Source organism: Larimichthys crocea, chromosome XIV (assembly GCF_000972845.2).
Source record: "Larimichthys crocea isolate SSNF chromosome XIV, L_crocea_2.0, whole genome shotgun sequence".
In the NCBI taxonomy this organism is placed as follows: domain Eukaryota; kingdom Metazoa; phylum Chordata; class Actinopteri; family Sciaenidae; genus Larimichthys; species Larimichthys crocea.
The window spans coordinates 4,468,151-4,612,329 of NC_040024.1; the positions used below are offsets into that span (position 1 = coordinate 4,468,151).

Consider the following 144,179-nt stretch of genomic DNA (forward strand, 5'->3'; position numbering starts at 1 on the left):
AATACTCAAGATGATTTCATCCAAATATCCAAGGCACGTCCTCCCTTTTTATATAAACAGGGTTCCCACAGGTGCTTGAATTCCTTGAAAATGCTTGAATTTCAATTCAGTGTTTTCAAGGTTGTGAAAATGCTTGAATTTTTTTGTGAAGTGCTTGAAAATGCTTAAAATTTACTTTATCATACTCGCTTGGTGTTCTGCCGAGAAATACACCGCTCACAAGCTGAGAATACAAGCAGTCAATCTACCACCATATGAAATAATGCTAATTAGACCCATATTATTATGCCATACAGTGGCACCGCTGCGCGTCCCATGACCATCATGGCAAACACAACTAGTAGGCTACCTATTTAAAGGTGCTGGAAAAATGGAAAAACTGGTGCTTGAAGGTGCTTGAAAAGTGCTTGAATTTGTTCATGAAAAAGGTGTGGGAACCCTGTATAAACTCTTATTTCTCTGTATTAAACCCTCACTTTAAGAGCTCACTGCTGGGTTCATTGTTACAGGTTATATGGTGTCATAATGTTGGAGTTTCACAACAAGATCTCTGTTATCTGGATGAATGAATGAATGTGTGTTTGACTAGGCTGTTTGTCAGGATGTTGAAGTAAGAGTATTTTGAAATACTGCGTCAGAAGTGTACTGTACATGTCTCTGCAATAGATATAAAAATATATATATATACTACAAGTCAGCCTTCGGTTTTCTTCATAATCTTTTTTAAATGCTGAGGCCTGTTTCCATTTTCACAGGAGTCTGTGCAAGAAGGCCATGGCTGAGTCCTTATTCAATTAGATCAAGTCATGTAACACACTCATGTGATGTTTCTGTGTGCGTGTGTGCACGCACATTACAGTTATAATGTACATCTGGGTTCGTTTCAGCTTCATGCACGCGCTTTCAGTTCAGCTCGGCACTCATTTGCAAGCCGAGGAACGTATTGTGGTCTTGGTCAGTGGTTGCCAACTTGGAGGTCGGGGACCCTCCTCTCCTCCTCCTCCATCGTCCTTCCTCTCTTCATGACGTCTCGAGAGAACTCTGAGCGGTGACAAGATGATTTAAAGGGATGAGAAAGGAACATTTGTTGTTTATTTAGCTGACTTTTGTCTAACTATTAACATCTTTCACCTCCTTAGGCCTGTAAAAATCCTCCAAATAAAACAATATCTGATACATTTTGACCCACACACAAGACTTAAGATCTGTCCTGAAGGGTCATGAACACACATTGCTTCATTTTCAGTGGTCATGAACAGAAAAAGATTGGGAATCTGTTCACCTGACACTCACTGTAACACAAATGCCAACCATTATTCCACAGCTTCATAATGATCTCAAATTAACCTCAGATATAAGTTTTTTTTTTTTCCTTCCACAAACTAAATGGATGTTACTCATGAGGCCAAAGCTCTGGAGCCGTGCCATCGCTCGTATCGAGCTACATTTTCGTACATGCCACAGTAAGAGGATCTTTTGATGCGGTGACTTCTTGGTAATTAGTGTGATATCCTCGTTTCACATGTGGCGAGAGCTGAACCGGTTTCATTGTTTAGTCATTTGGCAGAGAATAAATCAGCAACAACATCGCCTCATTTCAACATCTTGTCTTGCTGCTTTAACGTGTTTTTCGAGTTTCGAGATAAGGTAAGATGGACAATATTGATCTCACAGCGGGGAAATACACTTGTTACAGCAGCTCAAAATACACAAGATGGAAACATACATTAAAAATACAACAGAACAATCAAAGAGATACTAGGAATATGATTTATATAAGCTATAAACAGATTATTGAATACACACACGATGTGTAGCATTATATTAAATGTGTTTATACATACATAAAAGGATATATTGCACTAAAAAGATGGGTGAAATTGCAAGATATTTATATTTTCTCGACCGAGGATTTCAGAAAATAACAAGTACATTAAACAATATATTACTTGTGGCCTTTACGTGACCGTTGAATTGTTCTGTTTTCGTTTGAAGCCGTTTCCCATTCTTTATTTTCAGCTCGTAGCACGAGAATGCAGTTTTGCAACTTTTTCCCAATAAGCAGGACTGAATAATACGCAGTCATACCAGCACACACACACACACAAGGGGGGGAATATTTGGCATAATGCGCAGCCTTTGGCCTTTGCATCTTTCACTTGTGTCAGAGCGAAAGTATGTGAGCATGTGAAGCAGCACGAGAGGTTTCATCTCCGCTCAGAAACTAACTGGATAAGGGAGCAAAGGTTGACACGTCTGTAATCTGAAGATGTGGTTAGTTGCCGGGTCTTCAAATTTGCTTTCTTAGCTGTGCATGATTTCCTGAATATGAGGAAATGGTGCTGCCGCAGACAGTCGGGTTGACTTTTAACCCGTTATTATTCTGTATTTTCCAGCTGTTTACTGATTGATACTCTTTGTCTTGAAGCTACCATGACAAGAAAAGAGAGATTTGAGCTGTGGAATAAAACTGTCAAGCTTTCTATTCTCGTCTTGGGGTTGAATGGACAGCCCACACTGTGGTGTGTCCAAAGTTTAATGTGGACATAAAACATTGGTTGTAAGAGAGGAGGAGAGGAGAGGTTATTAACCAGCTAAACAGTGGTCAATGAGGAGACGTCAAAGAGTTTCCATTTCCTTTCTCCTTCCAAATATAAGTCAATGGAGGAGAATAATGCAGTTACAGCTGGTTACGGATCAGATTACTGACTGAATGTAGCTGAGAGGTCAGTCCCAGATGAGGAAAAAACGCTTCTGAGTTGCTGTTTTTAAAGATTTTGGTCCGGAAGTTGGAAATAATCAAAATGCAATTCAGGTCAATGAACACACGTGTTTCCTGGTGCCACGAGGTTTTCTGCTGATATCAGCAGGGAGAAACATTAACATCCTCTTTTCTGACCAAGGTCATCAGCACTAACCACCGATCAGTAACGCTTTCCATATTGTGTGTGTCTGGGTGTAAAGAGAAGAGGCCGAACTGACTCTCAGCTCCGTTTAAGAGTCGGTTGTAGCCGAGGCATCGATAACCTTCAGGCAGACAGAACTTCTCGCAGCATAAATCCCCCAGTAAACCTGCAGGAAATTAAACCAGCAGAACAGTAATGCCTGTGCCAAGCTGCGAAAGATGAATCAATCGAGGGATTTGGCTCTGTAGACAGAAGTACTTTTTTGCTGATACTTTTGGGAATACCTCTTATCAGTGATGGTGTAGTGAGTTTGGCAGGGAACCGCTGACTTTCATATCTACCTGCTGCGATGCTCATTGTGAGATTTTCCATGTATCTAGGAGCAGTTGTGTGACTCAGAAGGAAGAAATCATCGGATCGGTCAACCACGTGTGTAACACAATATGTCATGTAGGCACATTTTCATCCCAAAGTCAAAATAAACAGTTACTTCTCTTCTGCAGTTCATGTTTTGAGGATCTTTTTACACCCAGGCCTGAGTATTATTTGACATTTTTCACTACTGGAGTCAATATGATACCCAAGTAGTTTGTTCAGGTATCAAAACAAGCTTGTTAAAGACAGCAGAGTTTAGTGTTGTGGCAGGATTACAAGAACTTTGCTGATATATAACTCTATAAAACTTAAATTGGATAATAAATGATCCAAAAAATGATGGGCCCAAGTTCAGATTATCAAGTAAAAATGTCAAATATTCTCATTTCTCATTTTAAATCTAAAGATTTTCTGCTTTTCTTCTGGCTTTACATCATTCTATGTTGGATAGTTGTAGGTTTTGGGCTAAGTAGTCTCCGGTTCTGCATGAATACCCATATTACAGGCACATGTTACCTCTCGATCGTTGCTGGAGCCAACCTCAAGTGGACGTTTGAGCAACTGCAGTTTTTTTTTACTTTATTTCACAACCATGGAGGTTAATGCTTGGTACAAAGTTAAATTAACACACTGGAAAAGTATAAAATAAGAGTTTTTAAATTCAAAGTTAGTTTCAGTGGAAACGTTTCGATGAAGAAGTCGTCGTAGAAGTTGTACATTTGACTCTGAGAGAAAGTACCAATATCTTGCTCTACGATTACACTTTTAACAAAATTTAAAGAGAAATTAAAAGTTGTTGTAAGGTGTCAAAAGCTTTCTTTGCAAGCTGAGCAGAGAAGTCTTTGATTTCGGCCTGCAAGCACTGAGCGATGGTCGTGTCCACAACTGGATCCTCTGTCACAATTACAGCCTCCAGTAGCTGCTTGCTGCCATAGTTCTTCTCAAGGTCTTTGAGGACGGCCTTGCACACCTTCTTAAAGTCCTTGATATCAAGGCAAAAACCTTCTGTGACAGCGAGTCCCTCCATGGTCTGGCTAACCAGTATCTTCATATGGGCGGCCCACTTCTCCTGGCTTGCACTTGTACAACAGTCTTAGAGCCAGCATGGTAACAAACATCCGGAGCTGCTTCTCACTTTCTGTCTCGGTTGTTGACTCACGACCAGGGGCAGAAGGATCTTCAGGCTCCGTGCTCACCTTTGGCATCTCCATAGTATCGACAGGGTCGTTGTCCTGCGATACTTGGGCTTGCTGACTTCTCAATCATTGCAGAGTTGTTTTCCATCACTGGTAGGTATTTCAGTGATTCCTCCAAGTGCCACCAGTAGGATGTCGCATACCACAGTTTGAAAACCAGTATGTGTAATGATATTTCATACTTTTGCACTCTGTGTTTGCACTTTCCTACTTTGTACAGCTGCCCAACCATTTTAAAAGTTCTGTTTCATCCATTTTTTTAAAACTTAAACTTCTCGTTTCAGTCTGTACTCAAAGTTTTAAGGGGCCAGTATTCAGCCCTATTTGTACCCTTACAAAAATGTGGCACAAAGTATCTAAATAAAGCATACCAAACCCCAAAATGTTAATCTGCACCTGTATTTTTTTGGCTATCCCTGCGATGACTTTCATCATGGCACCAGCTGTTCACACTAAGAGATTTATGACTCAACTTCTAATCCTCCTCCTCCTTTTCAACCCATTTGTGCTTTTCTTTCCTAATGGTTTTAATAAAATCCTCCAATTGGCCATATGATTACTCTTTTGGATAGTCGTGGGACTACTGGTGTGTTAGATACAAGCGCACGGACACACAACAGTCGGTCACAGGATGGTCAGTGAGCAGACAATGGTCTTTATCAGTGTGTTCAGTGTGATGCACCAGCTAACAGGGACAATGGGAGAGCACAGATTGATGCCTGTATGCATCAGGAGGCACATGGTTAGGTATGAGGATACACGACTAAACACAGTGCTGCGGTGTGAACATGTGATTTCATTGTAATATGATTGGAGATGCTATTCAAACTGTGATCTACCCTGTGTCTCTCTCTATCTCTCTCACACACACACACACAAACACACACTGATGCGAACAGGACAAGACAAAAGCCCTCTTGTGTGTCGTGCTGGAATGCCTCACGTGGTGCGCCAACATCAGGAGCCAGGGGAGCCTTTCGCCTATAGCTGACCACAGGTCACGGTCTACCCTTTGACATTTTGACCTGCTCACTTTCAAGGCATCAGGTTCAAAAATGTAAAATGTCGTCATATGAGAGCATTCGGTCATGAAAAATGCAAAAGTTGGCAACAGAATTAGAGTTTTGAATTCAAAAGATTGGACATATTTTGTAAGTGTTTCATTTTTTGGCATAAATAGCAAACTGAATATTCTTGTGTGGAAATACGGGTGTGGTTCTAAAATAACTCCTTTCTCACTACCACTCCACATTTACTATATATGTCACTGAATCACTGTCTTTAACAAAAACAAAGAAAGTTTCTTGGTATATAAGCCAGACACAGATGTCAAAGCTTGGTACATGAATAATAACTCAAGCGAGAACCCAACTGGGAGAGTAACATAGTTTGTTCCTTGAAGTCTGCCTCGATAAAGCCCGATTTCAGTGATATTTAAGGCTGACTGGTCACCAGTTTGACCAGATTGGCCACTGCAGCGTGAGGTTGGGTTGCGTTTCTCTGAAAGTTGAGTGTGTTTACGACTTCTCTGCTGCAGGTCACTACATTTTGTTTTTGTTTTGTTGCCACTGCGACCTAAACTGACTACGTCCGTTGAAATGAATGGGTAGGCAGTCAGCCCTAACACCGTTGGTCGGACAAAATGAACATTATGAGAACATTTCTTTGGTTTCTGGGTGTTTTCACGATCTTTTCACAAATGCTTAACTAAACAATGACATTGTGAGGACAAATAATCATTAGTGTCGGCCATAAAGTTATGTCATAAGTTGTTTGTATTGAAAATGCAGTACGTTGAGTTCAGAAGTTGCTTCCAGCGCCTTGTGGCACGCTGATGGTTCTAAAGTCCGGTGGGCTGGTGGGAGTGGTAACATTTATGGTCTATGACCTTTTCTTGCTGCAATAAGTTACAATAAAAACAAGTGAGTGAGCTGCTTTCTGCACCTTTTTTCCCATGACCTTCAGTGGTATTTGCACGTCAGGTGTGTGAGCGTGGTCCTGAGAGAAGACAGACTGTCCCCAACAGCATTCCCAACAGTTTTGAGATAGTTTCCTCTGTCTCTTCTGTGCTTACATTTATAGTTCTTGGTTTGTCTTGCCCTTTCACTATCTCTCTCTGTCTCAGCTCTCTGAGTCCTCAAAGATGTGAAATGAGGGACAGCTTGTGCCAGATTAAGCCGTTAGAGAGCAGAGACAGCAGCAGACCTGATTGATCCAGGAAGACGGCATGAAAGCTCCCGTCATGTTGCAGTTCATAGCATTTAAATCCCCTCAGCTGCTCAGCCGGGGCCTCATGCACCCTCACACACACACTGTGGATATCAGGTTAACATCAAGGGCGTTGTAATGACAATGCATCGTTTAGTTTTTCTGTCCTGTTGCAACAGTATTTAAAAATAATGTCCGTTTCTTTGTCCCCCCTTCGTCTCTGCAGAGGATCCTGATCCTGGAAAAGCTGATACATCCGGTGGAGCCAACATGGCGTTCATCCTGGTGCCTGTTTTCTTTCTTCTGGGCCTGTTGGGGGTTGTGATCTGCCACGTGTTGAAGAGAAAGGGCTACCGGTGCACCACCGAGGCCCAGGAGGACGGCGAGGAGGGATGCGGGGAAGAAGCAAAAGATCTTGAGATGGGCGGAGGTAGGAAAAACAGCAGAGTCGACTTCAAACATTAAACACTCTCATGCACGGTTTGACTGAAATGTGACTCTGTGGATTGTCTGACAGCGTTATGATCATCTTTATGTGTTTATTGCAACTGTTTAGTCATTGTAGCAAAAGATCTTGAGATGGGCGGAGGTAGGCATTCAAAGATTGTTGCTCAGCCAGGTTTATATTAAACTAAGATGAAGAAGAGAGGGATTGGAGAAGATGCTCTGAGTTGCTTTTATGCAGAGGATCAGGTGAGATAAAGGTCAGTTTATTGATTTATGATTTCTGTGTTCTAAAAATGAAAGTAGGCCTCTGATACGTTGAAGCATTTTATCTTATCACGTCCTTTCACATCAGATGATATAACAGCCGAACACGACTATATGGATGTTTTGCTGCCTGATGCAGTGAGGTTTAGGTGACCACTTTCTAAGCAAAGATTTCCATCCTGGTCGATTTTTGGTGACACCAGCGGCCGTCGTGCCAAACTACAAGTGCATCAGTTCCCAGAGGAAACGCTCGTTGAGCAGCTGCATTGTCAGAAAATACAAACGGAACAACAGCTTGTGTGTGTTTGTGTTTACAGTGCATCCAAACAAACTTGCATTGTTTCGATAAAGAGATCAGTCAATAATTGTCGCACACGTGATCTGGCTCCAAGGCTGCGCACGGCATGCGTAACTGTCAACACAACAGCAGCGCTGACGTTTGACAGTTGTTTACCTTGCAGAGGAGCTGGAGGTGTGCTGTGGACCGGCATGATGCGGTAATAAAACTCATCCTCTTTCTTTTGATTGTGGTCAAAGCTAAAAAAACAAAATGTGATGCAGCGGCAGTAGTTCAGTTTGTATTAGCACAAGCATCTCTGATTGGGCGATACCGCAGGATAGACGGTAGAATTACATCACATGCTGCCTCATCTCCTGTGATTACGGTCGTGTTTATGAAAGCAATTCGAATCCAGCATGTGAATTACTATCAGTAAAGATTACTGTATCAAGAATGTAGGTACATTGAAGGACTATTGCATGAAAAGTGGAGTTGACATAACCAAACATGTGACTTTTCCACCTCGTCTTCTTCTTCTTCTTTCCCGCCGCAGCACGCGAATTAAAAGAATTCCACTTCATGTTAAACATTAACTGATGGACTCAGTATCGGGGCCAAACTCTCTTTGCAAACAGTCTGCACCGTGACGACATCACGTTTCTGTCGACGGAAAAAAAATGATTTTCTGTTTTTGAGACCGGTTCCTAATTAGTCACGGGGTCTGCATGAGGTTTTTTCCATTTTCCTGTCATGTGACTGTGACATTCAAGGACAGCAATCGCGGCAGTGAAGTCACAAGATGCTCCCACCTGCCCTCTTGTACTCAACAGGCTTGTACTACATTCTTGAATCTAATGAGTTTGGTGTGTGCCAGGTAGTAGTAGTAGTAGTAGGTGTGGACAGGTGTTGATAAGAAAAGACTTTGGATGTGAATGGAGCCAGTGTTTCTCAGTATGAATATTAAAACTTACTGAAACGCACATGAGTCACAGATTTATTGAAGGAGAAGTTATTTATTTGATGCAGCAACATTTAAAGTTTTCAGTGTTTGTGCTGATGAATGAAAGCTAATTAACAATCTAAGTCATTTAAAAGATGTTTTTTGACCTTTACCTCTGTCTAGTTAAATCACAGCCTATCTCTGTAATACTCCTCCATTGTCTCTGTCTTTTTAAGGAGTGGAGGCCTATAGAAACCAGGAAGATGTTTGGCATTCACGTTGCCCGTGTTCTGACTCAACTCAGGGGTGTGTTAAGCGAGGTGAAACAAAAAGAAACTCAATTTAAATCCCTTTAATAACCTTAGATAATGCCCAAATGCTCTGAACCCTGTGTGTACGTGACGACGAGTCTTCGTGCCTCAGAACAGTGACATAGTTTCTGAACTGTACCTGCTTCTGTATCTGTTGCGTCACTTTTTGCCACTGTAATATGTGGCGCGGCAGCACAAGAGTTGGCAAAGAGGCGAGGTTATCCCGTTAGTAGTAACTCTTGTGCAGATGTGAAACCTCTGGCATCACCGAGGTATGTGACAAGTATGAGAAATGTTATGAACCGTTTACAACACGCTGCCAAGATAAGCGAGAGGCCGTGCTGCCTGCCGTTCTCACACAAGGAACCTCTCGACAGTTTCTCTTGGCACATATCGCATCTCTACGGTTTACCATGTTGGCAAAAGACCTGAATCACCCCATGTGTTATGTGGAGTAGAAATCGGAAAAGAATAGACGTGAAGCTCCCTGCCAGCACGTAACAGTCATAAGGGGTTTTTTCCCCTGCTGACTCTTTCCTTGACATGCCCAACCCTTTCTCTCTTATACGTCGTAACAAAAGAACAGAAACAAAACGTTGCTTGTGTACTCTGGTCTCACTCACTCAGTCGATCCAGTCTTCTCTTGTTACGCAATGATCAGGTTTCCTTTTTTCTTCCTCTCTCTCTCTGTCTCCCCCCGCCTGTTTTAGCCTGTTTCACTGACTTTCTATGAGTTGTGAGCAGCTGCTTCTTTAACATCGCGCAGGTGACTGGTCAGAAGCAGCCGTGAGACACCAGGAGAATACCATGAACTGCTGAAAGACTTATTATGTTTATCAGAAGGGAGGAAAAATTCAGGAAGCAATCAACAGGAAGCTCTAGGAAATGCCTCACAGGGGTGTGTTCTGTAGTACCCGAGGTTGGTCTCGGTCTCAGGACCACTTTTTAGGTCATCACAAGGTCTCTCAATTTCAGACAACAAGGATTTTATTTCAAGACCTTAACCGCAGGGATGTCACTAAATTTGATGATCATCGTAACTGGGACTGGATGCAAATTGTCCTGCTTCGAGTTCAACCAATAACTTTACTCCCTTCTGAATTTAAATTGTTACGTTAACAGTTGTCACCACTCCACGTCCGCTTCCGACGCATTACATGAAAGTGAATGAAAGTAGGTGTGGCTGTCTGAGAGGAGATGACAGACATAATCCTATACCTAACTCCCCAACCACAAAGCGGCGTCCAAGAAAACACACAGCAGTGTGTAAATCCTGCAGTGCAAACGCTCACTGAGATGGCTGGGACCACGGTAAACTTTTACCGGCACTTAAAAAGAAGCATTTAACCTATCCAGTGGCTACTCTGTTAACTCCTCTGAATTTCTGCAAAGGAGATGTACCTGTATGATTATAGGTAACAATCAAACACGAATCGACTGCCTGGTTCCGCTCTTGACTTTGTTTCAACCTCTCAAAGTTGTGTCTCAGTTCCCTCTGGTCTTGGTCACGACTTCCTTTTTCAGTATTAAGGCACATTTATATGGATCTGTGCACATATTGATCACATGTCTTCCATTGATACAACACATGACAATTCCTGAACAGTTATATTACAGTTTTCTCTCCTCTGCGAAATTTACAAACAGTGGGTATGGCGATGAATCAGGTAGAGACATTTGTTGACCAACAGAGCCTTAAAGACTGCTCTAATCATTTTATTTTAACAATAAACCACCAGCTCATTACAGCTCTATGGAGCGTTTTAGCGTCTTTCAGCGCATTGTTTTTGTTTTACCACTTTGAATCACTCTTTCCAGCAGCAGCGCTGTTTTAACTAAAAAAAACAAAACAAAACACACTGCATACTGTTTTCTCAGACGAGCGACTAACCAATGAACACGGCAGAACATTTGGCAGGCATTAGCATGAGATGTAAATGTGTTAGTGTGTTTAGAGCTTGTTGCATCGCCCCCAGGTTTCCAACATGTGAAGTTTAAAAAGACAAAAACAAACACACTCTTGTTAACATTTTGACAGCCAACACGACTCGGATAGAGTTAACATTATAGAAAAATATATTGCCAGGCTTGAATCGCAGGTAATAGGCAAACATACGTGGTTTCCATTAGAACTCACTGTTTGCATTCCTGCTATAGTTAAACAGAAGAACCTCGGGGAGTGGTGTCATCAAGTTGTAATATTAACAAACGCTCTTTACTGGATGATTTATGGGTGTCATGTTTGGCGTTTATGATGTAAAAGGGTCCGGGCCTCATTTATAAACAAACTTCAAGGCTGCTGTACATGTTTCACTGTGCGCTCTGTTTTATGGTCAGCTGCCGACTTTCTTTAAGATGTATAATCTTCTTATTCTTATTCTTATGTACACTTATTACGACGTTAGTAATCCAAGCATTTCTATTTGTCTCCTTATTTTCCAGACATGAACGACACCCTCAGTGAAAACAATGACACAGTGGGACAGATTGTCCACTACATCATGAAAAATGAAGGTATGTATGTACAAAAAGAATCACTTTATTTAGCCAGAGAGGTATTTCTGTGACTAATAATACTGTGTGTTTCTGAACTTGTACAAGCGGTAACCCCCACCCCCTCGTCCATGACGTCATTTCAGCCGGCACTCCGTTATTGTTTTGACAGGAACATTGTCACACACTGTCCCGGGAGGAAGTGTGTCAGTGTCTGTGTAGTGGTAGCGGTGTGTATGTGGGACTCGGATGTTCGAGGAAGTTCAACACCAGGACAAAGTGATAACTCCAGAGGAATTAAATTGCATCAGAGTTTCTGGTTTAAAAGCCACATGAGTTTTTTTATTTTATTTTTCTTGGCAGGAAGTGAAGTTCATAGGAAATCACAACACCCTCCTAGGTAATTGCTTCTCTAGATAAGGATCAATGCTTTTATTGTATCAAACACAATCAGCTTGATTCGTATGAATCCTCATGCCTTTGCTGACAGTGTAGATTACAGTAATTCCCTCAGTGCCGATAAAACTCCCACAGTGGTGGAGTTCTGTGTAAATCAGACGACGTTAATACTATTTATAGACGTCATGTACAGATGAATGACTGTTTGTTTGTTGGAAGAGGTTCTGAATTAACTGGCACTTAGATATCAGATTCAGTGTTCATGTTACTTTATTTCAGGCCTTTAATAATTCTTCTTGGGACACGTCTATTATGTATTTTTTTCTCTTAAGCTGGCCATATAATCAATTTATAGACTGACTCTCCATGTTCAAGATGAAGGGAGGAAAGAATCACCTGGTAGAGTGTTCGATTTCGACCTGTGGCGTTTTGAAAGAGAAGAAAGAGAAGATTAGACTGTGATTTCCACTACATGTCATGATGTGTAGTCCAACACTCTGAAATGTAGCTCTACACCTCATGAAATCATGACTCACCTAAAGTTTGTATCCACAGTTAAAACTCACAACGTGACATTTACAGCACTTACACACTATCTGGGACTTATAAACAGCGTATAAACATTTAATATAGTTAATACTAATGTAGCAGGTAAGTGTTTGTTGACGTAGTTGTCAACAAGTTTGTATATAAAAAAAATAATGAATGACTCTAACAGTGCTTATGATTACATTATGGTGCTATAAAGAATGTATTATGTTAATGTGCTGCTTATAGATGATCAATATGGGAGTCAAAGTAACGTGTTTATTAATTAAATGTATTTATTTTATTTATGAACTTGGATTACGCCTCTTCGAAAAAAAAGCAAAAACTCTCTGAGTTCACACGTTACCCTGTAAATGTTTTAAATGGATGAACTGCACAGATACAACATATCTGTGAGTATTGATCCGTCGTATTTTATCTGTGTCGAACATGTGAAGGCAGCACTGTGTTGGTTTTTCTGTCCACCCTCAGGAGGCGAACTTTGAGCTCACTCATCACCTCTTTGGGAGTAACAGTGTTTATAGAGTTGTAGTAGTTTAGCTGTGACTCACCCTCGCACTGACCGTCTCCTGGCACGGTGCGTGATTCAAAAATGTATCATAAGACCGCGAACGCCTGTTTCACCGCCGCCCCCGAGACAGTCCTGCTGTAACCTTTCAGCGTCCAACCGAGAAGACTTCTTAATAACCGGCTAGAATCTAGTTCCGTGGAAATAATTACGAGGAAGACAGGAAGAGATCTGTTATTCACGTTTCCACTGGCAGCAGCAGTTTGGTTATGAATAAACATGAGAACTGAGAAGTCACCGTGAGCAGCGGTCATCGTCTGTATGGCTGAGCAAAGACTGCCACCTACAGAATAAAGACGTACTTGTTCTTGTTATGTTTCCAACAATATTACACCCTCCACTTGTCTGCTCTCTGATCTTCATTCAGCTGCAGGGCTCTTATTTTTCAGTCAAAACTTTCCAAACATATGAGTTTAAGAAACTTTTGACTTAAACTTTTTGTACTTAAAATGCAGTGTGCTGGGTCTTTTGACCACATTTTACTGACCCCAAAACCCAAGAAGCTACATTATCTACAAGTATCTGTAGGAATAAAAGAAATAACAAAATATCAAATAAAATATCAAATGTGTCAAGAAAAAAAACGGTACATTGTTTGTTTATTAATTTTATTTAATATATAGCAAACATACATATTATAGCAAATATTTAGGACTAAATGAGCAAAAATAAAACTTACAAACACTCAGAAAATCAGCTAGTCTTCTTGTCAGGAATGTGCGGGTGTGGCTTGATACAGTTTGATTTATGAGGTTTTGATTCCAATGTTGCCAAATCCTGATCGGTGCACAGCAGCATTTTTTCCAAAAGACCCGTACTGATTTGAAATAAATGAAAACAACGAAAAATACAAGAAACTGTTGTACATCTGGAAGAAAATTAAACAAGTTTGGTCCTAAAAAAATATATTTTCAGGGTCTTTTAAAGACTCGAAATGGAAACCTTCATACTTTTCTTTGGATGAGCCACAGCTCTCTTAGTGCAGCCTTGTACACGGTACAGTTCATAATACCGTGGCACTAAAAATAACCCAACAGTTCTCAAAGATATTCTTGAGGACAGAGGTTGAAGTCAGGCGTCTGTGCATATTCAGATGAACGCGTAGCATGAAACATCCCACATGAGTCATCTCCGCGTCTCCATACATCTCTCGTTCAGATCTCTGCATACTGTTTACTCATGTGGAAGTTTGTTGTCATTGTACGGAATACAATGAAATTATGAGCGCACTGCAGCAAATAGATACAAGGAACATAAATAAAACATCTTAAACACATAATAATGCACTAGAATAGGTGGATTATTGCCTGAATGCATCAGAGCAAATTATGTAAATCTCTACCTGAGCTGTTGATGCTACTTTGTCTGTTGGTTTCAGATGCAGTACAACAAAATAAAACTGACTTCTTTGCCAATTTTCAGTCGAAGTCTGGAGTTTGTTTGCTCCACCAAAAGTTTTTTCCTTTTTTTTTTTTTTCTGGTTAGACGTCTTCCCCCGAGGCTGTTGTGTACAGCGATTATGTGTTCAGTGATTGCGTGTGATGTGCTGTTTAATTGTGTTAAAGAATTAATCTGCTGTAGCCATCTTTCAATAAGCGCCCCGCTTTTGAAGTCACTGGAGCGTTTCTCCTCGCTAATTCCCAACACTGCTTTTATCTCCGTGCTTCTTTCTTCTCTCTGTAACTTTCTTTCTTTTCCTCTCCAGCAAACTCGGACGCCCTCAAAGCCATGGTTCATGAAAACAGCATCGATTCTGATGGGTAAGTGTCCTCTCGTGTCCCAGGCTGTGAACTATGAACCGTCTCGACCACCAGATGGCACCATAAGCCTCCTCTAGAGAGCCGGAGACGAACACACGAGTTAAATCAGGCCACATTTCTCTTCTGATACTTTTCCAGATTGGCGAGGTTTGATTGAGGGCGAACAGCTGGGGACTATTCTCAAAATGCCACCGTGCCCCATATCACTGTGTTGTGGTATTATTAAAGCATATTGAGCGCATGTGCTCGGCAAAGAAACTGTACTTTTCTTTAAACTAGAGGCTTTACGAGTACAGCAGCCTGAAATCTCAAATATGTGCCGGTTCCAGCTTCACAGATAGTCAGCATGTGAGGTTTTTCTCTGTTTTAGATCGCGGGAAATTAATTATCTTATTCTTATTATTATTCTTATTATTCTTATTATTATTATTCTTATTATTATGTGTTTTGGGACTGCAATTTGGATATATCTGTAGGAGATTTTCTGACATATATACTAAAAGATGAATTTATTTATTGATAAATAATCAAGCATACAACAGGCCTGTCAAGCATTTGATTCTCCACGTGATGACGTGGTGCAGTAAGAGCGATTTAGAGGGTGTTAACAGGAGAGTATCATAGTTGCCAAACACACCTGTTCATCCTCATTGCCATTTATCTTCTATCTAACATTAAAGTGTACTCATATATATTTGAAAATATACACAATAAATAAATCTTTATGTAACCTAAGCAGCCAAACATAAAACAGCACATAGCTCTACCATGCCATACAAAAACAATGCAGTGTCTTCATTTCCGTGTTGAATACATGGATAACCAACGGGTGAGCATTGTACTATAAAACATGCTGCGACCATAGATAGTACCAAGAATAGACGTGTGTGTGACGTCGCTCGCAGGTTTCTGAAGAACCGATTTGAAATTCAAAATTTGCGGCTCTGGCTGCCGCTGGCTAATCTAAAAATGGGGCAAAGATGTGTATCACTGGCGGACCAAATGACGCCTGGTTGCTCAAATAAGCCATCTGTGACGGCGCCTATCTGTCAGTCAAAGCGGCCACATGGTTAATTATACATAACTTTAAGCCTTAATATCGTTTCAACAGGTGAGTTGTATATAAATTCAGCCTCAGTACAGTTGTCATGAACGGGGAAATTAGCTATAGAGACCAAAACAGTTTTTTGTACCAGGCTGTAAACATGTTTATTTCTGCTGTGAAGTTGGACATTTGAACATGGGGACTTATGGAGACTGACTCGTTTTATAGCCAGCCTCAAGTGGACGTTTGAGGAACTGCAGTTTTTGGCTTCACTTCACACAAACACGGAAGTTGCCGCTTGGTTTCAACCAACTCATGCAGTTCAGTTAGCCAGGATCCTTTACTGGCATGAAATGTACAGGCCTCCAGGTGGATCTCATTCACCTCTCAAACCTACTTGTCACTTTTGAACCGGCCCTGTGTGGATAAATGGAGCGTTGCCTCTGCCAAAGATTGGGCTTTTTTCTGAGGTATTCTGCTCAGTCGCCGGGTGTCCTGGAAAAATCATCAGAAAATCTGCTATCGCACACATTTCCCCAGCGTCACTTTCCTGTGTCTCGCTTCTTCAGATCTCTCTCCAAATCTCCTTTTCCACATATTTCCACCCCTTGTTCACTTCACTTTTTTTTGTTCATTTTGTTGAAATTGCTCTCTGTGGTACTTCCTTCCTTCTCTCTCTCTCGCTCTCTCTCAGCCAGGTTGGGCAGACTGCCAGTGGATCACTTAGAGATGGTGGAATAAAAGGGGGAAGAGGGGGTATCGGTGGGGGTAATTTATGTGCCACTTAAGGGGTGCAGGCGGACAGACAGACAGGCAGAAAGAGTAGGAGGAAAAAGGGAAAGAGGGATGGAGAGTGACTGTAGTGTGGCCAGGGCTCGCTATCTGCCTCTCCAGATTCAGTACTTAACTTCCCCCTCGCCTCGCCTCGGCTCTCCCCATCCACCTCTCACCATCCCTCAGTCCCCTTTCCACTCGACGCTCGGCTCACATCAGCTGATCTCCTCTTTGCCATTTTTTTTTTCTTTCCTTTTTACCTCCTGTGGATCAAACTCGTGTTTCATACCTCTGCTCATCAGGAAGCCTCGCGCCGTACACGAGCATAGTACATATTTTATTATGCATCCTCACATGGATGTACTCGCATTGTTTACACCAGCGGTTCCCAAGTGATGTCTGCTCTCCCCCCCTCCCCGCTCACTGGCATAGATCTCCCAGTTTTTATTTTTTCCTAGAAAAATTGAATAATGCCTAAAAAATGAGTCATTAATTCACAAGAAAACAAAACAAAAGATGAGATGAGCTATTTACATTTTTAAATGACATCCCCAATTCCAAAAGAGGCTGGCTACAGAACGAGTCAGTCTCCATAAGTCCCCATGTTCAAATGTCCAACTTCACAGCAGAAATAAACATGTTTACAGCCTGGTACAACACTAGTTTTTTCTTTTTAAAGATTTTTTTTTGGCCTTTTATGCCTTAATTGATAGTACAGCTGAAGATAGACAGGAAGCAGAGAGAGGGGGAGTGACACGCAGTAAATTAGCCGTCCGATGCGGGATTCGAACCGGGGCCAGCTGCAGCGAGGACTATAGCCTGCACACACGGGGCGGCCGCTTAAGCCACTACGCTACCGAACTCCCCAAAAACCAGTTTTGGTCTCTATAGCTAATTTCCCTGTAACTCACCTGTTTGCAGGTAGGTGCCATTACAGTTTTTACAGTCTTACGTCTTTGGCCATTTTTAGATTAGCCGACAGCAGCCAGTGATGCAAATTTCAGAAACCTGTGAGCGACGTCACACATACGCAGTCTAGCAGCATGTTTGGAATCAGGGTTGTATATTTTATGCCGCTTTCCCGTCCTGTGTATGATCCCGTCACTCCTCTAACTTAACGAGCAAAGCTTAAAACCCTAAAACATGCCTCACCTTTGTGAACAACAAGGACCGAGATGAAGCTCAGGAACTTGACAGATCAAAGAGACGTCAAAGTCCCTTGACATATATATGTTATGTATTATGTGTTTATGTCACTGAGTAGAAACACTGTTTATTCCACCTTTGTGCTTGACGTGAAGCGTCGCTCTCCAGAGTCATAAACATGCACACGGCGAAACAAAAGCAAACACTCCTCTTAAAACACTTCCTGTTTGTTGTGTAGGTGTCCAATCAGGCGTCTGATTGCCTCTGTTATTATTTCTAAACACAATCATCGTTCAGAGCTCGTTGAAGTGTGAGACATCAGCGTGTTTCTGCACAGCAGGATTCAGTGAGCTTGAATGTGAAATGATTTGAGTTTGTTTCAACGTCTGCTTTCTCCGTCTTCAGTCCCCCGCTCACCCCGACCTCTCCCGGCACCCCGACCCCCCCGATGACTCCCGTGTCGCCGGGTGCACCGCCAGGAGCCGCCAAGCACACCTGCAGCCACCTGCACACCATCGGCGGCATGGCCGGCAACAAGAACATCTGCACCCGCTGCAGCCAGAAGAAATGGCCGCTGATGAGGAGGCCGTCGGCCCGCAAGGCGGAGCAGCGGCGCAGCCAGTACGGAGAGGTCACGGTCCTGGCTGTGGGCAGGTGGGCAGGTGTGTGTGTGAATGTGTGTCTGAGGCAAGGGAGCAGGGGCAATTATATTCAACCTTTCCTCTATTAGTGCACACACAACATAACCAGTGACTCCAGGAAAATCCAGACTTAATTACAGCGGCTAAGGCTGCTCTTTGACACCGAACCAGTGACCTGGAAAACACACAGGTTAGACGGTCGGGGTGAAGCCTGGGAAAATAGACGCTGCAGGGTTTAGATTGTGCCGAGGTGTCATGTGACGCTTCAGTGGTTAACTTGTGTTGTTTGGCAGCGACACCAACACGAGGAGGTTCTCACAAAAACTGAGACCGTTGCGACGCCAACAAAGAAACCTGTTATATCTCACAGCTTTCCACCGGAGTTACCGTGCGCGAAGCACGAGTTCACACGAAGCAGGAGAAGGCAGACGAAAAACAACAAAATGTTAAAAAACTAAGTGTGGAGTTCTCAGTAAACACAGCAGAGAATACATATAATACATATAGATGTGTGTTGTTGACAAAAGACATTCATACCTTCATCTTTCTTATTTTAAAAAAGATTTAGGAGCTAAATCTGTCCATGGAAGAAATACATATTTTAGTTACTACACGACTGAGCTACAAAGACAGTTTGGGGTTTATATGTGTGGTTGTATTCAGTTTGGGAGACTTTAGAAATCGTCTCTGTTGCTCAGTCGTTACTACTTACGACTTGCTGGAGTAGTAAACTGTGTTCGATTACATATAAGAGTCTACTGCCGTGACTGATTGTTTTCCAGGTATCAGTCAGACCCCGTGTATCTCCACGGAAACGGAACAGCGCATTTATTGTTGTATAAACGCACGATTACATTTCGAGGGTGTGTTTTACTGTCGTTATTGGCACAGTGGTGCTGCAAACTGACTTAGATGGATATCAAACAGACGCTGACACGCTTCCTTCATGCAGAGCGTTCTTCTTCAAACCAAAATACAAAAGGAAAGAGTTAAAGGTCCGCAGCACAACACAATATTTGCTTTTGTACTTTTTGTGCTCAGGACTTCAGAAGGTCTTGTGGACGAGTGACTCAGAAATAAAAAAAAAAGGAGCCTGAGCATTGCTGAACTGAATTAATGTTGTAAATTAATAATTAATTAGTGCAAATGATCGACAGTGTGTGGGATTTTTTTGTCTTTCACACAGTGTTTTGTACTTTTTTGTGTTGTCAAGTCTCCCATGTGGCTGCTTCACAATAAAAGCCACCCTGTGTTCAGTCAGTCGGACACTTTTATTGTGAAGCAGCCGCAGCAGGATGTCCTGTCGGTAACTTAACACATCTCTGACACCGTGTAAAGAGAGAGAGCGGTAAACAGCGCGTCTCTTATCGGTGAGATAACACTGAACACCTCGTGCGTGTGAAGGCAAATCCAGCTCATGAGCAGCAGACCTCGCCTCCGACAGATTTCCATTTTCCAGTGCTTGAAATAAACCCTGGCAGTGTGCCACTGTTCAAGATGTTTAAAGTTAAAACAACATTTTACAGATGGTCAGTGAACCCGGGGAAGTGTGCAGCCTCCTCCCCTCATCCTTAAACGTCGTGATGCGAGCTGATTGGGATGCAGAGAGGTTGCTTTTCATTTGCACACACAGATAGATGAATGGCCACGTACGCAGAGGGGTCAGCATGACCTGGATACGAATATTCATTTGCTGATTTAATTAAAGTTTTTGGTGTGTGTGTGTGTGTGTGTGTGTGTGTGTGTGTGTGTGTGTGTGTGTGTGTGTGCACGCTGTGGATGAGAGTGCCAGCTGTGACACAAATGAGAACAGCTGAAACCAAAGGCCATTTTCCGGGTTTATTTATGAGTACCTACAGCAAAGATGGGTCAGCTGAGTTTGTGTTGATGTCATTTTTTAAATCTTTCTTGAAAGACTCGAACAGCGGCCGCTGTCTGCTCTGTTTATTTGTCAGGTTCCGGGTGACAAAGTGTGAAAAACCAGCCAGAGAGAGGCGAACTCTGCTTCTAACAGACACCAATGGGAGCGTCCCTACATCTCCCACAGAGGTAGAGCCAAAGAGCCGGACGACGTCCGAGTCCCAGCAGGTCGGTATCCTGGAAACTTCTTCGTCTGCGTCCCCCTCTCTTTGTCTTTGTCCCCGCTGACACCGGGTGTATAAATAAGTGTTGCTTATGTATGCAAATGTGAGTTAGTTGCTTGTCTGTGCATGTTCACAGCTCCTGGTGACGTTCAGCCTTTTTGCATTAGTCGACAAACTGGAGAACGTTACGGCTTCGATGATTAATAGCACACTACATTTAGCTCTGTTTTGATATATAACCGGGTTAAAGCTGCAAGTCATGACTTGTTTTATTATCTGTTAATCTCACAGTTTTTTGGATTGATTGATTTAATTCAACTTCCAATTGTTTGGTCTATAAAATGTCAGAAAATATTAATATTCTGAAGCTCAAGGCGTCGTCTTTAAATGTTGTTTTGTCCGACTGACAGTCCAAAAACTCCAGAATATTCAGTTTAGTGTCATCTAAGAGAAAGAAAAGCAGCAAATCGTCACATTTTTAGAAGCTGTAACTGGAAAATATGTTTTATTTTCTTTTAAAAACATCTTAAACCTTTCTTAAAACACTAGTGGATTAATCTATTCAGCTCTGAATTGTGTAATATGAACAATATTTGAGAGATATGTCATATACGGTGGATACACCTGTTTATAAAGCAGTACAGTTTCTTCAGATACAAACCAAGAAAACACTAAAAACCCTAAAGAATGTAAATATAGAGAAAACAGAGTCATGAATCTGGAATAATGATTAGAAAGTGAAAAAGAAATAAGCTGTTTATACAGACATAGTGACCTTTGACTGAAAAATTAGATGAATAAGTTTTTAATCATTCAAAATAAAATTAAAAAAGCAGCAATAATCAGCTCTGCTGTTTTTCCTCCTTGTTGATTTTGGTCCGTCGTCCACTCGACTTCAAACCCCCACCGTGAGCGTTCCAGAAGTGTTGTGCCCACCAGACTTTGTAATTTAGCCTTTAGATGATGTGGAGTTGAAATAATCAGCCATGTGTCATCACAGTTTGTTTTCTACGTGTCCTAAAAAAAACCCTGAGTAGATTTTGGAGTTCAGGTTCGGTAATTCAGACTCCTCGACTTGAATCAGCGCCGTAAACAAATTTGTTTTTAGGGTGGAGAAATGTTCCACTCGTGTTTCATGGAGGATACAAATGCAAAAGGATCCGTTCACAGCTCCAGAACTCATTTAACATCAGTGTTTGTTTCATTTCAGACTGTAATTTCACATATTGACTTTTAGCTTTCTCGTATTGACCGTGCGAGAAAAGAAAAAGGTCTTCCGCCCAGGAGAATAAACAAACCCTGTAACGCAGAAGAGTGATGACAGAACACTTCTAATCTGAGATCATCAAGTTGTGTCGATTAGTGATTATTCTCTGTATTAAATCACGATTATCTCCTTCCGTCGTTCCAGGAGCAGACGGACGACTTGGACAAAGAGAAACGATAGAAAATCCAGGTGAACTGTCACATTTCATCAGCGTTCAGCGTGTTTTTATACCTGGTGTTCTGACATTCAATCCCTCGCTCTGCAGATGTCCAAAGAGAGGAGAACAACAACATCATCTGGACACTTTTAAAAACTCGGAAAACAAACCAAACAAGAACATGAAACCAACAGCAGTGGAGGAGCGACGCAACAAGCAAGAGTCGACCCCCGAGGAGTCGTCCCTCCACCTTCCTGCTCCGCGGGGAGCAAGACTGATGCTGCTGATGATGAGGATGGCGAGACTGACGTATAGAGTCACACTAGCCAGTTATTTTATAAGCAAAAGGAGGTTACGGTGCGTCTCTTTGATGCACTCCTCCTTAAAATAGATTCATAATAGTGCCTTGCTCGATGGCGCTTAAGCAGGCCAGCTGCTTAACGTCGCGGAAGCTCGACCCGTGGATGCGGTCCATGATGTGTGTACATATGTTTTTGTATGCTGACGTATTTTGCATGCCGTCAGTCGGTTTAATTAATCAAGCTACACCCCAGGAACCGGTGCAGCCAGTCTGAGATCAAACTGTGCGGGTTGTCTTTTTCCCAAACAGGAAGCAGGAACAACCTGACGCAGAGGTCACGGCAGCAGGAAGCAGACGGGAGTGTTAGCAGATGTGATAAGAGCATAATCATAATCATATCCTGTAGCGGCGTGAACATGATCTGAGAGCACGCCTCGACATCAGGACAATTAAGCATCATTGTCAGGTCAACGTGTCTCCGTCTTCATACTATAATCTTCAAGTCTTGACCTCTAATATCGAAGAGAACCGAGTGTTCTGGGTCAAACGACAAATGAGCTCTCAGCGGGCGGTGTTGTTTTAACATCGACAGGTCGGCGTGCTCCAACCGCTGCACCGCCAGATTTCATTTACTAAATCTTTAAACCTGCATTAATCGTGTTTCTGTCCATAAATTGGCTCTTATTTCTTATTAGAAAATGTTTACAAAGAAAAGACGCATCTGTTGCATGATGGGAAATGTAGGATATAGCGTTTTTTAAAAGCTTGACCCATATCAGAGACTAAAAAAAATCATTTATATCTTAAAAAAAAATCATGCAACTTCATGGACGTATGATACTAAAGGACCCCCGTGAGGTCTGACATCATTCAAATCTATAATTTGCACAGATATTTCTGATCAAAACGCGTCATTTTTAGACATGTTTGTATTTGTGACGTCATCATTTTTTTTTTAAATACGTGTTTTGGGACAGTTTGCTGTCTTTTATTATGTTGTCTTGAAAGAAATATAGCAAATAAAGATGACTAATACATATCAAACCATCACTATTGTTGTTTAATCACACTGTTCACCATCCAGGTGACAACAGCCAGCGTCCTCTGACTATTCTTTCTCATTTCCTTCCCTCCTCTCCTCGTCCTCCTCCTCGCTCTTCTCTCTTTTTTTTCCACGCCGTAATGAAAAGATGATTCGTCTTATTCATCTCGAGTAGGTAGTCCGACGACCTCGGGCTCTCTCTATCGTATTATTTCCAGATAACGGAGATGGAGATGGAGCGGTGTTTTTGAGCCGAGGATTAACAATCCTTGACTCTTTTCGTCTCCTCTTGACCTTCCGAGTCTTATCAGGCTCTGTCGCGCAAACATACACGATTTCGATAAAGGACGGACGAGTTTGTGGCCTTTCAAAGAAAAGAAAAGATAGAAATCTGTTAATTAAGGTTATTATGTTGCCAAATTATTAACACGGCGCCTAACTGCTCTGAACAACAGCGAGGACGTGATTACACAAAGGCCTCTGAGTGACACATGTCTGCCGCCGGTGTCACTTGACAGCGCTGGAGGGAGGATTGACTTTAAAAGTGTTGACAGGGGCGAGAGGGGGGGACGACGAACATTTACATGCGGTGGAAAAGAAAGCCTGATGGCACACAAAGCAAACCTCAACCCCACCCACAAAGCTGTAGTCTCAAAGCAAACCTGCCTATTCTGAACACACAGGGCAGCTTCAGGGTGTTAAACCTGTCGGAGAGATGCGGTTGACAGTGCAGGACATGAAGGACCTGGTGCAAATATTGACTCCGGTTGTGTGTGTGTGTTTACTTTACAGAGGGTGTCACCAGGAAAGTTTCTCACACTACATTAAAGCGGGTAAAATTCCACGAAGAAATGAGGTATGCACATAAAAATGGTATAGATAATAATAAAAGCTCTGTTCTGTCTCTTTTGCATGACTTCATAAGCAGTAAATTTATCTCAGTCACTGAATTATTCAGGCCTCCAGGCGACAGAGTTCCCATGCCGATGCCAAGCTAAGTGCCCTACATCTTATCTTTGTCTCTGGCTATCAGCCAAGAGGATGGAGATGGTGATGGAGCTCGAAACCTTTTTTTAAGGAAACATTTGGGACCAGAGGGGGGAAATCTAGTCAATGTTTAACACCTTTGAACTACATCAGGGCTGTATAAACTGAGTGACCTTGTGAAATGGCTCACTGCTCAACCTTTCTTTAACTCAAATAATGTGATTCCAGTAGACAGTGATAAGAAAGCAATGACTAGAAAATGGCAGCACTGTGTAAGGTCTGAAAGCAGAAATAGGACAGTCGAGACTTTGAATGATGTATTACTGAAATGTGGAGTTAGAGGTTCAAACTGTTTTTTCACCATGTTTTCAGTCCAGGATTTTGTGGGCGGTCCTTAAAGGGTGGCTCGATGACACGCTGAGGCCACCCTGAGCAGAGAGATTGTTTTAAAGTTAGTCATGTCATTTTCTGAACTCACCTGATTTTGACACCTAATTTCATAAACGTGTTTATTTTTAATCATTCAAACTTGACTGTGTGGTTAAAAACACTTTTAACACAAGTCGGGCTCCCTTGTGGAACTCGCTAATAGTGTGTCATAAAACAGTTGTCCTCTGGCATATAAATGGTTTACCACGAATTCTTCAAGAGTACATAACGTGGATTCTAAGGTAGTTTTAATTTGGGAATATATAAAGCTTCTAATTTGCAAGTACAGTGTTCCCTCGTTTATCGCGGGGGATACGTTCTAAAAATAACCCGCAATAAACGAAATCCGCGAAGTAAGTTTTACAATTATTATACATGTTTTAAGGCCGTAAAACCCCTAACCACACACTTTTATACACCTTTTTACACACATTTTGTACAGTATTTTAGGACGCAGAACACAATGCGCGTTCATACTGTACAGTACGCTGTAAAAAAAAGCATACAAAATTACAATAAAAAAAATCAGAGAAACAGCGAGTCCGCAAAAAGTGAACCGCGTTATAGCGAGGGACGACTGTACTTAAATATCCAGTGTGTGAGATTTAGTGCCACCTAGTGGTGAAGTTGCAACAAAAGGACATATATCATATCGTATCATGTAAGTGTTTGGTTTGTCTGTTCTGGGCTACTGTAGAAAAATATAAGATCACGAAAACATGATTCTTATATTCAGGTGATTATACTCATGAAAACATACTAATTAATACCAATAAATAGTCCTAAATCACACTGGACCTTAAAAAATGTTTCCTGGGAAGGTTGTTTATCTAATAACTGTTGGAATGACAGAGTGTCTTCATGATCTTTTATTTCAAGTAAACACTCTTCATGTTTTTGCTGCTGCCTCACTCAGTCTGCTGTGACCAGCAGATCACAGTCTGTGAAACTAGCTTTCACCACTAGACAGAAAAGGTTACTCTTTAAGAGAAGAACCAGTTTCCTGTTAAAGGATTTAATATTTAACCAGAGTGAAACATTTCCAGGGATGTTGAGTGGATTCCAGAAACATGGTCGACTATTTTTTGTGCCCTTTAAAAGGTGAAAGGCACCATTTGATGTCATATCGGAAATAGTTCTTTGACATAAAGTCTTTGTGGCTTCCGATTCGTCACGACTGTGCAAGTAAACAACCCAGAATCTGTCGAGTACTCACAGTTTATAGCCGATATTTCCTCCTGCTCGTTCCTCCGAGACGAGGAAGTGTGTATGTGTGTGTGCTACAATTAAGGGTGACATCATTAACGCCAACAAAGCCTTGAGAAAAACAAACATGTTAACGGAGCGCACACACCTCGGGGGACCGTACAGCCAGCTGCCTAATGGACCTAATAAAAACAACATGAAGGAATCTGACACACAAGCGGCTCTTTATTCGCCTGCGTTCACGCCGTCTACATCCAATGCACGGCAGGCCGCGGCACAAATCAGCTTGCTGCAAAACTAGTGTTGTCTCGAGGCGGGGTGAGGTGGATTGATGACTGTGAGTCACTGTGGGGTGACAGCATCAGTTAAAGGGTTAACGACAGGTGACTTATATAGGCCTCTATGGAAAAGACAAGAAGGTTACAAAGTAACATATCAATACTCCCTGAACACTTACTTGTTAGGTACACTGGAAAAACATGTCTGGAGATTTTAATTTGCACTTGTTAAGAGAAATTAATAATTGAGTTTGTGCGTGTACGGGATCGAAATAAATGTTTGAAATATTATTATGAAATAAAAAGCTGCCAAACCATGACTGTAAAAGACTGTAAAATATGAATATAATATATAATAACAAATAACAATTTTTCTTATTGTTTTATTGTATACAGTAAATCAGTCATGGATTTATTTATACAGCGTTTTAAAAGGAATTCATACAGAATAAAGTATTTTGTATTAGAGACTGTTAATTGTACAGTAAAAGATCATAATATTTAATGACAAAACCTTTATTTGTATGGTATTTTCATGTCAGCTATATGGCAAAAATAGTTAATTAATAACACCTTTTTACAATGCTATTAGAAAAAGTTAAAGGTTATTTATTATGGTAAAATTCTGGCAATCACAGCTACAGTTTGTTACCGTAAAACCAACATTTTTTTTTACACTGTACTTTGTCTATGCACAGTTGCGTTGTATCATGTGTGATACTGATGAATTGATTAATGTTATCAAAAGGTACCAAACAGGAAACCAGTTGATGCTGAATTGACAAGTTGACATATGACGTCCTTTATTTTCTAGAGTGATGTGTTTTTACGGACACGTGATGAATTGTTAGGAGGGAGGCAGGGAGCTTTAGTTTGATTTAAACTGCCAATATGTTTTTGTCAACACTACAGAAACACTAGCTAACTGTCTGACATTGACAGACCTGTTAGTTATTGGTTTGATTAATGGTCGTGTATTGATTGCTGACATTGACTGATCAGGTTTGTCATCAGCTGATCGTGTTTAGTTTGCAGTAAATGATCCTTTGTGTATTAAACGACTTGTAGAAATATGTTCATCTCTGTGGTGCAAAGTTTGTTACAGTCTAAGGCAAGATGACGACTGTTAATGTAACGTTAACGTAACTCCACATCGACACATTACTCAGTCTGAACTAACTGTTGTTGTAAGTAATAATTATCTGTATTTTTATTATCAAAAATCCCATGAAAAGACTCGAGAAGAAGAATTTATCCTGATAACAAGTAGGACAAACTTTTCACGAGAGCAAATGATTCACGATTTCATGCACGCACACATGAAGTAGTAAATTACAGTTGTAAACGTGAGGTGAGGTTTATTTGTCCGTTATTTGTCGTTTCACACACAAACACAGTGAGGTAACTATGAACAGTGTGTTTTTAATAGCTCTCAATCAAGGTATTCAATCATCATGCAAGCATACATGGGAAATGTAGTTCCTAAGATTCAAATACACAAGAAGCTCCACAGATATCACAAATAACTACGCCTGCTACGTATTTTCATGTCTCGACCTCTTTCTGTATTGATGTTTTTTCAGTTTTACGCCTTTAGGAACTTCATTTCCCATGAGTACTTGCATGCTGAAGCGCTGGTCTGCTCAGCTTGACGTCTTTATAAGCGCTGAGATTCCTCTTGGTCAAACATTTGCCCCGATGCGGGTCTAAAGACTTTAATACCTGCAGTGGATCTAACTGACTGTTGAGCTCTTCTCCGGTACACTGAGCTTTAATCGTGCAGTTAATGAGCAACTGCAAACTACAGTCCATGACTGTTTTTAAGAACTCACTCGGCCTTTTTAGAGAGTGTAACTATATATTTGTGACCTGTTTTCTAGGAGATGTGCTCGGGGGCTGAGTGTCATAAAAAGGATAAGGAAGGTGGAAAGTGAGAGGTCTTTTTGTGGCATGTGCTGCATCCAACACCAGCTTTATTCGTTGGGTTGTTAGACTGATAAAACTCTCTCGATGCCCTTCAGGTGAAGCCAGAAATATATTCTCATTTATCCAAAACAAGGCTGACTTTCTGGGCTTTCTTTAGCTGGGTTGAAGAATCATGTTCCCGCGGTTTGAAATCATTTTTCAGGTGTATAAAACTTCTGTGATCATGCGTAAGGACTTCATTAGAAACTTAATACCTTATTTTTATTCGTGGCTCCAGCTGTGCTCCTATCTATACATGCATAATCTACCTTTCTGTGTATCCCTGACCTGATTTGAAAGGATCAAAGTAATCCGGTGACGCACGAACCAAGCTCGGTCCTGTCGATGCCACGAGACATTGCATTGACGAAAAGATGAGTCACTGGTTTGATTAAGCAGGAACTCCACAGCAGATCCGTGTTGTTGTTGTCATCCCGCTCCATGGATACATCGGATACATATGGAAATACTCGCACGATCACGCACACACACTCTGTGAACTTCATTTGAGTTTTCTTTAAACTTCCACTGACAGGTTTGACCTTAAGCCTTTCCGTAGATAAATGTTTTCAACTTGGTTTTTGCTCTTTTGGAAGAAGAACAAGCTTGTTTGTTCTCCAGCTTGTGATTTCCCCTGCTGACCAAACAGCCGCTTGCTGTATCCACAAGTTATCTTGTCCGTTGGGGGTGAAAAATAAAAACCTTCGGAGAGACACATACCTTCTTGTTAACTCACTCCTGGGTCATTGGATCAAAGCTTCAGCTACACTGTGAGTGTATTCACACACCTAAAGCTGGAGGCTTCGCTAGTCTATCCTATTGTTTGACATCATCCTGTATGTGGCATGAATTTAGCTCCGGTTTCATGTGGTATCACATTCGGAAAACTACAGAGAAGACCCAAGTTTAAAAAAAGGAGAACACTGTAATTGAAAGAACCATGGCGAGCAATTACAGCGACAAGCGAAGAGCAGGAGGGATGAAGATAGAACAGGGTGGGTGAGATGAATAGATAAATGTCTAAAGAATGGCTATTTCAGTATCGTCAGCGCTCTGTTTCCACCTCCTGCGCCGCTCAGAGAGACACACTAACATCCTCTCCTGCAGTGAGGAGCCTGAGTCAGTCAGGATTTGTTTCAGACAAAGCTTTTGTGGATGTTTCCAAGGTGCTCTGTGAGTGGTTCACGCAATAAAAAAAAGAAAAGAAAAAGAAAAGCCCTGAGGTGTTCATTAGCCGAGGCCCCGGGGCCCTGAACGCCGCCCGCCGAGGCTCTAACTGCTGCGATGGCGAGGTTTAAACACAGAAGTCCCACAGTGATCGCTCTCGATTATGGAGAGGGAGGGAGAAGGCACTCGTAAACAAGCGTCTGATGTCCTGCAGACTCTCTACCGAAGTCCATCTGGAGACTTTAATTCTTCTCTGTTGAAGAGAGTTGCCAATATTTATCAGTGGATGTGCTCTCTGAAGAGCAGCTCTTAGTATTTTCCACGTCAAAGCACCAATAAAACCGCTTTTTAAACCAGAAACCTGCTGCAAGACAAAATGTTGTTTCAAAGTCTTGACTCTCTTACTCTTTTACAGAAGACAGAGAAGTGTAGACAGCTGAAATATTGAAGATTTACACTTTTGGCTAACTCTTAACTTACTATACGAACATTAAAACTAATGTTTCAAGACCAAGCGGCAACCTCCGTGGCTGTGAAGTGGAGCCAATGTACAAGTGCCGAAAACTGCAGTTCCTCAAACGTCCACTTGAGGCTGGCTACAGAACGAGTCAGTCTCCATAAGTCTCCATGTTAAAATGTCCAACTTCACAGCAGAAATAAACATGTTTACAGCCTGGTACAAAAAACAGTTTTGGTCTCTATAGCTAATTTCCCCGTTCATGTCAACTGTACTGAGGGTGAATGTTTATATAACTCACCTGTTCAAATTATATTAAGGCTTAAAGTTATGCAGAATTAATAGTGTGGATGCCTCAGAAGAAGCAGGACTACCAACGTGGACAGAGCCACAGATTTTGAGCTTCAAAATGACTCTTCAGAAACCTGTAGGTGATCTTCAGGTGTCTAAAAACAACAGATTTTTAACACATATACATGTTTTAAAGTACATTCCTTTATTTTACAATACAAATATAATAAGTAGAAATGATTTGGCAGGCAAACAACGAGTGAAAAGGGGGGAGGGGGGAGAGTCCCAGTGAAACGAATTCAGAACTTCATTGAGCAAAAAACAGCTTATTTAGCATTAACACAATCTTCAAAAAAAAAAAAAAAAAAAGCCACGTCTGTAATTTCCTCTCCACCATCTAGCCTCGATTAGTTCGTTATTAGGCACATAAGAGAGCTGCGGATTGAACTAACGTCACAGGCCAAACTAGAAACACAAAACATGACCTCTAAAACATAAAACCAGGAGATAGCTGGGGTGAATTGATGGCCCCTGTGTGGTTTATTCACTAATGATTATAGATATTTTATCCTTTGGTAACCTGCCTTCAAATGTGCATAGATCTTCGGATATGCCACGGTCTCACAGTAACGTTAAATGTGCATTAAATTACATGAGGAGAACTGTCAGTGTACATGTGTGTGACGTGAGAACGTGTGATGTGTGTAAACTAATATGTTTCTAAATTTCCAAGTAGATACGATAATCATTTCTGACGAAATCAACGATGACACAGTTGGCTATAAATAAAGGAAACACTTCCTCACCTGTTTATCTTCTCACAATAGACGGTGCGATGAAGATATTATAAATAACAAGAGAAGACAAAAACATGTGAAGCGTATTTTTTAAAAATGCTTTGACCTTTCTTCTTCCGCCGAGATTCCTGAAGAAACAGCAAGCTATGGCAGGGACTGCGAGTTCACGAAGCGAGCAAAAAAAAGTGATAAAAGCACCTGTACAAGGGCAGTATTGACATGGCAGAGCGAATGAGTGAGTACATGCAGAGTTATTAGGACTGCGGAGTGTTTAAATACGCGAGATTCAAAGGGGTTAACGGGCTGATATGGCTGCAGGCGATATTCACTGATGTCTCTCTGTTTGTGGCTTCATGCAAACCTCGCAGCGTTTGGACAAAGTTGCCTCCTTCACAAGGCCGGCGTTGTTTTTCTGTCAGTGTGACTGAAATAAAAAAATATCCAACATTCTGAGCTCAAAAATAAAATTTCTGTAAACAGAGTTTTCCTTCATTTGTTCCATGACAGCAACACAGGAGGCGTTATTCAGAACGTGGTCATGGTGGTTTCGAACGCCGCGTCGGAGAGCGCGCAGGGGGCTGTCACTCAAAGTCCTCCCCGGCGGTGGCGGCCTCCAACGCAGCAAGAGCCTCCGCCACCATTGAGTCTGTAACGCTCTGCACTTCCTCCTCCTCGTCCTCGCTCTTCATCACCGAGATCCCGCTCTCCATCGTGGAAATGTCTGAGGTCTTTGGCAGTCTGAGCTCGTCCCTGGTGTCGGCCGAGGACAGGCTGGTAGTGCTGGTGTGGATTTCCACCGACAGGACGCTACCCTCGTCCCCCGTGTCGCACGGGTACTCCGGCGTCCCTCCCACGCCCTCGTCTATCTCGTCTGCTGACAGGCTTTCGACGCCGATCACGCACTCGGTGATGGAGTTGTCCCACCCGTTCCTTGACGCCCGGTGTCCCCGCTCGGGGTAACTCGCCTGCTTCTCGTACTCCTGTATGTTTGGGTAAACGGGCACCTGGCTCGGACCCCTTTCCTGCAGCATCCATCTCGGCCCCAGAGCTTCCGGCTGGATGATGTACACCTCTGCAGGTGGTGCGCTCCCCTGCCTGTACACCTCCTTCATAGATGGCGCTGCATGCAGGTTGTGGTTGACGTGGTTATTGTCCACCTCTAGTTTCAGTGTGCTGTCGTTGGACTTGATGTAGCCCAGGTTGTGGATACCCTGCTTCTGGTTGTTGCTGCTGGGGGCGCTGCCTGAGAGGTGGTGGGATTGGTAGAGCGAGCTGCCTGCAGAGTCGGCCTTCGTCCCATCCACCGCCACTGAGGGGTCGTAGATGTAGCTGTGGGGGAAACAGACGGAAAGAAGGTGTCACTACTCGTGTTGAAGTTCAAAACCTTTGTTTGTCCCAGAGGGACCCAGGGAGTTGAGTCGTGATGTTAGTTTTGACTAAAGGTTGTCTGAAGCAGGCGTGGAGATAAAATGGATTCTGCCGTCTTTAACAACAGTTTGTCGCATAGACAGACTTTTCTGCTGAGTGCCAAAATTACGACTGACTTTCATCACCCTTGTTAATGAGTTTCAGTATTTGAGGTCGGGAGACGTGTCAAAGTCATTAAAGATCTGTCAAGCAGCAACTTTGGCGAGCTTCGGGAGACTTTTCTTACTCAGTAAATCTGTATTCCTATCAGAGGTTATCTTATCGTCAATTATGATGCCCAAAGACTCAACGATCATAACATCTCTTTCGGTAATTATATTGTTTGTAATGTCAGGAGTTGAGTGGTAACGTTCTTGGTTTTTGTCACATTAATTTCTAAGTGATTTTAAACAGGACCGACAGGTTTTCTCTAATTGTATCATTGTATATTTTTAGCAGTTAGTGTCATAGCTTCAGGGATGTTGTTGGACAAATATCTCAACAACTGTTGGATGGATTGCCATGAAACTTGGTGAAGACATTCATGGTTCTAGTAAAACTTGGTGCAGATATTTAGGATGAACTGTAAGATCTTTGGTTGATGGACTAAACTCTGGTACTCTACCTGTTGTGTCCTGGCTTTGTTTATTTACACACACCTTACACACAGACACACGGCACCACAAAACCCTGCAGCACTTTGCCTTCGTCTTGTTGTGTTTGGGATTGTTGCTCAAACAAAATAATTTGTTGTCTGGAAACTTCACATTAAATGTAATAAAAACATCTGTAGTTTATTTCAGAAAACACAAATAACTTTCAATCAAAGCTGCTATCAAGACACGAAGAAGGAAACATCTGCGATATATTTTTACATTTCTAAAAGAGTCAGAGTTATATTTGACGTCACGATTTGATTTCCTGGATCAGTGTGGCGGCAGACAGAGACAACTATTTCTGTCTGTCTGACGGGGCTGCAGGAGTCAGATGTTTCTGTAGCAATCAATGAAGACGGCATCATATATTGTACACTGACTGCACCGACAGTGATACTTCATTGTGTAGTCGATGCACCTTTCTAAATGCCACAGTTGCGTCTGAGACGTTCGTGCACTCGATGTTTTACGCAGACTGCATCTAGGCAGGCTGTGGTAAAGTCTGCGCTGCTTATGTGAATGTCAGATATATATTATGCAGACTGTTGTTGGAAGGGAAGGACAGGGAGGTGTACACAGACCTCTGGCTGTACTTTAAATACTAAAACACTGACTTCTGCTTTTGTTTGTGCTGAAACAGACACAGATGCACACAGCACACAAACACATATTTGTTTGCATCTCAAGAGGTTCCATGGTTACATTTGCTCTTATTCTGACCTTGAGGCTGCAATATTAACATTAAAATATCAAAGAGTACAGCCCGACCCATGCTGGATATTTAAAAAGGGACATGGCATTTCTGTATGTCAGTTTCTCGTTATTTATTGGCTGTATTGATCTACATCAATATGAACTTTGAGGCATGTACTGCGTAAAAGACAGGATGTCATAGCTGACAAGGTTGGAGAGTAATGAGAAAATAAAGAAAAGTGAAGCAAAGTGAAGTCAAACACTGCAAACCACGATAACAACATTTAAAGGAATAAGCAGTTAGCCTAGCTACGCTAAGGCTAAGAATAATGCTAAGGCTAAGGCTAAGAATAATGCTAAGGTTAAGGCTATCTGTTTCCATGTGCTTCTAGTCTGTATGCTAAGGCTAAGGCTAAGAATAATGCTAAGGTTAAGGTTAAGAATAATGCTAAGGCTAAGGCTAAGAATAATGCTAAGGTTAAGACTATCTGTTTCCATGTGCTTCTAGTCTGTATGCTAAGGCTAAGGCTAAGAATAATGCTATGGCTAAGAATAATGCTAAGGCTATCTGTTTCCATGTGCTTCTAGTCTGTATGCTAAGGCTAAGGCTAAGAATAATGCTAAGGCTAAGAATAATGCTAAGGCTAAGGTTAAGAATAATGCTAAGGCTAAGGCTAAGAATAATGTTAAGGCTAAAGCTCAGGCTAAGGCTAACTGTTTCCTGGCTCTAGCTACTTGAGGCACAAATATAAGATTGGTATGGATCCTCCAATATTACTGACCCTCAGAAAGAAATCAAATAACCATATTTCTCCACGATTAACAGCTGCTCTTAGATGATAGCTTAATTAGCATCATGCTGTCTTGTTTTTATACAGAGGAAGGTAATGATTCCTTTCATTTCTTTATTTATTCCACTGATATTCAGCAACAGATTTTCACCTGGATTTCACCTCCTGTGAACAGACACAGATCACCACAGTTTACAGTTAAAAGGTCTTCTTCGTGATAACAGCTCAGAAAAAAACATTCAGTAATAGAAACTGGAACATAATCAGCAGCCCATTTGTCTTTTTTTCTCCTTTCAGAGAGAGAGAGAGACACACAAATGATAATAAACGCAAATGTATTCACATTCTGTTTTCTCATTTTGTTGAAGAAAAACTGAAAATAATAATGAGGCCCAGTTATGCCACAGAGTTCAGCTCATTAAGATGAGTGACAAACACTAAATATAGAGGGGGCATAAGAGTTTCCATTCTCAATCGGATAAAGCTACATTATTTTAGCACTTGATGTGATGTATTTCTTGTTTCTCTCTTGAACTCGTCTCCGAAATTAGTTTCTGCTGTTGTGATGTCTCAGTTCCTCGTAGGACGGTCGATAAAGGTCTTAGCATGCTCATTATGTAAAAGGTATGATGTGTTTCTTGACCTCAGCTCTTCATTACAACTTCATCCAGACTCAATCCAACAACTAGTTTGACTTCCGAGTCCAAAACAAGACACCACCCCTCACTGGCTTCCCATCCAACAACAACAACAAGGCTTACAAAGTTAAGCTGTTATATTAAAGGTTAACTTCACTCACTGCAACCAGAAGCCGCAAAACTGGATACAGATTCAGACTCAGCACAGTTGTCATGAACGGGGGAAATTATCTATATCTAACAGTTTTTTGTACCAGGCTGTAAACATGTTTATTTCTGCTGTGAAGTTGGACATTTGAACATGGGGACTTATGGAGACTGAGTCGGTCTGTAGCCAGCCTCAAGTGGGCGTTTGAGGAACTGAAGTTTCACAGTTGCAGAGGTTGCCACTTGGTTGCACCACACAAACTAGTTCTAATGTAGAGATTAGACACAATAAACTTCCAGTTGCAGTTATTATATTAAAGGTTAACTTCTGTATTTTTCCCCCCATGTTTTTGGGTTTGTTGTGTGACAAGAAATTTTAAAATTGGTCCATTTTTGAGCAACAGAAGCTGGAAAACTGTCTGTCAAAGTACGGTACATCCACTACATAGACAGATACATAAATATTATTGTATACATGAACAGGATCCCTACAGAGAAAGACAGCCAGACTAGTAATGACTATCTGATACCTCAGTTTGTAGGATTTTCTTCCAAAGGCATAGGATCGCTGTCTGTCTCACACACACACACACACACACACACACACACACACACACACACACACACACACACACACACACCTTGACAGGTATTAGGAGTGTTGGCAGGGGGGCTTCATTGTGTGGACGGTGTAACAGGCTGCCAGACATCGCCTGCTGCGAGAGTCATGTTTTTCATCTCGTCTTCCTTTCATTTGTTTTCTCCTCCACCCTGCGAGCCTCGTAACCCCAGCAGAGCTCCCTCCATCTCGCACCTCTCCAGGTGCCTCGGCTCCTCCTCCCTCCCTCCTTGTCTCTGTTTCTGCGTCACTGTAATGTAGCTGCAGCTTGCTAATCTACTATGCCTTTGCACTTGACTTCCCCTTGATTTGATCGCCTTCAAGCCTTCAAGCCTCAAGCTTTTTTCCGTCTATCGTCTGAATCGTCACTCCTCCCTCCTGCCTCCTCCTCCTCCTCCTCCTTCGTTCTAAACTTGTCCTCTTCACTCTTGTTTTCTATTTTGGCTCTGCATCTCACTGCTCTGCATTCATGTGCTCAGAATTAAGACGATAACGTGACCGGACGTATTGATTGATTCAATAGCAGCCTTCCTCCCCTCCTGTTAAGCAGACACACACAACCCATCACCCGCCTACATACATTTATAGTCACAATCTAACACACACACACCCTCTCTCTCTCACCCTGCATCCTCCCCTCCGTCTCCCTTCACAGTGGAAAGCCGAGAAAATGAATGTTTTCCATTTCTCTTGCCACCGCTGTGTCCCGGCTGCCAAGGTGAAATTTGAAGCTTTCAGAAAAAAAAAGAAAAAAGCCAGACACACACACACACACACACACACGCAAGGTGTTTTATAAAATAAAATTAAAAAAAAGACCAATGATTCATAAAGCTGGACAAAAAGCTGCGTGAGAGAATAAAAACTGTATTTTTATTTCTTCACTTTGCATCTCCGAGCTGTATTCAGAGAGCACACTCAAACTTGTTGCTGCAATTTGATTTGGTTCATGGAGACAAAACAGCCACAAACAGACAGACATAATCTACACTTTGGGTACATTTTCTATAGAAAAGACCATTTTATGCTGACTTGTAGCACAAAAAGCCTCACAGAAAGAGAAAAGCAGAAGCTCCAGCAGCATTGAGTTCAGATTTTAATACCAAAACAGCATCTTTGCATATAAGTAGGTGCGATTTGATTCTATGGAGTTTCCTGCTTTGCTCTCTCTCTGTCGGGATTCCCTCTCTGCTTTAGGTTTTGTTTATATCAAAAGGTTTTTCTAGGAAGATAAGTCACTATTTGCATATGTTCTAACTTCGGATCACGTTGTTTACTGCAGCAGGTGAAGTCAAATACTGACGAAGTTACAGGAGCTTCTTTGAGCCGACATCCCTTCAGCATGTGAGTGCAAGACAGACTGACTTTAGGTTTAAGATGATTATATTAGTGATCATTAGGGCACATTCGGACAGGATCAGGCGCTGCGGTGGGTGTGTCTATTTAAAACAATCAGAAAATAACTTTTTATTTCACTGATTAACCGGCTTTATCGATGCCTCGCGCTCATTCGCTGTCTATGTCTCTAGACTCGCTCTCTGTATTTCAAACCATCGGACGCAAACCAGCGTGGAGCCAGACTCCATGAAATAATCAACAGAGTATCAGAGTTTAGTCCATGAATAGATAGTCTCAGTTTCAGAGACATTTCAGGCTAACTGGGGAGGTTTTGTCCCGATCTGTGTGTCTGATTGGCGGCCGCAGTGTGACGTCGGGCTGCTAAACTTCTCCGCCGCAGGTCGCTGTGTTTTTTCGACGCACTACGCCACTCAAATGGAAAAACCTGCATTTTCGTCGCAGCACGGGATCCTTTGAATGTGGCTTTAGATTTATTTAACGCAAGGCAAATCAAAAAGTGTAAAATGACTCTTAACTGTTGTATTTCCTATGACGTTTAAAGTAAATATTTAACATATGAACAGAGTTAATGCTGTCACGCTCAGTTGGTTTGCCTTTGTAGGACATAAAACACCAAAAACATCATCCAGTAAGATGTTTATTTACCCTTCAGCTAGTTCATGTAACGTAGTTACACTCTGTCTTAATTGGTTCCATGTCTCATTACTAATTCTCCTGTCATTTCAGATCCACCTTTCTTCCATGCAATCAGCTCATTTCCCTCACCTGGTTTTCTCCGCCCATCTCCTCACCTGCAGTCCATTTGCTCATTAGCCCCTCAGCTTATATATGCTAGTCCATTTCTACTTGATCCCTGCCAGATTGTCTTGCGTAGTTTTTGCCATACTCTCCAGTAATTCCAGTTTTGACTGAGCAAATTGATCTTCCCTTAAACTTGTCTGTCTCAGAGTCATGCTTTTGGGTTCTCCTTGTCAGTACCAGCAAACGTGACAGTTCATTTGAATCACACTGAGTCCTTAAGTCTTAATGTTTGTTTTTTATGGATTTTCAATGAAATATACCAAGAAAGTTACAGCTTAAAAATGCATCAGGAGAAAGCTAAAATTAACTTCTGATCACGTCCCAGAGTGTAAATAATTAAAGAACAATATGTGCGTGGGTCTTTAGTTCAATTTAATTCCACCAGTTTTTCAAAATTAAATAAACACTAAAGCAAATCCGGCTTTAAAGAAAATAAAACCGACCTCCGGGAGTGTCAGCCAGCTGATACCGAAGCCGTAGTGTTGACCCAGTAACCTACTCGCCCACCCTGCCAAACCCCAAACGCCGCTAAGCCCAGAAATGTGACACTCCAGACAATTAGGGAGGTATGTGTGTGTCACAAGCGTTCACATGTGTGTCTTTGACATGGGAAAGAAAAGAAAAGTGTGGAGGGGGGAGGATTACGACTCTGGTATGCGAATCGCAGCGTGCCCTTTCATTAATCTGCAATCAAAATCTCGTTTCCCGGCCCTGTTCTGTCTCCTCGTTCACCTCAAAAAGCACACCGATGTCGAGCCCTGACAACGATGCCTTGTAGGCTTTTAATGAATAGACAGTCCTGCAAAGAAATACAGTAACCAAGGGTGATGGCTATTGGCATATTGACTCACAGTTCGTACAAAGAGCCCACGTGAGACTGAGAGTGTAGACGTATTATAAATGGACCTCTCACTATCTGCATGAAACAAGACAAGAAATCATTATGTGGCCAAGGAGACATTTGAAGTAGACCTGCAGATAAGGAGATCTACAGTGAGAGGTTGTTACTGAGGAGGTGAACATGTTTTAACTATTTAAATGATTCATGTCACGGTGAATGTAAGAGTTTACAGCTAACATGCGGATTGAATTGTTACAATGTTTACCGTGTTTATCACAAGCAGAAGCCAATGCAGAAAACGTCAGTTCCTCAAACGTCCACTTAAAGTCAGTCTCCATAAGTCCCCATGTTCAAATGTCCAACTTCACAGCAGAAATAAACATGTTTACAGCCTGGTACAAAAAACAGTTTTGGTCTCTATAGCTAATTTCCTTGTTCATGACAACTGTACTGAGGCTGAATGTTTAACAAACCTTCCTGTTAAAATTATAATAAGGCTTAAAGTTATGCATAATTAACAGCGTGGACTCTTGGGTGCTGTTACAGATGGCTTGTTTGAGCAACCAGGTGTCATTCAGCTCGTCTCAGCTCAGCACAGATAAGTCTTTCCCGAATTTTAGCAGAGGCAGGACTACCAAGACCACCACACTCCTGTGTGTGACGTCACGGATACTACCTCTACATTTATACTGTCAACATTTGCTAATTAGCATATTAAGTACAGCGAAGGCTCACAGTAATTGGCTTTTACAGGCGTTTTGACACAAAGCAAAGTGTTGAACAAATCCAATTTAAACTTACAGCTTGTCTTCAGTTACTTCAAGACGCTATTAGTCAAAACTGGAGGATTTATAATTGAGGCTCTGAAACAAAGACCACTTCTAATAACGTCATAAAAATATTTAATTTCCTTTTTAGTCCTCAGTATTTAAACAGAGGATTAGAGGGTGTCGTCGTTTGTTGTACAGATTGTGATTTTGAGGGTATATAAATAAGACATAAAAATAAAATATATTTAGTTTTCTGACATTTTACACAATCAACTGATTAACAAAAAACAAATAGACAATAATCAGTGATTGCAGACACACAATGAACATGATTAAGCTTGTTAAAGGGTAATTCACCCAAATTATTATTAACTAATTATTTCTTCAGTATAACTTTTGACAGTAAAGTCGGTGTGTGGCAACGTTTCTGGAAATGATTTATTTTAATATCTTGAGGTAAATAGTTGATTTAATTTAATTTGGGTGAACCAACCCTTTAAATCAATGACAACAAAGTGATTGTAAGATTGTGTAAAACTAGAAAAGTGATACGTAACAAACAAACAGGAAGACGTAATGACTGCAGAGCCAGACACACTTCTCACCTTTTTATCATCCTGCAGCATTGGCACCCCATTTGGCCAGCTGTGTCGTGGAGCTGTGGAGGGACATTAAGAAACCAATTAAACTTTAATCACACAAACACCGTCCGACTGAGGCGGGCGCAGGCAAAATCGAAAGCGACAAAACTTCTTTGAAAACACGCACGTATCGCTTTCAGCCGGTGACATATCAACATCGAACGTCTGCGCTGGCTCATAAAGCAAAGGTTACAGTTGGCTCCGCAGACACGTGTCTGCACAAAGACGCCAACACACTCTGACGGAGTCACAGACCGCTATCGATCGGTCAGTTCACCACCTCTGACATGTGAGTGGTTTTTAAATGAGGACTTTTTTCAGGCGCTCTCTTGAAGATTCCATCTCATAAGTCAAGTTTTTGCTTTGCCCTTGGTCTTGACGGTGTTTGGACACGAGGATGAAAACTCTGTCTGCCTCAAGCACCGATAAAGATGTTATTGCCATCCATCACTGTGTGTGTGTGTGTGTGTGTGTGTGTGTGTGTGTGTGTGTCTCTATGAGCAGGATGGGAGTGACCTTTTCTCTCCTGGTGGTGCGTTTCTCCAGGCTTTGGCATTTCATTGCCGGGTAAATAATTAATCACTGAGTCTTGAATGGGATTTGTCTGCAAGCGAAGGAGAAAGAGAGAGCGACAAAGGTAGAGGACACAGTATCTCTTTGTGGACTAAAAGGAAGGATGTGTGCCCACAAGACAAAAACTGTTTCTATTCTTAACCTTAACTCTCTGACCCTTCAGGTGAGACTTTAAACAGTTTTGATGCAGCTTGATGAAAAGCAAACAACAAGATTGCATGAAAAAGTTGATGTTGATTCTATTAAGGATGTAAATCTATAAAAATGAGTCACAATTTCACTTTAAAAAAAGACAAAGTAGTTACTTCAAACAGGTGGACACTAGTTTTTACCAGATGTTACATTACTGCTTTAATTGGGGACTATTTTCAGCTGTGGTACACATTTGTTGCTCTAATGAGTATTAACAACCCTCATTTTAAGATAATTACTTCACAGGATATTTCCATTTTAGCTCAAACACTTAACAACGTTTGACTTTGAACAGAAAATTTGTCATAAAATTATGATTCATGTACATTCATCCTAAAGATAAATAATCCGTGGGGTGAAAAACCCAGTACCGATACCGACCATAATCATTTGACAAAGCCCGTGCCTGGCCGGGCCCTGTGGGCTGAGGCCTGACAACCAGACGCTCACCGGTGGACGGCAAAGCTCTTAATTTTCCAGACCATCTATGATCCAACCCTCACCTCTAGCCATGAGCTTTGGGTAGCAAGCAGAAGAATGAGATTGTGGATTCAAACGGCTGAAATGAGCTTCCTCCACCGGGTGGACGGGATCAGCCTTAGCTCGGAATAGAGCTGCTGAACCTTCACGTTAAAGGAGCCAGCTGAGATGGTTTGGGGATCTGATTAAGGCGCCTTCCTTTGGAAGTGTTCCAGGCTTGTTCAACTAGGAAGAGACCCTAGGGCAGACCCAGAACTAGCTGGAGGGACTTTATAGACCATTTAGCCTGGGAACGCTTCGAGATCTCCCAGAAGGAGCTGGAATGTGTTGTCCTGCTAAACCAAACCCCAGATCAGTGGAAGAAAATAGATGGATGGATGGATCGTTTGATAATTTTTAAGCATATTTCCAACAGTTTTATGTCTGTGTGTTGTGTATTACTGCTTTCAGGGAATAAATCTTTTTCTGGCAGCAGTTTGACCAGATTTTTCCGTAGGTTGAGGACCCTGACGTTGTGGTTCATGGACATTTTGTAGTCAGTTCTGCACCATTGAACGCCGCTCTAAACTGCTCTGATTTCGAATGGTTTACATTTTGTTCACTTGATCTAAAGAACACGTCACATGTTTTTAATCTTTTAGGACAATAATGGAGCTGTACAGTACAAGAAGATAAGACTAAGGTATATCAGGCTTTGGTAACACTGACAATACTTATAGTACTTATCATTTCATTGTAGATTTTGGTCTTTTTGTGGGATCTGTCACCAATAAGATGAATACAGGATGTGTCATAGCTCCTGTATAGCTCACCAGTTTGTATCCATTATTCCTGCAACTTTTCAACATGCGGCAAAGCCAGGCAACTATGATGTAACAAGCTTCATTTCTGCAGTGGGACTTCATACATCTTTGTGCAAAGTCCTGGAGGGAACGAGCAAACGCTCCAGGTGGGCTCTGCTTGGGGGATTGATAGAAAGAATGCATGTGGGACCAACATGACGTACAGCACTCCTCGTGTTAGCATGCAAAAAGAAAACAGGCCCTACTGAGTTATATAATATTACCAACTAGGCTATAAATCCAGGACCACCATAGACAGGTCACATTTTTTCATAAAAGGCTGTATTATTTGTGCAAAAGCAACAAAGCATGACTTGGCTATCCCAAGGCGTCTAATTATTCCTCTACAGGTCTGCTGCTGTGCGCCAGGACATAAAAAGAGTCCAACAGAGGTGGGTGTAGTCACCGAGGATGCAGACGGTTTGGACAAATCTCATGAGTACAATCCTTTTGAGTCTTTGAGTACCCTCTGTTCTCTCTGCCTTCTTTATAGAAACAATCTCTTTTGATCTGAGGCGGGTTTGACATGGACACGGTCGTAAAATTTCCATTATTACCTATTCTTAGCTCAATCACAATAATATTTAATATACAGAACTTAAAACACAAACATGTCGAGACCACATGAAGCAGATTAATGTTCTTTACCTCCTGGCTACCAATTGCTTTCGCCAAAACATTAGCTGCAGCTGGCTGATAAACGTTATCAGTATTACTTGTTTGTCCTTCATTCTCCACCGCTGCCATCCCTCTTTTTTCACCTCGTTTATCAACCACATCACAATTACTGGATTTTCCAAAGAAACTCCAGGTGCTGACATTTTGTGATAGTTAGGCTATGTAGCAATAATAGCCCTGGACCTGTCTACCTAAAGTTACTGACGATTGTTCTTCCGAGAGGATCTACCTAAACCAGTCCTCACACACTGTCGCACCCTTTTCCACGGGCTTATGGAACTACCAATCTACGATTAACAACCAATTTCATTGCAGCCAATACCAACCATCTTTGCTCTCACTGAGACTTGGATTGAACCAGACAACACTGCCCGTTCATCTGGTCAAGGAGGTCCAACAAATAGAAATTCACTCCGCTGTTGCATTACACCAATTATGTCACATTCAAATACCAAGCTGGATGGTTTTATGGATGAGCTAGACACCCTGTTGTCCTCCATCCCTGACCATGATCTTCGCTTGCTCGTCCTGGGTGACATATTTACTTAGGCTCTCCAGATGCAGCAGTTAGATTTAATCCCTCTGCTCATTGAGCTCCACTGGATACGTAAATTCACATCACCACTGCTTACCTACAAAGGAGTCTCTGGTTGCCCTCATACAGGCTTATGTTACCTCAAGACCGTTGCGTTCCTCCAATGAACGACGCCTGGCTGTGCCTTCGTTCACTCAGGGCAATCCAAACTTTTCTCATCCGTTGTTCCCCATTAGTGGAACGTCCCACCAGTTCCTGCCAGATCAGGGACGTCCTTCTCTACCTTCATAAAACTCCTGAAGACCTCCAGCTCTTCAGAGAGTACCTCCTCTGCTAACACTACAAACAACATGATAAATCGATCCCCTTCTACAGCTGTCACAGTACTTATTGCTGCACTAACATGTCCTTGTTGCACTGTACCATGATTGTTTCCCTTTTTGTAAGTCACTTTGGATAAAGCATCAGCTAAATGACTAGAAACTACCATGCCAAATACAATCCAGACCGGCTGAGAGGCCCAGTGGTTCAACAGGCTTAACATTGAGGACCATGTTTTATAGAAGCGTCCCTTATCTTCCAGGTGGGGAAGCAAAAGAGGAGGTAATTTCCCAACAGGCATTGTCGCATAAGTCCCAGAACGCTGAAGTCACTATCAGCCGACTCTTACAATTACTAGTCACATTCAAGCAGGTCAATAATCTTCTGACAAGCTCCAACTCTCAATCCTCCGATCGCTTATGCTGATTTCTCCCACTGCCACCACCAGCTTCCTTCGCCTCCTGTTTTTCTTGTTCTGCGGTGGCATTTCTTGCCTTGTGCATTATGTATATTCCATATCTCAGTGACATGTGTCTACTGCTTTCTGGTCTCTATGCCCTTGGGGGTTGTTTTAATGTGCTTTCCCCGGAGCCTTGCGAGCTGCATGGATTCATTCTGGGAGCATCTTGAAGCTCAGAGCCTCCTCCTCTGCCAAATACAACTGCCTATTTGTAGCAATAAATGGTCCTAAACCCTTTGACATGATTGTTTCTGAATTGTTATGAATTAATTATGAGTATGAATAAGTTAAGTTCCTTCCTGGCAACATGTTTTCACTCCAGATAAAAACACTGTGACAGAGCATGGATTAGTAAGTGTTGTGACAGGGGGCTCCTTAAGCAATAACTTACCTCATCTTAAAAATATGGTAATAGTTAAAGCCATATTTTAATTAAAACTGTTTTAATTAAAATTTCATTACTGAACACACACATGAAATTAGATCTTCCTGGCTGCCTGTAAATGCTAAACGATGATTGCTTCACCAACCAAATTAATAGTTGAAGCTGCATTAATACATGTTTCTACTATCAAAGCAGTGGTGCTATCTGTTGTGCATTGTGCATTCGGTTGTTAACGGTTTTATGGTCATTTCTCATAATTAAATGTCAGAGAATAAATTACATTATTGAATCTTTTTGGGTTTTTGCTTAAAAACATGACTTAAATGATGATGATTCATTTTCCGTTGGTCAACCCACAGATTAATTGACAAATTGTATCAACTCTGGTCTCTTCTTTTTAATGCTTTTTAATTCTACAGTATATGAAGATCGGCTGAATCCATATATTACATACAATATGGTGAAAAGAAACCTGTATGTTCATCACACAAGATCTACGTTTTGTTGTTTTGTTAACTGCTGTTATATTTCTTCTATATAAAGGTGAGGTTTTGGGTATTTGCAGTACTATTTGGCCGAATGTGGCTGACAACACTTGGGACACGCAGTACTAATGGGAACAAACCAACAAGAGTCATAGAGATGAAGAGATCAAGATGGTACGTCATGAGCTGTTCACTCTTACCCCTGAAGTCAAACCTCATGACTTTCCCTCTCATGTGTCAAATCATGGGGATTCAACAATCTTTGGAAAAGCCCAAGGCTGGAAAACAAGGTTGTGTTCAGTAAAACTGGACATTAATTTGCCACAGCGATGATCTTACATAAGTCTGTCATACGTATTATGCATACGCATTAGATAAAACAGTGCTCAAAGTTCAAAATTTAAAGATTATGTAACTTTTTAGTCATTAGTGCATGTTTACTCGACTATTGGCTGCTGTTATACGAGAAGTATTCGGGAAATGTTTTCTGTAAATTGGTATTTCATGTAAAACATGTGGTAAACACATTTTAATAAATACAAATATGTTCAATTAAATGCTTTGAATTACACAAATTCAAGATGTTTTTATTCCTTGACACCATAAAAGTGTGATTTATTGTTAAATATGCATTGTGTCATGGGTTTTGGCTGACTTCTAACATCTTTGGAGGACACACCATCGGACAGGCTGATTAATGGTTGGCTGACTGGGTCGGAAAAAGCTGGTTTGCATCGGCATGGAGTTGGGTTGCACATTTGCAAGGCAAAAACTGACTCTGAGTTGACTGACAATGTGATTGTAGTGTTACCTGCCTCAGGCTACCCATTCTGCTTCTGGTCAGCGGAAACGGCTCACAGTCGAAGGGGAACCCGTCCTGCAGGCCATCGTAGCCTGAGGAGCTAATATGGGACCATGAGTAACTAGCTAGTTCATCACTGTTCTGATAACTGAGTGACGTTAAAAGTCAAAGACAACTCCCAAGAGCTGCTTTAAAGTAAATTACAAGGCAAACATGACTAACAAGGCAGGCTGATGTATGTTCTGGTTCCAGTTAGTCTACTTGCAGCAGTCATCTTTGGCACACTGTGTTCGCAGAGTAAATATCTTTAGATACACAAAGACAAGTGGAAAAACAAGGAAACGGCGTGCTACTGCGGTGAACACCCATGAATATCCATTAGTGCTGTGTGTCATGAGCTTAATCTTTGATCAGATATCTGAACCTGTGGTTTTTTTCTTCATCAATCAATCCACTGTTTGGTTTATAACATCCTAAAATAGAGTAAGAAATGCCCATTTCGTAAAGCCCAATCTTTTAGATTGCTTTCTTAATTTGAACATTTTCAGTGTGCCATTACATAAGAATCGAACAGGAGAGGGACTTAAATGATTATCAAAATTGTTTCTAATTCCATTTCTATTTCAACAAAGAGCCAGAACAAAACAAGAAATGTGACACTTTATTGGGTATTTGATGACAACTGATGTATAATTTCATGCCTTGATTAAATAGTCAATAGGAGAGAGATGACTGGAATTGAGGTCAGGACCACCACAGAGACTCATTTAGATGTTTCTAATCCACAACAACTGTATTATTTATTTAACTATCTTTATGTCTCCAATGTAGAAACCAAGTAGCAACCTCCTGAGCTGTAAAGTGAAGCCAGTGCTGCAGTTCCTCAAACGTCCACTTGAGGCTGGCTACAGAAGTGAGTCAATCTCCATAAGTCCCCATGTTCAAATGTCTAACTTCACAGCAGAAATAAACATGTTTACAGCCTGGTACAAAAAACAGTTTTGGTCTCTTTAGATAGTTTCCCCATTCATGACAACTGTACTGAGGGTGAATTTTTATATAATTCACCCGTTCAAATTATAATAAGGCTTAAAGTTATGCACAATTATCAGTGTGGCCGCTTTGATAGTGAGTGACGTCACATATACACTGTCCATTCTTTTTATGTCAGTGTTTACAACCTACAAGTCCATTTTGCTGCTAATACCTCCAATAAAAGTTTAAATGCAGGACTTTTCTATGCATTAAGGATGTAAATCTACTAGTGCTGTCAAAATTAACGCGTTAATTTTGTCGATTAATTTTAAAGAATTAACGCGTTAAAAAAAATTAACGCAATTAACGCGGTTTTGTTTACTTCCGGTGGCGGCCGCCATTTTGGATGTGGCAAAGTAGAGCTTTGTTTTCCAGATATATTAGTGTGTGTGTGACTGTGTGTATAAGAGGCATTAACTTAAAGCCCTCATGGTGACTGCGCCCTGGGCGGTCGCCCACATTGCCCATAGCCAAAACCGGCCCTGCTTGTATTAGTTTACGGGCAGATCTGCCACATCCAATATGGCGGACACGTTAACGTATCGCAGCAACGGACCAACCTGCTCAGTGAGGCACTATGTATATATGTCTATGATCCATCCTACCTAAAGGAAGAGTCTGTGGTGTAAAGATGGATAAGGACGGACTTTTAGGGGGAACATTTCATTTTAAAAAGTTGCCCGACGGCTCGTTGGACAAAAACAAGGCAATTTGCACAGTTTGCAAAGCCGAATTTAAATTCCACAGAAGTAACACGACTTTAACATATCACCTCAAAGCAAAACACCCAGTCTACACTACAGGAGTGTGGCACTCCTCAGTATATTTCCTCATTCTGGCTTTTTTCTGTTTGCACTGTGCATATGTGCACCTTAAGCCAATAAAATGAATTAATCTAAATATGCTTTCTCTGTGTTTATTCTACATTCATTTGATCATTTTACATACATAAATATTCATTATAAGCTTCAGTCTCAGAAAAATGCATTTAATTTATTGATACATTTATTGATAGATTAATCGCGATTAATTACAGAAATTTTTGCGATTAATTAGTTAATTTTTTTTAATCGATTGACAGCCCTAAAATCTACACATGAATACACCTGGCGCATTATGTCATTGAGTATAATGTTAGGTTTGATATGCTAGAAGTGTTTAAGCACACCAGAGGATTCATGGGAAACCTGTCAGTAATGAGGATTTAGTTTCTCTCTCTTGCCTCTTCACAGTAACCAACAGCACGTGATTCATATCAGAAAATCCAACTGACCAATCCTGTTGTTCCCCTGGAGACTTTCCAAAGTCATAATGAGATCAGGGATTCAATCTGTGCATCAAATGACTATCATTCATTCAGATATTGGCCATTGTTGGCAATAGCAGTGCTTTATCTGCTCCCTGTGCCGTTCAATATATTATATATTGCTCCTGTTTTTTATGACAGGGAAGATTGTAGGACGATTACTGAAGGGGAGAGATATTTCAGCGCTGGCAGCTTGGCAGAGCTCCCCCCTTTTTTTTTTTCCACTTTCTGAGTTTTACTCAGAGGAAAATGAAACATTTCATCTTGGAGAAACAGGTGCAATAAAAGTGAGATTGCTGTAGAGTGTCCCCTAAATGTGGACTGCGATTGAAATCCAGGGGATACCCACGGATGTGGCAGTCAAAGCCATTTTTGAAAGATTGCTGCCGGTGGAAAAATTTCATCCGGAAAGATAAGGCTTGAAATAATTCTTCCTCTGGAAAGAGTCCAGTTGAAATTGATTTTACCTGTTGAGAGTTTTGTTGGAAAACAGAGTTACTCTGTGTACAACAATAGAAAAAGTGACTCTTACTCTATGAAATGAGGACATGAGAAAAGGAGAAAACACATGATGTCTTGTTTTTAAGGTTACCTGGGTAATTACCCTGTTGATAAGATAAATACACGGGGTTTGACAGCATTGTAGCCAATCCTAATCCTTTTAAATCTCTTATAAAATCTTAATTAGGTTTAACTTTAGGGAACTAAAGATAAAAATAAATGCAAAGATCCAGTTAGTGGAGGCAGTAAGCCTTCCTGTTGTGTTTAATGTGGGGAATCACCCCACTTACAAACTATACATAGCTTTTACTGTAGCATCACTGCTGATTTCAACCAAAAGCTTCACACTTTAGGGAAAGCACTCTTTATTTTAGGTGAGGTGGGACGCCTCCACTACAAAATGAGATTCGAAAATGAATGTTTACTTTCATGTACAATCATGAACAGGATAAGATATTAAATGGTAAATGTGAGTGACCCCACTTACTTCAACTAGTTGATCTAAGTACTGTATTGGATTAGTTAGAAGTTGGCAAGATTAGCTCAATGATTTTGCAGGATGAGTCACCACTCTGTCTGCGTTGCTGAACTACAGCAACGGTCCAAAAGTCACTGCACCCCGCCAAGAAATAGTCCAGCACAAAATGCTCTGGTAAAACTACAGTGTCTGACTTTTAAAGATATTTTTATAGATCAAACAAACAAAGATGCAGCATGTTAATTTGTGAGCTTTAGAGCTGTTTCCAGTCTTTGTGCTGAGATCATCGCCGAGCTGTAGCTTCATATTTAACCATCAAACACAAGAGTGGTATCGATCTTCTCATCAAATCTGGGATTTTTTTTATTTATTGGGAGCTGGATCCAGAACAAAACTCTACTACAGTTTCACAAACTAGTTGATGATCTACATACTGATCTGGAATTAGCTGGAATAAGTTGACATAAGCAGCTAATTGATTTTTTGCAAGATGAGTCACCACTCTGTCGGTCTTGTTGAACTACAGTAACCCACAGAAACAGTCCCAAAGTCACTGCACCCCGCCAAGAAATAGTCCAGCACAAAATGCTCTGGTAAAACTACAGTGTCTGGCTTTTAAAGATATTTTTATAGATCAAATAAACAAAGATGCAATGTGTTAATCTGTGAGCTTTAGAGGCGTTTGTAGGCAACACATTAGACAGAGTTAGGCTAACTGTTCCCACCTGTTTCCAGTCTTTGTGCTCCTTGCTGTAGCTTTATATTTAGCCGACAAACATGAGACTGGATTTGATCTTGTCATCTAATTCTGTTTCTTTAAGAAATCTGTGTGTTTACTGCTAACAGGGAACTGGATCCAGAACAAAACTTCATCTGAACTATTGACTGTTAAACATCTTAGTCATCCTGTGTGTTTAGAGATTTTAAACTTTTCCAGTGTTATTCAGTTTTACATGTGGGCCCCCGTTTGGTGAAATGTCAAGAAACGCAGCAAAAAAAAAAGAAGGCTGCAGGCTATTAAACATAAATCTAAACAAAAGGATATGAGTGGAACATTTTGAGGCAGATTTAATGTCAGAAAAATACATTTAACTACTGTAGGTGTTAAATCTGCGATAGTTCCTGTAGTGATTTGATCTGCAGCCTCAAAATACACCGTGTAGTCCATGAGATAGTCTTCCCTCATGCTGAATATCTGATAGCAGCTGTTTTTGTTGTTTCTTTGGACGACTGAAATCTATCCACAACCATTTCTGTATAACTGGGTTTGAGTTGCTGGTCTAAACACTACACATACCAACATTATAAAACTAAATACAGGTAGCCCGAGCTCTAGAGACAAAAACAGAGAGCTTGAATAACATCAAGAGCAGATCATGAAAATCCCTTTTCTCTTATCTACTGACAGTAACCGAATGCACATTCACAGGGTGCTTGCCTGAGGTGTAGATATGAACATTTCTCTGGAGGGTCTCTGGTGAACTTCTCAACAAAGGAGGCGAGTCTTCCGCAGACAAGACCCCGCTGTTGCAACATAGCTCGGTCACTTGATAGACCTATGAAAAGGTCGGCTTATGTAAGCTGTGTGTTACATTATAAAGTCATAATAATTTATACTCTGGGTGGTCAGAGTGTGTGTGTGTGTGTGTGTGTGTGTGTGTGTGTGTGTGTGAAGGGAGATCATGTTCATGTGGGAGAGGTGTGGTGACGGAAAAGTGGGCTAACTGGTCTGACACCCATCTGACTGTCTGTTGTTTTTGTCTGTTGTTCTTTTATTCCGACAGTATGCAAACGTTTCGTCACATCTTTGCGTCTCGTAATTTGAACTTTTCATTAGTGTGCCGTCGAGATAATGCAGACGGAAACGTGTCGTGAATTCCCATCGCTGCAATAAATGTGCACGTTTGGTATTTTAAAAGAGGGAATCCTCTTTTATTCTCTAATTCCAGTTTCTCAAATGTGACAACTTGCTGCTTTTATCTGTTTTTTATCACTTAAACTGAATGTATTTATATCTTCCACTGTTGGTTGGACAAAACAAGCAATTTAAAGATGTCACCTTGGGCTCTGGGAGAATGTTTCTTCATCTGTTCATGGAGAAAATAATCTGCAGATTAATAATTAATGAAAATAACTGTAACTCGCAGCTCCCAGACTTATCTACGACTGCAGTCTGTGTTGTTTTCTAAGTGAAAACAGGCTTTTCAAGGATTATTTGTCATAGTTTTCTATGAGTCATGGCTTTTACCATATTGGAGACTGATCTGTGGTGCTACTAACGTGCTGTTTTTCCTATGCAGCCTTTATAGAAGCAAAATCTGTCAATCTTCAACAGAGCGTGATGAGTCTCAGGATGAAATAAGTGTGGTGTGCCATCAGAATGGGGGCTGCGATGTTCAGAAAGCCATGAAGAGGAGGAGGAACATGTTCTGCACATGATCAATCAATAAGTCAGTCAACAGAAAAGTATCAGGCTCAAGCTTCTTCCCATTGTGAATATTTGGTTATTTTCTTAGCCCTGCACTACTCAGAGAAAACAAGCAATGACGATGACGAAGCAGATTATAAATGTTATATATGTTTAAACACAACAAACTTCTTGGTTGAAGTCAAGCGGCAACCTCTGTGGCTGTGAAGTCTCAAAATCTGCAGTTCCTCAAACGTCCACTTGAGTCAGTCTCCATAAGTCCCCATGTTCAAATGTCCAACTTCACAGCAGAAATAAATATGTTTACAGCCTGGTACAAAAAACAGTTTTGGTCTCTATAGCTAATTTTTCCGTTCATGACAACTGTACTGAGTCTGAATTTTTGAATTCTCACATATACTTTATAGATAATTAAATATTTGGACTGAATGACAGCCTAATGGAATATTTTGAAAGGTCCAACAAATGGTTATCTTGCCTGATTTTACTATTTCTGGAGCTTTCAACTGTATTTCAAGAACAGAACAGTGAAAGCTCTGGGAACAGCTACCCAAGAACCATGTGTGTATTAGCCATGAGCCACTAAACTTAATTTTAAGGAATTAATGTTGACTGATTATCTAATAATAATATGGTTTTTCGACTAATCTCTGATATGTGTATATATTTATATATATTTTTTTGTCCTCATCTGCAGCCAAGTCCATTTTATCAAGCCCGAAACCGGCTTTTATCTCACATACTGCATGTTCTCATTAAACATAAAGTAAAACTGAAAACAAAGCAATTATTGGCAGGATTTCCTTGTAGTCATCAGCGCCCCGTGTGACCCTGTGCATTTCTGTGCTGCGGCATTCGATAAGGTTGGTCAATTTAGGCCCTCTTATCAACTCTGTGGCTTTTAAAATCCAGCTGAAATGTCAATACACGGTTTTAAAGCCTGTGCGGTGACACACGCACACACACACACAAAAAGAGAAATTACAGTCTCACCCACTGCTTTATCCAGCTTTTAATAACCTGCATATACAGTAGATGAGATAACCTTCCACACCTGATAACGCTTCCCATAAATGAGCTGGCGCTGTTCATCCGACTGACGTTATTGTGTAACTTTTTCAATTACGGCTCGCACAAAGAGCACCAAAGTGCTGTTAAATATCTGCTATTAAACATAAAAATGTAATCAAAACACGACTCAGCTTTTTATTCGAGCGGTCGACACGCGTGACCTTGGCTGATTTGAATGAGACAGGTGTGACTAGGTATGTGTATCCATGGCGAGTTGTCACGGCGACCTCGTTAGAGCGGGGGGACAATCTATATTTTATTTTTACGTTATTGAAATGTCTGCCGCTGCTTTTTTAATTTAAACTACGACTCTGCAGGTCAATCAGGCGACCTCGGCGTGTGTGTAATAATATGATGTGCTCTCTCCAAACACCTTTTTTCCCACACGGCCTTGGGCAGCAGTCTGCTGAAAACAAGTCCTGTCTCCTCTCTATTACCCAGCAGCCCACATTTATCAATAGCTGTACCCTCCTCGCTCCTCGCACTGCAAACACTGCTGATGTTTTTCCTCCCGTGGATCCTCCTGACCCAGGAGCTCTCGGTTTGTACTTTAGCAGGTAAACAAGCCTACGGAGAGCCTGAGAAGAATGCACTTTTAAACACTACAGGGCAAGTGATAGGTAAAAAAGAGAGTAAACAACCTCACCAAGTAGATTTAAAACGCTGTTTTCACAAAAATCTGCTTTGTTTCTTTTGATATCATATCCAGGTTTGATACTTCTAATAATTATAGGTTGTTTCAGTTTAAACACAGAGCTACTTCTCTGTAATTAGGTTTATCTGTGAAATTTTCATTTTTAATCTACCTATTCTCTTCAAATGTCTTGTTTTGTCCGACCAACCCTCCAGATAACCTAAAGATCAATTTAAAATAATTTAAAATACAGAAAAGCAGCAGATCAGAGATGCTGTAACAAGATAATATTTTCAATTTTTGATTGATTAAACATCTTTAACAATAAATCAACTAAGTCTTTTTAAACTAATCGACTAATTTTCTCTGAATCAAGATGAAAACAATCTTCTCTGGGAGTTATTTAGATTATTTTATAGCTGCCAGTAAGGATTCATTTCATGATACAGTAGATTAATCAATTATTACTCTGACTAGTCGATAAAATGATAAAAAATAGTAACACCTGAGACCAATTACACTATAAAGAATGGACGTCGTATCCGTGACGTCACCCATAGGTTTCCGAATCGGCAAGGACGTGGATCGACTCAGTCCAGTTGTCATGAACGGGGAAATTAGCTATAGAGACCAAAACAGATTTTTGTACCAGGCTGTAAACATGTTTATTTCTGCTGTGAAGTTGGACATTTGAACATGGGGACTTATGGAGACTGACTCGTACTGTAGCCAGCCTCAAGTGGACTTTTGAGGAACTGCAGTTTTTGGCTTCACTTCAGTCATGGAGGTTGGAGGTTGCCGCTTGGCTGAGACCAGACATGATGCCAGTTTACATTAATTAAACTGATCAGAACTGTTTTGATTTGACTCACTGACTAAGCGTCTAATCAGTCGATTACTATTATTACTTTATTTATTTTTTGATTTGATCATCAGGACGAAATTAATGATTCATATTCCTTAGAAGTTTGTCATTTTTAAAAGAACCCAAATACTAATAAAATATTTCATTATGACATGAAATGTAAACAAGAAAGCAACCTTCACTAATTGTGACACTGGAATAATCAGGTATAATGTTTGTTTGAACAACGGCCTCATTTACAAGTCTAAAAATGAACTGTGTGTCTGTATGACATATAAAACATATAAAAACTAGTACTGCTTTGGTGACAGTCATCTAATATTAAGGTATTTTTATTGAACTCAACAACAACACATAGTGTACCTTTTTAAAACAAAGAACGCCATCAGCACAATCTATTTTCCAGACCATTATGTCAACAACAGCACTGAGCTCTGTTCTCATGTTTATATCCTGTTTCAGGCCGAGTCATGTGGCAGGAGCAGCCTAAGTGCAAAGCAAACTCTAGACCTTGGGCGAAATATTATTTGCATACGCTTGCTTTGTCTAATGTGCTGCCACATGGGCGGAGTCTGCCACCAAAGGTAAGAGAAATGGACTTTGCAAACCACAGCTTAGCATCCTGTATAAATCAACTGTCACATTGTCGTAAATCTCGCCCGCCCGGAGCTAAAAACAGGTCAGAAAACAATCATGGAGTTTTAAGAGACACGTTGATGTATGTACACGGCTATTAACACGATGTTTGAGAGCGCTGTGTATGACGAACGACAGACGTGAGCAGTCTGGGGCTCAAACATCAAGTTTGTGAGTGGCCCGGGGCTGAGCGAGGCTACGTGTTAGATGTGCAAACAAAGCCCAAGGCCGTGCACATGAGTTCAGGTCGGAGTGAGTCAAGACCACTCCTCCTCCACTCCATCCCAACAAAGAACAAACCTCCCCAATAACAGCCGTCCACTCACTCATTAACTTCACCTGCACATGCTCAAGGTGTGATGGAAACTTTCAGCTCGTTCCCATACTGTGTGTCACATATACAGTACAGTGTGTGTGTCATAATGAAACTGAAGAGGTTTAGTTTTGTTTTACACAAAGACACACTATACACGTGCAGAATTATTTAAACAGGCTAAATTAAGCTCACATTCGACTGGAGCTGAAATAATTAGTCAATTAATCAATTATAGATCAATATAACTTTAGCTGGGTCACTTTTAAAGCAAAAAAAAGGTAAAAATTCTCTTTCCGGCTTCTTAAATGTGAAGATTTGTGTCTTGTCTTTCTTTTATATTGTTGTAAACTGAATATCTTTTTGATTTGTGGACAAAAAGTCGACATTTTACAGACAAATCATGAACTAACTGATCAATAAATACACATGTTTGACAAGAAACAATCAAGAATCAAAAACTTGGTTTGACATTTTACGGCTCTATGTTAATACAGAATTAATAAATTAGGTTTACATTTGACTGGAGCTGAAATATTTAGTCAATTAATCGATTATAGATCAATGTAAAAAAACATCTGGCAGGTCACTTTTAAAGCAAAAATGCTTCTTTTCTTTCTTTTACATTACTACATTACAGATAATGGATGGCTACGACGGGCATTCGTTAAACTTTACAGACAAAACAATGAATTAAGTGTCCGATAAATACATAATTCATCAATAATAAACAAATTTAAAAACTTAAGACATGGTTGGATGTTTTACAGGCTGTATGTTAATAAAACATACTGAATAAAACTAATAATAAACTATAAATAAGGTATATTTGTTTCAGTTCAGTTTGGGTTATGGCCAGCCATAGTCTATATATAATGTTGTATGTAATCATATAATTAGTTTGCACAGGTGTGCCATTAGGTGTAACAGGTGTGCTCACAAAAATGAGTTTCTGCTTTCTCATACTTATATATTTTAATTTACCTTGACAGCACTGTGACGTGCATGAATTACTGCTGAAACTACAACATTCAGTGACATCATCATCAGGTTATTGTCGCTTTGTTTGAGAAGCTGCTCGCGCCATATGTCTGCTCACCTGTCGGAGCCGCGTGAACAAACGTTTAATAACGCACCTGTAACACTTTACACACTCTGAAGTCATTTTAAAGGTTTCATTTGAACAGAAAAGCAGCTTTAAAGTCGAACAAAGCCAAGCAAAACGTTGTTTATGAACCTACCTGTCGTGCTAAGCGAAGGTGTGGCACTTTGCCCCAGGTATCAGAAATGCACGGAGAACTTCAGTTGTCATTTAAGTTGTTTCACTTCCCGCTCCTTCTTCACTGAGGAGAAATGAGACACAAAGTAGAAAGAGTAGAGGCTCCATGCAAGGTTTTCTGCTCGGCAGGACTTCCTCCTTCAGGTCTGAGTTGTTGTGGAAGAGTTTCCCCCCCTCGGTGACTGCACGGTCCCATGTCTCCTGTTTGAACAGCGGTCTGCTGATGGGTAGTTAGGCTGGGAAACTAGTGGACCATCGTGAAGCTGCGCACAGTGAGCTGCAGCAGCTTCCTGTCGGGACTTTAAAAAATAAAGCGTCACATTTAATTATGATTCATTATATTCAACTTTATTTCTGGCCCAAAGTGTTTCACAGAGCAGAGTAAGAACAGAAATAGACAAAAAGGTAGGAGAGGATGAAAAACTAAAGATTAGAAGAAAAGTAAAAAGTATAAAACTACAACAATTAAACAAATAAGAAAAAATCAAAGCAGAATTTAAGAGCAGTTGCAGTAAAAGTAGTATATTATGAAGCAGAATTTAAGAGCAGTTGCAGTAAAAGTAGTATATTATGAAGTAAAACGAGTCAAATAAATAAAGAGGTTTAAGTACTTAAACACAACAAATAAAAATACATTTACAGTGTTTTGACCTCAGCGTGTGACTTTACATTGCATTTATACTTGAAGAGTAGATATCACAAACCTTGTTCAAACACATATCTTCAGGTGAATTTAAATTATATTTTAACCTGTTACACCATTTCCATTTTTATCTATTTATTTGGTTTCGTCTCGTCTGTCTATTTATGTATCTCAACCTGTATATCTATATATTTCTATTTTTAATTATGCTTTACTTTTATTTATTTTTTACAATTTATTTCATTATATTTGAAAGGTTTTAATTTTATATATTTTTTAATTTTATATTATTTCATTATTTCAGTTTATTTTACTATTTTATATTTTAATGTGTTTTATTAATTTTTTTAAATTTATTATTTTACTATGATACATTTTGATATATATATTTTTTTATATTATATTTTTTATTAACTTATTTTCAGTTTGTATTATACTTTTGTTTATAATGGGGTGGAGGGTTATTGTGTGAAGCACTTTGACATTTTATTTCTATGAAACGTGGTGTACAACTAAAGCCTAAGAGATGACGACGAATAAAGGTTATATGGGAATAAGGTTTCTAGATGAGCAGCACACCTTAAATGATTTCTAGTTATTTTATCGAATGTTTGGGGTCATAATTTACCCACATTAATATTTACAGTACACCATCAAGAGCCTATATGAAGCTTTATTATACCTGACTTCCTGTCTCGACCTGGCAACCCGTGTCTAGCTTGACTCGGCTTAACCTGACCTGCCTCTTCACAGTTACTTGGTTGATCATATGACTTGGATGCGATTAGAGTGGAGTCACCCCTGAACACTCTCAACAAAACTCTGCTCCACGTTATATAATCCAATGTAAGTTCTATATGCTTAGTATTGGGTGACACTGTGCAGAAGGCATGAAATGAATTTTTTACAGCACAGAGAGGAGACAGTTTTGTATAACCTGATAGACAAATGACTTCACATTGGACGACACACAAGTGAAAAACCGGTTTGAATGTTTACAGATGCACATGTGTTTATCGTTGGAGGGGTGAGAAATGGAAATCATATCCTGCATTACAAATGTATCTGTGGCTGCCACGTGAATATGTCACAAAGGCAGGTGTGGTTAAAGAGGACTGTAGGAGGGTAGATTTGTATTTAATATAAAATCAGCTTCATGTGGCTATGTGGGAGTATGAAGGTAGGTATGAAGATCTTCAGGCTTTTGGAAAAGTAAACACTGAGAATACAACTGAAGTTGTTTTTTTATGCGATGGCTGCGGTTGACAGGATGACGGCTAACATTTTGGCACCGGTACAAAACATGACAACAATGTGAGGCGTCTGATGCAGAATACAGCAGAGCCCTTCCAGACAGCTTCAAATATATGGCTAGTGTCACTGCATGAATGGTTTCCATCAGTTTCCACTCCACTGCGTCTTTGTTTTTTGTTTTTTTTGTGAAAGAACCAGAATCTAATTTTGAATTACCACAGATATAAATACATAAATATTTGGGAAATATGTGCATTTACTTCCTTGTGACATAAGGAGACATGAACATGACAGTTACAAGAAGCACATAACCAACACCTTGTACCTCCTGTAGCTTCATGTTTAATGCACATAAAGCACATAAAGCAAATAAGCAAAATTTTTCCCAACTATTCCTGAAGAATGACACTAGAGCCAGGAGATGGTTTGCTCAGCATCAAGACTGGAAACAGCCCATTGAAGTCACAGCAGCTGGTCCAAATACTTTAAGGTCCATTTAGTAGCTGTCATTCCACTTTTTTGAAGGACCTAAAGGAGGTTCTGGTCTATGTTGGCTTAACAGTTGAGGCTGAAAGTTCAGTCAGTAGAGAAGCTACTAAACTGATTTTGTGGTCAGACTAACTTTCTAAAAAAGGTTTACAGTCAACAAACTCAAAGATTATTCAGAGAATCCAGACAAAGGTTGACTTGTTGACCTCACCTAAGACTAAAACAACAAGAAATAATTTGAATCTTTATCGTGGGTGTGCTTGACCTCGGAGTTATGTTTGTCACCTTCTGTCATTTTAAAAGACTCTTCATACCAAAAAGCAACGATGCATTATGAAACACTGTTGAATACCCACATTGTCTGGCCTCAGCAGTGATGTGTCATTAAAATTGTTTCATTGTCTAAAATCAAAACAAAGAAAAGCACCTACCAACACCCTGGATTGAATTCATTGTTATTATTAATTTGAATATGGTTAATACTGTTTTAAACATTTTGTACAGGAGCTTTTTTAATTAGCAGTCTGTATCCCTCACCATGTTTAATTTCCTCCTCTGCCCTGTGCGTTCAGACGCACTGATCTCTTTAACCTATCGCTGCCAAACAGCTCTCCCATTTCCTACTGTTCACCTGAAATTAAAATAGAGCAGCGGACTGGGAGAAGGAAGCCTTCACATATCGGTGTCTCTTCCTCCCAGCATGATTCAGAGGAATTAGGTCAGGGCTCGTTGGTAGTTATCTTTCCAAACCGAGGTCTAACGTCGAGGCATCGGGGAAATGTAGGGAAAGAATACGAGATAAAAACCGGGATGAATCTTCGGCTGTTGTGTTCCTGTGATTAGATTTGTTACAACTCATCTCGCAGTGAAGTATAATGGCACATTTTGTCTTTGAGCGGCCTGAAATTGGAGCGATTTCCCTGAGCAAACATGTCATATTTGGCGAAAGGCTTTTGGTTAGTCAAACACAGGCTAATCAAACAAACCAGGCGGATTTCTGAGTTTTTTTTTTTTTGAGCTTATAGCGTGTACTTAAATTTCAGCTGCCAGTTAATATAAAGTGTTTAGTCGTGGCTGGTTTATCTGGCCTGCCAGAGAAGTAAAAGAAGAAGGAGGAAGAGAAATATGGCTGACTCATACAGTAGGCTTCCCCGCTGCTGAAAATACAGGTTAGTGTTGGAAAATAAACATACAAGGATGACAAAAGGAGGGCGCTGGCTTACAGAGCAAATGCCGCTGACAATGAAGAAGCTATTTTAGGGCTGCGTAAATAAGAGGCGATGTCATACTTTACCTACTGTAGGACACACACACACACACACACACACACACTCTGTGACCTGTGGAGACCTCCTGTTCAACAAACAAGTGGTGTAATTATATGCCTGTGTGGCGCTGCAGGTGGAATGTGCTAGCGATAGTCAAGCCCTTGTTGTCATAAGGACTGGAAGCAGCCCCAATAGCCAACAGACATGAGCTCACCATCATTACAATGAGAGGCGTGGCCAAGCCCGTCACCGCTGTGGGGCTGATGTTGCCGTGGAGACAGGACACACACACACATTCGTACACACAGATTGGCTTAGAGTGACACCACTGGGAAATTAAAATGGTAGCCCAAAGCAACAGGCTTTTATTGGCCAATCACAGCTTGATCCTGGATGTGTTTGCTTTGTGACTCGGTGTGTGTGTGTGTGTGTGTGTGTGTGTTTGGCACTGTACAGGTGCACTTGCACATGCATCGTCTAATTATAATGACAACGTCAGCCAGTGTTGGAGAAATATTCACCACACTTGTCTGGCATTCGGCGTCAAGCGAAGAAGAGCAATTACAGGCCTATCAAATCATTTTACAGTTTTCTGTGTGTGTGTGTGAGTGTGACTCTGGGAAACAAAAACCAAAAACCCCATGAATTACCTGTTTGACAAGGCACTCTGCAACTTCACTTACAGTTACAGGTATTTGCTAATTGTAGCGTATTAAAAGAGTGTTTTCACGTCAGTCATTGTCTGAGATCAAAGTAAATAGAAACTGTGGGTACGTGACCTCCTTGTGGTGGTAAAGTGGAGGAATCGCTGAGATAAATTAATTTAAAAACATGTAATACTATCAAAATACTACACTGGAATGCAATTTAAAAAAAAACAACAAACATGTTTTTACGGTAAAAAACTGTCAGCTGTGGTTGCCAGAATTTCTAATATTACGGGAATTACGGTAAAGGGATATATTAGTACTGTTGATTTCATGTTTTAAGGTTGCCGTTTTATTCTGTATTTCTGTGTGTCTGTAGATTTTACGATGAACAAACTGAAAGTAAAAGACCTTTAAAATATGCCGTTAAAGATTACGGTGTTTTACTGTATAATTAAGTCTCTAGTATAAAATACTTTATTCTGCTTAAATTTCCTTAAAATGGTGAATAAATAAAAGTTTTGAAATACAGAAAAACACTTCATGTCATTGTTTAAAATCCGCAAACCTTTCTGACAGAGTGGAATAAACCTGAACGCTCTGTAGCTGAACAGGGTCGACTGTATTTTAACGTCTGTCATGATGGTTGAATATTTTCTGAGGTGGTACACGTCGTAAAGAAATACGACAGTGAAAAGCCCGAGGCGGCACAGTGGAGGCAAAAAGTGAACCATTTTATTACATTAAAATGTTTCATACAAACAATGCATACACACTAGTTTCATATTGCTTCAGACATAAGTTTCTTTTCTGTTTGAATTCCAGTTAAACAACTCTGTAACAAAATGTAAGTACAACATTTATGAAAATATAAATCTCTAAACAGGTAAGTCAGTCCTGACAATACAAAGAATACCATAGAAACATTCATTAATACCAGTATGTCAACTATGAGTTGCAAACATGTAAGTTATTAAAAGTCATTCAAGTTACTTAACATACAATAATACCATGTACTGGCTTTCATATGGACACATTCAAATATACTCTTAAACTGGCATTCCAATATATTTTAGACTTTTTATTTTTTTTAAACGTTTTAGCAAAGATAGCACATTTTCTCTATCATAAACATAATCACTGTAGAACACTGAAACAATTTGGTAACAATATAATTACAGTACAAGCCTCAAAAAACAAATGAGACGGTCAACAAAATTAAACTATAATCGGGACTTTGGCAATTCCATAATATCTTCTTTTCTTTTTTTTTAAATTTAGAAACTTGTAGGTAAATATTTTAAAGCTTGATGCTGCTACCCAGTTTGAAATTATCCAAGGGCCATTATCTCAACAGTTTAATACTAGTAAACATATGATAAGGATGGAATAGCCCTTTAAAAAGTATACGTCAAAGTGTAAGTGTGTTGTTTTTGATCATGCCTGGGAGATGATTGGTCTCATCGGAGCTCAAAATTGGGTTATTACAGACATGCTTATAAAAAGCAATCATGGTACCTGCAAGGTACGACCTCATAAATATCTCTTTTAGATTGTCAGAGAACAAGATCTTAACAGCTTTAATATCAGCTTGTTTTGATGTTACCAGAGTCAGATATCTATGGGCTCACGCAAAGGTCAAAAAGATTCAGAGTCGGTGGAGTAACGTTAAGAAAGAACTTCAAAACCTGCGGTTGTATGTCACCTTTGTAAACCTGTGACAAAACGCTCTGTGTAAGAAGTGATTTGTATTCATAATTCCAGTGTCTGAATAAAATATGTGCAAATGTAATATCAACAGTGAGGCAAAACACAAAGAGAATGAATCAGAGAAAAAGAGCTGCAGATTTCTGCCACACAACGCAGCAGTTACCACGTTATAAAATGAAACATTTCACATTAAAATGTGATAATTTATACTGTTAAAAATGTGTAACATGGTGAAAGGTGTTCTGGGAGTGGATAAACTGAGGAGTATGGCTCATTTACATGTCTTTGTATTTCATGCTGGGGTTGAGACGTGGTGAGATTCTGTTGTTACTGAGCAGCGTGGCAGCAATATGCAAACAGAAACAGAAAGTACAACCTAATGTAAAGAAAAATGAATTCAAAGTGTAAATTTTATTCATGTTCTGGCTGTAGCAGGACTAAATTCATATGTGTAATTTAAATTTTTTTAGTGTCAGACTCACTTTGAAAGTCTCAAATTCTTTCTTTTCCCTACAAGTTTTAAAAAGCTGACATACAATGTAATTTCCACAATATTTCAAACATTATTTCACAAACTGAAAATCTCATTGACCCTTTTTTTTGATCCCATATATTTCTAAATGTCCCGTCTCTGTTGTTTTTTTTTTTGTATCATACCAGGCATAAATATGTATATAGAGAGACTGTAGCATTTCAAGTGAGCCGTGAACTGTGAGCTGTAGCCTGCAAGTACCCGGATGGCCTTGTGTATTTTTGTAGGCAAATCCAATACCAATATTTGTAAGACAACTCTAGATCACTTTAAACAATTTTATACAGTGTTTCATATGAATAAATCTAATAACGTCTCACTCATAAAGTGCTTCCACCTACTGTCTAAACCTCTAAGTATATTCACATGGCCGAGTTGTTTCAGTGAAACGTCGGGCTAATCTCTCCTGTCCTTTTTCTACATTTGAACATTTGAACAAACTCCACTAAACCTAAAGCAAGTACACTGGTTAAGGCGTGAATGTGTATGGTGCTATGCTACACTGTATGCTCAATAGTGGTGTTTCCCTTAACACAAACAGCACACGAACCGATGGAACTGCAGGTAAATTCAAATTTACGTAAACTGTTCCAAGAAATTTCTACAACTATCATTACAAAGAGCAATGCCGTCTACCACTCGTGTTGTTGACTGGATTTCAGTACACTGATTGTTTAGATTTAACATCAATGCAAGTATTATGTAACTGTGTGTATACTGTGTTTACAAATTCCCTGCATTTTCATAAATCTTGTAATCTGCACATAAAGAACATTTTAAATTCCAGGCACTCACTTTGATTGCATTAAGCACAACATAACATTTTTAAGGAGTTGCACAAATTGCAGCAGCCAAAAAGGGATATGTACATATGTTCATAGTTTTTGTACAGTACCGACTGATGTTGATACAAACATAAATACACTCTTTTTTTATTTTATTTCCTTTTTTTTAAAGAACAACATTATGGCTTAATGTGCACAATGTAAATAAAGATAGTGTACAATGAAAGTGGCTAAGATCACTGGAATGGCTTTGAAAATGTTTGACCAAGACATTTGAATAATAACTTTGTTCTTCAAATGCAAAAGGACACATAATGGCAAACTAATACCTCACAGATTTGACATGTTTCTTCTTTTCAAAAACATAGTATTTTTCTAACAGTCTTCGTGTGTAAAACAAAGAGAAACGGTATCATAAGTTGGAAGTAAGTAATACATAATTTGAGTGCAGCGTTAAAACGGTCGGCCCATTAACTACCCAGAGGGCTGACATCTGCAGCTGAAACACGTGGCTGTAAACAAGAATCAACTGCAACCCCAGAGATTCTAAACTTTGTCGCCTATCTCCACCCGCCTGTCCTAACCCTACCCGCTTCTCTGATCTCCACCTATCACTGCAGCAGTTCAGTCTTTTTTGTTGGCGTGGTCGACTCACCTTCACCAGAGTCCGACACATTGATAGGGCTGTCCCTGGAGAAGACCTCTGTCGACTCCCTCCAAGTGCAGTCGGCAACCGTCTTAAAGGAATGGTTGCCACATTTGGGACGCACCTTCTGCGAGGCATTGTTGACAATCTGTCGGCTGTTGGAGGTGGCTATCTTTATCTTGAGAGCAGCATCCACGCGATCAACTACTGTGTATGTGCCGATGCTGCCGTCCTCAAAGCCAATGATGATGTTTAGTGCTCGCTGCGACAGAGACAGGAAGGTGGGCGTCTTGTATAGGGAACATGTGCCGATGCTCTTACCATCAGCAAGGCGCATCACGATCAGATTGGAAACAACACCAGCATCGTCGTCTTCATCACAGTTCCGGAAACAGACATACACTAGATAACGTCCATCTCTTGATAATTTCTGACGCCAAATTATACCAGCAGCATGGACAAGCCTCAGCTTCCCGCTGTGGAGATCAAGGACGTTAATGTTCTCATCACCTTTGGAGATGATTCCTAGTTTCCCATTAGGTGAGATCTGGAAGTCCTCTAGATTTTTGAGGAAGTTGGTTGGCAGCTGGACTCTCCTGCAGACTGACTCATCCGCAACACTCCAGATGAAGACGGTCTCTGTGGACGTGATGAACACCACGCAGTCAGGGCAGTCAGGAATGAGCTTGAAGTTTACAATGGTAATGCCATCATCACAGACAAACTTCTTGGACACGCTGCCTGACCACAGGCTGACAGCGAGGAGCTTGTTTTTGGAGGTTCCCACAAGGAAAGTGTTTGCTGTGGTGATCAGTGCATTCTGGAGGGTGACTAAAATGTTGCACACTTTGTGCCCGGTTGCGAGCCTCCAGACTCTGGAGGCATTCTGCTCACAGAGGGACACCACAAACTGGTCGTTGTGGGTGATTAGCAGCTGTGATATTCTCTGTCCATTGATGCGGAAGATGTTTTCTCCAGTGTTGGTTTGCCAGATGTACTGACTGGACTTGTCATCTGAAGTCACCATGAGATCCCCTGAGGAGGTTAGGACACAGTTCTCCACTATGCCTTCGTGCTTAAAGACTGTCTCAATGAAGCCAGTGTTGAAGTTCCACTTGTGGACAGCTTCTGAACCGTCCATAGTAAACACATAATCCTCCCTGCCGGACAGCAGCAAGGTCTGGATCTTCTTGCCTGTTTTGTCAATATTGGACATAGCTGTGATGATATCAATGTCCCAAACAGACAGCACCCCACTGCTTGCAACAGAAAGGAGCAGGTTGTGGTGGACCGATTTAATGAGTTTGACGATAGCCCCTGAGATCTCAATCAGGCTAGCCATGCACTGTCCACTGTCTCTCCTCCAGACAAAGATGGAGGAGGTGTTCTCCATGGAGGCCACAATGCTTTGTCCATTCTTGGAGAGAACAGCAGCCACAAAGCGTTCGGTACGTTTGGCTTTGAACTTCTCTACCATCTTCCATACTTTTGTGTCCAGAACCTCAATACTTCTGGCCTTGCAAATGAGAATGGAGCGTTGGTCTTCTGATAACTCTATGCCCACCACTTCACTATCATCCCCTCTGCAATCATAATCCTCCATCAGCCGTGGGTTGGTGATTTCTTTGGTGTTCCAAACTGACAAACTGCCTTCATTGTCAATCATCACCATTTGGTTAAGGGTGTCCAGAACTAGAATGGACTTTACGAATCCCCCGGAAAACTCAGAGGTAACAGTGGCCAGCTTATCCCCATTTCCCAAATGAAAGATGGATGCAGTGTTGAGGTACTGGCCACAGAAGGCATACATTCCATCTGGAGAGCACTGGACACAAGTCACCTCATACCAGCAATGGAACTGGTAGAGAGGCCAACCGTAGAGTAGGTCAATAACATTGACGTCTTTACTGGCCTCAAGCCAAGCCAAAGCATGATGGGTGGACAAAGTAAAACCATTGATGAAAGCCACTCCACCAGTGACACCACCATGTTTGGACCCCTTGATTTCAACCTCCGATAAAAGGCAGGACTTGTGATTATCATAGATGAGCAGCGTGTTTTTGGTTGTGGCCACAACTAGATACTTTTCATCAGTGGTTAGCCTGATACCCAACACAACAGATCTGGCTGTGTCGATCTGTCTTAGAAGTTGTCTGCTCTCTACATCCCAGGTGCTGACAGACCCATCTTCCAGGGCTACAAGGACTATGTTTGGGGCTAGAGTGGGCAATATTTCCACAATCTGCATGTAGCTAGAGCAGAGTGGAAGCCTCTCTGGACTATAGGTGACGTCCATAGAGGAGTGGAGAGGCACAATGGAGCAGTACTTCGGGCCATCTTTGTCACATTCCAGGAGGAGGTGTCTGAGCTTGGGGAGGGAGGTGACAACTGGCAGGAGCCTTTGCTGCAGTTCTGCAGACAGCGATGCAGGGTTCTTCAGCACTTTTACCTTGACGCTACGGAGAGTGGTTGCCAGGAACTTCAGTTCTTTTTCTTGGGTGTAGCTGTAAGCTAGGTCAATGTCTGTTAGAGCCTTTTCAAACTGGCCAATCTTGATCATTGTGTACAGCCAGCTGAAGTTCATGATGACACCGAACATGAGGTCATCGGTGCGTCCACTCCTGGTAAGGTGGTACACCAGCTCTGTCATCTTCCTGTGGTTGACAAAGAAAATGTCAGGCTCCAAAAGGTTGCACTGGAACACCCAAGGCTGCTCGGGAGTCTGTCTGTCATACGAGTACTTGTCAGAGGACGTTTTTTCATGCTGCTGATGATGGGGGTTTTTGTGATGAGATATATTCAGGGAAGTGAAATGGTTGTTGTCATAAGTGAAGATCTTCTTCCTGCCTCCTGACCATGCCCCCAGGAAGTACTCAGCTAGGAGGCTGTGCATTTGATGGACGTCCTCCTCATTGCTAAGATACAGCTTCTGGGCGATCAGGTGCAGGTGTCGGTTGGCCCAAACCATCAAGGTGACGTTACGTACCTGACGTTCTACCAGATAACCATCCAGTTCCTCTTTGAGCCTTGCAACCAAATCATAAGAGATCCTCAAGGGGTTTTTGAGGTAAGTTGCCACAATTACATCACCAAGAACTATATTATCGAGGGACAGTATATCTTCCAGCTCAACCTCAGTTAGCCCAGCCTTGGCCATGGTGATGTATCCTAATGCTCTGAAGACAAATCGTTGGCCCAACTTGTTTTCCACGGAGTAGAAAAGCTGTTCTATGCTTTCATGCACTGTGGAGCAAAGGGACCTGTCATCCACATCTTTATGGGACCTCCAATGAACTACTTCTCTGTAGATGAGATTGACAAACATCGGCAATGTACACTTGGCAAGCGCCTCGTTGACATAGATCTGTTGGCCTGAGGTGACCTTTCTCTTCACCCCCAGTAACTGCTGCTTTAATGTTTGGCTGCAGACCTTGCGGTCCCTCTGGATTAATTCCACATAATACCCCTCATCGTGAATGAGGTGTCTAAGCTTCTGCAGGATGCCATGTTTATTGGGCAATGTTGAGACTACAATACGGACTGTTCGAGGAAGGTGTATAGGGAGCCACCACAGCTTGCGAACTTCATCAGCATCTGAGAGCTGCTCCAGGGCATCCAGGACAATCACCAAGGGCCTGTGGAATGAAGATTCCCCTAGAAGGTTGATCAGCAGCTCCCTCATCTCCTGGATCTTGTTAGGCAAAAAGTGAATCAGGCAGCGGTAGTTTAGTGCAATCTGTTCACAAATGCTCTGGAGGAGGGTGCGTAGGTCTGTGGAGAGCTGGCTGGAGCCAATAAATCGCACTATGACCACTGGGTCGGTTTCAGGGCCCATCTCTTTCTGCAGCCAAGTGTAGGCCTGAAAAACAGCATTGAGAAATGATCGTAAGAATACAGAGTATATCTCATAGGGTGGAGTAGTTCTTCAGACATTTGTTTTTATTTACTGCGAGCAAAATTCACTTATATTCTGCTCGGCATACTCAGAGAAACACGGTCAAACAACTAGAATAATCAAAGCTCTGGAGTCAGGGCAGAGGGATCTAATTAATTGTTATTCTAACAGTAAGTGGCAGGCCTCATTAGCACAGCAAGAAGGAGAGGTTTAATACATTTTTACCTCATGGCAGTTTATCTGTGCTACACCAAATTCACATTTATAAGACATAGAAAAATGTCTGAAACCCTGTAATGTTCATTTTGTATGTCTTCAACCATTAATACGTATATTTAATCCATATATGAATAATCTCTGTCATCATCAGAAGCATTCTATGAATGAGCACTACTACAATTTTATGCCCTTGTTGTTATAATAATTTCATTCATGAATTCATGAAATGTCCCAGTTGAGATTTGGGGAAGACATTAAGATGTTACTTGACACTTTCAGGGCAACAGGGATGAACGCCTACTCCACATTTAGCTGTGTTTATGTGTGAGAGAGCGTCAGTAGAGTATTATTTCAAATGTTTCACATATACATATATATATTGACCCTGTGAATATCACAGTATAAATTTGTCATTTTGTCAGCCTGCTACATTTTCAGAGATTGTGGCATTTAAAAAATAATTACTATTACAATCAGCCATAAACGAAAGCCATAACTTTAATTAACCTGATTTTTGTGAACAGTAAATGTTAGCTATTATCATGGGCCTGAAACACAGCAGAGTCTCTGAAGACTCATTTCTGCATTGGCAATATTCTCTAAGTGTGTGCTAACAGCACTGTGAGGAGCCCATTACACACTGCTGTATTTTATGCTGTGAAACTCTATTTAACAACCAGTGAAAACTGTAATAATCTCTGATATATTATTATGTAACTGTACAATTTGGCTGATGGTGGGGAAAACCTGCGTTTACAAATGTTTTCATCACAAAAATCCATTGCAGCAGTTAACATGATGAACTGAGAAGCTTCAAACAAATCATCTCTCTAATTGTCTCTGACATGATCCTCCTCTTTGCTACATTTCAGCTAACCCTTTTAAAGTGTGTGTACGCACCAGATCACTGTGCAACAAGAAGCTCTGCCCAGAGTCACACAAATGTAAGACATTTTGACCTGGTTTCTTCTCGTCTTGGTGGACTGGCTGGAAATATATATCAAACACAAGATCTAAATTGAGTGTGATGAATTTTCAAACCATGTTCTGACTTTTATCTACGTGTCTGTGAGGAGTTTCAGTTTGTGCACATACTCCAATGTTGATAATTTTCCAAGCTAGACCCACAGGCCATTTCTGTGTGCATAAATTATTATAATCTATATTTTCAGGCTGTTTTTCTGCTGTCATACAAACTAGAAACAAAGGACGAAATGTATCCTGTGCTATTGGACTGCCATGATCAAATTCAGATCTTTTGAATTCACACATATCTGCATCACATAAGCTGTGTGTGCTAACAACCCTCACTGCTGTCCACTTAGACGACAACAGGATCTCTCTTTTATAGAAGATCTGGTGGTCTGAGCTCAAACATAAAGACTTAAGTGCTCCAGGGTTCAGATGAATCAAACCGAACAGGTTGGGTGTGAATCACACCCTGTAGACTTGAGCAGAGTAGCAGCACAGCAGCAAACGCTTCTTCTTTTAGTCCGAGTTAAATCTAATGACATTCCTCTCCCCTTAAAAGACCACACAGGATTTCAAACTATTATTTTTTTTGTTTGTTTTTAACTTGCTGTAAGTGATAAATGGTTGGAGATTATATGCTGGTGATGCAGAAAACTACATCTATCTGGCTCTGGAGGCACTTTATTTTATGACTCTGTCCTCGTTTAGCCTTTAAACAATGTGGTGTTCAACACAGCTAAAACTCACACTGTGTGTATTAGTGCAGCGGTATTTCATAAATAATACATAATTTGATTCATATAAATGAATCCATTTCAAAACTGATATCCTAAAACCTTTTTCTGTTTTCTGTTTCCGAACTTGTTATTACTTGAGGACACACTTGTTGGCTGTCAACTTTTGAAAAAAAATCCATCTGGCATTGAACAAAAATGAAAGAACAAAGATGTTTGACAATGTTATGGCGTAGAAATCAGGACAGACTCGAAGAAAAGAGGTAAAGTCCCCTGATGGAAAACTAAACACATGCTCATGATTCATTTGTAGCAGAACTTCAGTATGAAATATAATTTATTCTTCTCTTTTTCCTCCTTAATGTTGTCTTCTATCAGTTTAATATAGGGTTAGGGTTAGGGTTTAATCCTTCTTTTGTAGTTTGGGCTTTAATCATTGTTTTCTTGCTGTTTTTTGAGGCTTTCGTACCTCGTAACAATCTCTACAACTATACAACGGACTTCGATGTCATGATATGAATGGCGTTCACAATAAATGAGTGTATCAACGTGACAGTTATTACAAAGGTTGGACAGGAGGGGTAGATCTGTGGGTGTGTGCTGTGCGATCTTGGCGATGGTGTGATCCTAATGTAGCCGGGCAGCCAGATGGCACGCACAAAGCCAAAGAGAGTGAACACAGAACACGGCGAGCAGTGCAGACGTTCACGTTTAAGAAACAAATGCACACAGACTTTTTGGAAACCTCTACAGATGTTCACACGCCCAAAAAAAGGTCCAATACAGATGTGCACACCTGCAAGACTTCACAGGAAATTAGAGACGTGTGCATGGCAATGTCTGTGACAGACACACAGATGGTCAAGCGAGCGTTTGATGGGGAGAGATGAACAGTTGCACGCCCCCTCATACGCTGTTGTACAAAGAAGGACACATGCTCGGATCAGACAGACAGACGCACAGCGAGGGCCGGCCAAAGTGTGGACGGGGATCACACAAAAGGAGAAAGATAACGTCATTTAAAAAAAAAAAGATTCACTCATATCTCACCTGTTTGGCCACCTCAGATAGCAGCAGTGTCTTCCCAGTGCAAGGTCCACCGTACACCACCATCGGGCTCATCCTGCTCCCCTTGGACGGCATGAGATACTCTTGAATGTAATCCAAGGATTCGGTCTTGAACTCGTAGAGCGCTGCGTAGGTTTGACAGAGGGACAGGTGCTGCAGGATCTCATCGTAGAGCGGGTCGGACTCCGTGTCAAAGTTCTGCTGGACCGTGGCTTGGATGATGTCCACCATGTCCTCGTAGAACTGTTTACACAGACCCTCAACGTAGTTGCTCTCCACTTCTTGCGAGTAGCCTAACTTCATGTCGCAGTGAGTGATCGAAGAATAGACGCGGAGGTTGGAGGCGGCGACGACCGTGGGGATGAATTCGTCCCGCACCTTCAGGAGGCGTTCGTAGGCTTCCTGGTTGCGCATGACCCGGTCGCCGCTGACCACGATGTCCATGTATCGGCTCATCTCGGGGAGTTTGGCGAAGCGGTCGAAGTTGGAGATCTTGCGAATGTAGCAGACACATTTCCTGAGAAAGGCAGGAGTTTGTTTCCCAAGGGCAAAGTCTAATTCATCTTCTAAGGCTGAAATAAGAGCAAAACACAGCTGATGAGTACAAACGCTTCAGCAACTTCTTTATATGTCATAACTTCGGTGCGTTCTCTTGCTGATAAGGACCACTGCTAGATAGAAAGATATAATGGGCAACTTGGAAAGATAAACGTCTGACAGATGTAGGATTTAGATGTCTTTCACGAGTAAAGCTGAATAGACTTTAGAAGCCTTTAGCCTCTGATTACATAGATTTCTCTCAAGCCTTATTTAAGAAGAAACAAAGCTGATAAAATCACATAAGCCAGCACCACTGAACTGTATCAGGCTCCCCCACAAAGAGCCGGCTGACTGAAATTCTGCCAGCATATCCTGGGTAGTTTTGCTCGCATGGTAGCCTACTAATTAGGTGGAAGAGAGGAAAGTGTGAAAGGAAAGTTGGGCGTTCCAGGAGATGACACAACTTCCTCCATACAGCAAAACCAAGCACCGTTTAAAGCCCAGTGCGCTCAATTAAAGTGCACAAAATCTGCAGATTCCAGACACGAAAGAGGTGCTTCCTCTTCATATGAACTTACAAAACTTGAACGGCAATTACTTAATTAGCTTATTCCTCACTCCCACGAAAAAAAGACTGTGCTGCGTCTGCTCTATAAGAAACAAGGCCAAGACTATAAAACAAGAAGTTGTCATCAGATCCTGATAGCCTGATAGCATTATTGCTTAGATCATCTCCCACAATGACGGTCTGAGAAAAGAAAAAAAGGATGTCTTGGAAGATTAGCTCAGTGCTGTCCAAACAATTCAATAATAACTGGGCGATTCCCGAACGGAGTCTTTTACAGACAAGAACCGATATGAGACCAATCTTACAGCGTGAAACGATACCGTGTGAGGAATTTAAAAATGTCAGGGTCGCAGCTTTAGTGTGGAGAATAAGTGTTTTGATGTTTAATCCTAATGGGGGAGCTCAGATTTCAGAATAATTATTCACAAAAGACACAATCCATAAACACAAAACTCAAGAATTTGCATGAAAGTGGCTGAAAACATAAAAGGAGGAAAGTGGCCTTTCATAGTCACTTAGCAAATCTCATCAAAAAAAATGTTTTCTGTTTTTATTTGACACTGCGACACACTGTTGGGATTAATTACACTGATGTGATCGATCAATCACTGTCATCATCCGACTGAGTCTGACGGATCCTGATTGTATCTCATCTCTTGACGGTCTAAACAACAGCCTCACTCATTAAATATATGGCCTTTACCTTGTGCATGCTATATTTTTCTCATTCATCATGTCAGCAGAGGCTTTGTTTAATTCAAGTTAGATGACTTGTCTCTCCTATAAAAGCCTGTAGGACATGAATATATTGTTTCAATAAGATATAATATATAATATTAGTTTCACAATATTACAACTATCAGACATTCCGGTGTGAAAAAAAAACAATCATTTGTTTCATTTTCTAGAAGAGAAATCATTAATTTTAGTGACTGTAATGTCACGCACAGGTTTCTGAAGAGCCGTTTTGAAGCTCAAAATCTGACACTCTGGTTGCCACCATGTTCGTAGCACCTGAGGTGGGCTGAACGACGCCTGGGTGCTCAAACAAGCCATCTGTAACAACACCTACCTGTCAATCAAAGCGGCCTCACTGTTAATTATGCATAACTTTAAGCCTTAATATAAGGTTGTATAAAGATTCACCCTCAGTACAGTTCTCATGAACGGGGAAATTACCTATAGAGACCAAAACAGTTTTTTGTACCAGGCTGTAAACATGTTTATTTCTGCTGTGAAGTTGGACATTTTAACATGGAGATTGACTCGTTCTGTAGCCAGCCTCTAGTGGACGTTTGAGGAACTGCAGTTTTCGGCACTTCACTTCACAGCCATGGTTGCTGCTTAGCTTGGCTATTATATTCTAATTTTCTATTTTAATTTGCTTGTTTTGCCTGTTCATAACTCAAAGATATTCAGTTTACTGTCATAGAAGTACCAAAGAACTATCAAAATATCTATTCAAACAGTCACATTTGAGACATTAAACCTGTGAATTTTTGGTAGTTCTGCCAAAGGAAACTGAAGACTGACAACAACAATTATTATTCTTTGACTATCCTAAGAAATAACAGATACAAAGCAGCAGAACAAAATGTAGATCGCAGAGGTTACCGTTTTTCATTGTATTATGTTAAAAACTAAAAACAGAAACCCAAAAAGAGGAAAAAAAGGTAAGACAGAAAGAGTTGTTCTAACTTGAAAAGAAGTTATCAAAAAAAATGAAAGAGAAAGAACAAGTCCACCTGAAACTAACCAGAGCAAAGGAATTTCTTGGCCTGAGCGCTCTTCATGGTCCCTTTCTCCTGAAGCTGCAGCACCGCTGTTCGGAAGATCCTCTTGATCTCCTCCGACACATTCCTCCAGGCCTTGTCATTCTTGGTCTTGGCCGCGCTGCTCGACTCCATCTAAGCCGGACGGAGGGGCAAAAGAGAGTTTAGATAAGTAGGAATGTGGTTATTCATGTCTGAAGTACTGCACAGACACTTACAGTAACAAAGGGAATACTGTTCTGTGTTTCATGAGGGAAACATTTGTTTTAAATGTTTTACGTGGGACGAACTGCTTGAGAAATGGGTTTTATTTCATCAACTTGTAAAATATGCATTTGTGTGATTGATTCTTGGGTGATTCTGCTATCTAGTGGAGAGTTTGAGAGACTCTCCAAGTCCTTCACATCTGATTTTAGTGTCCCTGTGTGTGTTAAATTGGCCAACAATGTGCATTTTTTATGATTTAAGTGGATTTTAGCAAAACTCAGCTCCATATTTTATTAGCTCGATGGACAAAATAAGGAGGAGGAACTCTTAAATGTGCTGAGAATTGCTGTTAAATGACTTTTACGAGGACTTTTTTTTTTTTTTTGGCAAACAGTAAAGGACTTCAAAAGAGCTCAAGAGTTGCCTGAGACTAAACAACTGAAAGCAAAGCTGTTTTTTCTCTTTTGTATGTGCATATAAAATATGTTCCTCAAGGAGAATTTAATATATATGAAGCACGGAGCTCAACGACAAGAATCCATTATCAGCATCTACATTATTTAAGGACCAATAACCACTGACTACTCCTTGTGTCGTGGTCACGTGTTAGCTGCACTCACCGAGTTCTGGTAGTTCTTAAGCATTTGGGCTTTGGGTTTGAGGTAGTATGCGGGTGGCACAGAGTTTTCATCCCTGCAGTACCACTCTTCCAAGATGTGTGTGTCCAGCCCCGCCTCCACAGCTGCATCCAAGATCATCTCGAACTCTGCGGATTCCACCTCCCCCGGCACTCGGATGCTGCCGTACTTTTCTCCCACCAGAGCCTGAAAAGAAAGGAAGGTAAAGGGGCAGGGAAGGTGTGGAGAAGAGAAAGGAAATGTGTGTCATCCTGATCCTTTTCGGGCTCTATTTTTTGGATCAGTGGCGCAGGGTGAATTGTGGAGTCAATGATGCCTACTGCGCGACTTATTCAAGGCAATTTCAGAGCCACTGTGGTGCAGTCGGAACATCCATGCCAATTTGTGACATCAGGGATGCCGCCACAATCCATGCTCTGTGTGCACTAACTCTGTGTTGGATGTCTCTCTACCACAGCTGCATATGTACAGTTTAAATAAGAAAATCTTGCACCCCTCTTCCCACGGAGACACATTCATATTTGCACGAACAAAACAATTGTTTGCAAGTGAGAGAAAAACCTGCAGTTGTGAAATAAAGCTGCCATCTGCCCTTTGTACGTCACACCCTATCATATAAATACCACAACATACAGATTCAAGCATCACTGCACGCTGTAAAACAACCGAGAAATAACTTTTTATTTTGCGGATTAATCAGCTTCTCTCACTCTCATTCACTGTCTACGTCTCTAGACCACTGCTCACTCTCTCTTTCTCAAACCATCGGAGACAAGCCACTTTATTTGTCACTATTTCACAGGATAAATTGCAGCCAGACTCAGATTTAGAAGCTGGTTACATGAAATAAACAAAGTATCAGAGTTTAGTCCATGAATCCACCTGGATAGTCTCAGTTTCAGAGACATTTCAAGTCTTCACAGCAACTCTGACTATTGTGGGACTCGGGGGATTTCACCAAAAGCGCCAAACTTCGTCATGGGCGATTTTCCAATCTCTGTGTTATAGACCTGCAAAGGAGATACCTTGAAACTTGACTGACTGGAGGGTTTGCCCTGTCTCAACATCTGATTGGCGACTGCAGCGTTCTTCCAAGAGTTGGATCCGGCTTAACTGCAGCCAAACACACTCCCCCCATTTAAATGAATGGAGACACATGCATTTTCATCACAGCACCAGATCCTGTCTGAATGCACCCTAATGGTCATCTCATTACACAGCTTTGACGAAGGATAACAGAAAATGCTGTGAAACAAAGAAGAAGGAACTATTTGCATGTACTGCTCGTGCCCGGGAAGCGTTGTTAACCCACGATGGTTGACCACCAACACCAGAATACTTGAGTTGGATGTTAACTATAAAGGTTAAAACAGAAGAGAAGAGAGTAGACCTCAGTTTGGGCCTTTTACTCCTTTTTGTGGAGACTGCCCAGAAGTACTGAGACAAGAATCGTATCATTTGTTTCAATACTAGTGTCGATTGTGTCCTGAGCTACAGCACTGGTGCCAAAAAGATGAAATCTGACCAAATATTCAATGCTATCTGGTTTCACAGAGACATACACACTCAGGTTACCTATTCATAATTCATTGTTTTCTGTCAGAGAAAGCAGATTTGTTCTGCTGCTGCACGGCAAACGTTTCGAATGATGCACTGTTATGTAAAAAACGCACAGCCTCTGCCAGATTTCCTGACGCTCAGTAATCAGCAGTATTAAGGAAATGAGCAGATTTGCTTTATATTTAGAACAGATGGGACGGTTTTAAGTGAAAGGAAATTAATGCATTAATTAAAGGCACCTATGTAGGATCGTGAGGATTTAAATTAAATGTGATTTTGTGCCTCTGTGCTTTGATTTAATGTTCTTATCATCATCATGTCTGATACACCAAAGCCAAACAATCGCTCTCCACAGTCTTTTTAGTCAGAACACTCAACCCAGTAGCGGCATAATGAGGCATCATCAAATTAAACAGTGGCCTTTTCATTGCACTATTATCTCCCACTCCATATGGTGTATCTACTGTAAGCTACAATGAGTCTCCACTCTTCCCCTCGGCATCTACACGCGCTTTTGAGTGGCAGCTGATTCAATACAATCGGAAATAATCAGGGCCATTTCCTCGCACGCTCCTGGATGCGCTCTATCAGTCAAATTCGAGGACAATGGCAGCTAAAAAATAATTTTAAAAAATCAGCGGAAACCCCTCAAACTCCATGACCAGCTGATCTTTACTCCATGCGTCGTAATTCACATGCGGCTAAAAAGCCTCCGAGGCGAAGACGCAGAGCGAGTTAGGGGACAAGCCAAATGACTGTGAGCTCCGATGAGCAGGAAAACTACGTTGGTGCGCTCACGGCAATGACGCTTCAAAGCCGTTCCATGTTGGACTCCTCGTTCCTTTGGCATTCTCAGTGGGAACAGATGCGAGAGAACAAGCCGAATCAGATGATGGCATGTGGCATGGTCCGTAGGATCGGCCTACTCTCAAAACCCACAAATGCCCGTGGTGGATTCATTTGCATTTGTGCACCAAGGGTTCATTTTGCAGCTTTTTTTTAAATTTTTGGATTTAGAAGATAGTTTCCATGTACGGCATCAGTTGTTTTGGAGGAGGAGGTGTCATTCTCAAGGTCGGGTGTTGCTTTTTGGAGCCAAACCTATCATTCGTTTTATATAAAAACTATTGTGACAGTGAAACAATGCACATTAAATGTATGTAGCCTCTACTCAAAGGTATAAAACAACATTATAAAAATATAAAATCCCCTGAGTATCAAAGCACTGGCACAAAAACAAGAAGGTTAAGCAGAAATAATAAGTAATGAATAAATGAACCCTCCTGTGACTGGCTTCAGCCTAATTAGAAAATAGTGCTAATTTAAGTGGAGAACATTAGTTAAGCATCTCTATAAGACTGAAAATACACAGGTACCACATAGAGGAAGGAAGCAAAGGGATTCCCTCTTGTGTGTAACTCTCTGTGCTCTCGTCCTGCAGAAATAAAGAGTTTAATAGAAACTAGGGCAGGCTGCTCGCTATCTTCAGTCGTGATTGACGGAAAGGTCATGAGCCGCATTCAAGCTGTGACAGGTGCACGTTTTAACTCAGGTTACTTTAAAGGACACGATTAACTGCGATTCTCAACACATCGACGTGAAACCAACGCACTGCCTCTTTTTTTTGTTCCATATGTGATAGTTTTATATTTTGAATTAAGCAGTGGATGTCTTCACGCGACACCTGTCATAGTAATTGTCGACACAGTGAGTCAAACATGTCAGACAAATGACAACTGTTGCTACCCGATTTCATCAACTGTAGCTAGCGAGCGTCCTAATTACGTTGGCTGGAAGTGTTGTCTTCAGCTAAATGTTAAGTTTTAAAAGAAAAACCCATGTTATGTTAAGTATGAAAAAGGGAAAAATGTGAGCTCAGGCGTTCTAACATACAGTACAGTAATCCTCTTTAGCTGCTTAGATTAAATACTCGGACAGAGGTCAAGTTCATGCTTTAGTGTTTGCATATGGAAACTATGTTTTCACTTTAAAGGTTCAGTGTATAACTTTTAAAGTGATCTGTTAGCAGAAATGTAATATAACATGCATAAATATGTTTTCAGTGATATACAATGAACTGTTATGTTTGTTTGAGTCTTTTATATCTATGGTCCTCCTACGTCGACTCCGCAATCTCGCACTGCCGTGTTTGTTACAGTAGCCCAGAGCAGTCAAAGGGTTTTACAGAGTGCGTAGCCGAAGAAACAGAAGACGTAAAAGAAGAAGCGTTTGCTAGTTGTGTGTTTAATCCGTGAAGTTTAAGGAAGTTAAATGGAGGATTGTACTTATTACTTAGCACATTAAAAAGCCAAGGAAGCAGCATCGAAGAAGCAAAAACATGAATAAGCCATAGACGGGGAGAGTTGGGAAAGGTTATGGTATCTACTGTAATATTAGCAGGTGTTACGTGAATATAAACTCCCCCAAATCAATGAGAGAGCATTTTTTAACGTTAGCCTACATGCTAACGGTAAAAATAGTAGCATTGAGGGCAGACTACACCTAACCCTACAAACTGATGCAGTGTGGAAAGGTGCTAACGTTACATGAGTCATCTAGCGGGTATTAAACGCTCATTTTAATCGACGTATTTTAGCTACAACAAAGACACGAGAGACGCCTTGGATCTTGCGAGACAGATTTGAACCGGGCAGCCCTGCAGGTCGCCTCATCTACCCTCTCTCGATGGCCCTCTATGACTCACGGTGCTGCAGTGATGTGTCAGTGCTGGATGGAGGCACTGGGCTGAACTACAGTAATGCGGAAAGAAAGAAAGAGATATAGTGTTTGTGAAGGAGAGAGAGGGGAGAGCAGTCACTCTCCAAGTTGCTGACAAAGTCTCTGTCTCGTAGTGATATAGCAGGATGAATGGAGCGGGCGACCGGCTGAGTGTGTGTGTGTGTGGAGATCCAGATAAAACGAGTGTTTCCTATCAAAATCAGGTGTGAAAAAAAACACACCGCTACACCCTTGTGTGTAATCTACCGTCACTTCTGTCACTGACTCAACTTACAGAAGCCAAACTGAGAAATGTCCAAATATTTGGTTTTAACATCCCCGTGTTTGCCAGAGAGCAGGCCTGGAATGAGGCCATCTGAAGTGGATTACAGCATGGCAGCTGACAAATGTGTGTGTACATGTACAGTATGTGTGTGTCTCTATTTTGAAAGCGTACAAAGGGGTTGTAGTAGTTCTTATTACACTTTAGCAGCCGCGGGTGCAAGAAACACAGGAGGCTAAAGTGACAATAGCGGAGCACATACGGGCCAAATGCACTTCCAGTTTTAGCCGCACTCCTCTGCCTCCCTCCCTCCTCTGGTCTTTCATCCTTGGAAGGGGTTTTATACTCCGGCTAAGTGCACTTTATCTGATGAGCCAGTTGGGAGTGGCGACTAAGATATTGTACGCGGCTACAGTATGAATCAACAAATCAATCACTCACGCGGTCGGTCAATCAATAAAACACACAGTCGACTGTTCTGATATTTGCTGCATAAGCTTTGGCACCGCGGAGAGGCTCTAAAAAGAAACAGATGATCTGATGAAAGAAATATTTAATTTTCCGTGACGTGCACTCGCTCACACGGAGCAGCAGCGTTTTTTAAACCGAGCGTACGTCATACCGTACCGATCGTGACGCTCGACTTGTGGCCGGAGCCGGCCTGCGATGGAGCGCTGAGTCATTTTGTAATTCGATGGGAATCGTTCAGACGACTTCTTGACGATTGAAAAACAAAACGTACAGTGGGTTACAAGCATCACGGTGACGTAACAGGCACGCAGACAGCGGTGACGCCTGATTTATGAACGCCTGCAAATGTGCAAAGGTGATGAAAACAGGCATTTCAGTCCTAAACCAAGAGTTTCATTGACTCGCCGTGACTAAAAACGCATGTACATCTATGTCTGTAAACTTGAGAGTGGCAGACTGGAGTGGAAACTTTGCAGACACTCCTGTGCACTCTGCTCGGAAAGTCAAAGCTGTGCAGAGGGACGGATACGACACTTTTGTTTGATGGCATAAAAATGATTTATCTGACTAACTTAACAAGTCAGCTAATTTGAAAATAAAGACAGATGAGTTATGGGGAGTACTCCCTCCCCTTCATACTCTCCGTAGGGTTTTTAGGGTCCTCCATCATGCCCGGGTGTTTCGGCGTACTTCCAGTGCCACACTGCACTGTAGTTTATTCTGAGTCATCTTGTTGTGAGTCACTAAAAGTCAACCTTACTTACATGTTTGAGTAATGACTGCTATCTTAGGAAATCGATTACCCTGAAGGGAAGTTAGTTAAAAGCATTAAAGGATCAGTGCGGACAATGTAGTGGCCTCTAGTGGTGTTGCTGTGGATTGCAGCACCCTCGTTTCACCCCTCTCTTTCTCTAGCATGAAGCATGAAAAACACGAAAGGCACCATGTAAAGCCACCATGTTTTTAGTTTGTCTGTTCTGGGCTACCGTGGAAACACGGTGGTTCAACATGCTGGAGTTCGTGCAGCGTATGCACATCTCAAAAGCTCATTCTAACCCCTTAAATCTTCCACACTGGACCTTTAAGTCTCAACATAATGTTGGTTGGTTGGGTTTTACTGATACGATTAATGTAGAATAATGTCAGCATTCTAATTTAAACATCATTAAGATGATACTTCTTTCCACCACCATCCTCAATTCATTTTGCAGCTACGATCCTCTATTTTCCTTTGTGCGTTTTATTGTGGGACAATAATGTCCATCAGCACCACACTTGAAAATCAAGTGGATTCAGTGCATGCTGACTCCAGTATGAACACTCTATTTTATTAAGCGTTGCTTTGAATTGATTTATTTTTTGTCGTGCTGGTGTTAAATTCTTGCAGGTTTCCGTCTTTGCCGGATTCCGAGCAGCGTTATTTGTTGCGTGTATCAACTTCCACTGAAGATGAGAGGGTAAACCAGCCGGTCCGGGCTATCACATTAACCGTTACATCATGTTCAACTGAATGGAGGGTGAAAAAATAAGAGCTACAGTATCCTCCACTATCCTCTTACATGCAGTAAACCTGCCACAAGGCCAGTCGGGCAAGCAAAGGGGGGGGGAGAAAGGCGGAAAAACTGGATGAGCGGCTGCATACTGTTTGCCGATACGTGTCCTTGAGGCATTTATCAAGTTTTAGTGCTTTCTTTCTTTTTTACACGAGGGAATCTGAGACTGTTGGAGAGCAGAAGAGAGTAAAGAAGAAGAAGACGAAGAAGAAGAAGAAGAAAAAAAAAACAAGACATGCCTCATTGTCATGCTTAATCTCTGGGTCAATGACACCATCACCATGCCAACCCCTGCTATCGCCATGGAAACTGGCTTTATTGCATCAACAGGTTAGAGAAAAGCCCCCCTTGCCCAGGTGTAGTGTGTGTGTGTGTGTGTGTGCGTGTGTGTGTAACAACCCTGCACTGCCACCTGTCTTGTGTTGAGCCGTGCCCTTTGAGAAACACTCGCAGCGATTGATTCCTACTCATAAAGAAAGATTGACACGTCCAATAAAAAAAAAAGAAAAAAAAAAAGCTGCTTATGTAACAGCTGACTCTCGGTCTCATGGACAACTTGACGCTCACACATGACCACAGAATGAAATGGTTGTTTTTTTTATCCCAGTCAATAAACTTTCAGTTCAGTTCAGGTGCGTTCACACCAGGACAGTCCGGGGGACAACGTCATGCAGTTACAACAGCTGCTCGTTCGGTGGCGGTATAGCCTGAAACGAGCACGGGAAAAAAATAATCCATCCCTTTATATTCTCAAAACTGGACTATTGCGACTCACTCCTCTCCGGTATCAACAAAAAAAATCTCGCCTCCAACTATTGGTGCTGTTATTCGGATTCAGAGTACAGAATGATTCGTAGAGGTGAACGAGGAGAGATACGTGCCGCCAAACGGAGTATTAAGAGGTTTCCAGTTGCTGAGCACATCCTTTGAAACACTACGCGTGCCAATCTTGTTTCTCCGTTTCCTCTGTACTGTTCGAGCTCCCTTTTTTCCCACACCTCCTCTGTATTTTCTCTGACACCAATAATCAATGTATGTAATTTTGTCACCCTTTCTTCTGCCCCCCCTTTCTGATCCATCGACAGGGCTTTGTGACAGTCGTTGGGCTGCAGACCCCCTTGGATCAGCTTCTCTTTGAAGTCTCCTCTTATTTCCGTGTGGCTCTGTGCGCGTCTATAAGAGTGTTAGCCGAGAGGGGGGTGACACTCGGGTTGGCTGCAGCATTTGAGGTGAGCGCCTCAGCGGGCGACGGTCACGATGATAACCGTGAGCAGAGATAAGAGGGTGAGATAAAAGGGGGAGAATAAAATGAGAAAGCACACACAAACATAGACAAACCTTCTGTATACAACAAAACCCTAAATTCTGCTGACGCTTCCCCCCGTCCTCACATATATATCTAGGTCTGCCACCCGGAAAAATAAACAACAGTACTCTGGAGATAGCCCAGACAACCCAGAACTGTCATAAATGACGATCCAAGTCTCTGATCAAAGGACCCACCACTGCCGACGCGGCTCGCTCGGAGCTCCCCACTCTTGGAAACAGGGCCGTCCGTCCTGGGCGGCGGTGTAGCAGCTGGCACTGACAAGTCTGAATGGGACTTCATTCTGTGGAGCTATTGTGGGCTCTCATAAAACCCTTCATTCACCACAGAGACCGGACCACTAGAATATGCCATTAAAGATTTAACCAGCCAGATGGGGAGGATGTGCACTATAGACGTGTGCGTGCGTGTGTGTGTGTGTGTAGTAGGGTGTAAACAGTGTGTATCACCCAGAGTTAGAGTTCACCTCAACTGATTCTCAATCTCATGACAGCGAAAATGCCTCAGGTCACAGGTTTGTGCCGGGGAGAACAAAACAAGCTGTGTGTGTACCTAAAGTTTATGTGTGCCTGCTTCCCCTCGGTGTGTTGTGTGGTACTGCTCGAGGTCAGTCGGGGTTAAGATGGTGAAATTGCAGCAGAGACAGAGGGCGGCGAGGCTGATGGGAATGAATGAAATCAGTGCGGCATGTACAATACCGCACCGAACGCCGAGCTGGGCAGCACAAAAGAGGAGCGTGCATCGCTTCTTTTCTACTCAGGTCTGGTCGTTTCGGGGCAGTTTAGACTGATTGAGCTTACATTGTACGGACGGATATTGCACACGGTGGCTCAATGGGGCTTCAGGGGCCGTGACATCGAATCTCACAATGCGGTCGAAAACTTTAGGAATGGAAATAATCGGCAGATCAACCTTAAACGCCTAACTCAATAACGAAGTATTCAGAGGAAGAGTAGGGTACGGTCGAATAGTCAGTCCTTTCCTAAACGCTTTTCCTTGACCTTGACGGGTAACGTCATGAGGTCAAGGGAAAGGACTTGGGAAAAGACGACTGCGGTGTTCAGAGAATCTGGCTGCATCCTCACGAGACAGTGGATGTTATTGATGTGATATGTGGTAAAACTACAAAGCTCAGAAGACATCTGAGATACTTCTCTTTGAAAATATTCATCTCTACGAGTACCTTTACAGACGTTAAAATCCAGAGAGGTAGGCCAACCGTGTTCAACTACGGAAAGTTCACACAAGAGGCAGGTTTATTCCTGATCCAGTTAATTATTGTGCAAGAACCAGAGCTCATTTGGTAGAAAAGTGGTACTCCTGATCTATACTTCTCTTCCTAATATTTCCAGTTTGGAGCCACGATTGAAGAGTTTTTGAAAAGTTAATTTTTACCTCCACTGAATTATGTCAGTGTATGAACGTGATGACATATCGGGCTGATATTTCAGAAAAAGCTTAACTTGTTTTGAACAACATTCCAGCGATATCTTTGTTTAACTTACGTTTTTATATGATTTCATTTAAGAAAATATTTCAGAGATTCCTCCAAGTACCACTACAGAAAGGTCACGTCCCAGCAGTGGTACTAGTACACTCTAGTGTAAAGTGAATTACGCTCTTAAGGTCCATTTTTTCTGGAGCTTTGGACAGCATCTCACGCTCTTCTTCATCAGCAGATGACACAAAACTAATGTTCTAAAAATGCACATAATAGCTGGTGTCATATCCATTGCGGTAATTGCAGGCTGAGTTCTATTATTGTCACTCTGCAAACTCTGCTGTACTCAGGTGGATGTACGCTCACAAGCATCGTTATTGTTATTAATAGATGGTGTAATTTCTCTTGTTTGTGAAGTGGTTTTACCTGTTAGAAGAATGTTCCTGGAGAGAAATGACACTGGAAATACGGATGAATCATTACGCTGCAGATGTTTTGCGTGTTTGTGTGAGAGATGGGAGAACAATAGCTTGTGAATGAAAGAGGCAGCAGGCAGCGGTGCAAGAAGAAGAAGAAGAAAATACAAAACTCTGGGTCTGGGGAGGGAGATTATGCTCCCCGGAGACCAGTGCTCCTGTCCCACCCATAATGCATTACCTCTCCCTGTGATCTCTCACCTCAATTTCAACCTCTAGAAACGGATCTGTTCCATTTGAATAATTCACCATCAATTTCTCTTCCTCTCTTCGCTCCCCGTCTTCATCCTCTGCCGTCCTTGTGCCTGACTTTTTTTCTTCTTCTTCTTCTTCATGTGGCATAAAATTATCTAAAAAAGATCACTGAAATGTCAGCCGTAATTACGCGTCATGCCACTCTGTCTCTCTCTCTCTCCTTGCAGAGGTCTTCCCATAACTCATACAAGTGTAATTTTAGCCCTGTATGGATTTTTTTTTTCATGCTCGCCAGAGATACTTTCTTCTCGTTTGCACTCTGGCGAACATAACTTAGCATCTACTGTCATGTTTTTGTGAAGCTCACATCAACTCGTTATTGACATTTTTTAGCGCCCTCGTCAAGGATTCTCGATCACACGTTTATCCTCCGTCAAACAGAACAGCCAATCGTTGCTTGGACGCACAAAAGCCGCAACAAAAGGACTTCAAACTCAGCTGTACTGCTCGTCACTTTTCATATAAGTTGGTTTTCACACTGCTGTTAGATTCAAAAGCGGATATCCTGGGAGCAGTCCGGTCTTAATGCCACATCAGAGCCGTGTCATGAGATAGAGAGCTGAAGCCGCAATGATTTCACAGACTTTCGGAGTATTATGTAAAGTGTGGACACACAGCGATAACATCAAATCCGTTTCATTTCACACTGTAACCTGTGTGGTGTGTCATACTTACAACAAAACATGGCCCCGCTGAGGTCTTCAGACATTCCTCCAGGAGCTTCATTCTGAGTCGCTGCAGCTCCGGACTGTCCCACTCCTCTGGGTCCACGCCCCAGTACAGGTCCACCACCTGGAAACAAACAAAACATGGACCAAGAGTTACATTATCGCGCTATAATGAGAGCAGAAAGATTTATTCGGTTTCTCCTACACCTCTGAATAGAAAAAGACTTTCTTTTTCTTTTGGCCTTTATGCCTTTTTATCGATAGGGCAGCCGAAGATAAACAGGAAAGGGGCAGAGAGAGGGGAATGACGTGCAGCAAAGGCCGTCCGATGCGGGACTCGAACCGAGGCCGGCTGCAGCGAGGACTATAGCCTCTACACACGGGGCGGCCGTGTTAACCACTACGCTACCGACCGCCCCGAAAAAGGCTTTCTTGACGCCTCTTACGGGGTCACACACACTTATTTTGCTACTGCAAAACAGTGACACAAGGAAGTTTAATCTGGTTTGTGTCCGATGGTTTTACAGGGAGACGGAGAGAGCTTTAGTCAAGTGACACAGACAGTGAATGAAAATCAGCAAGCACCGGACTCGATGAAGCCGCGCGATCAGTGAAATAAAAAGTTATTTCTTGATTGTTTTACAGCGGTTACGTTCAGCACAAATAGACACACCGCTGCACAACTCTGCCAATTTTTCTGCTGAGTATAATTAAACAAAAGCGGAACAGCTCCGTCTTGCACTCTAAAATCTCAGTTGGATTAACACCATTACACTTTTCAACACACACACACACACCTGCTTTGTGTTGCGACACCGCTCTGAGCATTCGAGACCAGCGGGGAGGAGTGACTGAACACAAACAACATGCCACAGAGGGGGTCTCCCCCTCAACACATTCGTCACAAGTTCTGGCAGATTTCAGACAATTCAAACTGTAAACACGCCACGGGGGGTGAATCTACCACCTGAGGAGAGGAGAGTGAAGAAACGCCTGGAAATGCTTGTGTGGCCCACGCCACGCTGCTGCTGCTGCTGCTGCTGGCTTGGGCTTGTCAAAGGGGACAACAAGCCCTCCTACTGGCAGCTTCCTGGGCCCCTAATAGTGTTTATCCTGCTGGCTGGGCCCTAACATGTGGCTTACAATGAGATACATTATTCCTGATGGCCCTGGGCTGATTGGAGATTTCAGTCCCTTAATATTACGCATGATAGCATTGTTGCTCTCTTCTTCTTCGGCTCCTCTTCTTTGGGCTATCGATTCTGCTGGTCTGCCTCTCTGGTCGCAGTGTTTGAGGAGTAAAAAGTAGAAGGCAGAGCTGAGGGTGGATGAGGTGAAGCCAAAGTGATTCAGCTGCTGCTGTCTTCCTTCATGCTCTGCTGCTCACCAGACTAGCTAGCTCAAATGAGTTTAGCCCTGGCACGATGACTGACACATCCGCAGTGTGGCAGAGAGCGGCGGTGACTGGCAGCCCTGCATAACCGCTCGGAAACTGAAAATGAGAGTGTGGGGGACTTTTACTTTGACAGTGTGGGAGATATTTGCCTCTCTCTCTCCTGTTATTGGTTGGGAGCAGCAGGAGGTTGCTGGAGCTCCATCTGAGCTCATCTGCCTGATTGTTGTTGTGCACCTGTGAGCAGCTGTGTTACCGTGGAAGGAGAGCTTTTTTAATTAGTGCATTCTCTATAACAGCCAGCAGGGGTAACTCCATTCGCTGCAATACGAACGTCTGATTATATTGAGCTTTATGAAACATCGACCCTACTTCTCACCTCAGGAATCTCTGAGTTTCAAGCCTTCTTCCATACAGTGAGATGTTCATTTTGTATATGATAGTCCAATTTAAAGTAAAATATACAATAAAGCAGTTACAGCATTGCCAATTTCTCGCCTTCATGAATATACTTTAGTGGACTGTTCAGCTGTAATACAAACAAATGTTTGTAACTAGGAGTCAAAATCAAAGCCCAACTCACATTCATCTCTACGCTCCTGTGCAAATCTGACTCAGTTTCCCTAGTTTGATTAGGATGCCCCTTGGGTGCCTTCCTTTGGGCTGCTCCAGCCCCTTGTTCATCTGGGAATAGACCCTGAGGCAAACCCAGAACCCGCTGGAGGGACTACATAGCCAATCTAGCACCCCACATTGGGAAACCAGTGGATTCATCTCTATTTTATTCTTATTTGAAGTTTGTTTTGTATGTTGTACCATTTCGTCTTGAAAAAGTTCTCGGAGACCAAAAAGTTCATCTTGAAATCTCATTTTTCCTCTGACCAAAAGTCCAAAGCCTTTTATTTATTTATAATTTATGATCGTATGGCTGCAACAAACAATTATTTTTATGCATTTTCATCTTGGCCTGACATCTACAAACTGCATATTTTGTCCAACCAACGATCCAAAACCCAAAGACATTCAGTTCGCCATCACAAAGACAAAGAAAGGCATGAATCATCACAGTCGAAAAGCTGGCCCTTGGAAATGTTTGGCAATTTGTTTGAAAAATGACTTCAACAACTGAATGATTCTCAGAACAGTTGCTCACTAAACTATTTATTAATCAATTCATCGACTGATTGTTTGAGCTTCAGATGGTATAAAAGGGAGAAAAGTAGCATGCCCTCACAAAGTTTGGCACTTTTTGCTTAATGAATGTCTAAAATATTTAGCTGATTATCAATTTTTTTTTTGGATGGGAGATTTATTTTCTGTGCATGAACTAATTGTTTTGGCAGCTCTGCCAAAAGACCGATAAATCACATAAGAGTGGATGTGGGATCAAAGAAATTAAAACTTATTCTGAACCACCAAAGGCTTTTACTTTGGAAATAACTCTCCTACCCACACACCCATGATCCATCGTGATGGCCTGATGTGGAAAACTCATTGCTTAGCACATCAGTCACTGTGTATCAGTAATCTACTTCCAACTTCCAACGCTCGTGTGTGGGAGACCGCAATCGGCTGTGTTGTTGACAAGGACCAGAGGGAGGGGGAATGAAGTGAGATGAGCGCCCTCCCCCCCGTCCCAGATAATGACGAGGTTCCTGCCGGGTTTCAGCAGGTGATTGGGAGGATGCACGGTAATTAAAAGCTAAATGGAGATATTAGTCATATCTATTCATGTTCGTGCATGTGTGTGGGGAGGACAGGCTGATTAAATTTGCCCCATCAACTCGAGGCGCATCGCTGGAGTACACAGGGATGGTAGAGAACACGAAAAGACAGATGGACGTTGATCCAAAACAGGCAAGGACTCATAAATGAAGTTAAGAAGGAGAGTATTTGGAAGTAGTTAAGGAGGGTTGTTGTTTCCAAGTTTCACCCTCCTTCTCTCTTTTCCTCTCACGCCAACTCCTCCTTCGTCTTCTGATTAATTTCCTCCACTCTTTCTCTCTCTCTTCCCCTAAACTATGGTCGTGGGGTGCCATTGCTTACGTAAGAGCTGAAGCAGCTTCCGCTAAGCAGCTTTTTAATGCCCTTGGAAGGCATTTGCTCATGGCGGGTCAAGTGCAGGAGGAGCCTTTTTTCATTTATTGAATGTTAGACTATTAGACTTTGGGATTATGCCCAAGATGCCCAGGAAGAAAGGGCATGAAATCAGGCGGGGAAAAGAGGCGGAAAAACCACACCAACAGAAAAGACTCTCAGGCGAGAAACAACAGTAAAAATAGATATGACGCCAACATAAATATGTCTTAAGCTCTCCACTGCGGGGCAGTTTTATCAAGAACATGTAGTAAATCTCTAAGAATGCTTGATGAACGCAGCTTTCTCAGTGCTCGAGGAAACTGTAGGCCTCGGCAGCAAATCTGTGGTAAAATATGACATTTTGGCAGTGATGTGAAATACAAAAAAACATCACGGACAGATCACATGAAGGGTGTTAAGCACGGATTTATACTTTTAATATTGGAGCTCGTTGTGTTTACTCATTTCAGTAGTCTTGCCTGCTATGATGAGGTCAAATCTCTTCACCAATCTAATGAAGTTGATTCGGTGTTGTCAATAATGAGTGCTGAGATGAAATTTCGCATGCGTGCCTTGGGGGAAAAAAAAAATCTGCCAAGCTCTGATACGCTGGGATAATTACGGTGCAGCTTTTCAGACGTTGCAGCTCAAGCAGAGTAAGTTAAGGTTAAGAGCGAGTCAAAGACGCGAGGTAATGAGATCACGTGGCTTGTGGTGCCTATAATGAGGCACCAGCAGAGGAAGACCCTGTCAGGGAGATACACTTTTCATAGCAAAGGCAATTTTAATGTGTGTTTTATTTATTTTTTTAGGACCGGCCTTCTTAATGTGAGTTCAGATTTGTTTGTTTAAATGGTTAAATTCGGAACCTCCTCCAAACTAATAAGTAAACCCACAAGGAAGAACTAATCACAGCACTGTTGACCATTGCGGGCGTGTTGTAGACAGTTGCATAGATTTCTGCTGGCCTGCAGTGTTTGGGAGCTTCTTTTTGGTTGTAAATTGTAAACACCCCTAAAACTTCAACCATAAAAAGTACAGAAAGTTCAAGAGAAGACTTAAAAACTGGATTGTTTCCATTTTTCTGCAGCTAATATTGCCATTGGGACACTCAATCAGTATACCTTGATTGCGTTTTGGATGTTAACCAATCACGGTATAAAGATTTCTGCTGTGAAATTGGACGTTTTAACATGGGGACTTATGGAGATTGACTTGTTCTGTAGCCAGCTTCAAGTGGACGTTTGATTTTAACGTAGCCCAAAACTGACAACATATGCCTTTACATGTAAACTATATCCAGGGAAACACTGCCTGCAGTACGTCACTCTTTTTCAGCAAGTCTGGCCACCAGGTAAAAGAATACAAGGAAAGATTTAACTTCATTCTTGTCATTTCTTGAACATCTCTCAACATTAAGAAACTGTTTTATTTTATAGTTATGGACAAAATGACCTACTTGTGTTTCAAGTCACAGAGATACGCTCACATATCCTGCTGACAAGACATAAACTGAAACTATAACCATCATGGTGACAGTAACTCCCATGGGTTTTTACAAATACAAGCGGAACAGAAGCATTTGATTTTCGATTATCTTCGCATCATTCCCGTGGAGACGGTTGGCATGTTGATATGTTTCTGCAGGGACTGAACAGATAAAAACAAAACAAAAAACAGTGTCGGAGCAGGACAGTGAACGGAGATGAAACAAACGGAAACAATAAATATGGTAGCCAGGTGAACAGATGGAAAAGTGATGAAAACTTCCTTCTTTGTTTCTCAGTGTTAAAAAAAAGAGTCTATATTTAGATCTGAGATTTACTAATTAATTTGTGATTTTAGTGGCTTAATATTAAAAAGCATATTCACAGGATGAAACGTACATTTTCACCCTGACATGTAGAACAATGTAGGAAGTGCAACTATATAATTAATTATTAACTTTTAAATTTTAAGTGGGTGACATATTCTAAGAGCACTGCGTCGCTTTTTTCCGACAAAGCCAAACTGACAGCCATATTCCCCGTTCTTTAATAGTGCAAGCATAACAGGCTACATGAATAGGCTATTTTTTAATCATCGTGAAACGCCGCCTCACCCATCATCTGCTTGTGTTGTGAGTTGTAAAATACGTCTGAGTGACAGCCGTTGAACAGAATCTCACAGCCGTGGCCAGGAAACTTTTATTATAATTGCACTGTCTGAGTGTGTGTGTCTGAGTGTGTGTGTGTGTGACGGTCAGTGAGCTTGGCAGCCACAGAGAGGTCCGACCACATTATTAACAGAGCTGCTTCCAGCGGCCCTGAGATTTCATGCATGTGGGAGGAAGTGATTGTACTGTAACAAGATGATTTATGAGTCTTAGAAATGCAAGATGGGTTAAGATAATGGGAACCGGGATCTTAAAGGATGGGACTGGATGAGAAACTGACAGTCTAGCAATAAAAACTGGACTGGGGAGTGATACATTACACGTTTTTTGTGTAGATTATAAGATACTTCTGTCTGTTTTTGTTGTTTTTGCCTGTTCTACTTTAATTCTCTAGTGTGTATATCACACTTTTGCTGCTGTAACGAGTACATTTACCCATTGTGGGATGAATAAGGTTTAATCTAATCTAATCTAAAGTTTTGTAATGGACTAAGTTCTGATACAGCAAAACTTTATGTAAAAAGAAAAAAAGTCAACAGTCAACATTTTTTACAGTTTTGGAGGGAATTTGGGGGCATTAACCCGAATCTAAAGGTCTACTGGATCAGTTCTCATCCTCTTGGATAAAGGAGCAGTAAATGAGATATCATAGAAAATATATTTTATTTATTTTCTTAGAGAAATATGAGGGGCTGCCTGGGCCTGAGTAAAGAGATTTGGGTGTGGTTACAGTGGAGGTAACGTCTGCTGAGCTCGGAAACCGAGACAGAGATTACATTGTATTTTTTTTCCCCCTGAGTTTGAGTCAGTTTTTTCTTTGTGGACTTTATTTCTTTCTCAGAAAGATAACTGAGAACCTTCACAGAAACGAGAAAGGACACCAACACTGGCAGCGAGACAACGAGCAGCTGTGGCTGAAAAGAGCAGTAATGCATGTTATTTTACCCTGCGGAGAGCAGCTCGTACACATGATTATAATGCAGCGTGTGTCTCACTATCCAGACAGGTATTAGACCCAATACAACAGAGCCCACCCACCAGATTCAATTAAATATCATTTCAGACTGAGTAAAGGGCTCATAAGCAACTGTACGCGGTTCCAGCACAGTGCTACCGCATCGTGAGAGAGCCCAGCAGATTAATCATATATTTCAGTGGTCAAAGCCTTGACCACAAGCATGAAATCCATTGATCAGTATCTTATCAATAGCACCACATGGTCTGAGAGACACACCGACACCAGCGGTAATCTAGTGGAATCTTTTCCACACTGTGGCTTCACGTGTGTCAGCAAATGAGCGATGAAGGGGAAGATACGTGGGGAATAAAAATGGTAAAAATAAAAGGCTGATAGCCTCCACCCTCTGACTGAATGAGGTCGCAGCCCTCGGCCTCTGGGCTGGATTTCCGTGCCCTCTTCCTCCCTCTATCCCTCTCTCCGTCTCGCGCTATCCCCTCTCCATCCTCTTAAGGGAGCGTTCTGGGTGGAAACTGAGTCAAGTGATGAGGGACCGGGGAGAATTGGGTTTCATCAGCTTGGCATATGTGTGTCAGTGTGTGCCAGCGGATGTTGTGTGTGTGTGTGTGTGAGAAAGGGGAGGCGGGATCGCACATATATTACAACTCATCATCAAAGCAAACAAAAATAAACAAAAAAAATCAGCCTACGTCGAAATTGTTTATGATTTCACACGTTATCGAGCTCCAGGAAAATGTGGTTTTAGCCAAGGTGCTAATTCTCACGTTGGATGAGGAGTAGGGGGGTTTCAGAGGTTGCAGGAGGAGGGAGAGAGGAGTAAGTGAGTCATAGTATTAACTCTCAGGCCTTCTGCATAATCATTTCAGCTCACGCGTCGTCACAGCGAGCTGAATCACCAGACAGACACGTGGCCACGGCGACCGGAGCCAAAACCGGTCTCCGCTTGGCTTTTTCTTGCATTATCTTTGCACTTCTCTATCACACACGGGCATCTCGAGAGATCCAGGGACGTTTTGTCAGATCTTTCAGTGCGGTTACAGCGTCTTTGACCTTTTGACTTTATACAATCGATGCTTGTAATAATAGAAGCGTCAAGTCTGGGTAGAATCTGCCTATGGCGGGCCAGGAGATTAGCTTTGGAGCTATACACTGAATGACAAATGATTCATCCCATTCAGTGAGTGGCGTGTCTCCTTTTTGATGTAGGTTTGCTGAAGAGCTGAATAAAACGAGCTAAACATCGACCAAGATTTGAATTTAAACCAGTTCCAACTTTCTACGAATCAGCAGCTCCGTCATGCAGCCGGATTTCACTTTGAAATTTCGAGTGAAGTTTCAGCTACATCACCAGTTACACATGTGTCAATCAAGCAGCAACCTTTGTGGCTGTGAAGTGAAGCCAATGTGGAAGTGAGAAAACTGCAGTTCCTCAAACGTCCACTTGAGGCTGGTTACAGAACGAGTCAATCTCCATAAGTCCCCATGTTCAAATGTCCAACTTCACAGCACAAATAAACATGTTTACAGCCTGGTACAAAAAAACGTTTTGGTCTCTATAGCTAATTTCCCCGTTCATGACAACTGTACTGAGGGTGAATTTATATACAACTCACCTGTTCAAATTATAATAAGGCTTAAAGTTATTCAGAATTAACAGAGTTGTCACTTTAATTGACAGAGGGCTGCCACGATTAGTCGATTAGTCACGATTATGTCGATGAACAAAATCGTCGACAACCAATTTAGTAGTTGACGCATCGTTTTTTTTCCGGCTCTGGGTCGGCTTGGAAAGGCTCGAGGGCGAAGGTGGCTCGCGGCCCCGTCCACGAGCTTTACAGCGCCCGCCCGTCCGGACCTCGCCGCTTCCCGGGTCCGTGGACTAGGGTTAATGAGCTATCATCTTAATTGTTTTTATTTTCAGTTAGCTCATACTTTAAGCTGAAAGCTAATGATCTGATCAGCTGCATGCTGGTGCGATAAGCTGTATGTTTTACAGTCAATTTACGTATGATCCGATTAGTCGACTAATCGGAAAAATAATCGGTGATTAGTCGACTATCAAAATAATCGATTGTGGCAGCCCTATTGAGCACCCAGTCCACTGATGAGCCACGTCTTTGCTGATTTTATGATTAGCCAGGAGGCGGAAGAAGCCACTTATTGGAGCTTCAAAGCGGCTTAAGCATACGCGCGTCCATTCTTTATACTGTCAGTGGTGTCAACACATGTATAACGTTTGCAATATGGTAAGTGTGGCACAGCTTCACAAAGGAAAGTGATGCAAAGAACATAACGATTGCAAGCCAAGAAATCTGTCCAACGTGACAAAGCAATCCCTGCGGCATTGTACAACAGATGTTTTTGATCTCCCAAATTAGCTGCAGCTAGTGCGTCCAGCTCAAGTAACTCGAATTGTGCACAGCGAGAAGGAGAATATTTATAGTTTTCTTTATTTAACCTTTTAGACACTCATCACACACCGCTCCTATAAGAACCCACAGCACACACATATAAATATAAATATATCCCAAGAACTGCCGTCAGTTCTCTAACATATGTACATATTTACAGTCTGCTTTTTTCTGTACAGCCATACTCCTATGTGTGTTTTTATTGCTAATACTTGTGAGCTACATCAAAGATGAGTTCCTACTGCTTTGCGATGGACAGCGAAGTTGTTTCTGATTCAGACTTGTAACCGAAGAATAAAAACACACACAAAATAATCCATAATTCATGACATATGCCTGCACGGCAGCTTAGGACTGCTGAAAATAAGTGTGTTTTTACTTCCTTCAAAGTAAAGTGTGCACAGGAGGGGAGTTCTTCTAAACACTATTGTGTTTAGTCTTGTTTTAACACCTTTTTGATGGTACGCGCTCGGAGCTGTTTAATTCTTGGCATGAAATGAGAATTAGCCGCAGGGCACCCTGCTGACTACAGCGTTACCAAACAATTCAGGGGTCACACCGGAAACAAATCCTTCCAGGAACAATCTATGGCATAGATCTCCCCCTGACTTGAGGGCACTCTTGGATTTGTTAAACAAACAAACCTCTGATAGCAATCTTTCCGTGTACACTGATGCTGATTTGCAATGCAAATGATCCTGATCAGTGGACACCACGGGGGACAATGCGGCAACTCTCAGACAACAACAAAGGGGAAAGCCCTCGCATCGTGCTGTCTTATCCACAGCTAGATTTGTGCCAGCCTTCACCGATGGAAGCCTTATCTCTGCTGGCCTTCTGTTTGCTTAAAGGCACAAGGACCTCTGCACCCAGCTCTGCGGGCCCCTCCAGGCTCTGACAGCTGTGTAAGCCACGATGTAGAATTGGAAGCACTTAACACTCTGTACTGGCAAACTACAGCTGTGGAAGTTACAGGGCCGTTGAGCGAGAGGAAGGTTGAGAGCAGGAAAGCAATAAATCAAAGGAAAAATTAAGGTAGAAAAAAAAGAAAAAGGGAATGCAGCCAGTTACCTGGAATTCAATCCCATAGTTCTCCCTGCAGAAGTCTCGTAGTTTGGGGTAGACGTGCTCTTTCAGTGCGTTCCTCTCTGCCTCTGTGTCTGGAGACAAAACAAAGAAGTGTTAAACTCATGGGAGCAGAAGCAACATGAAAATTATCATCACCAAGCCTTACTGACAGAATATTAAATAAATAGTTCAGCTTTTTGGGTAATACACTTATTGAATTTCCAAGCATTCGGTGAGAAGATCAACACCACTCTAATATCTGTGTGTCAAGTACAGAGCTAGAGGCGGCGGGGGCTGATTTTGTGGTAGACCTCCATATTCAGACATGAAAATGTTTTGTTTTTTTTACTTTTCTGAACAAAATGAAACAAAGCTGAGGGATTTCCTCAGTTCATATCACTGCAAAGAAGCTTCCTTCCTCATGTTCCAATCCGAATCTCAAATTCAACAAAATTTCGAGCCATGACTAAAGATTAATAACCGACTAGTCGTTTTGTTAATGAAATGTTAAAGCAGTAAGATTTGCTTGTTTGTTTGACCAACAGTTAAAACCTCCCAAAAACATATTCAGGTATCTATCGTATGTAACAAAAAACAGCAGCAAAAAAATGACTCAAAATAGCGCGGCGATTGATTTTTTGTTGACCGACTAAAGGCTAAATTCTACGAGACATGGATACAACGCATTACGTGTACGGCCACCGGGAGTGTTCGTAGCTGTTCTAGTCAATTCTATTTGTGATGGACACCGCGAGCAGCCCGCGTCAATCAGCGCAGCACGACAGCTCGAGCTGACAGGAAGTCAAACATAGAAACGCCATAGAGCAGTGGCTCTTAACATTTTTACACTGCGTACCACCTCAGAACATGTCAGTCTCTTTAAGTACCAACCAACTAACCCAAACCCTGCTCAAAACACAACAGGTCGCTGGGAGCTTTTGTGCTAACCGCTGTGAAACAATCAGGAAATAACTTCCTAGAAGTACATTAATTTATTTAAAAATTTTACATTTAAAAACGGGTTGATCCGTGTACCACTAGAGGGACTCATGTACCACCACAGATTGAGAATCTGCACGATTTTCAAAATAAAACACCCTGTGCAAACTTCCGATGGTAAAAACAGCCAAAAGGGAAACAATTTAACTTTGTAACGAAGTTACATATTTAGAAGAACATAAACCAGAAGAAATATGATCAAATCTGAACACGCTTACACTCCTGGTGGGATTTGAAGTCGCATGGAGAATTGACCAACACAGAGTTGAAGACGCGATGTATCAGAGATCGAGTCATCAACAAACTGTTTCACCTTGTATACAATTCTTGCACCGTATCTATTTATATGTATATAATTTAGAAATACGCAACTCCTATTTACTAAGCTAATGATTACAGAGCTGTTTAAGAACGCGGGATTCTCCGGCATTACAAAGGCAGTGATCATATTGGACAGTCGGAGTGTCACACAGTGAGAGCCCACGGCATGTTGTGGTGTCCCACTTTCTTTCCTCCTCTCCTCTCCTTTTCACTATCTTCCAAATGGTTACTGTTATTTATTTGGACAGGCCCAGTCTCTTTCTCCCTCTCTTTTTCTGAAGGGTGTGGACGGATAGTTAAAAACAGAACATTGCCCAACGGAGAGAGAGAGAGAGAGACCCCCTGTGTGACCGAGCTCAGCACACGCATGGTGGACGGCGTGCAAACAGCCGCTAACCGTGTCCTACGTAACGCACCACGAATAGATAGAAGAGCCCACAAATTTAGTCTGACGTATCACTCTCTCTCTATCTTTAGTAAGGCTTTGGGCCGTAACCGTACATGCTATCTGCCCGCAGCAACCCCGAGCAAAATGTCAAATCAAAACCAAACAGCTGTAATAGTACGTAAATGAAATAAATGGCAGTTGCTGCATCAGTGGAGCTCTCATCTCATCCCGGATATATTACAGTACAATAATTGTACGGTGACGACAAAAACAGCAGCGTTTATGGACTTTACATTAAATTTGTTTCATGTGTTTGGGAAGTGTTGAATCCAAATCTGCATCTTGCTGTCTCAATGTGACCTGACAGACTAAACTGTGTTGTTGTTTGTATTGTGGTAAGACGCCTCTTCCTCTCTCTCTCTTTTTTCTTTTTTTTTTGTGGGATGATGATGAGTTATGTCAGCCTGACGTATGTGTGTGTCTGTTGTGTACACACCCACATGCTAAGGAACAAAGACTGGATGTTACATTCGCCCTCTTTCTCGCTGTGTGTGTCCCTCCCTCCAATTTTCCAATCTGTTCGTTTCAATAGTGCCGACCAATCTATCTTCCCTTTCAGATATGTCCTGTCAGCTCTCTCCTGTCGCTTTTTTTTCTCGTCTTCCTCACTTCCTTTTCTGTTCTCTCTTCCTCCCTCGTCCTTTAGGGAACTCATGGGCGGTCAGTTGAACAAAGAAAATACAGCCAAGTGTTCCTGTTTATTGCATCTTCTTTCTAGCCTATAGCTGGAAAGAGCCCATCAGAATTTCCAAGATGACATCCTTACACTGCTTGTTTTATCCCAACAACAGTCCACACCTAAACTATTTAACCTACAGCGATATGAAACAGAGAAAAGAAGCACATTTGAAGAACTGCAACCGGAGACATTGCCATTTTTGCTTGAAAAATGACACCGGTACCATCTCTGCACTACTGCCTACTAAAGCATGGATGGATGACAAGCCAAAAAGCTAAACCAAAAGCATTATAGCACCATAAATTTAGTGATACCGATGATAGCGGTCACTCTACACCTGCCCTCTCCGAGTCTCATCAACGAGCCTCTGACAAAGCAATCATCCTCTCATCGAGCTACACCGACTGACACTCCAGAGGCTCTTGGTATGCACGACTACTTAGGGATGTCTGATTAAAAGAGAGAGAGCACGAGTCCACAAGACAAGAAGTGTCCTAGCAAATAGAACAACGTTGAGAAACAGTGGTCACCCACACTGACATGGATGCTACAAAGTGTGTGTGGTAGACTGTGTGTATCTGAGGTGTTTGTTCACCTGATTTAAAAAAAAGGATTTTGTACCAGACTGTAAACATGTTTATTTCTGCTGTGAAGTTGGACATTTGAACATGGGGACTTATGGAGACTGACTTTTTGACGTATCTGCCTCTGATGTTTCCATGCCCAAGAAACTTTCTTTGAGTAATCCACAAAACACACTGGAAATGTGTCAATTCTTTAAACACCACAAACAAAACTCTCACCTTCACTGTGTCGGGATAGAGGCTAAAAAAACAGATCAACTCTCCGTGTGTTCAATAACATTAGAAGTCTAGAAGTAAGTGAGAAAATATGTTTGTAATTTTGGGGAACTGACCCGTTAAGCAAGCTTAATACTTCAAGCTCTTGTAATTGTTAATCTAACACAAGGATATGAAACAATATCATGCATGGATGACACACAGAAGCTGAAATACATAAAGCTGGGGATCTTGGTGGTTGACTGGTCTAGCACAGTTGTCCCCAACCTGAGAGACTCTACGGTTTTTCTCTAAACCTTGCTTTTGCTGTAAAAAGTTGGACATTTAGACCTCTTCATGTCACAATGTGAAAGAAAAATCAACTCTGTTTATGTTTTCTAGCAGTTACTTTGGCTGTTAGCTATTCTCAATGGCCAGAAAAGTAATCTGCAATCATTTTGATATCTCTTGCTCACCTTGTTGCATGCAACATCTCATCATTACATCGTTATTTCACAATAAAACATCTTAAAACTAAGTGTATGATACATCAGAATAGACCACAGATGATCGAAACATGTAACACAGTTGTTCCTCGAGAACTTCATGTCACTGAACCTGAGCCTCAATGATGAAAACGCACAGTCAGTGAGCAAATCGATACCGAATGACCTGGAAGATGCTCAAGGCAAATTGTGGGCTGTGTTAATCAGCCATCCATGAAGGCCAGATGTTCCTCCATTTCCTAAGCACAGGGGGACCCTACAGGTTATCTGAAAACCACTGAATCAGGATGAAGGGAATCCACTGGAGGTTATTGTGCCACCATCCATACTCGATATTAAAGGGAGAATTGTTTTGAAGTAGGGTTGTATGAGGTATTTACGCACAGTCAAGAGTGTTACTTTGGTCAGCACGCTTCCTGCTTGGAGAAGCAGCCATCAGATCTGCAGGTGTAATATGTCAATGTAGGCTGTCTGACGGCAAGGTGAAGCAGTGAGAACATGCTCACTATATCCTACACTTAAATGGATGGATTTTTTTTAGGTGGCCCCTTTCTTACAAGGCTAAAATACATTTTTGACCCTGTCCACCGCAGTGCTTTGCTCCATTTCCTTGCTAGGACTTCTGCCTGCATCTCCAAACTGGGACGCTGACCATCGTCTACTGTACCTCGTACAGAAAAACTGAATTTATAATCCCCCCTTCTAAGCATCGAGGGAAACCAACAATGTAAACAAAACATGCTATAACAGTGATCTGGACTTCCCCGTCTCTTTGCCAGTAGCCTACATCATGTTTGACTGAAAGCAGAGCAACCCAACTTGTGCTATGTTCATTACTAAGTTCATTGGGTAACATCTGTGCAAGCAGCTGTCGTCTCAAAAGCCTCTCGAAAGGCTTTAAGGGCCTTCGACATTAAATGTTCACATTTAAGCCGGGAACACAGTAGATATTTTACAACCCCAATCATAGTAAACCAAGATGACTCAACTCTCAAGATCACAGGGACTGTCCTCTGTCTTAAAGATATTGGGTAACCATGGACACCACATGTTATCTTGTAGTTTAATTCAAATCTCCTCCTCCCGACAGAAGCTGAGATCAGTCCGATCAGCCATGATTATATTAAACGTGTTGGATTAAACACGTAGTATGTAATTCTGTATCCTTAGTTTCATAACCCTACCAATGTCGGGGCACTACTGGTGAGCTCGCTGTGGTGTTGCCAGGTCTGTCTGTTTCCTGTAAAACGTGGGATTCTTCTAATGAAGAGTGAAAGAGGACCTGACAGTCTGGCAACCCTCGAGCTGTTTTCTGTTGTCGGATAACTGCAGCACTGGCAGCAGTCTACAACCTGAACAACAAACAGCAGTGAATCTGAAGCGGTATGTATAGTTTGAACCTTTCAGACATCACATAATTAAAAAATAATAATGACATATTGACATATCGGGCTGGCAGATGGATTTGGTCGATGCAGGCTGATTGAACAGAAAATTAACGGAGGCTCTTCAGATTCAGGTTTGCTGTCGGTTCACGAGCTGATTAAAAAAGGAGTGAACGTTTTTGAGATGGTTTCAAGATGGGTTGATGTTCAGACTGTTGAGACTATATACAGAATCTCAGGTGAGGTTTTAAAATGACTTATAGCAGCAAACACAAACACACATGATTAGTGTGTTTTTGTAACAGGCTCCTTTCGATTTATAATCAAAGGCCATTAATAACTGTTGATGCTGCCTCACTACGAACCTTATTGCCAGATCATGACACTTCATTTTATAATCCTCAGTATTACTTTTTAATCTTGAAAACTGTCCTTTTGTAGGATGATTAATCTCTGTGTGTGATGGGAAAAGGACAATTAGTATTATAATCCAAGGAGGATTTATCTGTTGGAGATGTGTTAAATATTCATGTGATTTCTTTTTTTTTTACATTGAAACTGAATGAAAAAGACATACAGATATTGTCAAAATGTATATATCTTCCAGGACGGCATTTAATGAAACATTCACTTGAAGGTCCCAGTAAGATTTTGTCCATTTTCAACCTCTATGATCAGCATTACGCTCCCTCAGCAGAGCCCTCGATGTGCACATAAAAACAATTCCCATTACTTATAAACCACTTGCAGACCACACTAGTTTTTGTCTAGGTTAATTATGTTGGTTATAAGTGGATAATCACTGAGTAATTTTACCCAGGTGTATCTAGTGAGCTGATGGCTATCATCGCCCTCATGAAAATGCTTTTACGGTGTGTTCCGTAAAATGGTTTCGAACACCCGGGGAGTTGGACGAGAGCGCGAGGGCAACTGCTGAATTTGTCAGAACGGCGTCCTGGGGGTGCAGAATTGCTCCACAGCACTCTGGAAAAACTCAAAGAGAGGTCAGTAAAAAGCTGCTGCCAAACCAGTCAGAGTGAAGACACGAGAGGGAGAGGAATAAGCTCGCGAGCACGCGTCATAAACCTCGCGATGCCGCAGGCGAGCTCGTCCTGAAAAAAATTTGGCACTCGACGGCCTTTGAGAAGCAATTCATTAAACAAAAGCCACCCTTGACACAGCCTCTCCACCTGGCATCTCTCCCTCTGTCCTCCCTGCTTTGGTGGACACACTGTTGAATTCCGGAAAAATATGAACTACAAAAACCAACGAAGATAAATAAAATAAATCTGAACATGTGTGGTGAGGTGTAACATAATTAGTGGTCTCCGTTGTCGCCGTGATGATGCCGCATTGGAGGGATAGATGATTTCACGCATCGCATCCCGGAGGCCTCGCGCTTTTATCAACTTTAAACAGCCTAAGTGATAGCTTGCATACAAATAGCTGCCTTATTGCACAGAGCTCCCCCCGAGGTGACTACAGCAAGGTAATGGAGTTGTCTTGATATGCTTATGTGGATCTCCGCGAACACACACACACACACACATTGACAGATGAGACACGGCTGCATAATGTGTCAAACAGTACACACAAAAAATACGTCATCACGCTGGGCTTCTTCTCTGGTTTGCTGCGACCGTCTGGCTGCTGGCAGGAACAGATAGTGGAAGGTTTTTTAATTGATCGAGTGTGGCCGCACACGGATTCACCCACCTGAGCCAAGAACCGGAGTGATTCATTAACATCATGGAAGGTGGATGTAAATCCACTCAGATTAGTTGTTTGGCAAACACCTTTAGCACACCTGTGTATATACCCGCTGGAACTTTACACGCGACATCTCAAATCACTCACGTTTTTTATCAGCTTCTTTCAGGATTTATCGATCCATCACTGCAATTTAAAGCCGGCGCGGACAAACGCGGCACAACTCCGTGAGGGTGGAATATGCGGCAGTGCAGTGGGAGCCTCTTCGTCGCGGTTGTCTGTGTGTCTTTTGATTAAGGGCGTTTGGGTCAGTATTTTCAGCAGAGCCCGACGCTATAACTCGAGAGCACATAAAACTCTTGGCACTGTAGATCAAAGCGGAGAGGAGAGTTCCCCCCCCCAGTGCAGTCATTGTGTTATGATGGCACGATTATGACCGTGTATAGCACCGTTCACCTTTTCTAGTATCTGCTGTTACGTATATTTAGATGGGGAGGTTTGTCGAGGTAAATCTGCTACTTTACTACACTTGTAAGAATGTTAAATGTGAAATGCCAAAAGTCTGACTGTAGGATACAGGTGCATGTGCATTAAATGTGTGCATGGATAGCCCCCTCTAGTGAACACCGAGGAACAGGCTCTGCAGCAGGACTGAGGGCAGACGTGGGTCACAGTTATGAAGCAGAAGGTGGAGGTTTTGCCGCACCATAAAGGTTTTGCAAGTACAGTTTGAATCTGAGTAAGTCTGAAACAAACTTCACTGCGAATGTGATCAGTTCGAGGTGAATCAGCAGTGTAAAACAAGAGTGCACGGGCTTCATTACTAGGCAGTGGATACCGGCATCTCGCTTCACTGGAAACAGCGCTTCATAATTAGCTTTTTTTTTTTTTCACGGCTCAGATGTGTGTCTTTCCATTTTGTGCCGACGGTGTGAAAAGAACTACTCCGGAATAAGCCCCACTCATCGTTTTTTCCGTCCACGTGTAGATCGGAGCGTTACATCGGCGCTGCGACGGGACACTCTGAATGACCGAGTCACAGCTACAGGTGGCTAAACAAAGCCAGACTTCTTACCGTACTACTTCGAGGGGCCATAACGGTGCAATAATCTGAGGTCAATTCGGGGTTTTTTTGTTTTTCTTGCGGTCTGAAGCAATTTGCCCAGCGAGGGCGAGCAAATGACAGTGATGTATCGACAAAAGCAACCTCCCTTTTAATCCTGGCATGCCCTCCTTCTCTCTCTCGCTCTCTTTCTCCATCTCCATCTCATAGCCTACTCCACTTCCCTCGCCTTGTTTACTCCATTTTTACCGAGCCTATTTTTACCCCCTCGCCCAGAGGGCATATTCAAATACAAGAGCTGCAACTGGGTGTCTCCCTCACGACCCGACTCGTCTTGCTCCCCTGCTCACACACCGCCGCTCTGTGTGGGGTTTCTTTTTTTTTTTGGTCATGTGACCTGATGTAACCTCATTTAAGGGGATGTTTTCTAGATGTTTCACGAGGTTAAGCGGACCTTTAAATGTCGCAGCTCACGATGCCCCGGCGAACGGACGACACCTTTTTAATGTGAGAACGCCAAGTTCACATGTTTGGAAAGTAGCAGGCACATTGGCCTTATTCTTTAGGATGTTTACAACACTAACAGGCGATAGCTATGGTTTGTTTATGATTATCTATAAAGAAGTACACAAGTTATGAATCTTATGAACCATTAGACTTCAGCTAAAACTAAAATCCAAGAAGTCTGGGTGCAAAAATAGGAGTGGTCTAGTTTTATATTTGTAATATGAGCCACAGCAAACAGTGTGTGTGAGGGTTTAAAGAGATGTATGATGTGTGTGTGTGTGTGTGTGTGTGTAGGTATCACGCTGACTCTTACCGTCTGGGTTGGAACAGATGAAGACCCGGACGCTGCGGCCGGTGGGGACGTTGTGCGGCGGCAGGGCGTTGATGTTGCCGCTGATGGCCGCCCTGCGCAGCGCCGACTCCCGCGGGCAGGGCTGCCTGCTCCCCACTCCCGACGGCCACATGGGGGGCGACTTCCAGCGTGGCTGCACACACACACACACACGCACACATTAGCGCGACCAGGGGGCGCACACGCACGGCGCATGGACAGCCTTGCATGCTTTGCGCGCAGATTCCCCTGCTTGATCCATCCCCACACACACACACACACACATGGGGCGTTAATTATGGCAAAGGAGCTGGATCTAATTGGTTTTTAATTTGCTGCTAATTTTGGACACATTTACTGAATTCCTGGGGACAAAATCAGACTTTTTTATAGAATTTATTCCTGTTTTTGTTGTCCACTTTGCCATCCTCTTAACGCCCATGCCACACACACACACACATACACACACACGCCAATCAAGTTATGATGGATCTTCCACAAGAATGAGACACAATGTGTTTTTGTCACAGCATTCATGTGGTAAAGGGATATAATCATAATAATAATAATAATAATAATAGGATATTACGCACAGCCTACTACCGTCATGGTGCATGCGTAATTTGTATACATGTCCTTGGACGCATTCATGAATTTTCATGCCACTGTGGAGGGGAAGACAAACAAGACAAACAAGGACGAGACGATACAAAACTCGGCGAGCAAAAGGCAAGCATCAGTCGTAATTCCCACCCCAGAGAAGATGCTCGTAAAAGGCGAATAACAATGGTTATTCCGCCAAAAGAGGAGCAGATGTGTCACACAGTCGCTGGGTTTCCCGGAGTTGCGTCTATCCTGAAATCTTTGTTTCAAAGACGGAAAACCTCGAGAAAAAAACCAAAAAGTCCACTACTACAGACAACTAAACATCACTGAGGCATCCACAGAGAGAGAGAGAGACTAGTGATGCTGGAGACAGGCAACAACAACAGGACACTTCTTGTTGCTCACATTCATTCGCTTCATTTCTCGGCTTCCGAAAATATCCAATCGGTAAAAGCTGGATAAAAACGCCCATCAGAGTCGCTGCCGTGGCCGAGACACGACGCCGGGAGACGGTGAAGCGGACGCCGTGTGTCGGGGTGCTCCTCTTGGCATCCTGCTGTCTCTCTACGAGCCTGACCGAGCTCTCCGTCTCCGAGATGATGGAGAGTGTGAAGCCCGGCAAAATAAAAGCAGCCACTACCGGTGGGTGTTTTCAAAATAAAATACTCGTTTCAAAAAAAGCACACAGACGCTTTAAAGTGATTTTTTTTTTCGATTGTAAACATTAAAAAACAACGTATTTATCGTTTACAGTTACTTATTTACACGCATTATCTCCGTACACTCACCTGGCTCGTCCAAATGTTCAGCACTTTTACGTTGAAAGCTAACCGTGTATATCCGGGCGTGCCGTATCTTTTTCGGTGTGACTTGACCGAGGTGCCGCTCTTTATGTCTCTCCTCCCCCCGGTCTCCCTCCTCTCCGGTGGGCAGACTGGTGCTCACCCACCGTCTCTATTAAAATTGCACCGGGACCGCGACGTCAGCACCGCGTGGGGCCGTAAGTGACGTTAACGGCTTTCTTACCAGTCACGAGCGTAGAATTCAAAAAGTAACGGTCGTCGGACCGTTACCAGACGTTGTTAACGTCTCTTAACGTTTGCTTTTGTTTGTTTGTTTGTTTGTTTGTTTGTTTGTTTGTTTTTCATCGATTAAAGTTGACGTTTTAACATGAAAGTTGATTTATCTAAAATGTTTTCACTACTGCAAGTAAATACAGGCCAGTATCGCAGATACTTTTCAATAAATAAGGTGGATGAGTCATTGAATTGCTAAATCTCAATTAATTTTCATGACCGTAAGTGTTTTTTTGTGATGTTACTTTTTTTTATTATTATTGTTAAATAGTTAAAACCAAGGAAAGAATTAGGACAAATTTTCTAATTAATTAGAAAATGCTTTATTATCTTTTTTTTTTTTCAATAAAATGTACTCGCAAACCAGTAAACAAATTAAAACAAACTAGTCTGTGTTTTGGTTACAGGTTCTTGTTCAAAAACAGTATCAAATTAACATTTTTTTGCTTTTAATACACTTCGCCTGTGACTAAAGCCGGGCATACACTGTACGATTTCACTTCGCCTGTGACTAAAGCCGGGCATACACTGTACGATTTTTATCCCGTTTTTGACCCGATTATTGATTCGCACGACCTGGCGATGCACAGGCCGATTTCCCGTTTCGTCTGGCGTCTTTTTCCGTACAGTGTACAGGGGGTAACGAGGTCCGATTATCTGTTCCAGTCAATAGACAGGACAGTCAGCAGGGGCCGACGGGACGTTTTCACCCGCACAGTGTGAGCTCTCTGGTCGTGTTCGATGATCGGACCGTACAGTGTGAGCACATAAATCGTGAGCTTTGGCCGTACATCGTAGACGATTACTCGTACAGTGTGTGATGGTATCAACGACAAGATTTTCAAAAAATCGTACATTGTTGCCCGGCTTAACTAACTGCCCTGCTTTGACATTTTGCTGTTGTCTCGCTTTCGGTATCGATCTGATACCGACTTGGTATCGATACTATCGATATTTGGATCGATCCGCCCATCACTAGTTTTCACATTCTTTCATTTGTTTTCAACGAAATTAACATTATCCTAACCGCAATTTTACCATAAAACTAACTAAAAAATGATTTTTTTTAAAACTACGGAAGCCCCTAAGAGGTCATGCATTCGCATATCGTATTTCCTCCGTTTTCTTGCAATAATTAGTTAATTAGATAATTTTATAGAGAAAATCAGACTTTGTTTTCACGAAAATTAACTTCATCCTAGCCGCAATTTTACAATAAGCTAGTTAAATTGAGGAAAAAGTAATGGGACGTTTTTTTTCTCAATCTCGAGATAACGACTTTCTTTTCTCGCTAACGTGATCATTTTCTCAAGATAAACAACATCAGTTAATTGCGATCTTGAAATAACAAGACTTCTCGAGATCTTGAAAATATTCCGTTATCTCGAGAAAACAACTGAAACTAACTGGTTATCACGAGAAAATAAATAAAACGTACGAATGCGTGACCACTTAGGGCTTCTATAAAAAAAAAAATTGTGGAGACAGAGCTACCTGAGTGTTATTTGCCAGGGATGGGGGTTAGAAGCAGCAGCCCCGAAGGATAATGATGAGGAGGAGGAATGGGGTGGAGGGGAGAGGAGGAGGAGGAGTCTGAATTAATTGCTTTATCGATAAATGTACCTCTGCTCTGCAGCCTCTGGTTATTCGCGCTGGAAGTTTAAGTGCATTGGATTTGTACTAAACGGAATTGATTACTGTGCTGTTCTTGTGAGGGGGAAACGCTGAACCATATATTTCCACCCTCCTCCACCACCTCCTCCTCCTCCACTCAGTCTCAGTGTTTAGCGGGCAGCAGCAAGCATTTCTCTGAATCTGAAACCTTAAGTTCAGCCTCTGCACTAATGCTTTTAAGTTATGATCATATAAAAGAGGAGTCAAGCCTATGGACGCATAAAGCCCTTGGCTAATATTTCGTATAACATTTTTGGCATCTTACAGATGAAAATAAGCTTTTTACATCATTACATAATTTATTTTACAGCCACATCTCTCATCTTTTCACATATCCACCTCTTAGACAATTAATACAAAACAGATATTTCATAGATCAGGTGTGACTTTATCTCATTGTTACAAATCAATATGCACCATAAATGACAGACTGCAAAAAGCTACAAATCTTGCTGCTGATATTCACATTTAGGCAGCAAATGCACAGTGATATTCAAATAGCACTTATCTAACCCGTTCCTGGCAAATGCCAAATTTAACACATTATTTACATAAGATAATTAGCCACTAGATGATGACTTACTGTTCTGCTGCAGGTCTTGAGGATGACTCTAGGACTCTGTAGGCTCACACCGACCCACCTAAGGCAGCCTGCAGAGCCACCAGCTCGCACCAGAACAAAATCCAGTCTCAGGGAAAGCTCAAAAAGGAGCACCGCCTTGTTCCCAACAGTGTTATGACCTTTTCTTTACTTGACTGTTCCGCTCTCTCTCATAATCCCCAGTCCGTTAATCATGAGTGCACCTGCACTGGATTAATGCACCGCGGTCTTTCCGAAGGATGCACTTTACGCAGGTTGTTGGCATCATGTTTTGTGGCAGGTAGGGGTGCTGCTAGTATTTGTGGACCCTGTGAAAATAGCTTAAAACCATAAAAATATCTATAATCTCTGGCATGTTCCAGTGCGTGTGTCCAGCTCTACCTTCCCTTTAAATCATTGAGCATACACACTGGTTACCCTATGTGCGATTAAACAGCTTTGGGTCAACATGTGTGCATTCAAGCATGTTTACAGTAATTGCAAGTTGTCGGGGGGGTTTACTGGCATGTATGTATGTCCTCGCCTGTCCCTCAAACCCGCGACCACTCTAAGCGAATGTGAGTCACCGCGGTGACGAGATGTGATGTGTCACCTGGGAGACACACGGACACAAAGGACAGACACTAGCTGTTCACTTGGCAAACGTCCACATGGGCACACTATTTTTTTTCTGCACACAAACACTCTCACGCTTCACAAATGGCCGGTGATGGATGGTTGTTTCTGTGAGACAGCTGGAAAGGAATGAGGGGTATGAGAGTCAAAGAATGTCTATTTCTGTGTCCTACCCGTTGGTACCACTACATTAACTCCTTAATTGCAATGCCCACTCTGAACTGGATTTATCAGGAGTCAAGGGCATTCAACTACACGTGTCCATGTACCTTAAATTGGACAATGTCCCAATGGTGTGATTCAGGCTTTCATTTGGAAAAAGCTTTTTGTTCCAAATGTATTTTTTTTTTCTTTTGTCCCCACAAACTTTATTAATCAAATTGAATGCCATGACATAGGGAAGTTTAAAAGATACATGACAAAAAAAATAGTTAAGAAAATTCAAAGAAATACAATAAAGTTTTAAGTGCTTTCCTGAAATATAACGTTTAATTGTGCACACACTTTTATTGCCTTTAGATAATTTAAGTGTTTATCAAATCAGAGAAAAAGTAAGAAAAACTGTATCAGTTAATAATAATCCATATAAACCTTAATATCTGCAGTCAAATGAATTCCCTTTACGTTTAAAATATGAAGTAATATCTGTGACAGAAAGCATCCGTGGCAGAAATTCATTTGTAAAAGAGATGAATGAGCGATTCATTTCCACAAAAAGTTACATCAACATTAGCCTGTCTACAGACACGCTCAATTCAAGTCAACTTTATTGTCAATGCTGCCATATGTACAGGACTTACAGAGAAATGAAATAGTGTTTCCCTCATATCCCCGGTGTAAACGACAATATACATGAAATATAAAAAAGTTAAAACGATATCTAAGAAAAGAACCCCTCTGTGAGGCTGATATTTAGCATGTTCACGATATTGTTTATAATTGTTGCTGACAAATTGGACAAATTGGAAACTTTGACCTGATTATGGAGCTAAATTAAAAGTCAGTGTCATTAAGATTCATCCTCTGGGGATCATGAATATAACAGGTGTGGTGCACCAGCTGCAGGAGAGAGGTGTGGAAAGGGCTCAGGAGAGCAGCGGCAGGTGAGAGTGATTGACACACCTGTATCCTGTTGAGCTAATCACTCTCACCTTTTAACACGGTAGCGTGCTGGACAAACATTTCAGTCCAAACCATTAGACTGACAGACTGCTAGAAGACAGCATGGCTAAAAACAGTACATTTTACACGCGAGACATACTCCATATGATCTTTATTTGACACGTCCTTGAATCCCAACCTGCTCCTGGGGCGTTGCTCGACTGTGACCATGCACTCTGACTCTCTTCATTTCTTTCCTCTTATGTTTCATTTCCATAGGGCATTAAATGAATCCGTATAGGTTACAACATCACTGATTGCCTGTGTAACCACGCAGTCCTTTTCGAGCTATTGCTACCTTGACACCTTTTACGCGCACGTCTTATTTGCCTCAAAAGAAAGAGCTCATTTTTCTAATTTCACTTACACGTTTGTCAGTAGTGTATGAATAATTAGGTAATTTTCTGATTTCCTGAGTTTCATTTCAGGCTCCTATAAGGAACAGATGCTGTTTACCAATTTATTTATGCAAAGTAGATTAACTTTGGCACCTTGCAAATCACTGGGTTTATTCGTGAGTGAAAAATCTACATAGTCAATAAACAAGAGAAGCTCTTACTACTTTGATCGTGATGTGTAAAAATGATTTGTCCACTTTAAGCTTAAGGCATTTTTTTTTCTGTGAACACATCTGTCCTCCGGCACATTTCCTCCAGACAATGTTCACGTATCCGATGAGACACTACACTCAACACAAAATGGAGGAGATACCCGGGATATAACTGAATAAAAAAAAAATAAAAATAAACCTGGCAGAGCAGGCTTAGGAGGACTCAGACATAATCCCACTATTAGCCAAGACAGGGTTCCAATCAGAGCTGTACAACAACAGTTTTCCTCGCTCTTTCACTCTTTCACCAGCAAAACATGGGATTAGGAGGTGACAGGCAACCTTCCACCCATCATATGAGGATCACTGCGCACACACAAATATGGTTGAAAAGGCAGGTGTCAGTCACGAGCAAGTCAGATGCCAAGTACAACACCAACACCAATCTTTGTCTTGATATTTGAGGGAAAAAAGGTTGTGACAGCATCATATTTTAATACATGAGTACAATACATAATATTGTCAGCTTTGCATATGTGTGGAAATACTTTTGCATTTTATTTTAGTTTGGAATAACACACATCTTTAGGTATGTTTACGAACTAGTTTGTACACTCGGCTGAGTTGGATTTTAAAAAAGCTAACGGTAAAAGCTAACAGAATTAATTATTCGAAATACAGTTTGACATTGCAGTTTTAACAGCATTCATGCTTCCATTTATTGATACATGTTTCCACTTCACCAAGAAGACAAACATGCATATGTGTATTTTGACAGAGCAGTTATTTGAGCTAAATGGTAATGTCATGTTAACATGATAATATTTTTAGATGATGTTTAGATGGTTTGTTTACCATGTTCCAGTGTTGTAGTCAAGACCCACTATAAACCAAGACCAAGTCACGAACAGGAACCAAGTGTATCGAGGCCGGGACAAGACCAAGACTTTGAGGGGTCGGGACCAAGTCAACACCATAACCATGACAGTGCATAGCCTACTTAGGTAGCTAATATTTATGAAAACTCACCTTGCCGTATTTACAAACTGTTGTGTGTTCTTTCGGACACTGTTTTGTGGTTTAGAAAACCAAATTTTATTCCGTAAGATTTGGCTGATGCCTCCTCCCAGACAGTTAACAAATAAATCAAACAATGCATAGGCCATTAAGTGATATCACCGCATTCTTGAACTAAAATCCAGTATCCAAGATCCAGACTAAACAGAGTAAAAATGGGGTAGATTCCGAGACGAGACCAAGTCTTTGAAAAAGACCGATCTGAAGCAGTACAACACTGCCATGTTCACCATCTTAGTTCAGCTGTACAGCTGAAGCTGATAGGAATGTCATTAGCTTAGCATGTACTTGGTCATAAACTAAAGAACTGGATACATTTTAAAGTATTTCATCCAATAATGGCACTTGTGTGCGCAGGAATTAGCTCAAAGTTTGAACTTTATTCCAACAGTCTCAGTGTAGGCTGATGTTGTTTTTTTGAATTAACATTAAATCCTAGCTGCTCACTGATCTGAAGTCACTCTGAAAAGATTATCAGCCAAATATCTGAAGCCAAAACATAGAATATTTAAAAAAATTGGAGCCAGATTCAAACAGACTTTTACACAACATGCACAAATCCCCTCCTACTCCTCTTGCTAACTTCCCTCGGAGTGTGAATCCTCCACCACAACGAGCATCAGCCAAGACACTCTAGTTATATTTGGTCGCTGGGACTGTGAGATGAATTTCATCATTACCTTTGTGCCAAACCAAAGCCTAGGTGAGGAGCGCTGAGTTATTTCCGGCTATTTATGCCCACGTCAACCGTGGCACTTTTCATCGCTCACCAATCAGCAATTTTGTTTGTGCTCCCACTGTGACCTTTGGTGCATAATTGATTTGAATCTATGTTTTCGCTGGTTTCAAGTGGGTGAAAGTGAAGATGTAGTGATTGCGATGCAGACTTAACCACACAAATACACACAAGCATGCACTTGTTGTGTACTGAACGTGCATGCACGCACACACACACACAGAAACACCCACAGTGAGGACCATGTTTGATTTAACACGTCATATTTAGCTCTTTTGGAATATTCAAGCAGAAATCAACACTTCATAATTAGCTGAAGTTTGTTGGTTCAACAAACAGGAGAAGCGACTTCCTGCAGCATCTTTTGCCGTTAACTCTAGAGTCATAAATGTCATGATTTAATCGCTGCCAAATGTCCATTACCAGTCCAGTCTGCTGGTATTGTCAGAGTCATGAATACTGGAGAATAAGACTGCAGCTGACTGTTTGTTTGTTTTTGACATATCACAGTAGAAAAAGATTCAGATAATAAGCTGAATTCAGTTTCAAGGTCATGGTGTTGTTCATGTTGTCACACTTTGATGTCTTACTGGAACTCTTAATTAGAACATTGTTATTTGTAACACCTGTGCTTTTCTGACAATGACGTTAATGTCTGTAGATATCTGAGTGTCTGTTCCAGTCTTATGGTATGTGCTTCATTTGCCTCAAATATCTTGATTACAGCTTTTTTTGGGGTTGAATATTGAACTTAATCATATCATATCAATATCATGTCTTTTCCTCATAAACTTTCAACTTTATTCTCAATACCATGACTTTTTACTGATAAATTACAACTATAATCTCATAACATCATGACCTTTTCCCTCAAAATGACAACTTTAATCTTATATCGTGATCTTTTCATACTGGAAATATTTCATTTCTTCTTTCATTTTCTTAACATGCTTTTTTGGCAAGTTTCTTCTCAAAATATCTCCCATTAGTCGCCCAAATTCTCTGCTGTACTATTACAACTCATTGCTGTGACTTTCCAATTCTAAATTATTTAAATTTATTTAAATAATTCATCATTTTAAAAGTTACACAATATTACCACTGCACTGCTAAGACACCAAGGAAACCTTTTTAGAAATATGATAACTGATATTCCCAGGTATAATAAAAATAAATGGCAGTAATCAGTGATACACATGAAGATGAAATGAAAGAACTTTGTGTTCAACCCATGCTGACATGTCCCACATACTTTGCTTTACCTTTTCCACTTGCTTGTATTACATAGGAGCTTTAACTGCATAGCATCCATGACAGTTGTGGTAATTGGGTCCTGGTTCTCTATAGTTCTTCCAGTTTGTACACCAGTGAGCTGTGAGACTCTGAAAGAGACAGAGAAAGGGAAGGGTAGCTGTACCTGTATCCTCATTAGATCACACTGGACAGCCTGCCATCTTTCCATTGTTTCAAATTCCCGGAGATCAGCTTGAAAAAAAGCATAGGTGTGTGTTTGGAGGAAGTGTTGGGAGTGGAACAGCTCTTGTTCAAAAACGGTGGGGAAAGTGACAAACTGACTTAAACACAACGTAAGAGTGTGTGTGAGGCAACCGGCAGGAAATGTAGCATAAATAATGTAAAACATAGTTGCTATTTCTCTCTCCACAATTGAAACTGTCAGGCTGCCAAGTGTAGGGAGGACAGTAATGGTCACATATCTGCCAGCGCATAAAAAACAAAGCTCGACCCTTCGCAAACCTTTAACTAGCCCTAGAGAAATCCTGTAATTGCTTATGTGCTGTCCTGATTATTAACCCATCTATGGAAACGTACGCATGCAGTTTCACATTTCCCCGTCATGTCATCCTCTTCTGAAGCCCTCAACAGCCTAGCGAGGATACTTTTGTCCTACGCTGCATTATTTATGTGCAAAATAGAAGCAGAAATACGGCTGCTTTAACATGTCATATCCAATAAGAGCTCAGACGTGCATACATTTGTTTTAGGAAACGCAGTCACGCAATGGCGATGTATTGTGAGCAGAATGGTCTCGCCGAGACGCATGAAGGAATGCAGCCAAAAAAGGATGAGTTATGAGGAACTGCACATGGGGGTTAAATTGTACACAAAGAAAGCGACAGATGGATAGCGACAATTCAAACGGTGAAAAAACAAATCATCCATAATATAAAAGATACGTATCGTTAGAACTTTTCTGCTGCGTTGAGTGAGCAGATCCTGTCACATGCCTCATGATTTCAAAGAATTAATCTTGTGGAAATGGATCCCCTGATGCTCCCGCCATCCTGCTGACATAAACAAAAGACAAAACAGCTTGTCTGACTTTAGAAGTGGAAGGAATAGAGCAACTAAAGGAATACAAGGAACTCTTCAGCACTTGGTTGGACTTAATTCAACTTACCGGAGAGCCTACAGAGCAGAACTATGACAACAGCATTGCTGTAACCTATTGTCACATTAATCCAATGATGGTAGGTAGCCGAGTAATTCTCCGTTCTTGTCTCATGGGATTAATATGATGTCAGGACAGGAAATATGACCCTCCATCTGGTGATAATTAATCATGTCAGCTGCTGTAAGTATGACTTTAGAAAGAAAAGTCTGGGTTTATTGGTTCTGATGGCTCCTAGTGAACCTTTTGACAGCGACATAAAATACCAACAATACTAGTATAAGGAACCCATACATTCATGCAACAATGAGCTGACTGTGGAGTTACTCGCATTCTTTAAACCAATCACAGTCATCTTGGGTGGCACCAAGCCCAGGATACAGTGATGGTGGCCTTGCAAAATAGTGTTGGTGGTTGGGGTTAAGAGGCTTGTTTTAATGGAACACTTGCGCGTGGGAAGTTGAACCGCGGCATTAAAATGGCAATTTCTTGGAAGATGGTGACACATAGATACCGGAAGAGCGGAGATTGCCAACAGAGCTTCTTTTGCATTGGATGGAACCAGTTCAGGTGATTCGAGCATCTGTCAGGATGCCATCCCGGGCACCTTCCTTTGGGAGTTTTCTTGGCAAGTCCAACTGGTACAAGACCCTGAGGTAAACACACTGGAGGGATTATATATGGCATTTGGCTTGGGAACGCTTCAGAATCCAGCAGGAAGGGCTGGAAAATGTTGGCGCTGGTGGGAGGGACGTCTGGACTACCTTGCTTAGCCTGCTGGCACAGCGACCTGGCCCAGATAAGCAGCAGGAAAGAGATGGATGGAGAATAAACAATGCTAAAAATGGATAACAAAACAAAAAAGGCTGAAACTAACCAAGAATGGAGACACTTATTAAATTCATTAACAATAGACTTTACACTTTTTAATTTCAAGTAAAACCTGACAAATTATACCTTCCATGATGTAACAGATGGTGCAATCTTCATCTCACTTTCCTGTTTTAAATAGTATTAGTTCACAGGTATACCGCTGTGTCTTTGTTCCACAGTCACACTCATACCTTAGAGTTTTTATGTTCTGTTCAGTTTTCTGTCTCATCTTTCTTCTCTCTCAGACCTGCAGGCAAACAACTTCTCCACAGCAACTTCAAAAGTCTTTTTTTCCCCACCGTTTACTGCCGATTTGAATGTCCAGATTTCGCCTTTGAATCAAATCCGCAGGGTTCCCAACAGCTATTATCTTTTTTTTTGTTTTTGTTAGTGGTGGCTACACAAAAAACCCAATATCCAAGCTCTTGAGCTAAGCCTCGCTGATGCTGAGTTTAATATTGGCACTTTAATTTAGCACTGCAAACGAGCACCTGTGTCATACTGGAGGTGCATGCTTATACTGTCCAATTAGTAAAAGATAATACACACCGTCCAGTCAATCAGAAGTGGTCAATTTAAGATGCTAGCATTGCTATGATCAAACACAATCTGAATGTCAAAAAAAAAAATCTATGATATTTTGGTTTAATGGTTCATTATGTGCTCTAACGAGTTGTTTACTATAACTGCCTGCTGTTTGGTGCTGGGCAGAAAGTAGGAAACATGTTTGATGAGAGTGGTGAAAGTGAACCAAGACAGTAAAGTTTCTGTTTTTAGTGTAGAACCAAAACAAAGCGCTGAAAGCATCAAAAATGCTTCATTGACTGCTTGGAAAAGTTGGTAATTCTCTGCTGGTTTGAACGACTCCTTTCACATTTCAGACTCAGTGTAAGAAGACCCCCTCCATATGTTGATTAAAAAGGCTAATTGTCAGGTAATTAAAGCATAATGATTATATTTTAAGGTGTTTATATATCACTGAGGACATATTTATGTATGTTATATTCAATTTCTGCTCATAGATTACTAACAGTTGCACACTGAACCATTATTGGCATAAAAACCATCACTATCCTGCTCCTTATGTACACTTCTTTTAGGTAACAGTGCTTCTTTGCTCGAATGTGTGTGTCATATCTGGTGCTTGATTGATGCTGATTCATGTTAAAGGTACGGCGCATGCTACAGCGCCATCAAACCAATTGCATGTGATTTACAGGTGAATCTTCCATCATTGCTTGAGCTCAGAGGAGATAAATTATAGCTGAGTCTTTTACTCCGAGCGTCCACGAAAGAAAGGAAGCTGTTTAAACTGTGATGTACAGCGTATCAAAGACATCTGGGGATATATTTCTGCGCTGACAGGTCTTGTATCGCCGCCATATGTTTGTCCGGGTAGCGTGACGGATGTGGCAACAGAAGCCTTCAACATTCATGCATTTGAGAGAACACCCAACCCCTCCTCTTCAAATGCAAAGTAATTCTCTGTATGTGTTTTTAAATTTAGGTGTGTACAGGTGGCGGTAACATTTCACCAATAAACAGGCAGGTGGTACATCATGCTTGAGATCTCTTGTCATTTCTCCTCCGGCAGCAAAATGGTTTTGTTTTTGTCTCTTTCTAGTCCTGCTGCTGTCTTTTAGTAAAAAAACAAAACAAAAAAAACATGTGTATGTTCTTATCTGGATCTAAATCTCCACTTGAGGTTAAATAATGTGGGTCAAAGATGTGTCAAAATGAATCATTCTTTGGTAGAAACCTGTTGGGAACAACGGAAGATAGCTTTGAATTAATGCTTTATATGTCTGTCGATTAAAAAGCTCCATAATCACAGCTGTATTGTAATTATTTCTTTTCCAGATGGATGAATAAGTGTGTGTATGTGTGAGATCAACGTGGTTTATTATGAGACGGTTGTACGAGGTAAACCAGATAATATGAATTCAACTCACGGCCGGTCACATGAGGGTCATAGATGTGGTCATGTGTGTCTCATAATTTCCCTTCTCTACCCATCAGTAAATATCCCCGTTCGCGTCTCTCAGCTCCACAATCCGCCGGTTGAAGAGCCCGTGTAGATGAAGCTTCTGAATTATACGCAACCTACAGGAATTCAAATGAGTGTCAGGGGTCATGATAACAGGAATCACAGTGTATATCATTTCCTGCTGCAGGCGTGCAAAGAGCTTCTAAATATATGAAAAAAGGATTATCTGGATCTTTTAGTTTGTAGGATTTTTAAGGAAATATGAAATTATTCCTAAATATATACCTAATATATACCTAAACAGGTGTCTGGTAAAGTTTAGCCTTCCACTGGCCACAATTCCCATCACATGCTGCGATGCTATTAATGGCTAAAACACTGTGTACTCACACTTAATGGTCAAATAACTAGAACATTTCTATAATATGTTTTGGGTAAAGCATATACACATCATTTGTAAAGCCACTTTTAAGAAAATTAAGTAAATTAAAGTAAAAATGACCTTAAAGGTCCACTGTGTCAGATTTCGGGGGCTCTTTTCACAGAATATGGCAGAAATGGAATATAATATTCATAACTGTATTTCATTGGTGTGTAATCACCTGTAAAATAAGAATTGTTGTGTTTTTGGTACCTTAGAAAGAGACTTATGTCTTTTAGATGTTAGGGTCTTCTTCCATGTTGAACCACCATGTTTCTTCAGTATCCCAGAATGGACGAACCAAACACTGGCTCAAGAGAGGGCTGATGGTTTTGAAGAATTGATGAAGATGAGGCGAGGGGTATTCAGCTGGTCGCAATCTGCCACTACATCGTACAAACTGGAGCTTTTAAGTTAGACGCTTAATTAGCCTTTTTAGTATAACACCAGCCTGTGCTTCACTTCTTTCTCTGATTAAAATTCCAAGTTTGACTTCAAACCACATGCGACATAACTTATGGGTGTGGTCATAAATGGGCTGTATTGTACCCAAACGGTTACAAATGGATGTACCTGTGACCACACCCAGCAGTGATGTCACGGTGTACTGACCACACCCTGATTCGATTTGCTACATTACAGCAGCAGAAGTTAAACCAATGGACAGGACAGCAAAACTAAGACTGTCAGCTGCTGTTGAAATGCTCCTTCTGCTATTTAAATGTACAAAAGTTGGGAATAATTCTGTTGCATCTTACAACTTTCAACTGTGCCTTGTAAATTTGTGATTAATCAACAGGGTGTTGGACTTCTGTGAAAAGTTGTTTTAGAAAGTTTACCACCACTATTGAGCCAAATGAAGCGAACCACATAAGATACAGTTGAGCAAGTTTATGTTGTAGGCAATCTGTTGGTATGTTAGCAGAAATGTTAATATTCATTTTATTTGAGTTAACTAATCAAAAACTTTGATTTCTCACGTTGTAGCTTTACAAAAACTCACCAGTGCACCCTGAAGTTACATAAAATCTGGTTACCGCTAGGCTTCGTGTCCAAAAAAGTGCCACTATCAGGCCCTACATATGAGCTTGGAGCTCAGGTGTGAAGCTTTCCGCTCGCCCCAGGTCAACAAAGCCTTCAGTATGTATGTCAGTCACCCTCTTCATTTACTGAGGGGGAGCAGTAAACACAGGGAGCGATGACTGGAGGGTAGAGACAGAGATTAAAAATGAGTGTGAGAGGAAGTGCGCTTTGATGTAGCTGCACTTCAAAGATATCCTCGCCTCTAGGGTGCGTGTCCCTCCACTGTACCTCAGCTTGTGCTCAAAAACTGACAGGAAGTCTTCCCCCATTTTTCTCTTTCGCAACCAACTGCCTGTTCTCCTCCTCCTCCTCTGCATTTTTTTTTTTACCCCCGCAAAGCTTTGACAAATTCTTCCCTTCTTCTCAAGCGTGCGCAATATCTGACAGCTCCAGCGTATGGCAGAAACGCAAGTGAAGTATGTCGGAGAGGATTGGATCCTCCCCTGCTGATCGTGACTGGTTCTGTTCATCGGATTTTCTTTTTTTTTGTCACCTCTGTACTATTCTGTGCAGTCTCTCTCTGGTTCAACACAAAACCTAAGTGATGGACTTTTTAGTTATGACTTTATGTGAGGTCATTTTGCTTGGTATGTTTGTGTAGACACATATTTGGGTGAACAAATCGCTCCGACTTTCACCCACCGTGCATGCAAAAGTGACTCACCAGTCTCTTATGATTAATAATCTATCTGCCTGCTGTAGTGCAGATGATGTGTGTGTGTGTGTGTGTGTGTGTGTGTGTGGCACAGAATAATGCATGCCACCCTGTGATCGTAAATGATCAAAAGCCTTTTTTTTTTTTCAATAGGACGAATGCAGCGACAACTTTCCTTCCTGGAGCGCTAAAAATTCCCCACAGTGGAAGCGCGAGGGCTTTGATCGGTTACGCTGCACTCCAAGAACTGCTAAATAATGGAGGTGTACATTCACAGAGCTCATAAAAATGATATTTCCATGCGCTTTAATTTTTCAAACCTCTCGTGTGCCTTTTTTTTTTTTTTTCTCTTTTCCCCATGGCATCATCTCGATGACGGGTAATCACTCAGTGAAAGCGCCTACGTATGAAGCGTCATTTATTTTGAAGCCCGGTGTCATAAAGAGCACATCCTGGTAAGAGGAAACCTGATCCAGGAGCGAATCTTGATTTCCACTGAGGTTGCATACTCATTACTTATCATTAACGCAGCGCAGGCAATCCCGCCTTAATAACCTGGCCTCACACAGTTGACATCTCAGTTAAAAAGACTCTAATTAAAGTCCATATATCAGGCTCCACAGGTGGAGCTGATTCATTGCTGTCAAAGAGCACCACCGAGACATGGCGGAACATCATTTCCAGCGAGAAGCTGCTGGCTTTCACCCCCCCACACGTCTATTAACGGGAACCCTAGACTGTTGGCTCACCTGTCTCTCGTAGAGGCGAGAAGTGGTACCTCCGCCGCCGCTCCACAATCCCACAATGGAGATGTAAACGTCTCACCGGCTGTCAGGCAGAGAAGTCTAATAAGGGAGAAGCAGATGGTGCACAAAAAAAAAAAGCTTTGTCAAAAAGGAAATCTGTTTAGGCTGGGGAATCTTTTTTCTTTCTTTTTCTGTTTGAGCTGGCATTAAAGCGAGAGGAAGTTGAGAGCGGTAGCTTCAGTCAGACGGGAATCTCTTTGATGGAGGGCCAGGTTGGGAGTTTTGTAAAAAAAAAAAAAAGCGCTGTTTGGCTCATTGATGGACTCTAGCGGGCTGACTTTTTAAAATACGAAAGTAAGATTCGAAAAGCAACATTTTAGGAGTGTCATGCTATAAATTAAGACGGGGGGGAAAAAAGGATGGAGAGCTGGATGATGTGTGTGTGTGTGGGAGGCAAGAGACCGGCACTAGTTTCTGCCTTTCATTCATTCAAGGCAGGACCGCCAAAGCACAATGCTAAGCTAATGAGCTCCCGCAAGGATAGCGGGCCACTTTGGCACACTGACAGATCACTCTCTACCAACTCTCTTATTACCAGTCAGCTTAGCTTAGCTTAGCTCATCAAATCCCCCCAGCAGATCATATGCTTTCAGAACCGTTAGCCCACCCCAGCTTTCTGAATTATATATAAACACGTCTCTGCTCCCATCCTCTTTTTTTTTTTTATATTAGCTCAGAATCTTAAATATTGCATAATTTCTCTGTATCATTTAACACTGGTCTAATGTGCTTATATTACTGCCTTTGGTATTGTATGTTTGTTTTTGCTGCGGTATTATTTGTGATGAAGGAGGGGGGAAAACAAAAAAACAAAAGCACAGGTACACAGCTTGAAAATATCATCTTTCTAATCTAATTTTGCTTCTCTGCTCTGTTTGTCTGCCAAATTATTAATCACTTTCAGCACACCTGCCTGTGTGCGCTCAGACAGACGCAAGCAAACACCGTCCAAACACACACACACACTCAGACACACTGCGCTGTACTTTACAAAGACAACCTATTTATAATTAACTATACTCGCTTCCAAAAACTAATGACAACCAGATGGGAGAATGTTAATTCTTGTATGAGTGAGCTGAAGAGAATTTTTTTTTTTTAAAGATAGCAGTGAGTTTATTAGGTGAGTTTTGCTTAAATACAACCTCATGTGAACAGGGCAAAGTACTGAGACTACTGGGCCTCAAAGTCAGACTAAAGGTTCTCAACAAAAAACGGTAAGAGACGTGAATTTTGATAGTTTTATTAATTATAAGTGACAGATGAAAGAATGGACTGCGTATCTGTGGCACCATGATGTTGGTAGTCCCGGCTAATCTAAAAAAATGGCAGACGTGGGTCTTCGGCAGGACTAAGGCGTGTTCAAACAAGCCATCTGTAACAGCATCTACCTGTCAATTAAAGCAGCCGTGCTGTTAATTGTGCATAACTTTAAGCTTTAATATAATTTGAACAGGTGAGTTGTATATAAATTCAGCCTCAGTACAGTTGTCATGAACGGGAAAATTAGCTATAGATACCAAAACAGTTTTTTGTACCAGGCTGTAAACATGTTTATTTCTGCTGTGAAGTTTTAACACGGGGATTTATGGAGACTGACTCACTTCTGGAGCCAGCCTCAAGTGGACGTTTGAGGAACTGCAGTCTATCTATGTCTATCACCACTTTCAGGTAAAAAATTCAGTTCATGCACTGCTCCACAGTTCATTAATGTTAATGTTAACACGGTCATGTCGTCATTGTGATTTTGAACATGCTCGCGTGCCGACATTTGCATTTAGCTCAAACACTGATGTGCCTCATTAGAGCTGCTTCCTGTGTGTTCAAACAGAACAAAAGGTGAATTATAGCATACAAGCTCAAGTTCCTGGTGAGATTCAACAAAAAAAACCACACACACACACACAGTACACTCATTACTTACCATACATTGACTGGAGTGGACGAACAACCCATTCTGCATGAACGCCGCAACGCAAAACTTTCTTTCTCAACATACCGTAAAGGTTCAGTGTGTATGATTTAGTGGGATCCAGATTGCAACCAACTGAACACCCCTCACCTCACCCCCCCACCTCTTCCGGCCCGTGTTTGGTTTGTCCATTCTAGGCTGCTGTAGAAACATGGCAGACTCCATAGAAGAGGACCCACTCTATAGATATAAAAGGTTCAACAACATAACAATTCTTATTTTCAGGTGATTATACACTAATGAAAACATACTTATGACGAGTATATCCATTAGTTAGCCAATAAATCCCCCTAAATCTTACACACTGGACCTTTAACTCTTATATTTAGACATTTACACTGCCCAACCAGCCTAAAACCATCAGGCAATACCTTTTCTTCCACATCTTATCATAAAAAAAGGCTTCCTTATTTAATCTGTAGGGAAATAATTGAGAGTGAAGATTGTGTCCTTGCCATTGGTTGTGGGAAATGTTGCTCTGCTGTGCTCAGACAGTAGACCCAGTGAGGAGCATCTGGAGACATAAGGATGAGTTATGAAGGAGAACAGAGTTGAATCTCGGGGCTGCTCTCAAATACAGCAAATGAAGATGGATTCCTCTGGGACGTGGCTCTCTCTGTGTGTGTGTGTGTCCAGTAGAGATGGAGAGGAAACTGAAATCTCCTTATGAACCTGCCAACATGATGGAGTGTGTTTGTATGTGTGTATAAACACTCAGAGCACATATGAACAAGTTAATCATAGCATTGACACGTTTGGTTTTTTTTTAGACCACATTTGCGTAAAAATCTTAAAAAACACAGAGGCGGACAATGGAGCCACGTTTGCATCCGCCTCTGTGGAGCGACAGGTTGAGGAGTCGGCGGTCGTTTTGCCTGGGAGTCATTTGATTTTAAATTGATAAGAAGGCCATTAGCTGCCGCTTCAGCCCGTTGCCATGACGACGTGTCTTCTGTGGAGGAAGGCAATGGCGCCTCAGGTACCTCTCATAAGAGAAATCATTGCTGTGTGTGTTTATAATTACACAACAAAGCTTTCATCAAATCATGTCATTTCCATCACATGTAATTAATAGAATCCCCCGGCCGGGCCGTGTGTTCATTCACACTTTATGATCTGCAACAGCGTGCGCGCATCTCCGACTGATTAGCATCTTAAGTGTTTTGCAAACATCTGGACCTGCCACTCACAGCGTCTCCCGGGCATAGGTAACATCTGCACACGCCACTAGCCGTCGCGTCGGCCGATTGAACATCTGTCTGTTGTAATGCGCCGTATGATTGGCGGGCGGTGTGACGGGGAGGTCACACCGCCGCTCGCATTTAAGCAAAGCTTTTAAGTGGCTGCAGGAGAAGCTTAAAGGTCAGGGCAGCTTGTGACTGGAATGTTGCTCATTTTGCAAACAGGGGAATGTGTATGCAACCTGCGTGGGAGGAAGTGAGTAACCATTTGTTTCGTAAATGTGCCCTTGAGCAATGCAAAGGCTGCTGCTTTTACACTCGAGCGCAGAGTCCTGGTAACTATATGGAAATCGTGAGGTGAGCTGTATTCAGCCTAACCTTTTTCCATCTTGAAAGCAGCAGATATTTGCAACAGGCCAAACATTTTCTAATCCTATAGATGCAAATAAAGTCTGATCATGAGTGTCAGACTCGACACAAAGACTTCCCCAAACAGAGATTGTCTAATCATAACGTAGCAACCTCTGGATTTCCTTGAAGGAGAAGATCATCAACAAGGAAAAAGAGACAAGGCAGGAGCTAGAGAGACTGATGAAGTACACCAATCCAGAAACTCTGAGCACCGCAAAGATCGCCAACCAAGTCAGAGACAATACCAAGAGGAAGAAAAAGAAACTCTTGCAAGTGGACTACGAGGAGCTGCAGGTGGCCCACATCATTAATGAGGAAAAGTTCCAGGGAAAAAAGAACAAGAACAAGCTTCTCCAGGAGGAACTGGAACGCCTCCATATTTCGTACAAAGTGCTCAAGGCAAGATATGAAAATGATGTTCCCAAAATCAGAAAGCAGGCCTTTTACCTTCAGCATGATCTTGATAATGAGATCTTGCAGAAGCATCTCCTGCAATCGGACTGTGAAGAAGCCTTCGATGCGCTCCAGGAGGAGAGAGAGAAGAACAAAACTCTCAAAGAACAACTGGACAAGGCGAGTTTGTCACTCCGTGAGGTCAAGCAGCAGGCTGACACCCTGAGGTCTGACCTTGAGAAGGAGCCTGAGCAGAAGAAACTCCTGCAAACAAGTTATGAGGAGCTGCAAGAGACGCACAAGCTCAGCCAGGACAAGTTCTCTGCCGAGATTGAAGCTGAAAAGAAAAAGAACAGGATTCTAGAGCAAGAACTGGACAAGATGCACGAGATTACCCAGAAGTACGAAGCCGAATTCACCACATTCAGACAGCAGTCCGACACCCTCCAGTGTGAGCTTTAATCCTATAGATGCAAATAAAGTCTGATCAATGACAGCGTCCATATGTAGTCAAGCTTCCCACCTGAGAGGAATCCTTGCTTCATCAGAGAAAGTGACAGATAATTCGACACAAAGACTTCCCCAAACACAGATTGTCTAATCATAACGTAGCAACCTTAGCAAGCTTTGGATTTCTCCACAGACTGCAGACTAAAATAAAAAATAAGCCTCTTGGTGTCGTTAGCATTCCCACCTGCACCCATCGCATGTCTATCAATATAAAGCTCTAACACCGTTTCTACCAAAAAATGAAATTGAACAAATAAAAAAAAAACAAAAAAAGAGCAATAGTTGACACGAGCAACCTGCCTGGAGGCGTCAGGAAGCTACAACAAACTGAAAACTTCCCTGGTGTCAAATAAAGTTCAGTTGCATCTGGTTGTGTGTATCAGCCTCCAGTTTATCCCAGCAGCCTTGACTATTGGAGCTCAACATGCGTCGTGATTACTGTCCACTGTGCTGATCTCGTGGAGATGCCTGACTGCCCGTCAGCAAGATTCCAATTATGGGAAGGGGATGCCGTCTTGATGGCTAACGAGATTTGTCACTGAAAACATCCAGTGATGGGAATAACAGCGCTATAAATAACACCATGGTGCCGACCAGCATCGTACTCTGAGGCAGCCCATAGACAGTATACAATGGATGTAGTATCCATGACGTCACCTACAGGTTTCTGAAGAGTGTGATTGACGCCATATTGGCAGTGCTACCATGTGTTTAGCCACGGCTCTTCAGTCAGTCAGATCATTTCAGACCTTTCAAAACGTGATACCACAGTGAGGAAGCGCGAGAAAAGACCGTTTGCAAAGAGACAACGACTGATACAGAATACAACTGTTCGTCAGAGATCTACAACTGCAACCTACAAGCATTACTTTGTGACTGACTACCAGCCAAAGAAAGAAAATGCAGCGCCCGGGGAACCCCAGAGGTAACCAGAGGAGCGATGAAGAGCAGACCGTACGCGGCTGCTTTTGTGAGACCAGCTGCCAACTCAACCAAGAGTTGGAGGAGACAAAAGCACAGCTGAAGAGACAAAGATCCTCGAAGGAGAAGATCATCAACAAGGAAAAGGAGACAAGGCAGGAGCTAGAGACACTGATGAAGTACACCAATCCAGAAACTCTCAGCACCGCAAAGATCGCCAACCAAGTCAGAGACAATACCAAGAGGAAGAAAAAGAAACTCTTGCAAGTGGACTATGAGGAGCTGCAGGTGGCCCACATCATTAATAAGGAAAAGTTCCAGGCAGAGAAGAATAAGAACAAGCTTCTCCAGGAGGAACTGGAACGGCTCCATATTTCGTACAAAGTGCTCAAGGCAAGATATGAAAATGATGTTCCCAAAATCAGAAAGCAGGCTTTTTACCTTAAGCATAATCTTGATAATGAGATCTTGCAGAAGCATCTCCTGCAGTCGGACTATGAAGAAGCCTTCGATGCGCTTCAGGAGGAGAGAGAGAAGAACAAAACTCTCAAAGAACAACTGGACACCCTGAGGTCCGACCTTGAGAAGGAGCTTGAGCAGAAGAAACTCCTGCAAACAAGTTATGAGGAGCTGCAAGAGACACACAAGCTCAGTCAGGACAAGTTCTCTGCCGAGACTGAAGCTGAAAAGGAGAAGAACAAGATTCTAGAGCAAGAACTGGACAAGATGCACGAGACTACCCAGAAGTACGAAGCCGAAGTCACCACGGTCAGAGAGCAGGCCGACACCCTCCAGTGTGAGCTTGAAAAGGAAGTCAAGTCTCATGCGGTCTCTGTGTCAGAGGGCTTGCGTATGATCCAAAACGTGAGGGCTGAGTAGGAAGCCATCCGCCAAGAAGAAAAAGATGGCAGAGGAGATCACTGTCCTGCAGAAAAATGCCCTTGAGTGAGAAGATTTTTGGGAGAGAGCTGGACGAGCTAAAAACCCAGCTCAGTGTTCAGACCTCACTCAACCTGAAGCTATCCACTGAGTTCAAGGCTGAGAGGGAGGCTCTCCAAAACATCACCGGCCGTGATGACAACCAACCACCAAAGGAGGCTGAAGTCGCTGAGGACAAGCAGTGCAAGCAGCAGGAGACTATCAGTCCTGCACTGGCCCTCGAATCTCAGAGAGAGGCTCAGGGAAATCTTTCAGACAGGACAGCACAACCTCCTTCTGTCTGGAAGAGAACCCGTCACTTTCTGGGGTTGAGGAAACCACAGAGGTGGAAGAGGTGGAGGGAGAACTAAAGTAACATCCAGTTTTGTGGGTTTTCTCCAGGTGCTCTGGTTCCCACACACGTCAAAAGACGGAAAAAAAGAGAGTCCCCTACATTAACATCAACCAAAAGCAAAAAAAAAACAAAAGTTCAAAGTTCAGATATTGTTATATTTCATAGTTTTTGTAGTTGCACAGTTCTCGGGCCTTTTTACAGAAACTTCCTGTCTGTGTCTTATTCTGATTCAAGATAACATACAAACATAAAATGATCCCAGGATTTGAATTTAGCTGATAAAATCCTAACTGAATATTAAATTATAATATTTATTCAGATATTTAATTTTTTCTGCAATTAACGGTTTATGCTCAATTCTTTTTTTTTTTTTTTTGTCCTTCACAGTCATTGGCAACTGAGAATTCATGGATTCATGGATTCATGCATTCGTTCTTTAAGCTACATTACAACCAGTTCACCCATTAACAGTAAAAACTGGTTAAAATGTTTATTTCTGCTGTTTTATTAATCGTAACTGACAGTATAACTCAAAATATCTATAAATATATAAAGTATATAAAATACACTGCATGAGGAACGGCTCCACCACGGCGACAGGGCCGATACGTTTCAATGTTAGTCAATGTCAGCTCACACAGTCTCTGGGTCCCGCTGCGTCACGGTTCTGGAACGACTGCGGCGACCGGCAGCCCTCCGCAACACATACGCAGAGCTTATATTTTTCATGAAAAAAAATCAAGCTATCATTTATGACACCTCACGTCCTTTTTATAAGGACACCAGAAAAAAGATGCGGCGTGGAATGCCATTGCAGGAGTCAAAGAGACTACAGCCGCCAATATCACGCGATTCTACATGAATTCGCGGGGGAGAATTGCGAAGACGATTTTATCCACTGTTTATAATTCATGATTTTGTGTTTCACCAACAACATATGTACACACAGTGTCATCTAACACACACACACACTCTTCATTATCTTTTTCATGCTCTGGCAATCAGTGGAGTGCCAGTGTTTTAATGGAAGCTGATTATATATTTAAATTCAATAGCGAGTTGTTTAACACGTCTTCAGCTGACCTCTCGTCTGGGCTGAAAGCACATCGTCTGCCACACTATACATTTCAGCATGTATTTTAGTGCAGGGAGTTCAGCCAAAGGGTTCACTAAACAAAGAAATATATTGGTGTTTGTCTTCAGCTTAAATGATCTAATTAGCTAAAGTACAGCATGCTCCTGTGTGTGAACTGAAGTGAGCTATATGGCGCACGCTATAAACAAACTGCAGTAGGTCATGACTGTATATTGTGCAACGCATATAACACATTTCTTCCTTTGTGTCTCATTATATTTGCAGTGTTTCAGCACAGATGATTGTACACGTTTCTTTTGTTAAAACAGATTTATTTCCCCTTAATAAGAAAGCCATACAACATTTAATTTTTTTTAAATAGCTCATTGCGTACCAAGCAAACAAAGTCTTAAGCTGCTAAATACATATTCAACATAACAACGACAACAGCATGTTTCCATTCAACAACTCTGCGTGCATGAGTTTGTGTTTCTGTGTGCTCATTTGTTCACAATACTCGATTTGTGAGCGAGCATGCATAAACAGCCTGGATGAAATCATATCTTCTCTATTACAAGTGCAACTTCTTCCTGACAATTATATCGGATTTAGAAAAGGACTAATAAAATGGACACCACCAGCTCAAAGGGTACTGTGCGTGATAGCAGCGGTACAGTACACTTAAACACAAATTTAACCATCCCAAGAGCACGTACTGTACTTGTATGTTTGAAGACAAAACTACATGAGAGTAATTAATCTCCTACTGCGTCTTAAATGCGTCACAGATATTTTGATGAGCAAGCCCTGGATTTGTTTGTATTCTCTGCTTAATGAGCACACAGATACTGATTGGCATTTACAGCCACCAAAGGCGAGTCTGCATTAGTCCGCCACTGCTATGCATTACTAACTAACTCAACCTCTGAAACCAGTCTGGCAGTGAACACAGTTGCCTATTGAGGTGGTTTTTCTTGCTGGCTTTGGCTTGTGGCCTCCCAGGCTGACTAAGCTAACTACAGTTAACCTTATGCTACTTATCTTTTCATCCGGGAAGTCTGTACAACACCTCAGTAATGTAATGTTGTTTCCTGTTGGTCTCAAAGGCAATGCCTGAACCTTGAAGGCCCACTCACACTGGGGGCGTAAACGCCGCGGAACGGCTGCGCCACAGTCACCGCTGCCAGTCTAGTCAATGAGAGCACTCACGCTGTCGCGGAGCATCTCAGAAGCGTCCCAGCGGCGACTCTCCGCGTTGCAGCACTATCATTCCGTAGCATTTCTATTTTTGACGCGAGCCGCTGCTAAACCGCGTGAATCTCAACAAGAGCAGATCGCACCAGACAGGAAATCCGACACAGAATCAACGTAATACACTTCCGCCCCCTTTCAAAATAAAGCACAATACGCAGTTCATGTAGCCTATCACAACTTCACATCGACATTACGTCATGACAGGTGGCACCAGGTCAGCAGTCAATCAATCAAAGGGTCTCAACATAGACGACGAGAAACTAATTGTTGAAGTGGAACAACACACAATAACAGATGCTTTTTATAATCTCCTCCACGTCGGAGAAGCAAAGTCAGCTGTTTGTTGTTGTTGTTTCCTTTATACACAGTTTATCGCGGGGTCTCGCGTGCGTCCAGGATTGTCTCGTGATCTCGCGTGAATACGGCTGGCTCACTACGTTGCCGTTAGCTGCCAACACGCGCCCGGTGTGAGTTGACGCCAGGCAGAGGACGGAGCTAAACCGCGGCGCAGCCGTTCCGCGGCGCTTACGTCTCCTGTGTGAGTCCCCAGTGACTTTCACCAAAATCAGTGAATAAAGTTAGAAAGTTGTGCTTAATACAGTAATGAGTAAGGGCCTCTGACAAACACTCATAGACAAACAAGAAAATAGTACAAAACTAGAATCTGCATGTCGTTGGATGCAAAGTAGCATAGTGCAGGATGAGTCATCAGCAACTATTTATCGTTTAAATTAAAAATGACCCAAATGGAAAAAAATGGAAGCTCCACAAAATAGAAATACATTCACCTGATGTGTACATGTAACGTCGGCTATAGAAATCCTATTTCAAAGGTCCTCTAGCTGCTACCTGCCTTGTATCTCATGCAATATTTTATGACGAAAAAAAACACACAATGTGTTTCGTTGAGAAGCACTGTTTGTTTCTCGAGACGACTCCAAAGGGGGATATCTTTAAGCACGTGGAGCCTTTGAAAGGATCGACGGGATGTTCTGACATCTGAAAGGCTTCACCCTCGAACCCTTTGCGTGTTGTAGACATCAAAGTAATACTGCATCTACATTATTTGTTTTTATCTGAGTTTTGTGATAACGATAATGAGAAACTTGATACTTGCTTTCTTATAGTTGTCATTTATATGTTTAAAAATTCAATAAACAAAGTTGGGGGGGAAAAAAAAAGTAATACTACATCCGAAGTGTTGTTTTTAAACCCACTGTGGAAAGAATAGCACGAGAGAATACAGAAAAAAAAGTCGGTTTCGTACCTTTTTGGACTTCATGTAACCCACCCCAATCACTTTCTCAGCTGACCCTGTAGAGATCAAATGTAGGTGCTGCTGTTGCTTAGCTTCTGCGGTGAATGTCAGCCATCATTCCCAGCACTCACTCCGTCGCTTGACGGCGGTTGTGAGGGGAGTGCCTGTCAAATAAACCATGACTGGTGCAACCTGTCACGAGCCCTCCTCGCTTTTCCCGTTAAACGTTGCGCTGCGTTGAGAACCCTGTCAGTCACGCAGAAAACACACACACACACACACACACACACACACACACACACGGTCGAGTGAATCTACAGCCTCAGCTAGCATCAGTCTGTCTGTTCTGATTGATGGGACTATCAGAAAATAGTGCCGCTTACAGAGTGTGGCTGCATGTATGTACTCGGGCTGTTAGCATCATGATGTACGAGCAGTAATAATATCTATTTTTAAGCCGAGCTCAACATAAATTCTATTTAAAGATGCATTTGCACTCGTACTATAAACACGGCATAGTAAATAAGCTGAAATTAGAAACCGATCCCTCTCATGTTCCCAGACTGATGCATCCAATTATTCATCATGTGGGTCTAAAAATCATCTCGGTGAAAATGGCTCCTCCTTGAGACTCATCTGAGCTCATCTCTTGATACTAAATGAAGATCTGTGAGCATCTAAAAATAGCTTTGCGATAAATCAGAAGTGTGTGAGTGTGAGTGTGTGTGCAGTGAGGTTTCTGGTGTCTGATAAAAGCCATTATCCCAAGCTCAAGAGCTGTGAAGAAGATCTGCAATGCTTGTGTGCATGCCATTTCTTGCACGTTTAAACTTGTTGTGGTATTGTAGCGTTTTTTTGTTGTTTTTTTTTAAATTTATTTATAAATTTAGTGCTTGAAAAATTAAAGATATAGGTCGACATATTAGTGTTACACTGTCTGCAACTGGAAAAATGATAAAAACTCTTTATATTATTTCCAGAAAATCAACAATTCCCACCATGAGCAAGCTTTTGGCAGCGTTGGCAAGGAAATACTACCGTCCGTCCCTACTAATAATACAGTTCTGCTTTAGAGTCGATACACCGGCTTTCTAATGAGGAGATGATAGTTTTGGCAAGATTTTTACAACATGTGTATCCTCCATATGAAATAATTTCATGCACGAGTTAAATTTTTTTGAATTGTTTACTTTCAAAATTTGTCCAACTGTATTATGATTTGCCACGTGATCAGTACTTTTAAAGATTTACTAGCTTAATTAGGAATTAAGACTTAAGCCGTGTCCATATTTATTCCAGATTTAGTGCACTATATTTAGTCCAAACTGTTAGTGTCATAGTGCATAAAGTTGTCAGGGTTTAACCTCTGGGTACCACAAATATCTGTTTAATGGGAATACAGTTGTCCCTTGCTATATCGCGGTTCACTTTTCGCGGACTCGCTGTTTCGCAGATTTTTTTTTGTGTGTAATTTTGCATGCTTTTTTTTTTTTTACAGCGTACTGTACAGTATGAACGCGCATTGTGTTCTGCGTCCTGATTAACTAAGGGAGTACTGTACAAAATGTGTGTAAAAAGGTGTATAAAAGTGTGTGGTTAGGGGTTTTACGGCCTTAAAACATGTATAATAATTGTAAAACTTACTTCGCGGATTTCGTTTATTGCGGGTTATTTTTAGAACGTATCCCCCGCGATAAACGAGGGACCACTGTATATTTATGTTTGTCCAAACTGTTAGTGTCATAGTGCATAAAGTTGTCAGGGTTCAACCTCTGGGTACCACGAAAATATGTTTAATGGGAATAATCCAATAGTTGTTGAAACTTCTTACTAAGAACCAAAAGTGTCAACTTTATGGAGGAGCTCGAGGAAAAGTCGCGGGATCACCAATGTTAGAGGGTGTTTTCCTCTGGAGACCATGAATGTATGTATAAAAATCCTCTCAAAACAGGATTCTGGGAACAGCTGTGCTGCAGTTACTATCTTTTTAAAGTTGAGAAATGTTGACCTTTAATTATGGTGCCTCCATCCCAAACAAGAAACAAATAAAAAAATAAAGGTGGCAACAGAAGGAATAAGACTTTTAGACTTTAATTATTACGGTGTGAGTGGATTGTCCTCCTCTTGCATTGCTTAAACGAGACCAACGACCAACTCAGCTCATTCAGCTCAATAAAAATCCAATAACAGAATGGTGTAAAAAGCCGTTTCAGTTTAAAGTGAAGTGAAAATGACAAAAAATAGATAGTCCAAAAAGCATCCAGTCCTGCTGGGACCAAGCAGAGTGCTTTGAGTGCAGACCTAAAGGCTCCAGGATAAACAGTGACAATATATTTTGCATGAAAAGTGCACAGGAACACGTGATTTCTCTTTGGTAACATTCAAGCTGAGACTGCAGAAAAATATGAATGACCGACACACAAACGACAATCATAATATTTCCCTGTTTTGGAGAGGTGTGCCGATACTGTACGCCCTTGTCGTCTCTGTGTGGGGAAGGTGTGAAAAAAGCCGGGTTCAGGGTGACCGTGTTGTGTCGTGTTGGGATTGTGGGAGATGAAAAGAAGGCCTTAAGCATACACACTTAGACTGTGTGTGTGTGTGTTTTCAGGGATGGTCTTGCTAATAGCTGCTATGTTTCCCCTTCACTCCTATAGTACCTCTGTTCCTTAGGTGCAAGCATAGCTGGTGGTGAAAGCATGACAAATGGACAAGATGAGGTATCATTAGATAACGCTCAGAAAATAAGCCCTTTTTTTTCTTTCTGTTTTATTGACCTTAACGGTTATTAAAGACACATTTCCTTTCCCATCGTTGGCCTGACAGGGAATCGTGCGGTCCTATCCCATTGTTCCACAGCTCCTTGTTTCCAAGCCTGTCCTGATATTATTATCACACCTATCAGCCGTCGGAGCTATTGATGTTTCCGTGGAATGGATTGCATCCATTGTGCGTCCGTGTGTGTGTGTGATTGAAAGAGATTGGATGGTGTATAGGTGTCTTATCAAGTGTCTGTGTGTAAACTTTTATTGTGAGTGCATGCTTCGCTTCAAAGAGAGTTCAGGATCTGAGTTAAAGGTGGGTGTGCTGTCAAGGTGACTTATGCTGCACGAGTAGTTGTATCCTTGTAGGAAGTCATTCATTCACACACATCATCGAGCCTTTTCAACCTGATATTTCTGGATATATCAGACGCACCAATGACTGACACTGATTCTATGATTTTGTGCAGTTCCTAAATATATAATAAAAGTCATAACAGAAGGACGAAATTGCTTATTATGGCTATTAAACCAAGCTGGAAATTAATGGGAGGCAATCGTGTTTGGCATTGGGCCTAACAACATCCGTGACAATAAAAAGCCTAATAATCCACGGCCTCTCAATGATCTCTACATAATTACATGATATTACATGCTACCATGTGGAATTTCTTGTCGATTTCATTCTCAATTTGTCCGGCCAAATGGAAACGGCAAGGCAAGGAAATTGCAAGACACATACTATTAGCTCCAGCCAGCGATATTCCCCCCCGTCTTGAGCTGCGTTAGGAGTTTTGCTCTCACGTCGAATGTCAGCGGATTTTGTTTCAACGCTGACAGCTGCCGTCTTGCAGTGCAGGGAAATCAGCCAGCACAGATTCTCTGAAGTGTGCTGGTCATATTTTTTTTTAGTATTTGCAACAAGACAAGTCAACAGAAATAAAAACAAACTCACCATGAAAAGGGGAAAAAACACAGTTAATATGAAAAGACCAGTGTAGCTGATAAAGAGATGGAGGAGGGGCTCTTTATTATATATAGCTGAGGGGTTACTGTATGTATGGCGGCTCAGAAGATCGGTGGTTTGATTCTTGCCTCCTCCAGTCTGCAGGGAAGAGCCATCCATTTTCTTTCCCTTATCTGGGGTTGGGTCGCAGTGGCAGCAAGACGTTCCAGCTTCGACTGGAGGATCCCGGGGGCATTCTCAGTCTAGATGGAATATAGTCCCCCCGACGGGTTCTGGGTCCACTCCAGGGTCTCCTCCTAATCAGATGTCCGAGCCTCAGCTCATCTCAACTGGCTCCTTTGGATGCGAAGGAGCACCGGCTCTACTCCAACCCCCGGCGGAAGATGCTCATTTCAGCCCTGGTGCAAGATACTGAACCCGAGATTGCTCCCAAAGGCTGTGCCATCAGTGTGTGAATGAATTAGCTACCATCTGATGAGCACAATAATATGTTGGACACACAAAACACTTTCAGATCTTCTGCACTGACTCTGAGGACCCCAAGGGGTTGCGGACCCCCTGTTAAAGACCCAAACTACTGTGAGTGTTGATCATTCACACTATTGCAACATGGGATGCAGCCACAGCAGAAATGAAGGTGTATGTGCTCAAAATGTATCAGTGTGTGTGTCTGTGTGTGTCCAAGACTCAATTTAAGTCGAGGGACCACCCCAGGTAATCAAAAATCTCAACCTAGGACCTCAACCGAAACACCAAGTCCAATCCAACAGAGACGGTCTGCTATTCCCCAAAATAGACATTTTTAGACACACATGCAAAAAAAGCATACAGAAAGTAGTGTGTGTGTGTGTGTGTGTGTGTGTGTGTGTGTGTGCACCCCTCCTGTACACACACATATTTTTACACACTGACGTGCTCGCACTCTGTCAGCAGCGGGCAGGAGTCCAGCTGCGAGGCGCCCTGCAAATTGCCGGTGATTACGGCGGTTTCACAAAATTCGGTGTAGGAGAGAGGAGAGAAGAAAAGAACGGGAGACAGAAAAAGGGAAAGGCAATCAATAAATTCTGAGCAGAGCGTCAAAGAAGCTGACTTTTGAATCCATTTCTCTTCATCCGTCTGTGGTTTGTGTTTTGATTAGGCGGGGCTGTGCCGCGCACGAGGTGGAATCAAAGGTGTTTGTTGATGGATGAAATATCCGAGATGACTTTTTCTCATGAAAGGAATGACAAAAGGGGAATCTGATCAATAAGCTCATTCGTTTCCTCACCAATCAGTGTAACCTGGACAGAAGGAGAGTTGCAGTGCGTTTACATGCAGCAAAAAATTCGAATTTCTGAACGTATCAGACATAGTTTGGACTTTTAAAATTCTTGTAAACACCTTAGTCCGGCCTACTTCGGACCAGATCCAAATCTGACTTTGCATTCTAAGCATGCTCGAGAATTTGGCAATGGGAGTGTTAGTGTTTGTACGACAGGTGTTTTGGACCACTGGGAAAGGTACATTGATGCAAAAATTGGACAAGAGTAAATGTGGGACTGACTTTTAGGCATCGGCGAGAGCTTGGTGAAACAAAAGGCTGAAAGACAGATGTCGAGGTGGGCTTCTTGCTGTTGGACTTAGTAATATTAGCTGGCTGCTATGTCTTGCAATGTAATCATAATAAATACACTTGTGCAGCTATCTATAAATTTACAACAGCAGGGCTGACGTGATAATTTGCAATTCCCCCAAATGTCTATTACTCCTTTTAAATAAAACATTTTTTTAAAAAAAGGCTTAACTGAAAGAAGTCCCAAGCTGTGCTTCTTTTTCGAGCTCTCTGTGGGAAACACTGAGACTGAACAGGGCAAGGTCGAAGATAATGTGAAATATTAAAATGCAGAAGTTTTTAATCAAAGCCAAAATCACATTTCCATTTCAATTTACACCTCGCCAAGACGTGTGGAGCACAGCGGACGCCTAAAGGTATCGCCCTGCTCCCCCCACCCACCCGACGCTCCCTTTCGCACTAACTTCCACACTTTCAGACAGTTACTAATAAAAGAGCCTCGTGGAAGGAAAAGACGGAAAAAAAATGGAGTTCAGCACTACTATGAAGGTATGAAGGGGAACTCCTGCAGCTAAGAAGAGGCTCACCTCCGCACGCTGTCACTAACGGGAAGCAGGATTTGGCAAATCACAGCTGGGCGCGTGTGACACGTTGTCATTTATGCTAAGGCAGGAGAAAGGACAGCAAAAAAAAAAAAAAAAAAAAAAAAGGCCATCAATTCCCATTTTTCGCTGGGTCTTTATTTTTTCCGCCGTCTGCACATTTTTCTTTTTTTCTCAGCTTTCTCTGTCTCTTTGTCCTTGTCGCTCTGTTTCCTTATCTGTCATTTTTAATCTCTCGCTCACTACTTTTTCTCCCTCCCTCCCTCACACTCTCTCTCTCCTGTGGTCATATGATTAAACTAGTTTCTCATGGGGTTACCGCCCACTGCCTTCCAACCTTTCCCCATTCCTCTGCTTTATTTCTGTTTTCCCTCTTTGTGCCAGAAGCAGAGATAGACTCATACGTGGTGGTTAAAAGCTCTGTCAGACCTGTGTGTGTTTATGTGTGTGTGTGTTACCCAGAGCTGAGGCCCTGAGGCAGGGTGGAGCTGGAGCTGAGCGGTCTGTAACTGGGTATTGATCTAACACACACACACATGAGCCATGCTTTGCTTGAAGTGAGGCCGGCTGACCTGAGATCAGATCAGACACAGATCCAGCCTCCTTTTAAGATGAACACACCTTTGATTTTCTGTGTGTGTGTGTGTGGGTTACAGGAACTGAGACGGATAATGATGGCCAGAAGTGACAATACACAGCATGGATAAATATCAATGCACTGACCTTTCTGCACCAAAAATGGTAGCCTATAACAATATCGGTGAGACCACTAGCCAATCTGGCCACCAACTGCATGTTCGACACAATCTGATGTGTACTAATAGAGTAAATGTTAATTAGAGAATCTTAGAACTTAATATGAGGTTGTACATTAAAAGTGACCTTTGGTAATTATTATATAAAGGACACAATTTCTTAGGAGGCAGTTAAATACATCCCAAATATCTAGCCCTAAACTATCCAGTACTCACTCTCTTTTAGCTCCATTTTGGGTCTCCACCACACCTAAATGCACCAGCTGGTCGCTTACTATGTCTGTTAGCCTTTCGATGCTGAGCAGGTTGTGTCCGGTGGGTTTTTAAGAGCTTTTTTCTCTAATGCAGCCAAAAAATGACACTTTGAGAGCGCTGACAGTAAACCAAAACAGTCAAATCGAGGCTAAACGATGAGCTGTAAAGCTCTATAAGGCCAAGGTGAGCATATATTTACATGTTCAGACACAAAAACGTCTCGGTTAATGGGAAATAATATTGACCAGCTTTAAAAGAAAGCAACATTGTGACACATCTCGTCAATCCTCTTAAGGTCAAGTGTTTTGTTTCCTGTTTTATTGTGAAACTTACCCTTCCTCTCGTTTCAGACCAGCTCACTTCCTGCCCCGCCCTCATTAGATTCACCTGTGTCTTGTTACCACTCCCCTCTCTTGTGCATTTAGTCTGTGTTTCTCCTGCTCTCTGTGCCAGTTCGTTTTGTACCTCAGTGCCTTACGTCCCAGCTTTGTGATTTTTTTCTAGTGATCGGATTTTGCCTGTTTACTGACCTTTGCCTAGCCCTTTTTGGATTTGTTTGCCTTATCTGATTGATTACCGTGTACCGAACCTTCCTTCTGACTAGTAAACTGATTTGCGTTTGAACCCTGAACTGTTTTTCGAGTCATGCTTCTGAGTCCTACCTTTTGTAGAGTACCAGTCTTAACACATTGACTGTGAACAGCGGACAAATGTAACCTAGCCTCCTCTGTTGTAACAACTTCACACTAGTTCCATACATTCTTATGAAAGGCGCATAAAAACATAAGTGCGTAGTATTGTCATGGCCTTTTCCTTGGCATTGTGAATATAATTATCTTTTCATGCCAACATAACAAGCTTCTTCTGTGACCATGAGATACATTTAAAGAAAATATTGATTCATCGTGAATTCATCGTTTACCTTTATACGAACTGAACGATCTGCTAATCATGTCGACTTCGGCGTTCGTTAAATGTATCTGGTCCGGTTGCTTTGCGTCTTCCTTCCTTCCCTTCGGCCTGTGTTGACCTTGGACGACAATCCTCTCCACTGCACACTTTCCACTCGGCTTGCAAAGCCTTCACAAACAACCCTCAACTGCTAATTATGCGCTGACAACAGTGCGCCATAAATCAGCGGCCCGCTAATGAATTCCAACAGATTCTCAGTGTGTGTGTGTGTGAAATGGAAAAAAGCATCCTTGTTTTTGGTTAACTCTCCAAAACTCCTTCTGTATTTTCACTTATTGTGTTATTCAACCCCACATGGAGAATGGCAGGGGATGAATGGGAGATCATTGCACAGACTGTGTGCGGCAATTAGTGTCTGGAAATAAGAGAATTAACAAGGCGCGTGGAGACAGCGAGATACAGTCCATGAAATAGAGATCATTACTCAATGGGTGAATTTTATTTGTCTTGCTACACTTTGGAGAAAGCGTTTGATATTCAACGTGCAAACATAAGAATGAACCGAGACGACAGCATGTATGAACACTTTCTGTGCCATCTCGATTGCTTTTTATAAAGCTTTACTGGCGGCTCCAATCCAATGATCACCAAATTTCATGGCAATCCATCCAGCAGCCTAGTTGTTTGGATATTTTACTTCAACCTAGAAATGTCAACGTCACAATAGTGTTTTTGAACATAACAATTCACCATTGGATATCCATCATGCTTTGCAGTGGTTGAACAGTTTGGGCTGATGCATACTGCAGCACATGAAGGGGTAGATGGGTATTGTGTGTCTAATGCTAATGGCAGGGAGACCGTAAAAATAGAGCTGTTAAAGTGCAAAGGCTGTCTCGTACAATGATTTATTCAGATTAGATACAGGGGGCCATGCGGGCTAACGTGGGACTAGTCTCTCTTTTATGCTGGGTGCCTTCACAAAGCCACGGTGAACGCTGTGTTTATTTGTTTTCCTCAGACGGAGCGCAGGGGCTTTAGGTATTCATCAGTATTCATCGAACGCACTCGGGAGTCGTGTCGCGAGTCAAACTGTGCGTTGCAGCAAACGATTCTCACAAAAAAGGCCGGGTCGTTATTTTCAATCCTCTGGATTGTCCTCGACAACTTAGACGCTTCCAGGTCGCTCATCTCCGTTTCGACGTCATTCACAGCTAAAATAACCCTTCCATCGAAACGCCGCCATGCTGCAGCTCTTCATCTTCCCTCTCTGCCTGTGTCATTTTACTTTCTAAGCTGTGTCCCCACTTGTGCCGTTACTCTATTTCGCTCTATCTGCTCTTTCTCTTCTTAATTCACCGTCTTTTTTTTCTCTCTCTCCTCCACTCGCTGACCAACAACCCCTCTCTCTCTCTCTCCAGCTCTTGACATGAGTGAAGAGGCCCGCTGAGATAAAACACAATGTCAGAGCATGCCTCAGCTCTCTCCGCTGAGTGGGAAAATTGACTGGGATTGTCTGTGGCAGTCCCCACTCGCAGCAGTCTGTGGCCCGTGATGCTTAAAGTGCTGTGCTAATTAGTTTTCTCTCTGTGCCCCCCCTCCATCACCACCACCACCACCACCTCCTTCCACACACACATACACCCTCTCTCTTGCACACACCCTCATATATACACACACCACAATAGTCTCCCCCTTTCCTTTTGTGCTGCCTCGCTTCTTTGCCAGAGCCTCTATCTATTATGTAAGAGTGTGTGTTGAAAGTGCGGATGCACCTTCTCAAGGGTTTTCCGTGCGTGGCTTCGCATGTCACACAAGCAAATGTCTCTTTCTATATTTGCTTAAGCAGCACGCGGCGGTGGTGGTGGTGGTAGTGGGGGGGGGGCAGAGGCTAGAAAAGCAGAGCGACACATGGAGATAGCATACGACAGGATAAAGCAAGCGTCAACCTGCTATTGGTTCCTGTACTGTTCTCTTCAGTGGTATAATGGTAATGAAATGAGATTCATAGTGCAACATGCTTAGAAATGCTATCTGATATTTAATATTTAAACATGTCATAATGTGTACTATATATAGTTTTCTTCAATTAAGCGAAGTCACAAAGGAGGGAGTCTCCTTTTAGCTCTGTTTTGTTCTCCACCCACACATGACAAAACATCTCTCCGACTGTGTCTTAATTTGCGTTCTTCCATACTTATACTTGCTATTTTAAGTACATAGGTGTGTTCACACTGTCAGTCACTGCGTATTACAGTGTACTGCAGAGTACCTGGATGGTTTAATCATAACAATCAAAAAGTTGGGCCTTTTCTCGCCTTCAGTGGTCAAGGAAGCTGCTGGAGTCAAAGTGGTTGCAGTGAATATTGCAACAGATTAATGTAAGTTGTATATATGTTTTAGATTTATAGTTTGGCAAATTAAAATCAAATCAAGTTTATTTATATAGCCCTTTACAATAGCCAGATGGTACCCAAAGTGCTTTACAACAAAGCCGTAGAAAGAAAACATAACAGGTACATAGATAAATAAATACAGTTAAATTAAAATACAGTTAAAGAATTTAAAAAATTAAAAAAGGAACATGTGTAACTAGTCTAGAATAAAACGCTAATCTAAAAAAGTGTGTCTTAAGTTTTGATTTAAAAAGGCTGAGATCACTAGTTTTGTTCCACAGTCTGGGAGCAGTGACGGCAAATGAAACGATCGCCCCACTGTTTAAGTCTGGACCTCGGGGCCTCCAGCAGAAGCTTCGGAAGAGCGCAGGACTCTGCCACAATTGCGAAAAGTTCAAATCTCAGCCAGGTAGCCATTAATGGCGTTAAAAACAAACAACAGAAGTTTAAAATCAATTCTAAAACAGACTGGGAGCCAGTGGAGTCACGCCAGCACAGGGGTGATATGTTCACGTCTGGACGTGCCCACTAAAAATCGGGCAGCAGCGTTCTGGCAGTCAAATGTTGCTGCTAATTAAGATTGTGATGTTGTTGTATGTGCTGAAACTGCTAACTGCTTGAAGGTGTCAAATCAGTATCAGTTTGTATCTTTAATGAGGAAATTATTGTAATTGTAGATCATGGGACCACACCACCAAAGCTGCTTCCTCGTTTCCTTCCTTCTCATTACGGAAAACCACAGGGGAGACGATCAAGCTGTGACGCCTTATCGAGATGTTGCCCCAATCCTGAGTGTCACTCCCATCGGGGTTCCTCAACATCACACTTTACAGTCTCATTATTGGTCCTCAATTGTTCACTCTCTCAATCTCAACCTCATTTTATGTCTCTTAACAAACCAATTGCATTTGTTAGAAGTGTGGTTTCTGCTCCATCGATGGATCCATTGATTTCAGCAGCACAGTTGGACTGATGGTTTAAGCTGCAGTGACACCATCATCAACAGGCACCTCAGTCAAAAACAGAAGTTAGAGTGAAAGTCGCTGTTTTAAATCAAAGCTAACAAACACACTGCAGTGCTGTCCATAAACGGTAAGAATCTGGGCTCGGTACCAGCTCGCTGTTAAATAAATAACGCTGTTACTGTGCCTGCTATTGGTTGTTAGCAGCATTGTTAGCAGAGAGGCGACACAACATGAATTCCCTCAGTGAAATTGTGAAACATTAATGGGAACTGAAAAGCCGGCGTTTCAGGAGTGCTTCCATCAGCTGTTCAGCCAGCGAGTTCGAGCTGGCCGTCACTCACAGTGTGCCCTGCAAACCTCGTTAGCAGTGACGCTATTGGCTACAGTCGCTGTTGGAGCATTCAGAACTGTTAATTAATGTATGGCATCTGTTAAGAGATTTTTTTTTATGAATGAGGTTTGCCATTCGTCTGGATTGCAGTGACCAAAAGGGAATCAGTGGAATAATGCTGCTGAGCAGGGTCAGGCTTTATCCAAAGATGGTAATTGATGTTAACAAAATCGAATCAGAGCGAACTGATTTACTTTTAAAGCATTTTGTGAAACGTCTATTCAGCCAAGAGTTGAGATGAGAAGATTGATTAACTTACTTAGCTTAGCTTAGCATAATGACAGGAAACATAGGGAAACAGCTAGTTATGATTACATAACTTATGATCAAAAACTAGTGAATCGACAACTTTGCTACCAGCCTACGACATGTGAGTGACGTTAAGTGAGTCCTTGTCCCGCAACTTCTTGCTCGGTCACTGTCCCATTTTTCTACTCTTAGCTTCTTCCAGCAACATCCTCTTTGGTCTTTTCACCTCTGTCGTTATGCCCATTGAAGCCCACTTGCCCAGCTCTGGTTCTGGGATAACATTGGAAGCATTCGCCCCACACACTGGGCATAAAAACCCAATTTTCCCGGTGGTCTGAATTCACAGTCCGGGCAGCCCGGCTAACAAACTGAGCTAACAGCAGCTACAGCTGGCAGCAGTTTGCTTTACTGTCAGGAAAACTCTGTAAATCACAGAGAGTAGAGACGAAGCGACCAAAAGGACATCAAAGGTAAAAAAAACTGAACTTTTTTTCCATAAAATGTGATCCAGTTTCACCAAAAAATACCATTCACCTGATTACTCGTCAGTGTAGCATCAAAATAATTTAAAATCTTATTTTATGGTAGACAAGTTACGCTGTCAAGACCAAGTGAGCTCATCTGAAGCAACAAATGTAAGCTTTCCCTGTTGCATGTCCCTCATAGTGTCAGGGGCTCCTCATCTGAATTCATTTAAATAATAGTAACTTTATCATATCTTCCTCATCAAACTAAGTTTTTTTAGTATGTTGCTGGCTCCACATACTGTATATCACTAACCACTCTCTTTGGGCATTGACATAAAACATCAGGTAGCTCTCCGGCAAGTGTTGGCATTGATAATGTGTTCAGATTCTCTCAGGGAAACAGTGACAAACTGGATTTTATCAGGACAGACGTGTTTGTTCTCACTGTGTGGCTGCAACTCACCGATCACAAGGGATGATCTGATCACTAGAGGGAAAGCGGAGATGCAGATAAGCACTGTTTGCAAACACAAGAAATTAATGAGTATTATCAAAACATCATATCATGCAAGAAATATTCTGCTCGGGGAATTAACAGGACAAAAGTAGGAGCCTAACAATATAACCTTGTTTAAGTAGATTCAGTATCTATCATGCTTGGTGGTCAAACACATTAAAATGCAAGTGCAGTGTTTGGGATCAATATAAGTGTAAAGCCTGTAAGCTCATTACGAGGCTGTAATGTACTTACAGTTCAATACCGAAATAACTCAAGGGTTGCTA

The 144,179-nt window shown here is 41.7% G+C and overlaps 3 protein-coding genes across 8 annotated transcripts in view; 1 reads left to right on the forward strand and 2 right to left on the reverse strand.

Moving 5' to 3' along the window:
- Window positions 1–23,159, forward strand: part of rell1 (RELT like 1) — a 23,774-nt gene extending 615 nt beyond the window's left edge. The window contains exons 2-8 of the mRNA XM_027288042.1: window positions 6,912–7,115; window positions 11,370–11,441; window positions 14,642–14,696; window positions 18,067–18,315; window positions 20,258–20,390; window positions 21,798–21,842; window positions 21,919–23,159. Coding sequence (XP_027143843.1) covers window positions 6,912–7,115; window positions 11,370–11,441; window positions 14,642–14,696; window positions 18,067–18,315; window positions 20,258–20,390; window positions 21,798–21,833 — 749 coding nt within the window. The 3' untranslated portion in view covers window positions 21,834–21,842; window positions 21,919–23,159. The remainder of the gene's footprint in view (window positions 1–6,911; window positions 7,116–11,369; window positions 11,442–14,641; window positions 14,697–18,066; window positions 18,316–20,257; window positions 20,391–21,797; window positions 21,843–21,918) is intronic.
- Window positions 23,160–30,115: 6,956 nt separating this feature from the next.
- On the reverse strand, window positions 30,116–56,772 carry zgc:194930 (uncharacterized). Its single transcript, XM_027288217.1, has 3 exons — window positions 56,355–56,772; window positions 40,058–40,110; window positions 30,116–32,059 (listed from the first exon to the last, which is right to left on the reverse strand). The coding sequence occupies exons 2-3, from the start codon at window positions 40,087–40,089 to the stop codon at window positions 31,312–31,314; spliced, it is 780 nt and encodes a 259-aa protein (XP_027144018.1). The 5' UTR covers window positions 40,090–40,110; window positions 56,355–56,772; the 3' UTR covers window positions 30,116–31,311.
- A 5,904-nt stretch (window positions 56,773–62,676) lies between these two features.
- nwd2 (NACHT and WD repeat domain containing 2) lies at window positions 62,677–114,338 on the reverse strand. 6 transcript variants are annotated; one of them, XM_019265062.2, is made up of 8 exons: window positions 113,903–114,338; window positions 104,527–104,698; window positions 95,820–95,908; window positions 85,739–85,855; window positions 74,962–75,165; window positions 74,119–74,269; window positions 71,237–71,826; window positions 62,677–68,225 (listed from the first exon to the last, which is right to left on the reverse strand). In XM_019265062.2, the coding sequence occupies exons 2-8, from the start codon at window positions 104,675–104,677 to the stop codon at window positions 64,332–64,334; spliced, it is 5,196 nt and encodes a 1,731-aa protein (XP_019120607.1). In that variant the 5' UTR covers window positions 104,678–104,698; window positions 113,903–114,338; the 3' UTR covers window positions 62,677–64,331. The 6 variants fall into 6 exon arrangements, with proteins under 6 accessions (XP_019120607.1, XP_010751044.2, XP_019120609.1 ...); XM_010752742.3 differs by lacking the exon at window positions 113,903–114,338 and adding an exon at window positions 108,484–108,587; XM_019265064.2 differs by lacking the exon at window positions 113,903–114,338 and adding an exon at window positions 105,939–106,255.
- Window positions 114,339–144,179: the final 29,841 nt, after the last annotated feature.

Coding starts and splice junctions, on each gene's coding strand:
- zgc:194930 (XM_027288217.1), bottom strand. CDS start 40,089: ATGGGGTGCCAATGCTGCAGGATGATAAAAAG. Junction 32,060..40,057: donor TGCTGCAGGATGATAAAAAG/GTGAGAAGTGTG, acceptor TTTCCCCCACAG/CTACATCTACGACCCCTCAG.
- nwd2 (XM_027288050.1), bottom strand. Junction 85,856..95,819: donor ACTATGGGATTGAATTCCAG/GTAACTGGCTGC, acceptor GTTTGTTTCCAG/GTGGTGGACCTGTACTGGGG. Junction 71,827..74,118: donor CAAGAAATTCCTTTGCTCTG/GTTAGTTTCAGG, acceptor CTCTTATTTCAG/CCTTAGAAGATGAATTAGAC.